Source organism: Oryzias latipes, chromosome 18 (assembly GCF_002234675.1).
Source record: "Oryzias latipes chromosome 18, ASM223467v1".
NCBI classification, from domain to species: Eukaryota; Metazoa; Chordata; class Actinopteri; order Beloniformes; family Adrianichthyidae; genus Oryzias; species Oryzias latipes.
Genome location: NC_019876.2, coordinates 2,413,196 through 2,555,499, shown reverse-complemented (window position 1 = coordinate 2,555,499; position 142,304 = coordinate 2,413,196). Strand labels below are relative to the sequence as shown.

At 41.1% G+C, this 142,304-nt stretch overlaps 10 protein-coding genes and 1 long non-coding RNA gene across 19 annotated transcripts in view; 5 read left to right on the top strand and 6 right to left on the bottom strand.

The window, feature by feature from the left end:
* Nucleotides 1-13,218: 13,218 nt before the first annotated feature.
* Nucleotides 13,219-37,227, top strand: LOC110014833. The gene is made up of 5 exons (XM_020701916.2): nt 13,219-13,509; nt 14,557-14,642; nt 14,744-14,855; nt 26,161-26,248; nt 30,481-37,227. Exons 1-5 carry the CDS (start codon nt 13,499-13,501, stop codon nt 37,093-37,095), a joined length of 6,912 nt encoding a protein of 2,303 aa, XP_020557575.1. The 5' UTR covers nt 13,219-13,498; the 3' UTR covers nt 37,096-37,227.
* A 7,843-nt stretch (nt 37,228-45,070) lies between these two features.
* Nucleotides 45,071-47,902, bottom strand: LOC110014834. The gene is made up of 5 exons (XM_023948981.1): nt 47,753-47,902; nt 47,502-47,630; nt 46,579-46,719; nt 46,234-46,345; nt 45,071-45,931 (listed from the first exon to the last, which is right to left on the bottom strand). Exons 1-5 carry the CDS (start codon nt 47,900-47,902, stop codon nt 45,714-45,716), a joined length of 750 nt encoding a protein of 249 aa, XP_023804749.1. The 3' UTR covers nt 45,071-45,713.
* An 8,579-nt stretch (nt 47,903-56,481) lies between these two features.
* Nucleotides 56,482-61,154, bottom strand: LOC110014836 (myelin-oligodendrocyte glycoprotein-like). The gene is made up of 4 exons (XM_023965994.1): nt 61,037-61,154; nt 57,702-58,016; nt 57,428-57,615; nt 56,482-57,349 (listed from the first exon to the last, which is right to left on the bottom strand). The coding sequence occupies exons 1-4, from the start codon at nt 61,122-61,124 to the stop codon at nt 57,326-57,328; spliced, it is 615 nt and encodes a 204-aa protein (XP_023821762.1). The 5' UTR covers nt 61,125-61,154; the 3' UTR covers nt 56,482-57,325.
* Nucleotides 61,155-72,219: 11,065 nt separating this feature from the next.
* LOC101161542 (myelin-oligodendrocyte glycoprotein-like) lies at nt 72,220-120,620 on the top strand. 8 transcript variants are annotated; one of them, XR_002875258.1, is made up of 5 exons: nt 72,220-72,331; nt 73,583-73,930; nt 74,017-74,203; nt 74,798-74,852; nt 120,516-120,620. XR_002875258.1 is itself a non-coding variant. In XM_023965979.1 (5 exons), exons 1-5 carry the CDS (start codon nt 72,271-72,273, stop codon nt 120,553-120,555), a joined length of 630 nt encoding a protein of 209 aa, XP_023821747.1. In that variant the 5' UTR covers nt 72,220-72,270; the 3' UTR covers nt 120,556-120,614. The 8 variants fall into 8 exon arrangements, 4 of the variants coding, with proteins under 4 accessions (XP_023821747.1, XP_023821749.1, XP_023821748.1 ...); XR_002875259.1 differs by lacking the exon at nt 120,516-120,620 and adding an exon at nt 120,197-120,385; XR_002875256.1 differs by lacking the exon at nt 120,516-120,620 and adding an exon at nt 75,080-75,511.
* On the bottom strand, nt 75,536-80,308 carry LOC101167094 (myelin-oligodendrocyte glycoprotein-like). The gene is made up of 4 exons (XM_023965969.1): nt 80,209-80,308; nt 77,670-78,005; nt 77,396-77,583; nt 75,536-77,317 (listed from the first exon to the last, which is right to left on the bottom strand). The coding sequence occupies exons 1-4, from the start codon at nt 80,291-80,293 to the stop codon at nt 77,294-77,296; spliced, it is 633 nt and encodes a 210-aa protein (XP_023821737.1). The 5' UTR covers nt 80,294-80,308; the 3' UTR covers nt 75,536-77,293.
* Nucleotides 82,187-83,903, bottom strand: LOC110014839. The gene is made up of 4 exons (XR_002875268.1): nt 83,136-83,903; nt 82,782-83,063; nt 82,650-82,702; nt 82,187-82,569 (listed from the first exon to the last, which is right to left on the bottom strand). It is a non-coding gene; the product is annotated as an uncharacterized LOC110014839 (long non-coding RNA).
* Nucleotides 93,862-98,174, top strand: LOC111949254 (myelin-oligodendrocyte glycoprotein-like). The gene is made up of 4 exons (XM_023965990.1): nt 93,862-94,104; nt 96,683-97,009; nt 97,096-97,283; nt 97,362-98,174. Exons 1-4 carry the CDS (start codon nt 94,020-94,022, stop codon nt 97,395-97,397), a joined length of 636 nt encoding a protein of 211 aa, XP_023821758.1. The 5' UTR covers nt 93,862-94,019; the 3' UTR covers nt 97,398-98,174.
* LOC101161788 (myelin-oligodendrocyte glycoprotein-like) lies at nt 99,980-103,814 on the top strand. The gene is made up of 4 exons (XM_023965993.1): nt 99,980-100,068; nt 101,398-101,745; nt 101,832-102,019; nt 102,098-103,814. Exons 1-4 carry the CDS (start codon nt 100,008-100,010, stop codon nt 102,119-102,121), a joined length of 621 nt encoding a protein of 206 aa, XP_023821761.1. The 5' UTR covers nt 99,980-100,007; the 3' UTR covers nt 102,122-103,814.
* On the bottom strand, nt 115,254-118,696 carry LOC111949250 (myelin-oligodendrocyte glycoprotein-like). Its single transcript, XM_023965983.1, has 4 exons — nt 118,583-118,696; nt 116,506-116,841; nt 116,232-116,419; nt 115,254-116,153 (listed from the first exon to the last, which is right to left on the bottom strand). Exons 1-4 carry the CDS (start codon nt 118,668-118,670, stop codon nt 116,118-116,120), a joined length of 648 nt encoding a protein of 215 aa, XP_023821751.1. The 5' UTR covers nt 118,671-118,696; the 3' UTR covers nt 115,254-116,117.
* Nucleotides 120,621-120,644: 24 nt separating the features above from the next.
* On the bottom strand, nt 120,645-124,852 carry LOC105357641. Its single transcript, XM_023965975.1, has 4 exons — nt 124,256-124,852; nt 122,010-122,324; nt 121,736-121,923; nt 120,645-121,657 (listed from the first exon to the last, which is right to left on the bottom strand). The coding sequence occupies exons 1-4, from the start codon at nt 124,401-124,403 to the stop codon at nt 121,634-121,636; spliced, it is 675 nt and encodes a 224-aa protein (XP_023821743.1). The 5' UTR covers nt 124,404-124,852; the 3' UTR covers nt 120,645-121,633.
* Nucleotides 124,853-141,687: 16,835 nt separating this feature from the next.
* The window catches only part of LOC111949256 (myelin-oligodendrocyte glycoprotein-like), a 3,297-nt gene continuing 2,680 nt past the window's right edge, over nt 141,688-142,304 (top strand). For both annotated transcript variants that reach the window (XM_023965997.1, XM_023965998.1), the window contains exon 1: nt 141,688-142,304. This exon is cut by the window's right edge and continues 64 nt beyond it. In XM_023965997.1, the coding sequence (XP_023821765.1) occupies nt 142,158-142,304 (147 nt within the window). In that variant the 5' untranslated portion in view covers nt 141,688-142,157.

Genomic DNA, 142,304 nt, shown 5'->3' with positions numbered 1-142,304 from the left:
AACAGTTGTCTCGATGGGCTTCGGAGTAAAACATGAACTTAAAAGGATCATGAATACAAAGAGTTCAATAGGAAAATACTAAAATGAACTAACAAACTGACTAAGCTATACTGGCATCCCTGCCCTTAGACCCCCCCTTCGCGGTAAGGAAAAACTCCCAAAAAAACGGATTCCGGAAAAAAACAAAGAAACCTCAGGGGTGCCCACATGAAGGAGGGATCCTCCCCCAGGACGGACAGGCGATTTACCAGAACTCTTAGAGAAGAATTAACTTATCTAAATCTACAACTACATATATAAAAGTCCAGCAGACGAGCTTCATCCAGAAAGGGTTGGGGGGACAGTCAGGGGGGCGAGTCGAGCCGGAGACAGGAACCACAGCCAGGAGCAGGAGCAGAGACGAGGTACTTGGTCAGGTACAGAGCAGAGACGAGCCAGAGATGAGCCAGAGGCAGGATCCACAGCCAGGTGTAGGAGTGGAGCAAAGGCGAGGTAGACGGTCAGGAACTGGAGCACGGATGAGCCAACTGGAGTCTGGAAGCACTCCCACTCCCCAGGAGGGGAAAGAGGGACAATACATGAATCGCACTGCACCAAACAGAGGCATGGAGAACTAAATGATGAATTATGATCAAGAATAGAGGAGAGGAAGGGTAGAAGTAGAAAAGAAAAGAAGACAGAACCCCAGTGTACCATAGTTACCCCAGCTTCAACTTCTAGCAGCCTTTTAAAAGAAATAGTTATTAAGTTTAATTTAGACAAATTAACATTAAGTTAAATAATCTCTGAATACTAACTAGTCTGACAATAAGCCTGTCCAAAGAGGAATGTTTTCAGTCTAACTTTGAATGTAGAAACTGAGTCGGCCTCTCTTCCATGAGCTGGGAGTTTATTCCATAAGACAGGGGCTTGGTGGCTAAACGCTCTACCTCCAACCGTACTTTTACTAATTCTAGGAACCACAAGCAGTCCTGCATTTTGCGAGTGAAGTGTTCTGTTTGGTTGGTAAGGGACTATGAGGTCCTTAATATAGGACGGGGCCATTCCATGTAAGGCCTTATAGGTTAACAGGAGGATCTTGAACTTGATTCTGGAATCAACTGGGATCCAGTGAAGTGAAACTAACACAGGAGTGATGTGATCTCTTCTGCTAGTTCCAGCTAACAATCGAGCTGCTGCGTTCTGAACAAGCTGGAGACTTCTTAAGGAACTCTTAGGACACGCTGCTAACAAGGAGTTACAGTAATCCAGCCTCCACGTAACAAATGCATGAATGAGTTTTTCAGCATCACTCTTAGAAAGTAGATTTCTGATCTTAGCAATATTCCGCAGATGAAAAAAGGCAGTTCTACACGCCTGAGATATGTGAGCCTTAAATGATAAATCCTGGTCAAATAAAACCCTAAGGTTTCTAACTGTGGAATTAGGGGCTATACTTATGCCATCCAGGGAGACTATCTGAGCAGACAGAGCATCTCTGAGGTTTTTAGGTCCAAGTATAATGACCTCAGTTTTTTCTGGGTTCAAGAGGAGGTCATTAATTGTCATCCAGGTCTTGATGTCACTGATGCAGGCGTTCAGTTTCTCTATCTGGTCATTCTGGTCAGGCTTCATGGATAAATACAACTGCGTATCGCCGGCATAACAATGGAAATTAATGCTGTGTTTCCTGATTATGTTTCCTAGGGGTAGCATATAAAGCGTAAACAGGATCGGTCCCAAGACTGAGCCCTGTGGGACTCCATAGTTGACTCGAGTGCACTGAGAGGAATGGCCATTTACATTAACGAACTGATACCTATCGGACAGATAGGATTTAAACCACTGGAGAGCAGATCCTCTGATCCCTATGTCCTGTTCTAATCTATGGAGTAAAATACCGTGGTCGATAGTGTCAAAGGCTGCTAATAATTGATGTTATTTCCACTTGATCCACAGCAGTGAAGCAGTCTAATGTTACAGAGGTTTCTATGGATGCCTCCATTTCTACCACTTCAGCCTGTTCTGGGCTGATAGTAGGAATAACTTGATTTAACTTATGTCTAATATTTGAGATTTTACTGTCGAAAAATGTAAGAAAATCATCAGAGCTGAGAGAAACAGGAACATGTGGTTCTACTGAGCTCTGACTGCGAGTTAATTTAGCAATAGTGCTAAAAAGAAATCTTGGATTGTTTCCATTCTCTGATATGGTTGAATAGTACTGGCTTCTAGCTCTACGCAGAGCTTTTTTATAATTTAAAAGGCTATGTTTCCAGGTATTCAGAGACTGCTCTGAACCGGAGCGGCGCCATTCTCTTTCCAACTTACGGGTTTCTTGTTTAAGAGAACGAGTTTCAGCGTTAAACCACGGTGCTACTCGGTTTTGTCTGACGAACTTAGGTTTCAAGGGGGCAACAACATCGAGTGTACTCCTGAGGGCTTGTAAGGCATCATTCACAAAGTGGTCATTTATACTAGGACTGATGCTATGGGAGCTGGACTCAGAGTATTTTCTCAGAATATCACTAAGTACTGGCTGAACTGTGTGTTTAAACTCAGACACAGAACGGTCAGTTAAGGTTCTTCTAAGCTGTTTCTTATTCACTGGGGCAGAAGGATGTTCCAGTGTAAACTGGAAGGTAATCAGAAAGTGATCAGAAATGATGGGGTTAAGAGGAAGGACACTCAGCTGGCTGATCTCTATACCATGGGTTAGAACAAGATCCAGGGTGTGCTTATGACAGTGAGTGGGTTCATTCACACTTTGGGTGAAACCAACATCATCTAATAAAGCTGCAAAAGCCGTTCCTAGGCAGTCACTGGGGTCATCAACATGAATATTAAAATCCCCTAATATTATAGTTTGATCAGAATCTAAGACAATAGTCGATAGGAAGTCGGAAAACTCAGTTAAAAATTCTGAATATGGGCCGGGGGGGCGATAAATAATTATAAAACAGGTAAAAAATTATAAAACAGGTTTTCCAGTTTTCCTGTTTGGGTGATTTATAGACAATATGATGTTTTCAAATGAATTATAAGCATTTTTAACTTTAGGGCTGAGAAGTAAGCTAGACTGTGATATTACTGCCAAACCACCTCCTTTCCCTGAAATCCTGGATTTCTGATAGTTAGCATAAGTGGGGGGGTTGCTTCATTCAATCTAACATAGTCATCCTGATGGAGCCAAGTTTCTGTTAAGGCTAAAAGACTAAGGTTTTTATCAGTAATTAACTCGTTGACTAAGAGGGACTTGGAGGAAATGGATCGAATGTTTAATAAACCGCATTTAATTACATCATAATTCTGCTTGTGAGAACTGCTGTCTGTCACTTTAAGGTTTCTATGACGCGCTCCTTTCATTTGTCTTTCAGCACATAAGCTAAAGCTAGGACCTGCTTGACTTTCCCTGCATGGGTTTTGCACCGGCACTAACCCTAAGGGAGGCTCAGAGGAGCGTTTTACACTGCTGCTCTGCGCCCGGGTCTCGTCTCTGGATTGTCATATAATGAAAATCTCAAAATATTAATTCTTGCAGAATTAGTTGTTTTCTTTTATTTACATAAAAAACAATTTCATAAACCTATAGTTTTTGTACATCCTCATTTTGTGTTAATTATTTTCTTTCATTTTTTTTAAACAGTATGGGAAAGGAAGAATGGCGGGAGCATGGAAGAGGAAGATGTGGGTTTTTGGCATGCTAGGAGTCCAGGGGCAGAGGAGTGGAAAGCCAGTTTTATTACTTGTGAAGGCAAGAGTGGAAAGAAGAGACAAAACAAAGCCCGCAAATGTGTCAGAAGAGGTAACTTTAAATGTTGAGCTTTTCCTAAATTAAGTGTTTAATTTTCTTGAATAATAATTTTTCTGGTGTATCCCCTATAAGAGACGGCTAGACCATAAAATTAGGAACATATATGCTTGACAATCAGAGTCAGCGGGAGTTTGCCAGCATATTGATTAACATATGAGGTGGTGGAGCGTGACCAAAAGGTGCTCAAGGCCTACAACAAAGGACGTACATTGTCGTCAGCATTTCAAAAAGTGGCAGTTGATAGGAACACAATTGTTTGCAGTGCTGCGGTGGCAGAACTTGCCATTGTAGCCCCACAGAAATACACAGAGCTGAAACAACTCCACAGTCCGAAAAAGAAGCTAAGTGACTTTTTTGGACTTGCCTTGACAGTTACTTGCCTTGGAAAGGGCAGATTCTGAGTTTAAACATTTTAAAGTGTATATTAAGTTGTTAAGTTCTAAATGTTATATAAGGCACAATCTGTAATGTGGTTGTGATGTGTTGAAGTGTTGTTATATGTTTGTGGCTGTGGTTAATGTTATAAAGGTCATTTGTCATATTTTGTACTTTGTGGTTCTTTGTGGCAGAACATAGCCCGCACTTTAGGAGGAAGCAAAACACTCAAACTATCAATGAAGGTTTTCGTTCATCCAGGTGATCTGCAGTCTGACCATCTACAGATCTCATTTGTATTGTTTTATTTGATTTAGGAAAATCATGGTAATGACTTCTTATCACAGTTCTGCAAGCCCCTGAATCACAAAGAAAGACAAATGGTTGCTCGTGAACATAACGAGTTATTTATGGCTTTTCCATAAGACAAACATCAGTGAGATATAAAAATTAACCACTAACTGGTTGAATTTCTGGTTCAGATTAATCTTTTATCTTTTCATTTTTTCTACCATCTAGTCCAGGGGTCGGGAACCTTTTTGGCCGAGAGAGCCATAAACGCCAATATTTCTAAATATAATTTCGAAAGAGCCATACAATAATGTAGCGCTCCTTTTCCACACAGAGGCACGGAGACCTAACCTCTTTTAATGTTCTTTATTCTGGTTTGTGCAGACCGTAACAAACAACGTACAACTTGTTGAGCAACTCCTGAATCTCTCCCACCGAGAGCGCTTCTCCACAACTTTTTATTCTCTCGCTGCCTGCCACATCAGCCCTCCCATTTCCCTTATTTGGCCCATAGCTGAACCCCATTGGTCCAACCCCCCCCAATGACAAGCTGAGCGACACAACTAAGGGCCAATCAGAATGAACTCCTGAACTTAGAACGCGACCCAACAACAGTCAAACTCAGTCCGCTACAATATGTTTAAAACTAAAAATACAAGTGAATGTGTGCATTTGATGTATTTTCAACATTTTTAAATTATAATAAGTCTGTGGATTCTTTTCAATAACACTGCTATGCTGTTGCTAGTAAATGATGAGCATTTCTTATCATTAATGCGACTTCTGATGCTGCATTGTTTTGCTGATGCTCTTGTAGTCTGGCTGATAAGATGTGAGATTGAGCTTCATGCAGGCGTTGAGACTTCCGTCGGTTAGACGAGATCGTACATTGGTCTTAATGTTCTTAAGATGTGAAAAGGACTGCTCACATGCGTACGTGGAGCCAAACATCGTCAATACAGCAACACTCACACGCTGCAGTGTGAAGAATGTGACAGGCAGCGCGTTCCAAGTTTTGAGAATCAGCTGGTCTGCGGGTTGAAGTTTTTTTATTTCTTCCCACTTGTGTTGGCTCGCCAGCTCCGCTTTCTGTCGTTCAAGTCTTTCCAGATCTTCATTCAGTGACTTGAACTTATTCACCCACAAGTCTGAGGCCTTCAGGTCAGCAGCTTGTAGCTCAAAATCTCTGACAGAGACACCGGGGATGTAACTCAAGTCCGTGATGTCCACAGCGCACTCATGTGGATGGGTGATGAACTTAAAAAGAGGAGTGCGCTCGCGAAATTCTCCAAAGCGCGCTTTGAATGACTGCAGGAGATTAGATGTGAAGCCTGCTAGCTGCTGAAGATGAAGATGTCGATCAGGGTCACTTGCTATGCATGCATCTTTAAATTCTGCCAGTTTTTCAAAGTGCAGTAAACGACCCGTTTCAATGTCGGCGATGAAGAGTTCCAGCCTGTTTTCAAATGCAAACACTGCTTGTTGCAGGGAAAAGATTGTATTTCCAACGCCTTGCATTCTTACATTGAGGTGGTTTAAATGTCCAGTCATGTCCACGAGATAATAGAACTTCAGGAGCCACTCCGTGTCAGCTAACTCAGGATGCTCGACATTTTTCCTTTCAAGAAAAGTCCGGATTTCGCTCAGACAAGCCGCAAAACGGCTGAGCACCTTCCCCCTTGACAACCAACGCACGTTGCTGTGCAAAAGCAGACCAGGATAACTGTTCCCAACTTCCTCCAGCAGAGCTTTAAACTGGCGATCATTTAAAGCTCGGGCAACAATAAAGTTGACCACCCAAACGACCAGTGACATCACCTCGCCAAGCTGCTCGCCACACATCTGAGCACAAAGCGCCTCCTGATGTAGGATGCAGTGAAAACTTAGGATGCGTCTCTTTTCATGTTCACGAAGAAGCGCAACAAATCCTCTGTTTTTCCCCACCATGCACGGAGCACCATCAGTGCACACCGAAACAAGTTTGTCCATCGGTAGATTCTTTTCTTTAGCAAACTCATTGAAGGATTTAAATAAATCCTCCCCTCTTGTTGTCCCTTTCAGTGGCAAAACAGCAAGACTTTCCTCACGTATTGTGTCACCAGCAACATACCTTGCAATCACGCTGAACTGGGATAAATTGCTCACGTCTGTTGACTCATCCAGAGCGAGAGAAAAAAACTGTGCCGCATTTAGGTCCTTCACTTGTGTCGCCTCAATTTGATTTGACATCATGATGGTCCGATCGTGAACAGTTCTTGCAGACAGAGGCATGTCTTTTATCTGTTTTATTGTCTTGTCTTTATCCGAAAAGTTGGCATAAAGTTCATTGGCAACATCAAGCATGAAAGATTTGGCAAACTCCCCATCTGTAAATGGCTTTCCGTTTTTTACAATTGCCAAAGCAGCAGCAAAACTAGCCGAATTCCCGTCACCTTGTTGGGTCCAAACACGTAGTTGCTGCTGGCTAGCTTCCACTCTGGACAGTAGCTCTTGACATGCTTTTTTTCTGCTGTCGCCCGCAGGATATTTCGATGCAAATGCAGCATGACGTGTGTCGAAGTGTCGTTTGATATTTGACCTTTTCATTGATGCAATTTTATCACTGCATATAAGGCACATTGCAGAACCTGCTCTCTCCACAAAGGCAAATTCATCTGTCCAATCCTGCTGAAACGTACGATACTCATCAACTTTTTTTCTTTTAGCCATCTTTAGCCTCAAAAGGTTTCTAAAGTTAGTTAGCAACAATGCGAGTTCACGGTAAGCCGTTGAGCGGACCCTTTTGTGCATGCGCACATCGTCCCGCTATTTTACGACATAAAATACGGCAATCCCACTTGAACAGTGTTTCTGCCTCATCTGCGTTGTCTATACTATAGGATTGATAAATAATTAGACAGCATGATATGTATTTTTGCCACTTTCACACTGAAATGACTGTGAACCCGCCTCTAGTTGCCGGTGACAGTCGCCGGTGACAGTCACTGGTCCGCGCATGTGCAAAGCAGTCTACTAAAACATTTTTCGTCTGCGAGCCATATGTGGCCATCAAAAGAGCCATATATGGCTCGGGAGCCATAGGTTCCCGACCCCTGATCTAGTCAATCTGACCACTGGACTGGCAGACAGCGGTGGTGGTTCCCCTCTTTAAGAAGGGAGACAGGAGGGTCTGTTCCAACTACCGGGGAATTACACTCCTCAGCCATCGGCGGTTTCCCCGGCCGGTTGGCTGCCTCGGTCCCGTCGAGGCCTGACCAGAGCTCTTTTAGGGCCGGCGTTTGGGGGTGGGGGCCTGGGCTTGCTCCGGGGGGGGCCGGCGCTTTCTGGCTCCTCTCTCTCTGTGTGGGGGGGGTGGTGCTGGGCCTGGGGTGTCGGCGCCTCCGGGGGTGGGGCCCCTGGGCTGGGTGGGCCTGGCCCCCTTGCTGGGGGGGGGCGGGGGACAGCTGTTTGACCACCGGGGGACAGTCTATCAGCTGTCCCCAACTTACCCCCTTCCTCATATAACCTCATAATAGGGTGAGGGGGTGGGGGGCTAAGCCTGCGATGAGCCTTGGGGGGGGGTTTACTAGGCAGTGGCCCCCCTCCTATGGTTGCCGTATGGAGTGGGCCCCCCCTCTTTCGGTTTTATTTGCACCTTAGACATGTAGGGCCCTTGGTAGGGGGGGTGAAGGGACGTCACTGTGAGTAATCAGGAGATGTCCCCTTAGTGCCCTACCCGCCAATTTTAACTGAACCCCCCTTAGTACACACACCCCTCCCTCCTAAATATATACATCCCAACATAAACACACACACATGCACACACACACCCTCTCAAACACACATACACGCACACACATTTTGCAAGGAAGGTGGGACCTGGGTCCATCTGTCCCCTGCCTCTTCCCTGGTGGGGGGTACGGGCCCCTTTGCAACGGCGGCCGTGTCCCCGGGGTGCCGGCTTCCTGGGCCCGGCGGTGCTCTCTCCGCACGGTGGGGGGGTTCAGATTACATCTGAGCCGGGGGTGTCTGGTCCCTGGGGGGTGGGTTCTGGTCCTCGCTCCTGAGTGCTGGGCCCCGCCAAATTTCCAACTGGGGCCGAGCCTGGTCGGGCCATATTTACAACACCCCTTGTGGGCCCTCTTTTTTCCCCGGGGTTCCCCCCTCCTGGGCGGGGGCGGCGGGCCCCTGCCTTGCTCCTCCCTGGACCAACCGTGGGCCGGGCGGATGGCTGCCTGGACTGCGGAGCGGGTCTCCCTTGGGGGGTCCTGGCTCGTATCTGGGGTTGGGGCGGGGGGATGCCCAGAACTCCTGGGTGGTGGTGGGGTGCTCGTTTGGGGCTGTGGGCGTCCTTCTCCGGTGGGGCCCTGCGTTGGGTTCTCCCGGCGCGGCGGGGGGGCTGCTCTCCTGGTTGGGCTGGGGCGGCGCTCTCTTTCCCTCCGTGCCTCCCTGGCCTCTGGCTCTGGGGGCCTTGCGGCGGCCCTGCTGGCCCTGGCCTGGGTGGCGGGCTTGGTCGCCCGGGCGGCGGTTGTTCCCTGCCGGTTCCCGTGTGGCGTTGGGGGGATTCCGGCTGCCGCTGCTGCTGCGGTAGGGGTCTTGGGGTGGGGGTGGCTGGGCACTCTCCCTCCTTCTTTTCACGTTCCACCACCCATTTTAGAAGAACATAAACACTCACCTGAGCACTGGTGTTAGCTCACCTTTGCACTAACAGTTTGCATGACTGAATGACTGAAATATTTCACACTAGTTGGTTTTAAGGCATAGGTATGCGTTCGTGAACACTATCTGTTTTGTGTACATGTCGACAGGTGGACATTTTTGCAGCTAGCAGGTGTGTTTAATACATTTGAGTGTGTGTGTGGACAGGCTCCGCCCCCTTTTTTCTTTTTTTTTTCTTTTTTTTTTACTACATTTGAACCTTACCATAATGATTAACAACCGGTAAACTTGTTGCTTTATGTTGCTTCATGGTCTTATCCCCCTTCCCCTCCTATTATCACCCCCTACCCCCCCCTCTCTCTAACGTCCCTCTCTCTTCTTCCCCTCTTTCCTTTTCCGTCCGGTCCAACACCAAAGATTTTCAGACATGATTGAAATTAATAAAGTTTGGCCTCAATTACAAAAGGGGTTTATTCAGACATACCTTTGGTTTGTCTGAAGATTAATAACCCCTCTTGTTAAAGTAAAATATGTCCAACACAAGAGGCCCTCAGCTCTCATCTGTCTGCCCAGCTGTTGGACAGGATAAGTTAAAAAAAAAAAGAAAAAAAGAATTACACTCCTCAGCCTCCCGGGGAAAGTTTATGCCAGGGTACTGGAGAGGAGAGTCCATCCAATAGTTGTACCTCAGATTCAGGAACAACAGTGCGGTTTCTGTCCTGGTCATGGAACAGTGGACCAGCTCTACACCCTCTTTTAGGGTGGTGGAGGCATAGTGGGAGTTCGCTAATCCAGTCCATATGTGTTTTGTGGATTTGGAGAAGGCGTTCGACCATGTCCCCCATGGTGCCGTGTGGAGGGTGCTCTGGGAGTATGGGGTCTGGGGAGCCTTACTGATGGCTGTCCGGTCTCTGTATGACCGGAGTAAGAGTTTCGTATGCATAGCCAGCAGTAAGTCAAACCTGTTCCCGGTGCACGTTGGACTCCGGCAGGGCTGCCCTTTATCACCGGTTCTGTTCATAGTTTTTATGGACAGAATTTCTAGGTGCAGCCAGGGACTGAAGGCGGTTTGGTTTGGGGAGGAAAAGATTTCATCTCTGCTCTTTGCAGATGATGTTGTCCTGTTGGCTTCGTCAGGCCAGGACCTTCAGCGTGCATTGGGGCGGTTTGCAGCCGAGTGTAAAGCAGCTGGGATTAGGGTCAGCACTGCTAAATATGAGGTCATGGTTCTCGACCGGAGAAAGGCAGTTTGCCATCTCTGGGTGGGTGGGGTGTCCCTGCCCCAGGTGGAGGAGTTTAAATATATTGGGGTCTTTTTCACGAGTGAGGGAAGACCGGAGTGTGAGATTGACAGGTGGATCAGAGCAGCGTCCTGATTTACACTGACGCAATCCCAATAATAAACTCAAGAGGGGCTACGCAAAAATATTAAACACCCTGCCTAGAATGTAAATGTGCAACTCAATGAAAAATTCAACCAAGCTAAACTTACAAACATTTGTGAACATAAGAACTTGGAGTTAACCTCTCTTTCTCTCCTGAAACTTCACCCAGCCATCAAGATCAGGATTCAAATTCTGTGCAGTAACACATTTACTTTCATTCAAGTGTGCTAAACACAGTTAAATGTCCAAGAATCTTTTCCTGGTTGCTGCCTGAATTATGTGGCAACATCTGCCTTTTTTCCTGACCTTTAATGGGGTGCCATCAATGACCAGACTGACATCACGTGATCAGTTCACTCCTACATAGTCTGGTGCAGTAACAAGAGAGCTGACTATGTCATCGGCTAAACTAGAATCCATTGTTGGGAGGTTCTGCAGAACTTTGTCGCGTTTTGCTGATAGCATTTTGGTTAAAGCTAAGTGCATTCGCCTATTAGCCGCTGTGCAACTGCAGTGCTTCACTCGTTCTTATCGTCCGCTACAAAGCACCGCAAGCCATGTTTTTATGTGCCATGTGCCATGTTGCTGGCAGCAACATGAATCAGAGTTTGAGTTTGGTACCCATCCCAAGTAAAAACTAAATCGTTTTTGTTTCATAAAAACAACAAAAAGCTGCCTCTGGCCAAAGTCTTCCTGTTGTTTTGTGAAAAGTAGAGCTGCACAATAGGAGGCCAGACAAAGAGAGTGAAAGAGAGATCTAGATGCATACTTGCTTAATCATGCAGAGAAATATTGCAGCCGTGGCGGTGCATGTATGCCTTCTAGTTCCCCTGTCCTAAGTTTTTCCTTGACTTCTTACTGCTCCATATCGGGGACACCTGAACAAAATAGATGCGGACATGTGGAGGAAAGATTACATTCACGACACGTGCGCAGAGCTGCGGGTGGCCGGCGCCCCCCTCTTTCTGCCAGTTGCTGGACCACAGTGTATGTCAATCAACGGTGGGTGGTGAGTGAGTAGGGAACAGTGGTGACTGGTGGGCGGGGTCTACCTGTGTGTGTGTGCGTTTGGTGAACGTTCTCCCTCTAAGTAAGAAGAAGCTGGCTGTGCGTTTTGGTTCGTGCTGTAACTGTTCTGACATACAGGATTAGTAAACAGCTGTTTGACCACCGCCCGCCTAAGGAGCTTCTTTGCAGCCATAAAATATATTTATTAAAGAAGTCAGCAAGAGAGAAGCCCGGCCCAACCCGAATTCTGGGTAATATTTTCACGTTAAAACTATACTCCTTTAAGATAACAGATAATGGTCATAACAAGGATTTACCTGATTAAGACCGATTCGACAGAATACTCAAAACAAATGTTGCATGAAACAGTGTTAGGCAGCGTTGGTTTTAAATTGTTAGCTTGATATTTACTCTGGCTCAGCGCCACTATTTCTGCGGCACAATGACTGACTAATACAGACAGTGTCCTATAGACTTGCCGAGTCAGGAACTCTACGATTTCCAGAAGTATTTATTTTTTTCCAGAGCGGCAGTGGCGTACTCTAGTATCACCATGAGACCTCCTGTACTTTACTTGTACATCTCTATGGTCAAAGTGTCACCATGCAAGCATGTCTTTCACAAGCACAGGGGTGCTTATTACGTCAATCGCGATTAATCGGTAGATCATCAAGGACATGAGGGTAGATCGCAGGCCAGCAAAGATAAATAACAACAAAACAAAAAAAATGTCCTTCTGAAAAATCCACTGGCCAATCAAAATCCTCATGAGAAATATGGGACATGATTGACATGCAGAACGGCCAATCAGACATCCTCTGATACATACGTCACTGTACATGCGTGTTTAAATTTGCTGAGCGCAAATTCTGTCTGTCCTCAGAAAGTCGCTTTCTGCCCCGCGGCACATCAAGTCCCCGACAGAAGACCACTCTGAACAACTGTGTTTATTGAAGCCGCCCCGCGTGTGTCCTTTTGCTATCGCCTCTGCAGTTGCCGCCCAATAAATACGAGCTCATTAAGGAAGCTGTTTTTCCGTGGCACACGCTTCGTGCGGAGTCAGAGGCGCTTTAGAAATGCCCTACTCCCCGCAGTGCACGGTTTACAACATAGCAAGGCATACGATAGTCGCTGCTTTCTGTCTTTGTAATAAAACGCCTTATCTGTTAATACAAAAGTATCTTTGTGTCATTTCACTGTGCAGTTCTTAATTATCAGCACATAAACAACAATGTACAAATAAACATGTAACTGATAAAAAATAACTGACAGATATATTTTGGTTTGCTGATTCTCTGAGTCACTTAACATACCTCATACATCAAATTAACCCAGGAACATCATCTCTGTTCCTCACAAATGAACATAACAGGAGGGTTAACAATATAAGTCGCTGCAGAGTATAAGTATAAGTCCGGAAAATACCGTAGTGACACTCGCACAACCCCCACCCCCCAACTATTAGACGCCAGCAGATGAGATGAATAAGGTACGCTAGAGAGAGGGGTGAGGGGGGCAGGAGAGCAAGGCCAACACATCCAATACCAGAGAGGCAGAGACAGTCACCCCCCGACCCCCCCACCTGGAACCGGCATAGGAATGAAAACTGGCAGGAGAGAACATGTCTAGTTGTGCTCACCAGCAAGACCAACAAAACCTGTTTAAGAAGCAGTTACATGTGAACTAAAACTGACATCTTGTTCCAGGGAAATGGGGAGTTAAAAGGAAATTCCCACCCACGTCCTCCTCCAACTTCATTTTAGTTTAACTGTCAGCTTGAGCAGACCACAAGACAAGAATTGAACCAAAACATGTAGATGGAGTGCAAGACTGATAATAGTTAAATATTTACAGTTAAGACAGGAAAGAAAGAAAGCAGCAGCTGAAACTGCCAGTGAATCTGATCACCTTTGATGAAACTGACAAGTCTGGACCTAACCTGCAGTTAGACCAGTTCTGCACCTGGACTGACCTTGCACTCGGACTGGTTCTGTAACAAGCGTCTCAGATGAATAACAGGTGAGAAAACATTCCGGTGTGAAAGCAGAAGTTGACTCTGAGTTGATGGTGGACGGACATGCAGCAGGAGACAGAAGGTGAATTAGTTGAAGCAGAAATGATGTTTAGACAATAAAGCTGGCTGATGTTTCTTGAAATAATTGTTAGGTTACAGTAGGCTTCGATGTTCCACAGCAGGACAACACGTCATTTACAAGTGTAGGTACCCTGACAAGAAAAAAAAGTTATGAAGCTGGATTTAAAAAGAAACAATAACAAAGTTTGCAATGTTTTCTTCTTTCTTATGTGTATTTTTATTTATTTTAAATAATTCTGTAAAGGATTTAGGGACTTTGAAAAGATATGTCATAAGAACTGGTTTGAGATCATTTGGCAATGAGAGGGGTGGACTTGACCAGGAGAGAGGTTAAATATTTGTTTATATTATTGAATTATTCAACTAATTATATGAGGTTGTCTGGGAGCATTTTTGTGAGGTTAATGAGTTTCGTTCAGAGTATATTTGGTTATAATTGCATTTACACTGATTCCTAAATTGATGGTAACTTTAAACCAAACGAACACCAAAGAAAAACAAAACCCTCCAACCTACAAGTACTGGTGGGGTGTTATACAGGATAAAAAGAAATGTGTTGCTCAACTTCTGTTAGACAGAAAATCCCATGATGTCACACAAACAAGTCCAAACTCATACTAGTAGAAATTAACTGTAATTTATGAAGGTGGTGAAATTCTGCTGGTGACAGCTGAAACCACCTGGATGCCAAGTGGGGATCTGAGCCTCAGCTTTAGTTTCACAACTTTCTCAGTCAATCAATTAATTAATTCTGGAAGAAAATACTCTACCCATTCTGACAAATATTCTCAGTTTTATTTACTGTCATGTTGGTCTGTTTTGAGGTCCTCCCAGGAAAATTGTGAGATTTTCTGTATTTATTAAAGAGCAGAAAATTTTTTATGTGTTTAAAAAGTTCTCCTGCGATACATTAAATTTTGCCAATTTCAATAGTATATGCAACATTTGTAGCTCCTCTTTACCTGTTTCAGTTCTTCTATGGCAATGGGGGGACAGAGGCCGAGGATTCTGGTTCTCCTGATCATCTTCAGCCTTCTTGAATTCACCGAACAATTTGGTAAGATACGTCCAACAGGAGAGTCTCACCGAGTCAGGACTGGAGGGTTGACCTTTAACCTGAAACATTTCCAGTGAAGCAGGATTTATTTTGTGTTGCAGAGATGAAAGAAAACGAGTGGGAGGACCTTAGACCAAACATAGCAGCTCTGTATCGCCTCAGAGGACTATCTGATCACATGTCCCATGACATCACCAACCCCCCTGAAAACAGGTACGAGTGCCGCAGCGAAAAGAGGTAAGATCGGGCCTAAAAAATCCAGCCCAACACGACCCAGGCCCGCGGGCATTAAAGCCAAAATCGGCCCTAGCCCGACCGATTAACTTGATTTGCAGGACCGAGCCCGAAGCAAACCCGCAATTTCAATTTCAGTTTATCCCATAGTATTTTTGGCAAAAAAAAACCCAGCAGATTTCTTAAGGTTAAAATAATCTACATATTTTTATAATCATGATAAATGCATTTGCACAACGAAATAACGCTGGAACACAGATAAAGAGGCCAGACAAAGAGAGTGAAAGAGAGATCTAGATGTGTACTCGCTTAATCATGCGGAGAAATACTGCAGCCGTGGCGGTGCGTGTTTGCCTTTTCAGTTCCCCTGTTAAGTTTATCCTTGACTTCTTGCTCCTCCATATCGGGGATACCTGTCAGGTGTCGAGACCGCACCTGTTCTACATCTGATTAGTCTGCCTTTATACCGTAATTTCCGGACTATAAAGCGCACCCGATTACAAGTCGCACCCACCCATTTTCACGTGTTTAACTACTTTTAAACATACATAAGCCACGTCATAGTAAAAGCTGCATGTATTAGACAACACAGTAAACCTGACAAATCACATCCTGACTCCCAGCATAAGTAAGGTTCAAGACCACACTGTGGGAGGAGTCAGCTTTGCCTCAGGCTCATGCATGTGAATATGACTACATCTGACAAACAGCATGGACCTCTATTCTGTTCACAAGTTCCTCAGTTATGGTTTATTTATTTAGTTTTATTTTTTTTTTGTTTTTTTTTACTTATTGACAATCTAGGTATCACACATAAAATTACAAACAGTAACCATATAATCAACATTACATCCCTCAGTTATGATGAGGAAATTTACATCCACGATCCCCCATTTCCCATGAGTCTTAGGGGCTAAAGGCGGGGCCAACGCCCGGCTCGTCACACTGTTGAACGTGTTTAAAAATGAGCAAGTAGCAGCAGTGCATGGAGGGGTGAAAAGGAACAACTCTCCTTCCGCTTGTGTCGCGGCAGCATTATGGTACTAACAGGGCTGGTTAAAAAAAAAAAAAAAAGTAAAATAAAGCAGCGGCGACTGAAAAGCGCGCGCCTCGGCGCAATACCAGCGCCTCAGCGCGGCGCGTGCGTCAGAAGTTCCGCGGACGCCTCTGAGCTCCGCGCTCGCCCCGCGCGCTCCCCTTCCTATCTTCTCCGACACCTCTGGCCAGGGCGGCTACAGGGAGGAAGAAATCGTGTCTGTGCAGAGCAATCGGACTTAAAACTGTAGGTTTTGTGGATGAGGGGCAGATGCGTTGTTACGTGTGGGAGCCATCAGACTGCCATCGGCCCCGCAGCTCTATGTGATGAGCAGCAGCCAGGAGAACATGTCTCCAGCTCATACGGAGGCTGTGAGCTTTTCAATGCAAAATTCCGGTCAGTCCTCAGAAACCGTTAAAACAACCACGTGGATTTGTGTTTCCAGTCGTGTCCCGACAAAATAAAGGCTGATGTTATTCCCACATGCGCTGTTCTCTCCGTCACGCAGCTGACCGGCTTTTCCAATCACGTTGATGGTGGATTTTTTCACGCTGCTTTTAACTTGAAAGCTGCATCATATTGTAGCGGCGATCACGTGCAGGTTGGGTCTAACGGCACCAAAGGATTCTGGGATGCGGCCGGGCATGCATGTTTTGTTTTTTGAACCATGACTGAAGTGTCTAAGACCTGAAGTGAGGTCCATGCTGTTTGGCTGCTTAGTTTGTTGAAAAACAAATGACTTGTGCTTGGTGTTAGATAAGGAATTCAAACCATTCACTGTGACCGAAAGTCCGTATATGGCGGCCACCAAGTAAATCCATGAATTAGCCGCGTCACTGAATAAGCCGCAGGGCTGTGAGCGCAGGAAAAAAGTAGCGGCTTATAGTCCGGGAATTACGGTAAGTCCTTCACTCCCTCCGGCCATTGTCGGTTCGTCTGTTCTCCTCTGTGGAAAACACCACTGATCACTGCTAGTTAACGCAAAGCAAAGCCAAGCCAAGCAGCTCAAAACTAAGCCAACCCAAGCCAAGCCGAACCTAGCCAAGCAGCTCAAACCCAAGCAAAGCCTAACCACTTCCAGCCAAGGAATTCAAGACCCTTCTCAGCCTTTCCAAGCCAGGTCTGACTCCAGAACTAAGCTGTCTAGCCTCACCTTCCAGATCATCTGCCAGTTTCCTCTCTTGAAGACTCAATCCTCTTCTCAATAAATCTTTTTCCAGTCTGCATTTGGGTCCAGCTTATTCAAAACCTGACAATACCTAAACAAAAGACTTGCAGAGGGAAGATTACATTCACGACACGTGCGCAGAGCTACAGGTGGCCAACTGTTCTGACATACAGGATTAGTAAACAGCTGTTTGACCACCGCCCGCCGAAGGAGCTTCTTTGCAGCCATAAAATATATTTATTAAAGAAGTCAGCAAGAGAGAAGCCCGGCCCGACCCGAATTCTGGGTAATATTTTCACGTTAAAACTATACTCCTTTTAGATAGCAGATAATGGTCATAACAAGGATTTACCTGATTAAGACCGATTCGACAGAATACTCAAAACAAATGTTGCATGAAACAGTGTTTGGCAGCGTTGGTTTTAGATTGTTAGCTTGATATTTACTCTCGCTCAGCTCCACTATTTCTGCGGCACAATGACTGACTAATACACACAGTGTCTTATAGACTTGCCGAATCAGGAACTCTACGATTTCCAGAAGTATTTATTTTTTTCCAGAGCGGCAGTGGCGTACTCTAGTATCACCACGAGACCTCCTGTACTTTATCTATGAAGACTCTCATTCATCCAGGTTGGTTCCATGTAGTAGGTTTAGGGGATGTCATCTGGACTTGGTTTTAAAGTTGGAAGACGTTTCGCCTCTTATCCAAGAGGCTTTTTCAATTCTGAAATAGCTGGTCTAAGAGCTGGTATATATGTGCTCATGGGGGAGGAGTCAGACCTGATGTAGGCTAAGTGGACAATACAGTAATCCCTTGCTATAACACGGTTTACTTTTCACGGTTTCGGTACTTCACGGATTTGCATCGTGCATTGTGTTCTGCATTCTGATTGGCTAAAAAGTCACTTCACTTCTCTACCTGTGCGTCAATAACGTTGCAGTTTAATATGTACACATAGGTAAAACAGCTTGCCAAATTTACAACACGTACGTGCAAATCATCTTGCAATTTCGAGTTTCTCTAAAACCCATAGAAAAAAGAGCGACAACAACTGTCTATCACTATAATGTTCTTCTCCCGAACAAACACAGCTGCCCCGCGGGATTCAAAAGAAGAAAACACTGCAGAGTGGAGTCAGGATGCAGCGGCTCAAGAGCAGTGAAATACACCTGAGTCACTATTTGTCTGACCGTACTTTGTATTTTTTTTTAAATCATTTTAAATTATCTCCCGTTTAATCCAATTACTCTCGGGTCACGGTGGGCGGGGCTAATCTCCGCGATTTGAAGCCTTCTATTCACATCGATGATTCAAATTATTATTTGACAGTAAAGTACAGAAGATATTTGTTGAAAAACCTTTTCTAAAGTACTTTTATTTGTGAAACAAATGCTTGAGCCTGTAAATGGTTTGTTTTTTCTTTTGAATGTATAATAGAGAATTTAATTGTATAATAATTGTTAAAAAAAAAAAAAGGTTTCTACTTCACAGATTTTGCCTATCACGGGTTCTTTTTGGAACGTAACCCCCGTGAAAAACAAGGGTTTACTGTACCTCCAGTTTCAGGTTTGACACCTCCCCCATGAGCACATATATACCAGCTCTTAGACCAGCTATTTCAGAATTGACAAAGCCTCTTGGATAAGAGGCGAAACGTCTTCCAACTTTAAAACCAAGTCCAGATGACATCCCCTAAAACTACTACTCCTGTACTTTACTTGTACATCTCTATGGTCAAAGTGTCACCATGCAAGCATGTCTTTCACAAGCACAGGGGTGCTCATTACGTCAATCGCGATTAATCGGTAGATCATCAAGGACATGAGGGTAGATCGCAGGCCAGCAAAGATAAATAACAACAAAACAAAAAAATGTCCTTCTGAAAAATCCACCAGCCAATCAAAATCCTCATTAGGAATATGGGACATGATTGACATGCAGAACGGCCAATCAGACATCCTCTGATACATACGTCACTGTACATGCGTGTTTAAATTTGCTGAGCGCAAATCCTGTCTGTCCTCAGAAAGTCGCCTTCTGCCCCGCGGCACATCAAGTCCCCGACAGAAGACCACTCTGAACAACTGTGTTTATTGAAGCCGCCCCGCGTGTGTCCTCTTGCTATCGCCTCTGCAGTTGCCGCCCAATAAATACGAGCTCATTAAGGAAGCTGTTTTTCCGTGGCACACGCTTCGTGCGGAGTCAGAGGCGCTTTAGAAATGCCCTACTCCCCGCAGTGCACGGTTTACAACATAGCAAGGCATACGATAGTCGCTGCTTTCTGTCTTTGTAATAAAACGCCTTATCTGTTAATACAAAAGTATCTTTGTGTCATTTCACTGTGCAGTTCTTAATTATCAGCACATAAACAACAATGTACAAATAAACATGTAACTGATAAAAAACAACTGACAAATGTATGTATAATGGGGAAATTACCAGAGCACCCGGATGGAAAGTGGGCCACTGGAACAAGATGGAAATGAACTAAATGTGAGAAAAAGGATCTGTTAGAGTTCAAGTAATTCTACCCAGAGGGGTTACATGTGGAATGAATGGACTGCCAAATGTTCTAACATCCACAAATTCTAACTCCTATCAGAACTTGAAGCAGTACAATACAATTGCAATACCACGAGAGAACAGCAGATCACACCACACTCTTACCCTGAGCTTGGGTACACAGCTCCAACATCCACAGTTACGCTGAACGAGGCAGCATCTGACCTGAAAGCCAAGTTAATGTCTAGAATGAACACTAGGCAACCCCGACACCAGCTACAACAGTTAAGTTATGTACTGCCTCAGAGTCTCCTGGAAACTGTGAACCTTGGGAGAAAACAATACCCACCATGGAAGCAACGGTTAGATGTTAAAATCAAGGCAACTCGACAGAACAGTCACTCAAGACTGCTGGTCATGACACACCAACCTGTGCACAGCCTGGATTGATTCACTCAATGAAGCTGTGAAAAACCACCTTTGAAGCCAATGGCAAGCCACTTGCACAAGTGTCCATCTAATGTGGGATATACCAAGGTGATGCTCTGTCCCCACTGCTGTTCTGCATAGGTCTGAACCCCCTCAGCCAAATAATCTGCAAGACTGGCTATGGATACCGACTCAGAAATGGGGCCAACATCAGTCACCTCCTCTGGATTACATCAATCTATACGCTAAGAGCGAGCGTGACATTAACTCCCTGATCCACACCACCAGGATCTACAGTACTGACATTGGGATGTCATTCGGGCTCGAGAAATGCAACTGGATGAGGACAAACAGAGGCAAGGTAGTACACATAGGAGGGGTCTCACTTCCAGAAGGAGCAATAGCAGACATTGAGGACAGTTACAAGTACCTTGGAATTCCGCAGGCAAATGGCAACCTAGAGCAGGCAACAAGGAAAGCTGCAACAGGCAAGTCCTGAAAAGCCAGTTGAATGGCAAAAATAAGACCCGGGCAATAAACAGCTATAAACTACCAGTTATCAGATACCCTGCAGCAATAATAAGAAGGCCAAAGGCAGAGATACAGACCACAGATGTTAAGACACAAAAGCTCTTCACCATGCATGGAGGGTTTCATCCCAAATCCATCACCCTGAGACTGTATGCTAGCCGGAAGGAAGGAGGCCGAGGACTAGTGAGCGTAGAAGCCACTATCCAGGATGAAACATCCAAGATGCATGAATACATTAAGCTCAAGGCCCCAACTGACAGTGTGCTCAGTGAATGTCTCAGGCAATGGAGAACAGAGGATACAGTGCTGGAGGACAGATCCTCATGGAAGGACAAACCGCTTATGGTGGACCGAGCAGTATAAGACAAGGACAGCAAACAATTTTATCAAAAATATTTAAATCTATTTTTCAAAAATTGTAAATTGGCAAAAAAATGTCTTCTTGACTTTTTTGTTTTCCAGCTTCCTCCGCTTGCGCACCATGGTATTAATAATCTTGAATTCTCTGGCAGTTGTTCTATTCCCATGTTTCTCCGCGTAGCTGACGCCTTGCGGTTTAAAAAGTTTCATAAGCATGTCTGTTTGCAGGTGGCATTTTCAGGGTTGCCACAATTATGTTGTTCTGCATAATGCACATACATGCACTTCAGTACTATTCGAGGGGGTGTTTTCTTTCACGTCCACACTTCCCTCCTTACCATTCTCGTACTGTCTTCTCCTATGTTGTCTTTACCTAAGTCACGCAACAACACATTAGGCGCACCGCACCATAGGGCACACCGTTCATTTTGAATAAAATTTATGATTTGTAAGTGCACTTTATGGTCATGAAAATAATTTATATAATGTAGAACAAATTAAAATGGCATATACTTATATAGCGCTTTCTACCTTCTTTCCAAGGCCCAAAGCGCTTTACAGTCACAGTCCCATTCACCCATGCACACACACATTCACACACTGATGGTGGCTCCGCTGCCGAACACTGGCGCCAACAGAGGCAAGGTGGGGTTCAGTGTCTTGCCCAGGGACACTTCGACACATAGGCGTGCAAAGCGGGAATCGAACCTGCAATCTTATGATTATGGGTCAACCGCCCTACAGCCGCTTCAGCCTCAGATGTCCAATGGAATTTCACATGAGGAGACGTTAGGGCATGGAGAGGGGCAGCAATGGTGCTAAAACCCCGGATGAAGCGTCTATAGAAATTTGCAAACCCCAGGAACTGCTGAAGTTTCTTGTGGCTCACCGGTGTAGGCCAGTCCGTCACAGCACTGACTTTGGCAAAATCCATCTCAACCTTCCCTGCTGACACCACAAACCCAAAAAGGAGACGGTTGAGACATGAAACTCACTCTTCTCTGCGTTGACGTAAAGGTTGCTCTCCAGAAGACGCTGAAGGACATGAATTTCATGAGAGACCAGGTCAGGGGAATAAATGAGGATATCATCCAGGTAGACAAAGCGGTCCAGGCAATCTCAGAGAATACAGCAGGAGCGTTGGTGAGAATAAAGGGCATAATAAGGTATAAGTAATGACCTCTAGGAGTATTGAATCCCATCTTCTACTCGTCTCCCTTCCTAATTCTAACCAAGTGGTAAGCATTGCGAAGATCAAGTTTAGTAAACATCTTGGCCTGCTGGAGCTGGTCAAAGACAGAGGTCATAAGAGGTAATGGATATCTGTTTTTTTATTTTTATGTTATTCAGAGCACTGTCGTTGATGCAGGGCCTGAGGGTTCCATCATTTTTACCCATGAAGAAAAACCCTGAATCAGGGATATTGAAACGGGGAAACATCTAAAACCTACAGGACACCGGCCCTCGAGGACTGAATTTGGACATGGCTGATATAAGGCATACTTCAGATCTGCTTGATAACATGCTGTGAACTCCAGGAAAAGAACATAAATGCACTACAAATTAAAGGTCATCCTTTCATAGTAAAATAAAAACTAACATTTTTACTTAAAAGACATCACAAGTACTGTGGTGAAGGTGGTAGTAGTGTGTAACACTAATACTGTTGTAGTAGTTTGTAATAATAATGTGTAATACTAGTGTAAGTGTGGATTTGTTCAATTTCTGAAAGGTACACTTAAGCTGTAGAGTAAGAGCTTATTGTTGACGCGTCTTTCTTAAATGCAATTTAAGTGTTTACTTCCCAAATATATTGTGACAAAACATGTAAATTATGATACATTACATACTTACATATTATAAGAATTTTAAAATACGGTCAAAAACTAGTGTGCTCTCTAGCGCTATAGCTTCACAAAGCTTACAAAAAACAATGCGCATCTGCTACATCATACATCTCAGCCAATACTGGGCTCCTGAGTTTACCTATTATTTTGCAAAATCCAGTTAAAACGTTGTGGGATGTTTAAATGGCTCTAACAACTAGTGTGTAGTACTGTTGTACAATGTGTCATTGTATGGCAACAGATAGACTGTTGCTTTCTTTCTTTTCCTCAATTATTCAACAGTTTTCTAATAGTTTCTAGCTTTGATCACATTATTTAGAAATTAAATTCTGATTTCTATTTAAATTATAGGTAAAGAGGAACTATTTGTAAAGCACTTTGGTAACACTTTAAATGTGCCAGATCAGGGGTCGGGAACCTTTTTGACTGAGAGAGCCAAAAAAAAAAAAAAGCCCACATAATTTAAAATGTAATTCCATGAGAGCCATTTGTTTTTTATTTTTTTATTTTAGAGTATAATAAGACTAAATTTATTTTTAACATTGATATAACAAAGTTATAGCGTTTGTTATAACAATAACCTAAAAAAAAATTCTTACAGTACTCTCCGGATTATACGTTGCTCTAATACAGTGTTTTTCCACCTTTTTTGAGCCACGGCACACTTTAACCTTGACAAAAATCCTGCGGCACACCAGCATCCAAAACATAAAAATAAAAAAAGGAAAAGCTAATAGTCTGTATTGATCTACAATCCCTCTGCAATCTCACATGCATTTTTGTGATAATTGTTGCAGAAAAAGCTGGAAGCTGCAGTTTTTTTTTCTAAAAGATGTATTAAAAGTTAAGTTAAAAGATTAAAAAACTGTTGATGTGTGTTCCCTGTTGTTTTAAGATGTTAAGAGGAGAGACTCATTGTGCGCCAAGTCAAGACACAGTCACTTTAACCCAATGCATCATGGGAGATGTAGTGCCGAAAATCTGCCGAAAATCTGCCGACCGCAGACAGACAAGCGTCTCTGAGCTTCATTGTTCTGTGTACTTGTTCCACGGTCCGACACCGGATTCTGTGGAAAGCTACACCCCTACAGACAAGCTTTGGCTTGTGTTTTTGTTAGAACTGAGAGACTTATGGGCTAAATCGAAACAAGGAAGTGAAGACTTTAACCACTTCCTATTGGTCAGACTGATGACATGTGATTAAGCCTTCAAGAATGATTGGTGTAAATACTTAAAGGGGCGGGACTTTTCCGAAAACAGAGCTTAAGCTGCAGCTACAGCGGGGAAAATAAGTATTGAACACCTCAACATTCCTCTCAAAAAACATATTTCTAATCGAGTTATTGACACGAAATTTCACCAGATGTCGGCATTAACCCAAGTAATGCACACATAGAAAGAAATCCAAACATTTATGTCCATAAATGAAGTTATGTGTAATAAAGTGAAATGGCACAGGGAATAAGTATTGAACACATGAAGAAAAGGAGGGGTAAAAAGGTCTGGCAAGCCAAGAAAGCAGCTGGAGTTTGTCAGTATTCAGAAGGTTAACCTGCCCCCTATTAGTGCAAAGTAATATCAGCTGGTATAGTCCTGATTGATGCCTTTTAAAAAGTTTCTCACCAGCAAGGTGTTAGACCAGAAGCATTGCATGATGGGTAAAAGCAAAGAGCTGTCCAAAGACCTACGCAACCTTATTGTTGCAAAACACACTGAAGGCATTGGTTCCAGGCGTATTTCTAAACTTCTGAAAGTTCCAGTGAGTACCATTGGGGCCATCATCCGGAAGTGGAAAGAACATGGCATGACCATAAACCTGCCACGGCCAGGTGCTCCTCGCAAGATTTCAGACAGAGGAGTCAGAATCATCAGAAGGGTTCTCCAACAGCCCAGGAGCACTCGTGGAGAGCTTCAGAAAGACCTGGAATCAGCAGGTACTGTTGTTTCAAAGAAAACAATAAGTAATGCACTCAACCGCCATGGCCTCCATGCACGCACACCACGCAAGACTCCATTTTTGAAGAAGAAGCATGTTGAAGCTCGTTTGGAGTTTGCCACACAACATTTGGTTAACCCATGACATTCTGGGAGAAGATACTCTGGTCAGATGAGACCAAAATTGAACTCTTTTGGAGGAAAAATGGCACCGCACATCACCCCCAAAACACCATACCAACAGTCAAGTTTGGAGGTGGGAGCATCATGGCGTGGGGCTGTTTTTCAGCATGTGGCACTGGTAGACTTCATATCATTGAAGGAATAATGACTGGAGAAAAGTATGGAGACATTCTTGATCAGAATCTGCTGTCATCTGCCAGGCTGCTGAAGATGAAAAGAGGGTGGATCTTTCATCAAGATAACGATCCCAAGCACACAGCCAAGGTAACACTCAACTGGTTGAAGAAAAAGAAAAGAAAGCTGCTAGAATGGCCCAGTCAATCACCAGACTTGAATCCAATTGAAAATCTTTGGAAAGAACTGAAGATCCGGGTTCACAGAAGAGACCCCCGGAACCTTGAAGATTTGAAGGCAGTTTGTGTGGATGAATGGGCCAAAATCACACCTGAGCAATGTATTCCACTGGTTTCTCCATACAGGAGGCGTCTTGAGGCTGTAATCACCAACAAACGGTTTTGCACTAAATATTAAATAAATTTCAGTAAGTGTGTTCAAAACTTATTCCCTGTGCCATTTCACTTTATTACACATAACTTCATTTATGGACATAAATGTTTGGATTTCTTTCTATGTGTGCATTACTTGGGTTGATGTCGACATCTGGTGAAAATTTCATGTCAATAGCTCGATTAGAAATATGTTTTTTGAGAGAAATGTTGACGTGTTCAATACTTATTTTCCCCGCTGTAGCTGCAGCTTAAGCTCTGTTTTCGGAAAAGTCCCGCCCCTTTAACTGTTCAATACTTATCTTCCCCGCTGTAAATCGCTGTACCGTCATTCTTATCAAAATGTCTTTAATAGAATCAAATAAACACAAAGAAAAGATTATTTTATGATCTTTCATATTCCTAACTACTTAGTGTTTTATCAGGGGCCTGTTTGGATGAACAAAAAGCTGATTTCCTGGAGATGGGAAATGTTTTTAGATCAGTTAATTAGGGCAATTTCCCACTGCACACTTGACCATTTCCCGAGTGTGCCGCGGCACACTGGATGAAAAACACTGCTCTAGTACAGTGCTTCTCAATTATTTTTTGCCAGGCCCCCTAGCGCGCCCCACTATTTCAGAAGCACTGCTCTAGTGTCTGATGGTAATGTCACTCTACTTTTAAGAAAAACCAAGTGTATTGACCTAGTTGAGCCAAGAGGGGTAAATGTCTTTCGCCATGGAAATTTGTTAATGAACAACTGCTCATTTTGGGATTATTCCATGTCTTTTTTTTCATCAGGATCGCCATGAAGCTGGACCCATTAGGTCTTCTGCAAGAACTCCAGAACACAACCAACTTTACCAACTTTTTCATCAAAAAACAGCAGGTTAATGAATGCCTCAAGTGTTTTTTTGTTTGTATGTTTGTTTTTAGGGAGCCAGTTTAGCTCGTGCTGGTTTGCGGCGCCTTCCGTCCGTGAAACCCGGAACTGCTCCCTGTTCCCTTCTCTACCTCTGCCGGTTCCAAGCCTGGTTTGAGAAGGTTGCGTCAGGAAGGGCATCCGGCGTAAAACATTGCCAAATTTACCATGCGACTCGTTCGCTGTGGCGACCCCTGATGGGAGAAGCCGAAAGTGGAAGAAGATGTTTGTTTTTAGGGTGTTGACGGTGTTGAGTAGACAAGCAAACTAGACTTTGGGGGGGGGGGCTTTCTGGAGGGGGCACTATGGGTACGGGACCTTGGGGGTTTGACAAGTCGGGGTCTCCTCTGGTGGCAATCAGCGGTTGCCCTGGCCGGTTGGCTGCCATGGTCCCGTCGAGGCCTGACCAGAGCTCTTCCAGGGCCGGCGCCTGGGGGTGGGGGCCTGGGCTTACTCCGGGGAGGGGGCTTTCTGGCTTCTCTCTCTCTGTGTGGGGTGGGTCGTGCTGGGGCTGGGGCGTCGGCGCCTCAGGGAATGGGACCCCGGGGCTGGGGGACCTTGGCCCTGTGCTGGGGGGGGCTGGGGGACGGCTGTTTGACCACTGGGGGACAGTCTACCAGCTGTCCACAACCTAACCCTTCCTCATATAGTCTCATTTTAGGGTGAGGGGGTGGGGGGTTTAGCCTGCTATGCCCTTGGGGGGAGGCTACTTGGCAGTGGCCCCCCTCCCATGGTTGCCGTATGGAATGGGCCCCCCCTCTCTCGGTTTTATTTGCACCTTAGACATGTAGGGCCCTTGGTAGGGGGGGTGCTTGGACATCACTGCCAGCAAACAGCAGATGTCCTCTTAGCGCCTACCAGCCAATTTTAACCGCACCTTAGACATTTAGGGCCCCTTGGTGTGGAGGGTGAGGGGACATTACTGTTAGTAATCAGGAGATGTCCCCTCAGTGCCCCACCCACCAATTTTAACTGCACCCCCTTAGTGCACACACCCTTCCCCCCTCAAAATATACATTCCAACATAAACACACACACATGCACACACACACCCTCACAAAAACACGCACACACATTTTGCAAGGATGGTGGGACCTAGGACCATCTGTCCCCTACCCCATCCCTGGTGGGGGGTACTGGGCCCTCGGCAACGGCGGCCGTGTCCCCTGGGTGCCGGTCTCCTGGGCTGGGCGGTGCTTTCTCCGCGCAGGGAGGGGGTTCACATGACACCTGAGCCGGGGGTGTCCATGTACCTGTGGGGTGGGTCCTGGTCCTTGCCCCTGGGCGCTGGGCCCCGCCAAATTTCCAACTCTTGCCGAGCCTGGTCGGGCCATGTCTACAACACCCTCGTGGGCCCCCCTTTTCCCCGGGGTGACCCCCTCCTGGGTGGGGGCGGCTGCCCCCTGCCTTGCTCCTTCCTGGACCAACCGTGGGCCGGGTGGGTGGCTGCCTGGAGTGCGGTCTCCCCTGGGGGGTCCTGGCTCGTACCTGGGGTTGGGGCGGGGGCATGCCCGGAACTCCTGGGTGGTGATGAGGTGCTCGTCTGGGGCTGTGGGCACCCTACTCGGGTGGGGCCTACGTTGAGCCCTCCCGGCGCGGCGGGGGGGCTGCGTTCCTGGTTGAGCTGGGGCGGCACTCTCTTTCCCCCCATGCCTCCCTGCTCTCTGGCTCTGGGGGCCTCGTAGCAGTCCTGATGGCCCTGGGTAGCGGATGTGATCACGCAGGGGGCGGTTGTTCCCTGCCTGCTTCCATTTGGCGTTGGGGGGATTCCGGCTGCCGCTGCTGCTGCCGGGGGGTCTTGGTGTGGGGATGGCTGGGCACTCTCCCTCCTTCTTTTCACATTCCACCATCCATTTTTTAAAAGCATAAACACTCACCTGAGCACAGGTGTTAGCTCACCTTTGCACTAATAGTTTGCGTAATTGAATGAATGAAACATCTCACACTAGTTGGTTTGAAGGCATAAGTATGGGTGTGTCTGTTTTGTGTACATGTTCACATGTGGACATTTCTGCAGCTAGCAGGTGTGTTGATAACATTTGAGTGTGTGTGTGTGGACAGGCCCCGCCCTTTTTGTACTACATTTGAACCTTACCGAAATGATAAACATCCAGTAAACTTGTTGCTTTATGCTGCTTCATGGTTTTACCCCCCTCCCCTATTATCACCCTCCTGTCCCCCCTCTCTAACATCCCTTTCTCTTCTTCCCTCCTTTTCTTTTCCGTCCGGTCCAACAGAAAAGAAAAGAAAAAGAAAACAACAACTTTTTAAACATTGAAATTTAAAGAAAATGCAGGTAGGGTTTACCTTGTTGGTCTCTGGCAGTACTTCACACTCACATACAGCTGCTGATGTTTTTAACCCCACCAAGATAGCTGGGTTATGTTTTGCTATAATTTATCTGTCGGTCCAACAGACAAACAAGCGCCGGTAAAAACATAACTGCCACAATGTTGGCAGAGGTCAAAAATATTAATAAAGAAAGAAAATACATACGAGTCATTTTGATTCTGAAAAAAATTAATTAAACAGTGCTAGATCGGTAAAACACTGAAGTAAAAAAAAAAGTGGTGATGTAACAGTAGAATAACTTTACATTTGCAGAACATTTAATGTCACCAGAAAGATTTTTCCATCTGTGTGCAGCATCAGTACAACTATCGCAGAACAGGAGTAATGTGTTCTGTTTCCGTAGGGCTTCCCTGGTTCTTCACTGGTTCTACACTGGTTTTTCACTGGTTCTCTAAGACCAGACAGCAGAGGCTCCCAGCAGTCAAGTCTGCTGGATGAAGGACAAGTTCCTTTGAATTTGCTCCAAACAGCAGATCTTTGACTCCTCATGTTTGAGGTGATAAAAAGCCGTTTTGTCCCAGTCTTGATGTGGTTGCTGAAGCTCAAGTCTGAATCTGTTAAAAAGCTAAGATTTAGAACTTGGGTTTTTATCTTCAGCCCTCTGGACTCTAGCTGGGCAGTAGCTTTTCTATGTGTTTCAGTTTTGTCTTGATTTAGTTGAAGGATATGTGATTGCACCCACCTGTTCCCATGCTGCCAGAACTGGCAGATTCTGATAGACCAGAGTTATCCGGTGATAAAGTAAACCTGGCTGCCATCTACTGTGGTGAACAGGAGAAACATGAAAAGGTGAAATCACAGGGCCCCTAGAATTGACCTTTGAGGACTCCACAGGTCATTTGATCAAGCTCATGTTTATTGTCCTCCATGGAAACAAAGCCCCTGCCTTGAACATGTGATCTGAATTTAGAGCTGGACCTGACAACCCCACACAGTTTTCCAGTCTGATTACAGGCATCTTAGAGGCTAAAACGTTAAAAGCTGTTCAGATAAACATGGTTTAAAACCTTTTAGAGTTGTCCCAGTGCTGTGACTTTGAATAAAGCCTGTCTGAAATCTATCTATAGCACTACATTTAAGAAACTGTTTATCTGAATCAACAAAGCTTTCTCAATTTTTTTCCAACAAAGGGAGGAGTAGAAGTGGTCCTGGACTTCTTTAACACTTTTCTTCAGAAGGAGTTCAGCTCCACCAACCACCACACCACTTGTCAAAGCTGGCCTTAATAAGGCAGGAGCTAAGCCCAGCGAAAATGCTGCTTGATTCTATTTTGGCTGCACCATGACACACTGGCTTCTCTAACGTCTCACCATTGATTCATTAACTTCCAGCTTACATGCACAAGCTCTATTTCTCTTCTGGACAGACAGATCCATTGTTTTACTTCAAAGCAGCATCAGATGCTTTTCTTTCTGTGTGTGTTTGTGTCTGTCCTGCTGCGGTTAGCCAGCAGTGAGCTAAAACCTAACATCCGTTTGGCCTCATCAGTCTGTCTTGTTTCTGTACTACTGGCGGCCCCTGGTGGCCATTAGTGAAGAAAAATCCAGATATTAGCCACACCGTTTCAAAGTGTGTGGAAAAAAGTTGCAGCTTATAGACTGGAAAATACGGTAAATCCTTTAAATGTGGAAGCACAGTGGCTTATTACTATTATTATTATTATTTTGAATATCCAGCACACTTGTGTAAAAAACACAATATTGGCAGATGATCTGATGATACTATTAATTAATATTTGATCAGATTCAAACTTTGATCACTGCATTTGATGTATGTATTATCAAGTTATATGAAATATCAAACAGCAAGATAAAGAAGAATCTTTTAATGCTGTGTTTCTTTTCCAGGATTTTTCCATTCTGTTGGCACATGTTGAGAAGCAGAAGACTGAAGACTGGTTGCTAGCAGCTTCTGAGATCTCCCACAGCTACAACCACAAACTTTTGGTAATGATTGATGAGGAAAGCTCAACGACTGAAAGAGTCCAACAGGAATACAGCATGGATCCACATTACTCAGTGATAGTCACCACCCAATGTCTCTTGAATCAGTCCTGTTTGCCAGATGTGGACAGCTACACTGTATTGAAGATCTTTGGAAGTGTTTCAGAGGATGGACAAACTTTTTCTGGACTTTCTGGTTCATCACTTGCAAATATGATCCTGAAAACCTCGATCGAGTCTGCATCAGTGTTTTCCCTGGATGGAAATACAACCATAGAGTTCCAACATGACTTCATTCGGGTTTTCATACACCAGGGCCTCATGCCAGTCTTAGAAACGAGCCAGGACAACCAGGAGATTTACCAGGTGATGGACCAACATGACTCCATCTCTAAGTACCAGATTCCAAAAAGAACCGTTGACCACTCCACCCAGTACGACCATCAGCAGATCCTCATGTTACAAGATGACCAAGTGGTCAGAAATGCTGCAACGTTTCTTTATGAGAAACATCCATTAGTTAGCTCAGTGTATGTTCTTGATGAGAAGCTAAAACCAAAATTGATTGCAGGTAAAGATGTGCCTCTGTCAGAGGACAGTCGCCTGGTTCTGGTGGGTCACGGAGCACAAGAAGGTTTAGGAGAGATGAGGCTGGCAAAGTACACATCCAAAGCTGTGGCCAAAATAATCCAAAGCACCTCCAGAGTCAGTGATAAAATTAAAACTGTGAGTGTCGTTGCCTGTGATGTTGGATCGGATAAATCATTCGTAAAAAGTCTGGCAAAGGAGATCTTTGGTGCCGGCATTGAGACAGAACTCCACCTGAGGAATAGTGTTCTGCAGGTCCAGCACACTGGAGAAAAGGTCACTCAAGAAATCTCGCCAGATGGGACTCACTGGAAACATAAAGACGACAGCAAGAAAGTGGTGGCAACAATCAACAGGAACGGAGACGTCCTCATAAGAGAGGAACCTGGCAGCAGAGGACTGGAGGTGTTCACCGATGAAAGAAACTATCTAGGTGAAGGTACTGATTATCCAACCAGACCAGCCAAAAAGATAGAAAAAGAAATACAGCCTCAAAGCAGCATAAGCAAGTGGCCAGTAGAACCCACGTCATTTATTAAAGAACTTGAGGAGAATGTCGATGATCAGATAAAACATTCTTGTGAAGAACTTGAAAATCTTTCTTGGGCAATATTTCAGCCAAAAGCTGAAGATTACCAGACAGTCAATATTGACAACCTGCAAGTTAAGGACTATTACATAGTAGAAAAGAAAGACAATGAAATTAAGGAGATAAGTGAAGAAAAAAGATTAAAGGAAATTCTGGAAAACTGTTGTGAAATCAGGAAGGGACATGCGGGAGCAGACATCAGAGGAATAATTCGTCGCTACGCAGAGGGTGAAAAGAAACTTTCATATATAATGTTGGATGGCTGGATTTTTTTTGTTAATCCTAAAGATCTGTATGTGCAGGTAGTTGGAAAAAACATAAAAACAGAAATAGACAAAAAAACAGAAGAAGACAAAAAAACAGAAAAAGACAAAAAAACAGAAAAAGACAAAAAAAAAGAAAAAGACAAAAAAACAGAAAAAGACAAAAAAACAGAAAAAGACAAAAAAACAGAAGACATAAAAGAGATAAAAAAAAGAATTGCTTCCCAGTTAAAGAAAGGAATGGAAAGTTACTCAAAAATGAAAGAGAATATAAATAAAATTGGAGATTATGCTAATTATGTTGCTAATATTTTTAATGTTAAGGAATATAACCCAGGAAATACCGAAATTTACCCCTGGTACCCCTGGTATTTCATTGCATCAGTTATATCAGAATCTGCCAGAAATCTACGTACGTTCCCTCTGATTCTTATGGCTTTGGACTTGGCTTCAAACAACATAGAGGAAGGAAAGGAGTTTTTTTTTGAGAAGCATTCAATGGCCAGAGGAGGAAGCTGGGACGATCCAAACAAGAGGGGTTTTGAAAACGTTGTCCCAAAAGTCATGGAGTTAGAGTCTGAAATGTTCACACTATATAAAAGCAAAATGAATGTTAAATATTCAGGAGAAAGTTTTTTCAAATCTGAAGTAATATGCAAAATATTTCCGGATTGTGATGAAAAGATTAAAGATTACAACGATTTTAATGACAAAGTACGTAGTCCCATAATTCAGACAGATAATAAAGTTGAAGGAAAAACTTCCACCTCTGGAGTACTGAAAGGCCACGATGACGGCTATGTAACAACGACAGACTTGAGTTCAGCCACAGCATTGGAGAATACCTTCAAACATGAATCTTATTATCTGGGGACATCTGCCTCGTTTGCTGAGGAGATCTATACTCAGCTGAAGTTGAAACATGGAGAAGCTCTTAAAAAGCTACACCTTCAGGAGGGAAGTGCCAGGATAGAAGACGGACACTTTGTATGTCAGCTGCTGTCCAAAAATGCTGGTGGGAAGCCAGTGGAGTTCAGGACTCCGTTATCACAAGAAAGTCTCCACTACTACAAGAAGATGGTGAATAATATTGAGACAGCAGTTAATGACATGGAGATGATGCACAGCTCAGCACCCTCACATCTGAACAAGTTTGTAGAGCACTCTGGAACGGCTATGGGAACACTGGGGCTCATGTTGGGGATGAGAGGAGCTGTTCAGGCCTTTGAACATGGAGACATCAAAGACGGTGTGATAGGGAGTTTGCAAACAGCTCATGGAGTGTTACCGATGGCCACCTCTGCTGTTTCAAAACAAGTTCTGACCTCAGAGACAAAAATCGCCAAATCTGCAGCAAGAATCATAGAAAGTCCTGCAATGAGAAGTGCCATGGTAGTTATGCCTGTAGTGGGAATTGGATTTGGAATATATAATATAGAACAGGATTTGGAGAGACATGACACTCTGGGGTACATTGATGCTGGTCTGGATTCCTTAATGACTGGTTTGGATATTGTTGAAATGGCTGTTCCTGAGGCAGAACCTTTTTTAGCACCCATAAATTTGGCTCTCTCAATAGTCCGGATGGCCTTTGATGATATTTATGTGGGCGTCCAGAATGAACTAAAGAGCCTCCCAAAAGACGCTGGTGTTTTAAATAAAGTAATGGCTGTTTTTGCCGGTATTTGGAAGGGGTTTTGTCATTTCGCAATTCATGTGGCCAGCTTCTTCTATGACTGGCATTATGACGAGATTGAAGAGGGACGAAGACTTGTGGCAGAGATCTCAGACTATGACAAATACTACAATTTCACTCAGGAAAGAGGAGGAAGGACTGCTATTGATTTTCAAGGTGGTTCCTCCTCCTGGAATGGAGGAGGTATCACCTTCTGCCTCGCTGACCAGGGCCAGTCGAAACTTTGCATGGATTACTTTGTTTCCAGTGATGAGAGAAACAGGAGGAATTGCTGGAACATTGATGCACATGGAAGCCAAGACATAATTCTTGGTCTGGGAGAGTCGCATGAGTTGGAGCATCAAACCCTCCAGAAAAAAGTGCTCATGTGGATCCCAGCTGGCTCTGTAACAGTGGTTTCGGGTTATAAAGCTGCATCCTACTCAAGATATGGAATGTACAAAGGAAACCAGGATTCTAATCATTTTTTTGCCGTCCAGGAAGCAGCAGACAAGCACGTGGTTGAAGTCATGCTGAGTTACTATTACCAGCTCTACGGTGAACCAGGGGATGATATCTTCTACCTCGGCCCACAGAGAAGTTATGTTGAAGGTTCTGGTGGAAAAGACACCTATGTGACTTCTACAAATGGTTGTAAAACGATCATTAATAACTATGATCTCTCCAAAGTGCTTGACACGCTCCACTTAAGTGGGAACTACAACAACATCTCAGTGCAGAAGTCTGGAGATGATGTTGTGTTGATGTATAAGGGCAGTCATACAGTAATGATCCAGAACTGGTTTTCAGGAGAAGCATATCGTCATATGAACATTATGTCAGCAGATGGAGTCTTGTTTGAGATTTCCTCCACTGTTATAACCTCGGTTCAGCTCCTGGCCAGAGGAATTAACAAGAGATTCATGATGAACGGTACGGCTGTAGATGCTTCAGAGCCACTTCTACGTAATGTTACAAGCATCATTGGGTCTCAGTATGATGACATTCTGATTGGAAATGCGATGAACAATCTGATTGATGGAGGAGGGGGCCGAGATCACCTACGTGGGGGTGAAGGAGAAGATGTATACCTGGTGAAAGACAAAAATCAGTCTTTAGTTATAATTGAAAATTACTCCAGAGACAATAAATCAGATCTAATCATTATAGAAGCAAATCTTCACACGTTTAAAGCAAGAGTTGAAGGGGATGATGTCCATCTGAGTGCTTCGATCGACAGTACAGCCGTCCACGTGACTCTGATGAAGTGGTTCAGGTCCTGTGAAGACAGACACCTGCTCATTGTCACCAAGGATCTGATCACATTCACCATCTCAGGCAACCAGAATGACTGTCTGCATGAAAACCCCTTCACTAAGTGCATCAGAAGTTCTAACATTGACTACAGCAACTCCTCAACTCCTCTAGTAAAGGATCTTCAGGACGATGACGCTTTAGATGGTGTGACAGAGGTCCGCGGGTCACAGTTTGACGATGTTATCAAAGCAAATAAAGAGGCCAATGTTTTGATTCCAGGAAAAGGAAATGATTTCATGGAGGGGAGAGAAGGAAAAGACTGGTACATCATCATTCCTGCTCAAGGAGTAAAAACCATCAACAACCATTCACCAGATCGGGCCTTGGACATTCTCTTCCTGCAAGAATCATATGAGAACCTGACATGTGTTTGCGAGGGACAGAACATGGTTCTTCAGGTGTTTGGCCAAAGAACTGTTATTATACAGAACTGGTTTGGGTCAAGGGAAAATCAGCACATGCAGATCAAAACCAGTGATGGAATAACTGCTGAACTGAAGACCAACATCAGCAGCTGTGATCAGTCTCTTATGCTCCCTCTGACTGTAGATTACAGGAACCAGACACCAGAGCCTCTTCAGTCAAGTCGGGGGGACCTCCAGAAAGGTTTGGCTGAAGTTGAAGAGACCTCCGAGTGTTACTGTTACAGAAACAAAGACTTAGAGAGGCTCCTATGTGGCCTGAAAGGCAAAGTGATAAAGATGGATGAAGTGAAAGAAATGTTTGGATCTTCAGGTTTTGACGTCATGGTTGGTAACAAAAACGGGAACTTGATTGATCCACATACTGGAGGTGGACTGATGTTTGGCGGTGAAGGACAAGACACTTACGTAATCAAACAAGGATATGGGAACAACCTACTGATTGATAACTTTGCAGAGGATAATGGCACCGACACGGTGCTGGTCGACATGGACTTCCTGGATGGCAGTCAAGTCATTCTGAACTCATCAGCAACAGATTTGAATGTCACAATTATTACAAAAGAGGAGAAACTGAAGCTCAGTCTGCTCGGCTACAACAATGGTTCACGAAACCAACATCTGGAGTTTCAGAGTGCCGATGGTGTCCGGTTCCAACTGAAAGTCCTCAATGGTACTGGAGATGCTCCTGTCATTCAGACAGAAGCTTTCAAAGTGACTCTGAAACAGTTGCAGGTGGATTGCCGTATAGACTTGAATTCTCTCAAGAACCTGTCTAAGGTCCACACGGTCCAGGGCTGTCCCTCCCAGTCCAATAACATTTTAGGCAACATTCAAGACAACACCTTAATCGGTGGGTGGAAGGATGACATCTTGGAGGGAGGAGAGGGAGATGACACTCTGATTGGAGGAATCGGAGCCGACATCTTGGTAGGCGGGGCGGGTGACGACACCCTTTATGGGGATGATGGAAATGACACACTGCTGGGAGACTCTGGCTGGGACGTCTTCATTCCTGGTTCGGGGGCTGATCTGGTGGACGGAGGTTCTGGTAGAGACATAGTCCTGTACCGAGGTGATCCCCAGAGGCATGAGGGCGTTTATGTCAACCTGCTTAGTGGTCAAGGCCAATACGCCGATGCTGAGGGGGATGTGTTAAAGGATGTGGAAACTGTGATTGGCACAATCTACTCTGACATCCTGGTGTCCGGTTATGAAAGTTCACTTCTCAAAGGCTCAGATGGAAATGACCTGTTGGTGTCCACCGGTGATGATTACCTAGTCGGAGGTGAAGGAAATGATATCTACCTGCTGGCTTTCAACAGCGGGACCACCACCATTGACAACTGCGCGAAGGACAATGCCACAGATGTTTTACACTTTAATTCACTGACCTTGCCGTCCTTCGACTGCCAGCTCCTGTCTGATCGGGTCGTCCTGACCTTCTTTGGATCTGGCCAAACTAAAGTGAAGGTTGGCCTGAGAGGCTGGGTCAGAGACGATGATGAGTGTGGTCATCTGATGGTAGTGTCCACAGGAGTGGAGGCTTCTGTGGACAGACTCCTCCAGGAGTGTGAGCGCCAGCAGAAGATGTCCTTCTCTTGGAATGTGATATCAATTTTTGCTTTAATTTGCATTGGTTTTCTGTCATACATTTTATTTTGAAACAGGTTTGTGTGATTTTCTGTTTTGTTTCTTGAACAGGTGTGATAGCTTCATGGATATTGGTGTGTCTAAATAAATGTGGCGAACAGTCCCAGCTGGTGTGTGGCTGAGAGTGAAGTCAGAGAAAAAGTGTTACTGTTTTCGAGTGTGACTTTTTGATGCTGGAGAAAATTTACCCAGGTGAAGTTTGACACAGTAGTCCAGGTACCACACAGCACCATAGTGCAGTTACCAACCTGCCAACACCTTCTGGTCCTTAGTTATAGTCTGTTATATGAATCAGTTAGACTGTTTTTCTCCTTCCATCATAAAAGTTTATGTAGTTTAGATCATATTAGACAAATCTGTAGCCACAAAAGTATTTAATTATTGAATTGACATTATGATAAATTCTGTGTCAAAATCACATGTTTCCCATAATATTATAAAGCCCTATTTCCTCAGAAGAAACATGTGATTCATAAAATGTATTGTTATTTTTTGTATTAAGGACACGTCAGTGACTGAAAATCATGATCTGATCACACGAATGACTGATTTGATAAAGAAGACCAAAGCAAGAGGGGCAAGGGGTCTGTCAAGACAGGAAACGTCAAGGAATCTACAAGTTACCTGAAGAGAAAGAAAGAAAAAAAAGAAGCGCATCTAGCCCCCGACACATTCAATGTTTTTACATGTTTTCGTATTTCTGTTTGGACTCACCTGGACAATAGACTTATTGATGAGAAGATTTGGTTTGAAAAAACGTGCCGCATAAATTCTCTTTGCTTGGTGTCTTCTGTATAGAATTAAGTGATCATTGTGTTGTTGCTGTTTTCAGAAAAACTAAAATTCCCAAATGTAAACCACATATAGTTTTTAAGAAAAATCTTAAACATTTTAATGAGCAAGCTTCCTTATAATTTGTCATTAGTAAAATGTGAAAAAAAAAAACAGTAATAGCAATAAATATTGGGACAGCGACACAATTCCAACATTTTTGGCTCTTTACACCACCACAATGGATTTGAAATGAAATGAAAAAGAAATGCTTTAACAGCAGACTGTCATACGGAGCCCCTAAAGAGCCATTGATAAAAAAATGGAGGAAAAAAAGATTTTTTTGGAGTAAAAAGTTTTTTATTTTAAGTAAAAAAACAAACAAGCAAAAAACTAACTGGTATCAGTGATCATGCACCAGTCTCTGTAAATATCTCTAGGGAAATATCAACACCCTCAGGTACAACCTGGAGGTTTAATACGTCTCTGTTAAAGGACCAAGAATTTCTTGAATTCTTTAAAAAAGAGTGGGCAACATTCCTAGACTTCAACAATACTCCAGACATCTCATCGTGCCTTCTTTGGGAAACAGCAAAGGCAAGGCAAGGTTATTTGTATAGCACAATTCGTACACAAAGTAATTCAAGGTGCTTCACAAAACAGAAAAATGCATTAAAATCACAATACATCATAGAAATAATCAACGTAAAATTTACTTTAAAAGAAAAGAAAAAATTTGAAAATTTATTTAAAAATAAAGGAAGGAAATGAAAGAAAAGTGCAGATGGGACTTTTCAGTCATATACACGGCTAAACAGAAATGTTTTAAGTCTAGATTTGAACATGGACACAGAAGAGGCCTGTCTTACGCCTTCAGGGAGGCTGTTCCAGATTTTAGCTGCAGAATATTGAAACGCTGATTCCCCTTGTTTAGTTCTGACTCTGGGAATCAACAGGAGGCCGGCCCCTGAGGTCCTCAGAGTACGAGATGGTTCATATGGCACTAACATGTCAGAGATGTACTTTGGTGCTCGGCCATGGAGAGACTTGTACACAAGCAGAGCTGCTTTGAAGTCTATTCTTTGAGGTACAGGGAGCCAGTGCAGAGACCTGAGCACAGGACTAATGTGATCATACTTCCTGGTTCTGGTCAGGACTCGAGCAGCAGCATTCTGGATGTACTGAAGCTGTTTTACAGCTCGTTTGGAGAGGCCGGTGAGCAGGCCGTTACAGTAGTCTAACCTACTGGAGACAAATGCATGAATAAGTATCTCCAGGTCTGGTTTTGACACTATGTTTTTGATTTTGGCAATGTTTTTCAGATGGTAAAATGCCGCTGATGTTACTGACTTGATATGGCTGTTAAAGTTTAGGTCAGAGTCCATGATTACCCCTAGGTTTCTGACTTGATTTGAGGGTTTAAGAGACAGAGAATGAAGGTAGCTACTGACTCTCTTTGTTTCTGTGGGCCAAAAATAATAACTTCGGTCTTGTTTGAGTTTAGCTGGACAAAGTTGTTCTGCATCCACGCACTGATCTGTTGGAGGCAGTGGCTGAGTGAATCCACCGGCCCATAATCACCTGCTGTCAGTGACACATAGATCTGAGTATCATCTGCATAGTTGTGATAAGATATGTTATTACTGCGTATTAACTGCCCTAGTGGCAGCATGTAGAGGTTGAACAGAAGGGGTCCCAGGATCGATCCCTGGGGCACACCACAAGTCAAGGCCATGTAGTCTGAGACACAACTCCCAATTTCAACAAAATATTTCCTGTCTTCTAGATAAGACTTGAGCCAACTTAGGGCAGATCCAGAGATGCCAACCCAGTCTTGGTGTCTGTGCAAAAGGATGCCATGATCAACAGTATCAAAGGCAGCACTCAGGTCTAGCAGGATTAAGACAGAGACTTTGCCATCATCAGTGTTCAGGCGGATGTTGTTGGTTACCTTGATAAGAGCAGTTTCTGTGCTATGATGGGGTCTAAAACCTGACTGGAAAACATCAAATGAATTGTTTAATAAGAGAAAGTCAGTGAGCTGTTGGTAGACAACTTTTTCAAGGACTTTTCCTAAAAATGGCAGATTAGAGATAGGTCTGTAATTATTCAGTACAGTGGGATCAAGACCGCTCTTCTTCAGGAGAGGTTTAATGACTGCAGTTTTTAAGGCCTCTGGAAATATTCCAGATTGAAGAGACATGTTAACTATTTGAGTAATTGATGGCAACACACTGTTCAGGACAGACTTTAGAAATCTAGTGGGTAACACATCAAGGCAGCATGTAGACGAGCTCAGACGGGTTATGAACAGGAATAGTGTGTGAACTATACAGTGTACACTGAGATGTGCAACGCCAGAGTTGATTGACGCGCCAAGCGGGCTGTCGTTTCCTTATATGACGAAGAAAAATGAGTCTTTCACTCCGATCAACTTTGCATTACTTTGTTTCTTTTATTTATTTACACTACTGAACGGATTGGACTACTCTTTTGCTTCATTTCCCGCGCAAGCGGTCAAAAACCATTTCTCAATCTGGATCATGCACACCCGTGTGTGGTCAGATCATCAGTCAATTTATAATTGAAAGCAAAACATGAAAAACAGCGACACACACAGGACATGTTTCTCAATAGGGCTCCTACAATTACCTTTGAAGGACTAACATATAAAATACAATAGTTTTACATACCATTGAAACATAATCTTGAAATTTTGTTTTACATACATGCACTGTGAACCAGAAAAAAACAAAATCACAATACAACAGACAAGCAATTGCAATATGAAGTTGTGTGTGTACATCTACACAGCACAAGAGTGACCAGTCATCCAGTGGCTGTTCTACCCTGAATTACTCCCCGGGCGAGACCCTCCCCAGAACTTTGTTTGTCTTTGTCGACTGACATGTTTTATTGTCATTGAAATTAAGAAGTGTATACCAAAGATGTAAGAATTCTGAACAGCATTATAATAGTTATCAGAACACAAAAAATAAAAGTCCATAAGCATGGCAAAAATACAGTTAGCTAAGAAAATATTGAATCAAACTCAATATTAAATAAATAATATAAAATAAATATTATAAAGCACAAACCTTTTATCACACTAATAACACGCTCATCTTGAGCAGTGGTAGACGATCCAAAATATCTTAGAAGTGCCCCTGAAATTGCATTTGATACTGACTTCAAAAGACCATAGACTACAATATAGGCCTTATAAAAACATTTATGAATTGGAAATTTAAATTGTCATGTTCTATATCGATCTCTACTTCAGAGAAGAAAAATTAGCTCATGTTTTCCGTCTTCAATCCTTTGATTGGCACATTTTTAGTTATGACCTGTTACATTATGTTTTGTCCCCATAGAGTTGCAGTAAATGGTAAATATTTATTTTTAAAACTACCTACAGATTTATGGAAATTCTATTGGCTAAAAATATAACCCAACATTTGTAAAACAAATAAAAAATAAACTTCATATGCAGGCTCAAAATTAACCCCTAAATCCCCAGTTAAATGTCAAAAACACATTGTGAAAACGTTTAGGCTGCCACAAATGATTATTAAATTAATGATCAATCTCAAATTATTTGCCCCATTAGCATCTTATGGCAGCAGCAGCAGCATGCTGTGTAACCATCACAGCTTTTTTAACATTATGAACTAGTATACAACAGCAAAACACAACAAAACCTTTGTGTTACAGCAGGGGCCTGTTTCAGAAAGGAGGTTAAGTGTAAACTCTGAGTGCATTAACCCTGAAATCAGGGAAACCCTGGGTTTTCCGTTTCAGAATGGGAGGTTTGTTAAACCAGAGAAAGCAGAGTAAGTCAAACCCGTTTCTGAAAGAGAGGTAACTTCTACTCTGAGTCAGTGTCCATGGTTACTTACACTGTGAACCTAACCTGGTTGGGAGCAGGTTTTATTCTCCAAACTCAAAGTTTCTGCCGGTCCCCTCCCCTTTTTAAAGACGAAGCGGTAAGTTTCGCTTTAACCTTCATTGCCCACATGTCCGTCACACAGAGACGGTCTAAGTGACAAGAATGGCTTGTTCTTTTTTGGAGGACCCAGTAGACGAGGAGGCTGCATTAATTCATAGAGAATTACATTTACCTCGTACGAGGATTTTGAGACCTCGACTCGATGTTTTGTCATTTCCCCATACGTTTTTGTTTGAGTTTTACCGTTTTTCGTTGCAGTCAATTACATATATACAATGAAAACAACATTAAGTATTGCTATGTAGATGTTTCATATGTCAAATATTGTCAACAAAGCCTACATCCATGACATGCTCACATTTGACCTGATTGAATTATGTTTTTATACTTCATTTTTAGCTGCTGCCATGTTCTTTTAATTCCTGCAGGATTGCATCTACATGAAAATGAAATCAGGGACATTGAATTAGATTAATGTAACAATTACTTTTTGGAAACACAATTTTCTAGCACTGCTTACTTTCTTAATCCCATATAAACCTATACCACTCGATCAATACAAGGGTAGTGTTGCAGCGTGTGTGTGCTGAGCGATCCACGAGAGACAAGGGGAGGGGCGATTGCAGGTGCAGATGGGGGGGGGGGGCACGGAGCGGAGGTGTGTGCGTGGAATATATTGTGTGTTCGGAGGACGGAGCACTTAGTTAAATAAAGAGAAGGTGTCATTCCCAGAATAACTGTTTTGTTAAGGCAGAGCAAATTTTTAAGAATAAAACTTAAAAAATAAAAATAAAAAATGACGCTATTTGCAACATTTGGGCCTACTTCAGTGTTGGTCATCGACCAAAATAAAGTTTTCATCAGCAACGTTGTTGTAGGGCAGGTAGCATTAGAATTTAGAAAAAACATGCATCAAGCTGTGAGGACTTCCCCTTTTCTTTATCTCTTTTCTCCTCTGCTTCTTTTCTTTTCTTTCTAAATTGGGCACCAGATGGCTTTGACATTTTTTTCCCCATATTTTAGATGTTTTTGGCGTTTGTTTGGCATAAATGTCCTCACGTCACGAAGAAGGCATCAAGTCCGTCGACTGAACCAACTGTCACCTTAGTGACAGCATTGTTTTGTGTTGCCATTTTTTCATTTGGGCATTTATCACAAAATTAATCCAAAAAAGCAGAATATATTTTTTATACCTTTATTAAAATGTAGGTTATAGAATGTCACATTATGCCTGACTTATAAAAAGGTTTTATAAAGTAGATTCAAACCCCCGCCCTTGTCCCCACCTAGCCACTTAATTTGGAAGCGTCCCACAATTGAATTGATTCCCCGCAGCCCCCCCCCCCCCCTCCCCCCCCCCCCCCCCCCTTCACACATTTCCAGCAGGAGCGCGTGCAGCTACAGCCAGGGGCGCTGATTCGCTACATGACGGCGCAGTCACAGTTTTAACTTTTATTTTTTTCATCAAGCCCGCGACCGTCGCCTCCCCTGAAAGATGAGCCAGCCAGGTTTTGCGCATGCGCAAACGCGGCGGCGCTCCGTGCTCACTCCGCGCCCCCTCCCTTCTCCTTCTTCACACACATTTGTGTCTGCTTCTCAAAGACAGGAGAGCGCAGCTGCGGGGCGAGGGCGGCGGCGCGGCCAGGTTCAGGCTGTTACAAACTCACAAACTGTGACATAAGAAAACAGTAGCGGTTTTAGGCACGGGCCATACGGGCGATTGCCTGGGGCGCAAAAATGAAGGGGGGCGGCGCCTGCGGCTCAGCCCTTGTAAAATAATGTATGCACCACTATTGGTTTATTTATGTCACAGAGTTTGAAACAGCCTGAAAGCTGGCGGCGTCCCGCAGCTGCGCTCCCCCTCTCTCTCTCCTGTCTTTGAGAAGTAGACTCAAATGTGTGTGAGAAGGGAGGGGGCGCGGGGTGAAGGGTGCCGGCTGAGAGATGAGCACGGAGCGCGCCCCGCGTTTGTGCTTGCGCAAAACCTGGCTGAATCAAGGGGGGGGGGACGGTCGCGGGTCGCGGCTCCGGGCTTGATGAAAAAATAAAAACAGCGACAGCGCAGCCATGTAGCGAATTGGCGCCCCTGGCTGCACGCGCTCCTGCTGGAAATGTGTGAAGAACCAGGGGTGTCTGTGAGTCGCTTCCAAATGAAGTGGCCAGGCGGAGGACAAGGGCAGGGGGGGAGAGATGTACTTTATAACACTTTTTAAAAAGTCCATCATACAGTGACATTCTATAACCTTAATTTTAATAAAGGTATAAAATCTATGGAAGTTTTTCTGTGCCATCAGATTCTGAATATTTTTAACCCTTGAATTTTCTATCTGAATTTTTTTTACCTTTGAATTTTTATTCTGAATTTTTATAACCCTTGAATTTTCATTTTAAATATTTTTTAACCCTAAGATTTTCATCTCCCAAAAATTCAATGTAAAAAATTTCGAAGGGGAAGACGCTGCTTCTTTTGTGCCACCAGCACAACTAGTCGATCTAAGAACACATCGATATCCAGCCAATCAAGTCATGAGAACGACATGACGTCAGCGTTCGGTACGTTTTACAGAAGTCCAAAAGATGGCAGCAAACTCGGCAGGCGGTTCATCGGTGAGTCATTAATCCTTTATATCTCTCTATTATCGTCTTATTGACGTCGGCTTATATAGCAAAAAAACGTGCATCTTTTGTTGATATTTTATTTTATCAATTTGTCCCGCGGCGAACTATGTGTCATTTTTCAGCTTCCGGGTTCAGACCGTTATTGCTTACAACGGAGCAGAGAGGTTTCCGACTATTAGAGCGAGATGATTTTCTAATGTGCTTTTACTTGTGTTGTGATTATTATTGAGTTCATGATGATGAATGAATGAATGTTCGCTCATAATTTTCTAAGTCCTAACATGTGGCCAGTGCTTTATTTTTTACCGAATTTACCGGGAATAACTTAGGGTTTGGTTATTACGTGTCAAAAACCTTTAGCTTCGTTCGGATGAACTTATATTTAACGCTGCAATGTGCATCTTGGCTGCAGGTAAATATGTGGGAATAGAATCCGCCTTTTTATCTGGACGTGACTATTCACTGTCCCAAATTTCCTACTAAAGATTTATAATGGAATACTCCATTTGCTGAATCACTGTTTTTGTAATCACCTAGGATTGAGCGGCTCTGGAGAGATCTGTGGGTTGCTGTGACCAGCACATACTACAATGTTCTCCACCACCTTGAAGAAGAGGGATTCCTCAGCATTGCCAGTGTTCAACACCTCTTCTGCTGCCACTATGTATTTTTACCACGTATACAGGATGACCTGGACACTTTCTGCAGTGGTTGGGATAATCATCCTTTAAGAACAGAGAGTAACATTACTCCTAACCAGCTGTGGGTACTGGGTCGTGCACGTCATCCCATTCCCGAACCAGAGAACATGGAGGTATATACAAATATATAGATAACTTTGTGATGTTGGTTTGTTTGCTCTTTACCATTTATTTATTTCTGTGGCTTGCATACCTCAGGGCATGGAGATTCCACATATTGAGTGGGAGGAGAGCGGACTTCCTCATCAGGAACATTCAGACGTCGTTGTACCAAACATCAACTGCCCACTGACAGATGAACAAATGGCAGCTTTAAGAAGTGCAGTTGACCCAAGAGCTGAATCAGACTCCTTTGGCTCTGATGTTTACATTGCAGCTGTTAAGTTTTGTGAACATTTTTTTCCACAATAAAGGAAAAAAAATCTGTTAAGAGGCCAGTGGGATCAGTTTCATCAGTGGTTTATTTGAGAGCAAAATCTCAATGTTTTATTTTTTTAACAAAAACAGTAAAACACGTGACATTCAAGGCCACAACAAACTTCCTGGTCTAACAAAACCTTTTTTTATGAACATAAAACAAACCCAAGAATTCACAGGAGCCCAAATCCTGTATGACAAGTCTGAATACAGGCAAGGAGATCACATCTGAAAGATCTGTAGACTCTGTAATGACCTGGAATTTTTAAGGTCTCGTAGCAGGTGGAGGCTGTGGGATAGCTGCTTCTGACGATCTCCACAGACAGGCTCTTCGGTAAAATCTCCCATCCAGTCCAAAATTTGGCTAAATTCATCAATTCAACTGCCGTTCCTGTAAGCATCAATGAAGCAAAATCCAGAATAAAGATTATGTTTCAATTTATTTGTCAAAAATAATTTAACTTCACAATTCTTAAACTGTGTGTCAGTGTAGCTTTAAGGCTAATTTGGAAAAATATGTATTTAACAGATGTAATTACACTTACTGGACTAATAAGAGTAACATAATCATGTTAATGTTTTCATTCATGAATGTTAAGGTTTTCTTTCTGGAATTGATATTTTTTTATAAATTCAATTCAATAGCAGCCAAAAAAAACTTTTGTAGCACTCCCATATATGAAAGAAACTTACCATTTTTAATGAACTCCTGAAGATACCCCTTAATGCGGCTTTTGGTTTCAGCAGACCAATCATCATCTTCATCTTCCTCCTCCTTTGGCCAACTGATGCGTTGAAGAAATATCTGTAATAGGATAAAAGTATTAAACACGTTGCAACAATTTTAACTTCAATATATAGTATCCCCCCCCACAATTCGCAGGGGTTAAGGACCAGAGACACCTGTTAATACGCCAAATTTGAGAATGCCAATACCACATTTATTTTGTAAAAAGCGTGAAAATTCTCAACAAGGTGCATTTTTTAAGAAAATTGTAGAAGTACAAATCCTAACCGAGGTCACTGGCAAATATGTACCTCAGGACAAATGTCGCCTGTTCTTTCACTTGGAAAAATCAAGGCTGCAGTTTCAGGTCGCTTGGTAAGCACTGTCCACACTGGAGTCTCTTTAAGCCCTCGTCTCAGCTGTTTAATTTGCCTTGTGACACGTCCAATTACCTACAAACAAACAGAAACGTTTAAAAAATGATACACACATTTAAAACCCAGACTTTCTTTCTGTTCTGTCAAATGTCAATATGAAATGAGAACCAGTTTTATTACTGCAGCTAATCATCATTCTATTTACTGGCGGTAAAAAAAAATGAAGAACGATACTTTCCAATAGTGGAAAATGTATATTACTGTAGTTAAACAAACTAATAAAAAAGTAAAAATGTGTAATTTTACATGCAATAAAAGCACAATCATAGGTTCCACTCACATGAAGTTAATCAGGCCCTATCTCATAATGTAGCAAAAGCTGAATAAACAAAAATAACTAATTTTTCATGTTGATGGTTGTGAAGTTCTTGGAAATATTTTGATTTTTTGACTTATCCAATCCTATTGATGTAGGTATGACAGAACTTTTTTGAGAGACTGCCAAAATATGTTTAAAAAAAGACTTGCTGTTTGTGAATTAAATAACATTTTAGGAAAAATTGAAAATGTTTCTATATTTCTTTGTTTTATAGTGCAAATTATAGTTGGTGATGGCACAGTTGTTAAGTAGAGAACTTAGAATTGTCATTTCATTTCATAAAACCTGGTCTGGAGTCTAATGATGCTAAAAAAACAAGCTCTCATAAAGGATGTCATACATTTTCTATCATGGTTTTGCAATTTTTTTTATAGAAGGTCTGGTAGTTTATTTAGAAGGAAGAGCAAAAATACTATACTCAGGCATCCATGATATTTAAATAAAAAGATTCTGCCAAAAACAAAACATTTTCACTCACAGCATGAATCAACAGCTTCTCAAAAAGCCATTTTTTATTGCTCTCCGTCAAGCAAGGAAGGTCCCACGCATAGGCCAATTCCTGAACCCTTGCTCTTTCAGCTTCAGAAAGTGCAGTGTCCCCTTCAAGCTTAAAATAAAATAAAAAGTTAAGATCTAGCGCAAAATGTAATGTTAAAAAATAAGTGTAGTGCAGAAATTGAAAGACACTTCTCAGAACCTAAGAACAAAAATTTAGAAAAAAAAAATTACAAGCTCGATTTTCTCTTTGATGTCCAGGTCTGCGCAGTCCTCCAGTGTAACGGTTGCCGTTTCAGGGCTCCCACCAAGCAGGACATGGACAACAGCGGGGCTGAGCCCAGACAAGCAGGGTCCTTCATGTATGAAGGAGTGGCCAATCATTCTCCCTGCCACCAGGAACATGTCACTCTCCACGAGAAAGTGAGAGGCTGAGGGAACTAAATGGCCAGGTGGTCCTTCAAAAAGGCACGTAACATTGGAATTTGCTGTTCAAGACATTAAAATGAAAAATTAAGTTATAGGGTAGTCTTTCATATGATTTGGAAGGAGGCATAATGTTATGTGCTTACCAAAATTGATGCAAAATCCAGATTTCAGTTTCTCCATACATGTGGAGATAAAGTAACGAGTGACTCCCTGTCCAACAGCAGTATCCCCTTTAATACAAAGGTGAGGCAAATTTGATTACTGTATGAGTACTATCAGAAACAAAATAATCTAAAGCAATCTTAAGGATAAAAAAAGATACCCAACTTTTTTATTAGGAATTAAGATGTAATATGTATACAATTACAAATAATTATAATATTTCCAAAACCTCTTAAGGTGTATCAATATGCAAAAGTGATGAAATGGCACTGGAATAGAAACTCAATATTTCCCACCTCGACACTTGTATACCAACCAACCACCAGTAACTGCTGCCAGTTTTGGAAACAAAACATTGAGGGCTTCACACAGCTGTAAACAAACATTATATTCATTGTTGACTTAATTAAGGATAAAAAGTAAAAAGTGCTCTTATATAATTGTAATAACTTTGTTTTTTTATTTCTTAGATGTCAAACTGATGGAGTTACCAAATAGATATTGAAAATAGACACACAAACATGACAATTTGCATCTTATTACCTCATCATGTGTTGTGCTTTCATATAGTTGAGCAGTCCTGCGACCCAACCCTGCCTGCAGGTGGACTATCTGCTCTTCTTCAGATGGACTTCTCTCACATTGTTTAGGCAACAAGTGAAAGACCACTTCCAATGGTTTAATTTTCTTTGCAGGGATATAACTGGCTGCAGGAAAGCGCCGCTTTCCTCTTCCACGGGCAAAGATACCTGGAAAGGACCTTTAAAAAACAAAAGAACAAAGATGTGTGACTAAAAAAACACTATTATATCAATTTTATTTGAAGATTGACATATGAAACAGATGAACAACATAAAGCTTGCTATGACGTAATAACCTGACACGGTGAGTCAAAATTCTAGACACATCTCATTATGAAAGTGTAGAAATGTCAACACCCATGATTTCTTTATGTTATATAAACACTGAGAACAAGAACTTTTGAGTTGTAAATAGGTGGTATTGTAGTTAGCACAACCACCTCATGTGAAAAAAACAAAAACTTTTTTTCTTAACCTTTTACCTTGGGCGATAAATATCGACCCATAAATGTTTTGTACTGGTCTAGCAATTATCTTATTTAGCCATATTTTATAACAGTATTTGCTCAGTTGTGTATAACCTTAAATTGGACTAATGGGTGGTAAACATTTGTTTAACAAAATAATTTCCCATTGCTATTAAGAGCATGTGAGCCACATTCAGCTGAGGAGCTGCAGGAGTGAAACCAACTAAATTGACATCTGTAAGTGTCTTTTTGCGTGCTCAAGGCTTGGCGGAGTAGGTCATTTCGCTAATGGAAGAACAGAAGGTAGGTAAAAAAAAGTAATTGTTTTAAACCAGATCTTGTAAATGAAAGGGCAGCAGGCTATGCTAGCATTTTGCAATAGCAAAAGGGCAAAAAGGGCTTGTCTAGAAATGTTCAGCACCCCCCATTGCCGTGCCTGTTTTTATCACTACAGAAAAACTACCAACACAAAAAGGTAGAAATGAATGAAAACACAGTCCTGTTCAAGTTTACCGTGTCATTTCCATCTGAACAGATGGTCTTTCTGCTCCAGTGTTGTTAGTTTGGCTGCCTTGCCTCTGCTCCCTATACAATGCAAACATATTCATTAATCAGATAAGGCTTGACCTTGAATTTAATAATAAAAAAGGCAGATATGAAAACCTCTGGTTTAATACTCAACCCTTCAGTGAGAGTAGTAACACCAGAGTTAGTGCTCTGGTGTCTCCCCGATGATGTTACCAGGTGCAGTAAGCGTTGGATTGACTGCACAATTTCACTGTTATCACTCTAACACAAAACACAAAAACACAAATTTAGCCCACGGATGGAAACATAAAATATTAGCGTTATTTATTTTTTAGTTCATAAACGCAGTGCTTCTCAATTATTTTTTGCGCACGCCCCACTATTTGAGAAGCACTGCAGATTAACGCAAAATATAAGGTAATGGTAGTCGCTATCTGGCTATATACGTGGTCTTTCACGTTAGCAGAAAAGTTAACACAAGGCGGGAAACTTAAAAAACATAAAAAATATTTTTGTCATTTATTATTTTAATTTAAAAAAATAGATGAGCGGTTCATGTAACATTGCTTTGTTTTTTATTTTAAGTTGAAAAACGAATGAACAAGTGATACACGTATTGTTTCTTTTACATACGCATTACCAGAGTTAGCGGTCTGATTCTGTCTGACCCACGACCAGGTGCAGCAGCAGTCACTAAGCGCGGGATTAATAACTGCACAATTTTTTTTCACCGTGATTCGCGGCGGGAAAAATGGCGAGAACACAAATTTGAAAAAAATAAGATATCAACAGAAGATGCACGTTTTTTTGCTATATAAGCCGACGTCAATAAGACGATAATAGAGAGATATAAAGGATTAATGACTCACCGATGAACCGCCTGCCGAGTTTGCTGCCATCTTTTGGACTTCTGTAAAACGTACCGAACGCTGACGTCATGTCGTTCTCATGACTTGATTGGCTGGATATCGATGTGTTCTTAGATCGACTAGTTGTGCTGGTGGCACAAAAGAAGCAGCGTCTTCCCCTTCGAAATTTTTTACATTGAATTTTTGGGAGATGAAAATCTTAGGGTTAAAAAATATTTAAAATGAAAATTCAAGGGTTATAAAAATTCAGAATAAAAATTCAAGGGTTGTAAAAATTCAGAATGAAAATTCAAAGGTTATAAAAATTCAGAATGAAAATTCAAAGGTAAAAAAAATTCAGATAGAAAATTCAAGGGTTAAAAATATTCAGAATCTGATGGCACAGAAAAACTTCCATAGATTTTATACCTTTATTAAAATTAAGGTTATAGAATGTCACTGTATGATGGACTTTTTAAAAAGTGTTATAAAGTACATCTCTCCCCCCCTGCCCTTGTCCTCCGCCTGGCCACTTCATTTGGAAGCGACTCACAGACACCCCTGGTTCTTCACACATTTCCAGCAGGAGCGCGTGCAGCCAGGGGCGCCAATTCGCTACATGGCTGCGCTGTCGCTGTTTTTATTTTTTCATCAAGCCCGGAGCCGCGACCCGCGACCGTCCCCCCCCCCTTGATTCAGCCAGGTTTTGCGCAAGCACAAACGCGGGGCGCGCTCCGTGCTCATCTCTCAGCCGGCACCCTTCACCCCGCGCCCCCTCCCTTCTCACACACATTTGAGTCTACTTCTCAAAGACAGGAGAGAGAGAGGGGGAGCGCAGCTGCGGGACGCCGCCAGCTTTCAGGCTGTTTCAAACTCTGTGACATAAATAAACCAATAGTGGTGCATACATTATTTTACAAGGGCTGAGCCGCAGGCGCCGCCCCCCTTCATTTTTGCGCCCCAGGCAATCGCCCGTATGGCCCGTGCCTAAAACCGCTACTGATGATACCAAATGACTCTGGTTTGCTTTTAAATCTCTAGCTCATTTTGGCCAAATTTCTTATCCACAAAATTAAACATTCTAGTCAAAAATCACGCTTCATCGTATTCTTTTCTTAAATAAATCTGTACATTAATAGTTTTCTAGTTCTGAGAAGCAAAAAGTGATCAGAACCGTCTGTATGTGAAAGATTCAATGTTTGGTTGTAAAGTAAACAAGTCAACAATAAACCCCCTGGCTTATTATATGATGTGATATTTGCAATTGTTCTCTGATTGTATCACCTCAATGTGAATCTCTGTAAAATAGCAATAACTTTTATTAAGAAAAAGGAACAGGTGTCAGTATGAGGAGATGGCTGATTTTAAGATTTTTATTTTGTTGTCTCTCAGTTGACTTTCAGTCTTTGATCATATTTGGTCAGAGGCGTGGCTTATTAGATGAAGATCAGACCACATTTAAAAGCAGCGGCTCCGTCTGCTTGTTTCAGTCATGGTTTAGTCAGTTTGTAGGAGAATTCTGGTTTGTTTCTGCATCTTCTCTGGAAAATTGTTTAATGTTTCTTTGAATGTATTTAAACGGACAGAAAATGATGAAAATGTGGAAGATTTGACACACAGTTTCTTTGTACGTGGCAATTTTTATCCTTTAATTGTGTAAACCAAAAAAAAAATCTGTTAAATTTGAACCAAAACTTCTGCTGTGAATATTTCAAACCATGTTTTAGTTTAATTTCCTCAAATGTTCCTCAGAAACTGAGTATTCAGTCAGTGATCAAAGACTTTAAAGTAGAAACTGTTTTGGTAGAAATGAGGTGAAAGACTGAAAACATTTGACTAAATGAATAATCATCAGGAATCATTGATTGAAATGTGTCTTTAGATAGAATTAGAAAAGACTATTGCTTTAATCCTCTTTACTCATTTCTGGATTGGATTCTAGTTTGGATTGGACTTTTATTTTGAAAGGATTTGTCTTTGGTCCAATCAAAGTCACTTGTCCTTTGGTCTGATATCTATGTGGACAGAAATACTTTGGATCTTTTAGAAGCAGAAATCAAAGATTGAGAAGACATTTTCACTTGGAGGTAAAGACTCAGATTTAGAAAAGTTTCTTCCTGTTTTCTTTGTTTCCAGGTGAACCAATCATTGCTGCTCCTGGTGATGATGTCATCCTGCCGTGCCGCCTGGACTCTCAGGAGGATCTGCGTGGTTTCACCATAGAGTGGACCAAACTGGAGATAAAACCAGATCCATATAGTTTTGTGTGTTATTACCAGTTCAGGCGGATAGTAACTGAAGTCATGATAGAGTCGTTTATCCCGAGAGTGTTTCTGGACCAAGACGGACTAAAACGAGGAGACGTGACGTTAAAGATCAGGAACGTGTCGCTCCAGGATGAGGGGAAGTACAGCTGCTTCATTCCTGGGAAGAACTTCAGGGAGACGGTTCAGCTGGTTGTTGGTGAGTTTGCTCTGCAGGTTCTCCCTCACATGAAGAACATTTGTCCTGAACAGCAGGCAGGAAATGATGTCATCTCTTTGTTTCAGAGCCAAACGGAGTCAGAGCTCCAACCATGGAAACATCCCAGGTTGACATCATCTCCACTCCAGATCCAGGAGGAGACCGGATCTGGATCAGTCGCTCCAGACCGGCTCTCTGGATCCTTCTTGGACTTTTTCCCTCAGTGATCCTCTCTGCTGTATGTGTTTGTGTCTGTCAGAGGAAACAACCAGAAGTGAGTCCTGAATTCTCTGATCTCTCATCTTTCTGCAGGAATCTTCAGTTTCTAACATCCTTTTGTTTTCTTCATGTAGGGTCAGAAACCTCCTCTGGTCTGAAGACATCCCATCTCTCCAAAGCTGCTTTGCTCGTCTTCAAGGATTGAAGAGACTTTCAGAATAAAGTTCTACCTGGAGAACTTAGAGTGACCGACCTCGGCCCGTTCAGGAAAACAATGAGTCACATTAGCATCTGCCCCCACGGTTAGCAGTAAAGGGGCAACGGTTGACGATGAACTAGGATCCATCAGTAGCCACGGTTCTGCACACGTGGACCGGAGAACCCCCCCCCCCCCCCCCCCCCCCACCCAGTGGCGTTCATCATCTAGTAATCATCTGTTTGTGTTTTTCAGAATAAAATGCAGCAAAATGCACTTTTGTTTATCTGGACGTCTTGATATTTTTCTAAGAATATCTTGAGTTCAGAAATGTCTTTAGTGTTTTTAGAAATCGTCCTCAGTGAGAAAATGATTGCAGTGATTTCTGTGTGTGTTTGTAAATACTTGATGTGTTTTTGTATGAACTATGTGTTTGAAACATAAAATAAATCCTCTGTCAGCTTTAATCTGGTAGTTTTGTCCTGTTTTTTCCTTTTTCCTGACCTAAAACTGATCTGAAGCGTGACTCTGAAAGGGTGACTTTGATCACCGTGACGGTGATCTTAACTGTGTCTTTCAGAGGAGACAACAAAAAGTGAGTCCTGAATTCTCTCAGGATCTCATCTTTCTGCAGGAATGATCAGTTTCTTTCAGCTTCAATTCTTTAGTTTCTCTCTTTTCTACACATCAAAGCAAACGTCCTTTCATGGTTTATCATATTTCTGTTTTTGTTCGTGTTCAAGGAGGAAAATTGTTCATCAAAATTATTCATTTTTATGATTTATTTACCTATTTTTCACTATAGTTATCGTTGTCTGCGTATTTCAAATGTTTGTACATAAATATAAAAAAGAGAAATCTGTGTTTGAGCGTCCTGCTCACGTCTGCCACCTGCTGTCCAGGAGGGGAACCATCCAAACAGGTTTGCTCAAAGGTTCTCTGGAACTTCAACTCCATTGAAATTCTTCTGCCATAAACAGAAGACATAAACACAAAGATCATCAACCACAATCAAACTTTATTGATCTCACCAAACAGGAGTTTGTAACCTTCAGTGGCTGCAGCTTCAACCAGAAAAAAACTGGGATTTGTAGTTTTAAGAAGAAAAAACATTTTTGGATGATTTTTTTAATGTTTCAGTTCTGAACCATGACAGCAACAATCCCATTGAAGCCTCACTGAGTCATTTACTGTCATTTACTGTTATTCTATTTATGATGTTTAGTTTTTAGTTGAACACTTGGAAATAAACAAACAAATAAATAAAGAACATTTCAACAGAGAAACTATAAGAAAAAGGAACTAAAAATATATTCATTCACTAATTTCTCACTAATATTTAGTTTATTATTGCTGGAATAAGTTAATTAAATGATAAAATCCCAACATTAATAATAATTCAATATAGTGTAAAGACATGTTTATCATTTTTAATGGTAAATAAATGCAGTGAAATGAGCTTCCAACCTCTTTGTTACCAGTTATGGATGAAAAACTGGATATTTGACCCTGAAATAAATCATAAAGTCAAACTTTCATTTTTTAGAAACTCAGTTTAGAACTAAAGTTACATAAAAATGACAGATTTCTCCTGGTTTGAAGAGTTCTCATTTACCTGTTTATAGTAGGGGGGGGGGGGGGGGTGAACTCCAGCCCAAATGCAGCCTGTTCAATTCTTGAATCTGCTCCACCAAACTGGAATCAATGAGATTGCTAATCCTCATCCATGTTGGATTTTCCTGTAATTCTGGTGTCTCCCCATAGATGGCGCACTACACACACAAATCCCTTTGTTTAGGGGCAGAAAGTTCTTCTGCATTCATGTGCTGCTGGAAGATGGGTTGTTTTTCTGACCTTCCTGTGTGTTTTCAGAGTGGGACAGTCATTTTTCCCATCATTCCAGCAGCACTTGAACGCAGCATTTCTCTCAGTTGCTGTTTTTCTCTGATGGACATCAACCCATCCATGTGATTGGCTCTAAAATGACAACCAAAGTCCCAGTTTGGACAGAAAAACTCCACAGATGTTTGTTTCCATCTATTTCTTTTCAATGGGGATATTATGGGATGGATTGATTGGTGACAGAAAGAACATGATGGCATGAAAACAATAGGAGAGAACAGAGAATGAAAGTCTAGGATTTCCATCAGCAACGTTTAGGACATGAAGGCTCAATTCTCCATGTTCTCCTGAACCCTCCTTTTATCCCTGGGATCAATCTGACCCCAATTCAATGTATGTCATTCAAAAATAGTAGTTAACTTTTTAATTTTTACTTCATGATTTTTCCTAATTTGATGGGGATGACTGCTTAAGCATAAAATTATCATGATTTCTTTTTCAATGTGCTAAACATTTTTTGCTACATCTGTGTTCCTTTGGGGTCAATTTGACCCCCAGCTGTTTTAGCTGTGTAAAACGTGTCGGTCTGTGTGTGTGACCTAACATCCCCACCCTTGCAGGTGCAGAGTTGATACCTTTAAGTTGTTACATAACAGGGGGATGGGCAAAACAACTATTCCCACGAGAACTTTGATACTTCTCGTCTTTACTCTACTTCTCAATGTAGAAATTTATGTGTAAATGTAAATATGCATATCTACTTTTTTAAGTATTTAAATAATGACATTTTTATATGATACTTTGTTAGATTTGTTTTTTGTACTGTAACTGTGAGTACTTTGTCATTGTCCAAGTGGACAGTGACAATAAAGACACATTTTATCTTATTTGATCTTTTCTTATCATATTGTTACTTATTGTATCATTACTTAACGTATCGTTACTTAACGTATTGTTACTTATCGTATCGTTACTTATCATATCTTATATCGTTTCTAATTGTATCGTTACTTAACGTATTGTTACTTATCGTATCGTATCTTATATCGTTTCTTATTGTATCGTTACTTAACGTATTGTTACTTATCGTATCGTATCTTTTATCGTTTCTTATTGTATCATTTCTTATCATATTGTTACTTATTGTATCATTACTTAACGTATTTTTACTTATCGTATCGTACCTTATATCGTTTCTTATCGTATCATTTCTTAACATATCGTTACTTAACGTATTTTTACTTATCGTATCGTATCTTTTATCGTTTCTTATTGTATCATTTCTTATCATATCGTTACTTATCGTATCTTTAAGGAAACATACTAGTAACCTTTTTAACTTAGTTTATCGTTTTCAACCTTAGTAATGACTAAAGTGTTGTGTATGGTAGCATCACCCTATATCATAAGTACGTATAGCGTTCATTAGCCTTACTTATACTTCGGGTCACACTTACCACACTTAATGGTACGTTCCATTTCACAACGCCCATTGAGGTGGCTGTATGACTGATTTTCCATAGCTCAAGTTAAAAGGCCATTTCAATCAATGGATTTGTTGGTAAACGTCTCAACTATAGTGGTCTCTTGACTTCCAGACCTCTGAAGAACTGAACTATCAGAGCTGCTGCAGAGGAACCACATGAGGAGAACGTCTAAACGTTCCAGCTACAAGCTTCCAGCTGAACAGAAAACCAGACACGGCATCAAAGAACAGCTGGACCAAACTCATTACATCAAACTCTGAACGGTTCAAACCAACATAGTTTAAACCGAACATCTGTGATCCTGAAACGCCTGGAACCATTGAAATCCGGCTCAGACCTTCAGACTTTATGAAGCACATGTTCAGAGATTTTGTGTTGAGAACTGTAAGAAGTTCTTCAAAATGACTGAAGGAGCACCGATCCTCAGGCAAAAGCAGGTCTAACCAGAGCATCGTCACGTCTTCACATATTAGCTTCCATCCACCTAAAGTGAATGTGATAAGTATGTAGTGCCAACACGTGGCAGCAATGTGTATTCATTGATCCTCAAGAGGACCAATAATGTATTGTATAGCTGGGATGTCTTCAGACCAGAGGAGGATTCTGACCCTACATGAAGAAAACAAAGGATGTTAGAAACTGAAGATTCCTGCAGAAAGATGAGAGACCAGAGAATTCAGGACTCACTTCTGGTTGTTTCCTCTGACAGACACAAACACAAACAGCAGAGAGGATCACTGAGGGAAAAAGTCCAAGAAGGATCCAGAGAGCCGGTCTGGAGCGACTGATCCAGATCCGGTCTCCTCCTGGATCTGGAGTGGAGATGATGTCAACCTGGGATGTTTCCATGGTTGGAGCTCTGACTCCGTTTGGCTCTGAAACAAAGAGATGACATCATTTCCTGCCTGCTGTTCAGGACAAATGTTCTTCATGTGAGGGAGAACCTGCAGAGCAAACTCACCAACAACCAGCTGAACCGTCTCCCTGAAGTTCTTCCCAGGAATGAAGCAGCTGTACTTCCCCTCATCCTGGAGCGACACGTTCCTGATCTTTAACGTCACGTCTCCTCGTTTTAGTCCGTCTTGGTCCAGAGACACTCTCGGGATAAACGACTCGCTCATGTGTTCAGTTATGATCTTCCTTCTCCAGTACAGAAACACAAAAAGCTTCATGTCCAGTTTGATCCACTCCACAATCTGTTCCTGCAGATCCTCCTGAGAGTCCAGGAGGATCTGCAGGATGACATCATCACCAGGAGCAGCAATGATTGGTTCACCTGGAAACAAAGAAAACAGGAAGAAACTTTTCTAAATCTGAGTCTTTACCTCCAAGTGAAAATGTCTTCTCAATGTTTGATTTCTGCTTCTAAAAGATCCAAAGTATTTCTGTCCACATAGATATCAGACCAAAGGACATGTGACTTTGATTGGACCAAAGACAAATCCTTTCAAAATAAAAGTCCAATCCAAACTAGAATCCAATCCAGAAATGAGTAAAGAGGATTAAAGCAATAGTCTTTTCTAATTCTATCTAAAGACACATTTCAATCAATGATTCCTGATGATTATTCATTTAGTCAAATGTTTTCAGTCTTTCACCTCATTTCTACCAAAACAGTTTCTACTTTAAAGTCTTTGATCACTGACTGAATACTCAGTTTCTGAGGAACATTTGAGGAAAACAAACTAAAACATGGTTTGGAAAGATTCACAGCAGAAGTTTTGGTTCAAATTTAACAGTCTTTTACCTTTAAATTAAATAAAGAAATAAAAGTTCCACGCACAAAGTAACTGTGTGTCAAATCTTCCACATTTTCAACATTTTCTGTTTGTCTGAATACATTGAAACAAACTTTCAACAATTCTGCAGAGAAGAAGCAGAAACAGACCAGAATGTTGCTGCAAAAATTGTTGAACCATGACTGAAACAAGAAGACGGAGCTGCTGCTTTCAAACCTTGAACGATCACTGTCTAATAGGCCACGCCTCTGATCAAAGACTGAAAGCCAACTGAGTGACAACAAAATTAAAACCAGAGGGTTTTTCCAGGAAGCACGTGTAACCCTTGTGCTATCCTAGGCCCTTTAACATTGGGAGTTGGGTCATCTAGACCCAATAGACAGTGCTCTGAACCTTTTTTCTTCAATGATTTGTGATCTTCACTGGTGTCCATGAATTACATGAAATCTTTCCACCTTTATCCACCTTTGTCATGGTAGGGAGAACACGTCAATGGAAGGGGGGGGGGGGGGGGGGGGTCATCTAAGATAGCACAAGGGTTAAACTAGCCTGACTTTCCGCCTGAACTTGCTTACTCTGGGTATGTCGGTTCCAAAAGACCGGATATGAGTTAGCGTAATTACGCTCGACTTGGTAACCCTGGGTTAATGGGCGTGCACAGCAGGTTCATAAAGACATTGTCAATGGATCGCCGATTTCTGGAGTCACCATGGAAACGTGTGGTAAAAAAAGAAAGCGCTATACTTCAGTGAGACGGAGTCTGAGGTTTTAATGATGCCGTATAAAGATTATGAGACCATCAAAAAAGTAACACGGCTGCATCATCAGCAAAAGAAAGAGTTTCTGCGTGTAGAAAAAGAACAGACAAAGTAAACATACAAGTTTCTATCTCATTACTATTTTCATTGTGACGCATATATACATATATATACTAAATGTCATATTACTCCAATTCAATTAAATGTTTTGCCATCTTAATTTATTGTCTAAATTTGAGCCTGCAGATATTCTTATTTTTATAACAATAAAATGAATGTAACAATAAGACTCTTTTCACAAAACCTTACACCATATCACATTAGTGGTCCTAAATAACCTCATCCTCTCCCTCCCTCCCACTCATGGTGCAGAAAGAATTAAGTATAACAGTATAAATAACTCAGTAAAACACAGTAAAACAGCTAAACAACTAAACACATTTGGTCAAAAACCCACACTTAAACCAAAATCCGTCCAGACAGGCAAAGGGAATGGTATCCCAGAATCCCATGCGGTGCCGATCTAACAGCAGCACCAAAGTTACACCTACTTAATTAAATTAATTTGAATGAAAGGAAAATAATTGTGTAATTTTTAAACTGACCTAACAAAAAAATTGATTTATCTTAACTGAAGCAAATAATTAAGTTAGATCAAAGTATAAAGTGTATCTTTCCAACATCCATATGTGGTCTTATCACCCTCTCATGGTGGAAAAAGTATTATCTGAGCTTCTTCATCCACTAAATCATCTTCAAATGGACACTCCATGCTGCTTCACCTCTCTGTAAACAAACTAACCTTCAATTAAATTTGCTCCAGACCAGGTTATGTTCAGAGCATGAGTTGCCATGGCAACTTGACCTACCCTGAAACATACCTCCATTTCTGGAACCGAAAGCTGAGCTTATCAACTTCCTTAGCCTCAAACTTACCGTGAGAGCTAGCATAATCTCCCCCCTGAAAATCCAAATCATCAAAAGCCATCTCCTCAAATCATAACCTGTTCTTTTTTTCTCAATAATTTATGCTGTTTTACAGAGATTCACATTGAGGTGATACAATAAGAGAACAATTGCAAATTTCACATTCAGATATAAAAAACAAGAATAGAATTAGAAATAAGCCAGTGGGTTATACTTTACAACAAAACATTGAATCTTTCACATACAGACGGTTCTGATCACTTTTTGCTTCTCAGAACTAGAAAACTATTAATGTACAGATTTATTTAAGAAAAGAATACAATGAAACGTGGTTAAGATAAGAAATTTGGCCAAAATGAGATACTTAAAAGCTATACCAGATTCCTTTGGCATCATCTTTAATATTAGACCCAACAAGACATCATTCCAGAATAAAATAACACAAAAATCAATTTAGTCATGAATGAAATCACAAACTTCTGCCAAAACACTTCAACAAATAAAGATGGATGACTGTTTCAGGAGAATTGCAGCACCAGTGTAAGTGTGCATCAGTGTGATGTCTTTTCTGCAGAGTTTTTTTTTAAATAATAATATGTTCAGATGTGAAATTTTTGCAGAAATCTAACAGACTTTCACTTTTAAATTTACAAAGAAAATAAAAAGTTCCACTTAGAAAGTAACCGTGTGTCCAATCTTCCAGATTGTCATCATTTTGTGTCTGAATCCATCAAACTTTCTCCAAATTCAGACGTTAGTTCATTGAATAGTCTTTAGAAAGAACCGCCACCATAAAAGGTGGAAGTTTCTAAACATCAAACAGAAACTTTTCTCCAGAGTTGAACTAAAGAACAGAACATTCATGAACTTACCTTCAACATGTGAACAGAACCAGAACCACACACATGCAGAAATCCACAGACAAGAAGCAGAAACAGACGAGAACGTTGCAGACATCATGACTGAACTGTGGATGAAACAGACCTCAGGCTTGTGCAGTTATGTGAAAGAGCAAGTGTCTTTGCTCAAGTTTAGTCAAGTTTAGTCTGCTTCTCCACCTTCTTCAGGGTGGGGCAAGGTGGAGCTGGAGAAACCTGTAGCTCTAGTACCTGCTAAGAATAAATGCTCGGGTTTGGTCTTCCTGGTTCAATCGTGGTTCATGATTCGGACGGAGTCTGAGATTTTAATGACGGCGTATGAAGATTATACGTCCATCAAAAAAGTAACACGGCTGCATCATCAGCAAAAGAAAGAGTTTCTGCTTGGAGAAAAAGAACAGACAAAGTAAACATACAAGTTTCTGATCTTATTTTCATTTTCCTTGTGGGTTAGGGTTAGGGCATATATATATATATATATATATATATATCGTAAATGAATTACTTCTATTGGTAACAAGTAATTGAGTTAAATTTATTCAACCTAATTTCATGTCTATAAAACTCAATAATTGTTAATACAACTCAAATTTATACATTTTTCTAACTAAATGTCATATTACTCTGATTCAATTAATATTTTTTCCATCTTAATTAATTACAATTCTTGAATTCTCGTATGTCTAAGTTTGTGTCGGCAGATATTCTCATTTTTATAAAAATAAAAAGGACGGGGGGGGAAATGCACGGAGTGCAAAGATTCATTAAAGAATTTTCCATCGTTGTCATTACAGCATGGAGTTGTAGGGGTGCTATATAAACTCATCATCCTCATGGTGAGTTTATATAGCACCTTACCTTCAACATGTGAACAAAACCAGAACCACACACATGCAGAAATCCACAGACAAGAAGCAGAAACAGAACAGAACTCTGCAGACATCATGAACCGTGACTGAGACTGGAAGACGGAGCTGCTGCTATTTAGCCATTTGACGCCTTAGCACATTTGAGATATTGAATACTTCCTATCTTTAAGGCGGTGACTTACTAGCAGGTAAAATTGATGATCATAGGTGGGGTCAAATCTCGGGTTGCTTGCGCGTGGAGAAAATCTAAAATTCCTTGTTGACAGCCACAATGACAGGGTGACAGGTTGCAAAAATGCGGAAGAACTTTCTGCACCTAAACAAAGGTATGTCGCTGGTATCTCCCCATACTTCTGACGAGCAGTGAGGTTAATGGCTGGTGAGGCACTGACGTCAGTCAGATTTACAAACATATGAACCATACTGAGTAACTTATTCACCATTTGATTGACAACAGTTAACGTGTTTTGTTTAAAATATCATTTCAACGTGTTTTTTTCATATACAAACTGCAGCATAGAAAAAAGCACAAACCTTATTATCGTCTTACCTTTACTTGTAAATAAAGTCCATACGCCAGTCTTTTCGTCTGTACCACTCTGCCTGAAATGACCGATTCTTCTGTCCCGTTGTCTGTAGAATCCGTAACTGTTGGTCTTCCTTTCAAAATAATCTCCTGCTTTGACTCAAAGTCCAATTTATTCTGATCTGCAGGAATGTGCAGTTTCTAACATCCTTTGTTTTTTTCATGTAGGGTCAGAAACCTCCCCTGGTCTGAAGACATCCCATCTCTTTCAAAAACCAGAGAGAGTCTCAGCAGATGAGGCTTCAACCTTTCCTCAACCTGTAACTAAGTCTGTTGGTCTGATTAGTTCTGGAGACACAAGAGGACGACCGTCTGTCATGTGACTCTCTGTCCACAAAAAAGATGAACCCTGGTGGGTTTCTGGTCTGGATCTTTTTTTCTGAGAAGATGCTGCTCTGTTTGTTGCTGTAACCATCCATCAATACATAAAACATTAATAAATCGTAAATTAAAAAAAAGTGCTTCCAAACAATTGGAACGTTTTCAATAAACATTCAGCTCACCAGTTTAACTAAATCATGTTAGTCTGCTCTGCTGCTGCTGGCGTTCACCTGCTGCTCTGTGTGCTCTCTTCCACTTTAATCTAGGTATAGTTTTAGCACACTTAAATATATGTAGCTTGAGAAACAAGATTAATGAAATCACACAAATATGTTTGACTGAAAATATTCATGTCTTAGCCTTATCTGAAACACGCCTAGATAGTACTTTTGAAAACTCAATGCTAAATGTTGATGGGTACAGATTATACAGAAGAGATAGGAATCAAAATGGTGGAGGAGTAGCATTCTATGTAAAGGAGAATATTGTTGCTACCCTAAAATCAGAGTTAATGAGCAGAGACATCGAAGTAATATGGTTGCAAATTAATCTTCCATTTAGTAAACCAACACTGGTCGGTTGTTGTTACAGACCACCTAGCTCCAATGCAGAATACTTACAAAAAATATGTGAAAATATGGAAATGGTCTCAAATAAATGTGGGGAAATGTTTCTTCTTGGGGACTTTAATATAGACTGGTTTTCAAAAAAAAGTTTTTTGTTTGAAAAGATCATTACAATGGCTAATACATGTAATCTTAAACAGGTCATGACACAACCAACTAGAATTGCTATGGATAATTCATCTAAATCAACCTGTATAGATCACATTTACACTAACGTTCCTGATTTATGCTCCCAGGCAGTTTCTATTGGAGTAGGGTGTTCTGATCATAATTTGATAGCCATTACAAAGCAAACAAAAATGCCTAAATCCGGTGGAAGAATCATGTATCGCAGATCCTATAAACATTTTAATCCCAATCTATTTATTGATGAAATCAAAAGTTCGAATTGGTCTACAGTTGTGCAGGAAATTGATGTAAATGCTTCTTTGAACACTTTTATGGCAACTTTCGGAAAGATTGTTGAGAAACATGCTCCACTTCGTAAAAGAACAGTAAAAAGTAATAGTGCTCCATGGTTAGATGAGGAATTATTATCACTCATGAAGCGGAGAGACAACGCAAAAAAGGTGGCTTCCAATTCTAAACATTTAGAGGATTATACAAACTATCGCATATTAAGGAATAAAGTTACAAAATTAAACTTTTTGAAAAAGAAAGAATATTTTGGACAAAAAATTTGTGGTTCCATGAATGACAGTAAAAGATTGTGGAAAGTGTTACAAGAACTGATGTGCAAAAAAAAAAAGACTTTTAATTTGAATATGCAAAGTGGTGGCATTATTGTCAGTAAACCATTTGATATTGCCAATCATTTGAATGACTTTTTCATTAACAAAGTTGAAAAGCTGAGATCCTCTATGGTAGCACAGGATATAAGCTCTCCTTGTCAAAATATTCAATTGATAATGGAAAATAAAGCTTGTTCCTTGGTGTTCGACACTGTTAGTGAGAATAATGTTCAAGATTTGCTTCTCTCATTACCTGATGATAAAACACCAGGTATTGATTACATTGATGGTAGAATCCTTAAAATAGTTGCAAATGTTTTGGACAAACCAATATGTCATATTTTTAATAGAGCACTGATCAGTGGAGTGTTTCCTGACCAATGGAAACAATCAAAAATTATACCTCTAATTAAGGATGAAAAGTCAGAGTTTACTGCTTCAAACTGCAGACCAGTTCATGTTCTCCCTGTTTTGAGTAAAATTTTTGAAAGGTTGATATTTAATCAAATGCTACACTACTTTATCTCAAATGATCTTTTTACTAGTGCACAGCATGCCTACAGACCAGTTCATTACACCAATACGGCATTAGTACATATGGTAGACCAGTGGTTAACACATTTGGATGATAAAAAATATGTGGGTGCGGTACTTTTAGATTTCACAGCTGCTTTTGATGTAATCGACCATGATATTCTGTTGGCAAAGCTAAAATGTTATGGTTTTCACAGTTGGCTCTTTCACTGATAAGAAATTATCTTAATGGCAGAACACAGAAAGTCCTCTTCAATGGTAGCTTGTCTGAAACAAAGTTTATGTCATGTGGTGTTCCACAAGGTAGTTGTTTGGGTCCACTTTTATTTTCAGTGTTTGTAAATGATATGTCCCAGGAGATTAGAAATGCAGAAGTGGTGTTATATGCAGATGATGCAACTTTATTCTGTGAATCTGCTACTGTCCCAGAGCTCAATACAGCCCTACAGAATCAACTTAATTTAGTTACCAATTGGGTTAAGTTGAATAAATTGGTTCTTAATACATCTAAAACAAAATGCATCGTTTTCGGTACAAAATATTTATTGAATGCACCATGTTACCTGAATTTGAGGATTGACAATAGTTTAGTTGAACAAGTGACTAAAACCAAGCTTCTGGGCATCAAATTAGATGATCAGCTCTCTTGGACAGATCAGATTAATCATATAGTATCCAAGATGGGCAGAGGAATCACCCTGGCTCGGAGGTGTGCGCAATATTGTCCTCCTTCAGTCATGAGGACAGTTGTACAGTCTTTGGTTTTGTCACATCTGGAGTATTGCCCAGTCATTTGGTCTAGTGCGACACAGGGGCATCTAAAAAAAATTACAACTTGCCCAAAATCGAGCTGCCAGGGTGGCTCTTGGTTGCTCTTTTTGGACCAATGTGAACGAGATGCACACCATTTTAGGTTGGTTGATGGTAAAAGACAAAGTACAACTCAGTCTTCAATGCTTAATGCACAATGTCATTTTTAAAAAATGTCCACAATATTTGGTAAACAAAGTTTTATACAGTGGGTATTGTCACCAATACCAAACTCGTCAGGTCAGCTCTGGTGATTTGATTGTTCCTTTTTCAAGATCTAACTATATGAGAAGAACAGTGCTGTTTAGATCTTCTGTTGCATGGAATCAAGTGTCTGTAAGGACAAGGCTTATTAGTAACAAATATCATTTCAAAAAGATTTTAAAACTAAGATACATGGACTATTTACAATAACTAATAATTTAAATGATTTGCTGTTATGAAATGTATTATTGTTGATGTTATGTTGCTATGTGTTGATATGCTGGTAAAAATGAAATTGTTTTAACTTATTTTAACATGTGAAGCTTTTAAGGTAAATATGATGAATTAGTCACTGTATTTTGTAAAATCAGTTTTGGGTTTTGTGAAATTGGTATAATGTATGTAATTTTTGCGTATGGACCCCAGGAAGACTAGCGACCACTTTGTGGAAGCTAATGGGGCTCCAAATAAATAAATAAATAAATAAATAAATAAATAAATAAATAAATCTCAATCTTTAAGACAAAAAGTTTAAAAACTGGCCCTAAAACTCTGTCGTACTGTCGTAATCATGGAAGTATTGTGTGTATTCATTTTAATAAAACAATAAGTATCTTTTTTTCTGGTTAACAAAATTAGCTCACAGTTTCCCAGAATTAGTCCCCTCCACTATACTATCCACACCCCCATCAGGACAAAAAGAAAAACTTTTTTTTTCAATTTAATCTGTTATGTTTGATCAGTGTCAACATGTTCAAGGCTTTCTTTTTTTTAAAAGAGGCATTTCAGAAATAAATGTTTTATGACACAGATCACCGACAACTAAACATTCTCAGTGATAAAATAAATTAGGAATATGTAACATATGTAACAATAATATGTAACCCTAACCCTAACCCTAACCAGTTCTAGATAATTTTAAAGATCCAGAAATGTCCTGCACACAATTGACAAAACAAAGAAACATGAATTTATTGTTGACATAAACATGTTTTTATGCATTTATATGCATCTAAAATGTTGTTAATGCTTGATTTGATGTTTAGACAGATTTTTGCATTACTAATAGGATCTTTATGAAGCACAAACCCACAATGATCTGATTATGTCCCATGATGCATCTGTCTGAGGCAGGAATAAACCTGCAGAAACTATTCTTCTGTCCTGTTCCTTGTAGTGATGTCATGTTCAGAAAGTTAAAACCTGACACCTGAAGAACCAGTTCCTCTGGTTCCTCTGCTGCCTCTTCCTTCACTTCTTCTTCTGCTTAAGGCAGTGTAAAGATCAAGTCCTTTAGTTTATTATTTAAACATTTTCTCTATCCTGGTTTCTCTTTGTCCGTCACACCCTGTTCAGTTTTTAAATCGTCTTGTTTTCTCCTCAGTCTCTGATGTTCAGTTTGTCATTGTCAGGTCATCTGTTCTTCTCTGTGGTTCTCTGTGGGTTTTCCTCAGGTTCTGGTTGATTTCTTCAATGTTTCTGTCACCAAACCTGGACTTCTGCAGTTTGGTTCTACACCAACAGTTCCTGAAAGGCAGAGTTTAGTTGGGTTTGCTTCAGTCTTTCCACGCCTGATGAAGATGATGGAGAGGAGGCTGTGTTTTACTGGAAACATCTGTTCCATCAGAGAGAATCTCCTTAAAAACAAGGCAAAAGGAAGAACCGGATCAGTCCATCCAAGATGAAGAAGAGGGAAGAACCGGATCAGTCCATCCAAGATGAAGAAGAGGGAAGAACCGGATCAGTCCATCCAAGATGAAAAAGAGGGAAGAACCGGATCAGTCCATCCAAGATGAAAAAGAGGGAAGAACCGGATCAGTCCATCTGAGATGAAGAAGAGGGAAGAACCGGATCAGTCCATCCCAGATGAAGCAGCTGACGTTTAAAGATCTCAACCTGCACTGAGGACATTCATGCTGTTTGGTTGAATTTGGTGGTTTTGAAGATTTTTTTTGTCCTTTTTTGAATTTGTGCAATAAGATGTTTGACAGAAATATAAACAAATGCAGAATAAATGCACAGAATTAGAAAACTATAGATGTGTTAGAAAACTAGCTCTATTCTGTGGAATTATTTTAGCTTTAATGCTGATTTGTTCAACAAAAGCTTGATTAAGGTGTTAAAAGAATGGTTTTGTACCAGTAAATACACAAAATTGGACATTTTTAGTCTTTTTGTGAAAACACATGAAAGGCTTTTTAACACCCAAAGATTCATTTTTTTAAACTTATGGTCAAATAAAAGCCTCCAAGAAATCCTAAACCAATAGCCGTTCAGGATCCAAAAGAGCCAAATTCCCATTTCTAGTTCCTTCATCACATCAGTGTCCAGGTAAGCCGGTCCTGCTTGATATTTCAGGTCCAACAGTTGGTACCGTCTTTCTCTGTGGGTCTGGACTTTTAGCGCTCCAGTAGAACCTTGTTGGGTCTTGTCTGCTTCTGCAGGCCGTCAGGAGAACAAAACGCAGAAGCACCGATTCTGCATTAGGAGAATCTGAAACAACTAAACAATAGAAAATGATTTTTGTAAAAAAACGTTCAATGTGTCACCAATTAAAGTTAAAGCAATATTACACCTACATTATCAATAACAGTTCATTCAAGGGTTAAAGGTTGGAAACATTAGAAAAAGGAGGAAAGACTCAACATTCATGTCATTTTTTTTTTGTTTGTTCACTTTCAATTTTCCAGGTGAACCAATCATTCTAATTCATACAAAAATGTTTCTATTTTTAAAGCCTTTGTATAAACATTGCTGCCCCCTGATGGAAATCCTAGACTTTCATTCTCTGTTCTCTCCTATTGTTTTCATGCCATCATGTTCTTTCTGTCACCAATCAATCCATCCCATAATATAAATATAAAATAAATAGACGGAAACAAACATCTGTGGAGTTTTTCTGTCCAAACTGGGACTTTGGTTGTCATTTTAGAGCCAATCAAATGGATGGGTTGATGTCCATCAGAGAAAAACAGCAACTGAGAGAAATGCTGCGTTCAAGTGCTGCTGGAATGATGGGAAAAATGACTGTCCCACTCTGAAAACACACAGGAAGGTCAGAAAAACAACCCATCTTCCAGCAGCACATGAATGCAGAAGAACTTTCTGCCCCTAAACAAAGGGATTTGTGTGTGTAGTGCGCCATCTATGGGGAGACACCAGAATTACAGGAAAATCCAACATGGATGAGGATTAGCAATCTCATTGATTCCAGATTCAAGATTCAAGATTCAAGAGGTTTTTATTGCCATATTCTGTGTAGCTACACAGAGTAGGAATTTGTTTCGGTGCAAATGTGCAACATAAAACGGAAGAACAGTAAGCAACAAAATTTTTACACAACACAACGCTATCCGGCCTGCACGTTCCCGGGTTCTGGAGACATATAGTTCCTGGACAGATGGGAGGCTGCAGCCGATCACCTTCTCTGCTGAGCGCACAATACGCTGTAGCCTGTTAATGTCCCTGGTTGTGGCACTAGTGTACCACACGGTAATGGAGGAGGTGAGGATGGACTCAATGATGGCCGTGTAGAACTGCACCATCATCTGGGCCGGCAGCCGGGCTTTCTTCAATTGGCGCAGGAAATACATCCTCTGCTGGGCCTTTTTGAGGAGAGAGCAGATGGACGGCTCCCACTTGAGGTCCTGCGTGATGGTGGTGCCGAGGAAACAGACACAATGGTGATGGTAGAGTCTGTCAGGATGAGAGGGGGTGAGGGGGCTGTGACTTTCCTGAAGTCCACTATCATCTCCACTGTCTTCTGAGTGTTCAGCTCCAGGTTGTTGATGCTGCACCACGAACCCAGCCGGTCCACCTCCCTCCTATAGGCAGACTCATCATCATTAGAGATGAGTCCGATGAGGGTGGTGTCATCTGCAAACTTGATCAGTTTGACAGAGTCATGGCTGGAGGTGCAGCAGTTAGTGTACAGGGAGAAGAGCAGAGGGGAAAGTACACAGCCCTGTGGAGTTCCTGTGCTGATGCATTGGGTGGTGGAGACATTCTTCCCCAGCCGCACACACTGCCTCCGGTCCATGAGGAAGTCAGTAATCCACCTACAGGTGGAGTCAGGCACGTTGAGCTGGAGGAGCTTTTCCTGGAGCAGAGAGGGGAGGATGGTATTGAACGCAGAGCTGAAGTCCACGAACAGGATCCTAGCATAGGTTCCCGGGGAGTCCAGGTGCTGCAGGATGAAGTGGAGGGCCAGGTTGATAGCGTCGTCTACAGACCTATTGGCTCTGTAGGCGAACTGCAGAGGGTCCAGGAGGGGGGAGGTGAAGGATTTGAGGTGGGGGAGGACCAGACGCTCGAATGACTTCATGACTACAGACGTAAGTGCCACAGGCCTGTAGTCATTGAGGCCAGTTATGCGGGGCTTCTTGGGGACAGGGACGATGGTGGACCGTTTGAAGCAGGCCGGGACGTGGCAGGACTCCAGGGAGGTGTTGAAAATGTCTGTGAAGACCGCTGCCAGTTCGCCTGCGCAGTGTTTCAGGGTGGCAGGCGAGATGCCGTCCGGACCCGGAGCCTTCCGTGGGTTTTGCTTCCGGAAAAGCTTAAGCACTTCCTCTTCTGTCACTGAGAGGACAGTGGTGGGGGAGAGGTGGTCTGGGGGGGTCATACTGTCCTCAGTGATAGTGGTGGGGGAGGAAAGTGGCACCAGAGTTGTTGAGGAAACCTGTTCAGTGAGGGGGGAGGAGGAGGGTTGTGGGACCTCAAACCTGGCATAAAAGGTGTTAAGCCTCTCAGCCAGTTGTAGGTCGTCAGCAGCATGTTGGGCTCTGGGCTTGTAGTTCGTGATTTGCCTAAGCCCTCTCCAAACAGAGGTGACGTCGTTGACAGAGAATTGGTCTTCCAGGCGTTTATTGTACCGAGCTCTCGCCTGTTCCACCTCTTTAGAGAACTGGTACTTAGCAGCCTTATAGCTCTCTTTGTCTTCCGCTCTGTAGGCTGCTTCTTTCTCCTTCCTCAGCTGTCTCAGTCTGGGTGTGAACCAGGGGTTATCATTGTTATAAGTGACCCTGGTTTTTGTTGGGATGATGCTGTCTTCACAAAACTGGATGTATGACGTCACAGTGTCTGTGTAATCATCCAAACTGTCTGTGGCAGCTCTAAACACATCCCAGTCCGTTGTGTCCAGACACGTGCGAAGCTCCTCCACAGCCTCGATGGTCCACATCTTGGAAGTCCTCACTGTTGGTTTGGAGAGCTTCAGCTTTTGTCTGTATGCAGGGATGAGGTGAATCAGGGCGTGGTCCGAGAAGCCGAGAGCCGCGCGGGCCACGGCTCTGTAAGCCCCGCTGCTTTTGTTCCAGTTTGGTGGAGCAGATTCAAGAATTGAACAGGCTGCATTTGGGCTGGAGTTCACCCCCCCCCCCTACTATAAACAGGTAAATGAGAACTCTTCAAACCAGGAGAAATCTGTCATTTTTCTGTAACTTTAGTTCTAAACTGAGTTTCTAGAAAGTGACACGTCTCTTTAAATTGAAATGATTCTGTATTTTTAATGTATTTAGTATTTTATGAGACAAACATTGATGATGCACTTTATACATTCATGTGAATCTACTGATTTACAAACTGTAATGACCAAAGTAATGGAGTAGACGGTCCCTGTAGTTACTTCCTGTGATTGTTAGTCAGAACAGAAAGAGTCTTTAACAGCAAAGAAGAAGGTTTTCTGCTCAGATGTTGGTTGGATGGTTGATCACAGGACAGAAACTCAGCAGATCACCTTCACCGCCTGAAGAAAGAGGATCAGAGGAGAGGCGGCTTAGAAAGAAACTTCTCTTCTGTTTGTGGCAAAAGCTGAAAATTCTGCAAATGTGAAAAGAATTTCAATAGAGTTGAAGTTCCAGAGAACCTTTGAGCAAACCTGTTTGGATTGTTCCCCTCCCGGACAGCAGGTGGCAGACGTGAGCAGGACGCTCCAAACCGGAAGAACAAGAAACTGCCATGAACTGTGATGCCAGATTGGGCGGTTTCCCGCTTCTTTCGTTACTTTTTTTCAAAGAATTTGCGGGTTTAGTTTGCTTTTAGGCGGGTGGACATGATTTATGCGGGTTTGGGGTCTGTTCTGCTGTTTTTTGTTCCTTGTAGAAAAATATTTCAACCAATGAACATCCGTTATTCCTTAAGAAATAGTATGAACTAACAAAGGAAAATAAAATGAAAATAGGAGTTATAGCATTCAGTAACTGTCTATGAGAATGGAAGTATTATTAATTGTTTTTATTTTTATCATCAATGAATAATTTATTTCTTTTAAAAACTTTTTTTAAATAATTTATTTTTAAATATTTTGTAAAAGAAAGTTTTAAACCACTTTGTTTTTTATTATGATTACATCGTCAATATGTTTTTTTTTTAATTCTCGATATTTTGCTTTATATTTGTTGAGGAGCGGTCCGCACTGCGCTTGCGCACTTGCATTAGAGTACCGGTACTTTTGGGCTGGAAAGCCATGAATATCTGGCAACCCTGACGTCATTGCTGCCGTAGCAACAGTTGTCTTGAACCGTCAATCTTTGTCCACGTGTTAAAGATGAATCGTCTTTGTGTCTTGACTTTATTTTGTGTGGATTTATTCTGTAGAAACGTTCACGGTAAATCCATAAATGTTCTTTTTTAGGTTTTATTGTTAAATATTATTGAAAACTTCAGTCTTTATGAAAAATAACTGTTAACTGATTCTTATTGTTTTCAGTCTGAGACAAATGTTAAAAAAGGCAAAATTCACCACAATATTTTTCACATGATTATTTCTGCTTGTTGTTTATATCATAAAGTGTTTTTATCTAAAATAAAATGTTTAGACTCACAAAACATCAATTCTGTTCAGATTTTCTTCATTAAAAGGAAAAATGTAAACATTGTCTTTTTTTCTGTAGTTTTTGAGGGTTTCGTCTGGTCCACATCCTTTAATGATGATGAGTCATTCTATGATTTAATGCTGACTCATCAGAAGTTCTGATTATCTGCTTTTCTCCAGACACTCTAGAATAAACAGTTTAAGTTTATAATTAATTTCAGGGTCAAAGTTTTTCCTCCATTACTGATCACTAATAGGATGAAAATACACCTCAATGCTTTGATTTACCATTAGAAAATAATAAACAATACATTTATTTATTCTTTCTGTTATTATTTTAGATTTAAGATTAACTTCAGAGAAAGAAAACTAAATATCATATTTGGATACAAAACATGACATCACCACAAACAGAATGGTCTTTACATTTGAACCAAGGAGACATTTTAGTACATTTTGTTCTTGTTATGACACACTGGTTAAAATATGTCGATTGTCTCTCAAGCTGTGAGAAAAAAAATAATGAAATGATTTTTAAAAAGGTACTTTTTGTGAAAAACTACAAATCCTAGATTTCCTGGTTGAAGCTGCAGCCATTAAAGGTTGAAAAAAGGTCGAGTTTTTTTTCTTTCCCTGTTAAAAAAACATGAACTTGTCTTTGTTGAACGTTATGCTGATGACACCTGCTTTTCTCTGAAGCTATGTTCCCTCAGCAACGCTCCTTCATGCGGCCACTTCCAATAAAAAGCCCATCTAAAGTCGCGTAAATCACAGCCATATTCATGCGTAGCTACAAGTTCTACAACTGTTTACAGACTCTGCGTACAAAACACACGATCATCGATGACCAGTTAAACCAGGTCGAACTTTGACCAATCAGGGACTCTGATAGTGACGTATGGATGAGCTCCCTTAAAATTCACAAATCGCAGGATTTGCACTGCTTTGATTTTACTCATCAAACTCTGATCTGTGATCGTCTCTGTTTGTCAGATTCTAGAGGTTTCTTGGTCGTCACACGTCGTTCCTGTCCGTCTGCTTCCAGGTGAAAATCTTCTGTCTGTTTATTCTGGTGATGATGTCATCCTGCCGTGCCGCCTGGACTCTGAGGAGGATCTGCAGGATCAGGCTGTGGAGTGGACCAAACTGGAAGTCAAGCCCGATCCAAAGGATCCACAGGGCCGCGTCCCTTTTGTGTATTTTTACCGGAACAGGAAGACCATGACCACAGTTATGATAGAGTCGTTGATCCCGAGAGTGTCTCTGGACCAAGACGGACTCAAACGAGGAGACGTGACGTTAAAGATCAGGAACGTGTCGCTCCAGGATGAGGGGAAGTACAGCTGCTTCATTCCTGGGAAGAACTTCAGGGAGACGGTTCAGCTGGTTGTTGGTGAGTTTGCTCTGCAGGTTCTCCCTCACATGAAGAACATTTGTCCTGAACAGCAGGCAGGAAATGATGTCATCTCTTTGTTTCAGAGCCAAACGGAGTCAGAGCTCCAACCATGGAAACATCCCAGGTTGACATCATCTCCACTCCAGATCCAGGAGGAGACCGGATCTGGATCAGTCGCTCCAGACCGGCTCTCTGGATCCTTCTTGGAGGTTGGACCTCATTGATCCTCTCTGCTGTTTGTGTCGTTAAAATGAGGGACAGAAAGAAAACGTAAGTCACAGATTCACTAAACTTTAGTTTCTCCTGTTGGAATGCAGTGGTCCCCAAACCCGGACAGCAAACCGGTTCTGGTATCGATCTGCAGAGAAAAAAACAAGACTTTCCTTTTTTCTGTTGTATTTCTAGTCAAATTCTGAAGGAAGTTTTATTTTGAAAAACTACTGGATTCTCTCCTCCACATCCGGTCATTCTTGATGCTCGTGGAGGTTCTGTGTTGAAAATCCATCCACTACTTTCTTAAAGTTGGACGAGGCTGAAGTTGGCGTCTGATTTGTTTCTCTTCCACTTTGACAGTTTTGGGTTTAAGGAAAAATCTGGATCACATTTGAATGTTTCCTGCATGAAACATAGAAAACAAATCAAGTTTAAATCATCTGCAGATATTTGACAGAGGATGAAGATGAACTTTAGCCTCCAAAGTTAAACTGGAAGCTACAAAAATCAGACGCCAACTTCATCCTGGCACAGGCCGGTCCGTGAAAATATTGTCTGACATTAAACCGGTTCAGATGAATGTTTTTATTTTCATTTAATGAAAGCATTAAAATATGCTGACTCATCAGAGCTGCTGCTCCGTCTCTACAGGTGAAGGTTCAAGCAGCCACATGGGGGCGCTAGAGACCTGCTACTGTGACAACCTGTGAGTAGAAACCTGAATAAAGAACTCTCAGCTGTTTAAAGACTGCATTAGGAAAATAAACCTGGACTTTTATTGTGAAAGAGGACCAGAACAGGGTCAGACTGTTGAAAAAACAGAATTTTGACTCCATCTAATCCAACGTTTTAGTGACATCATCTCCCCTCCATCCCACCTTCTCCTCTGCATCCTCCACCCTCATGTCCTCCTTTTTTGTTTGTTGGTTTCAGTTGGACTTCATGCCTGAGAGCTCCTTCATCTGCCCACTGGATGTTCAGCTCCTCAGGTTGAAGTTGACGGTTGGGATCCGTCTGACTTTGCTGCAGTCGTCTCCTGGATTTCAGGAGCTTTGTTTCTGTTCTGCTCAAATCCCAGCAGAGGTCCTGCTGCTGGTTCCAGAAAACCAACTGGAAATGAAAGCTGAAGGTTTTTCCAGGACGGACTCTGGAATGATGGAAGTGGAGACACTTTTCTGGTGTCTAGTGTGACATCGTCCTCTTTTGGAACACCAGAAGACCCAATCAAAGCTCCAACATCTTCCTGACAGGATTTCTGACAGAAGATCAAAGCAGAAAGATGGAAGTGGTTTCCATGGAAACGTCTGTCAGCTGCTCCTCCATCCAGAGGAAATGTAAACCAAACAGAGCAGCATCTTCTCAGGAAAACAGATCCAGACCATTAACGCATGAGGGTTCATCTTTTTATTGATTTCACAGTTTTACCTTCACTGTTGTTTTTCTGCTGTGACATTTCTCTCTTAAATCCAGTGGTGGATCGTACATTACACACCTGGGCCTTCAGTAGAGCTTCGTCTGAATCATTTAACCCTTCATAAAACATTTGTATTTCTCTAAATAAACTGGATTAACAAACCTGTAAAGAAATCTCAGCATGCAACTACAACCGGCACAAACACATTGAAAACAATCACATACATTCTGAATATTATTTATTATGGTATTTATCATAATAAATGTCTTCACTTGGGTTTTCACCTTAAACCTAACTAAATCCTCCATGGAGAACATCACAGTCAGTCTGTTTAACCGATCCAGAAGTTCTCTGTGGATCTGTGTCAAACTGGACGAGGCTGCATGTGACTTCCTGAAACTACTGTCCAATCAGAAGGTCTGAATAGTGGGACAGTGCCTTGGCCTGCTGACACCATCTTAAAATCTGATTGGTTGAAAGAAATGAATGACCGACATTGATTTCGTTTCACAGGACCTTCAGAACAGAGAGTGAAGGCTCTTACCCTGCCTGGCAAAAAAGTACAGCTGAAATGCGATTGGTTAAATAGTCCAATGTGAAAATACGTCTGTCTGGAAGCAGCATAACCGTCATAAACACAATAAAAGGGAATGGACGGACCATTTGGGATGATTGAATGAGTATGCATGGACAAAATATTATTACTACATGTGTTAGGGTTACGTAATTATCGTTTGCTTACACGCTATAATCACCATAATATTATGGTCTCAATTCTATCTTTCAGTAAGAAAACAATGACGTGGGAAAGCAGAACTCCTCTGTGACAGACAAGCTCCTCCTTCTGCAAAGTCTAGCAAAAATTCTCATCTCCTGTGTGGTTCTTCTCTTTGTTAGGGAAAAGTCAGAACACTGACAACATGATTCAGTTATTTTTTAGGCCTTCAGAGAAGGCCTTGAAGACCCTGAGGGCCCACAACTCATTAATGAAATAAATAAATGTCAAAGTATAGAAATGTAACGGTTTGCATTTATTTGGTTGCAGAGGTAATAAGAGTCTAGATATCAGAGTAGCTTCAGGAAAATCACAGCTAAGTCATCAAAATCCTTCCTATTGTAATAAATATCAGGGACGGGTTATTCTTTCAGACAACACAATATCTCCCCTTTATGACACGACCTCTTGAGGTCACTTTCAGTTTGAAAAAACCCTGAGACTCTCAGGTTTCAACTGTCTGTCTGTGTTCATTTCACTTTGTTCTGGTAGAACTTCCAACATTTTAGCTCACAGACACCTTTGATGTTGTCTAGAAGAACACCAAGAACCACAGGAACCTGAACAGACCTGCTGTGGGTCGGTTCCTGAAGGAGAACATGAAACAAACTCTCAACACTTCAGATCAACCTGGATCAACACTTCAAACCACTGAGATCCACAAACATCGTCCAAAACCTCAGACCTTCAGACTTTACGGTGATCCAGCACACCTTCAGAGTTCAGGAGTTGAGAACCGCAGAAACAGCTCCAGAAGGTTCTCCAGATAAATGAAGGAGTTCCAACCATCAGGCAGAAACGGGTCAGAACCAGAGGATCCTCACGTCTTCATGGACCAGTTTCCATCCACGGTAACACAGCGGTGACGGGCGTGTAGCGTCTCCATGTGGCTGCAGCTTCAGAAAGTCTCTTCAATCCTTGAAGACGAGCAAAGCAGCTTTGGAGAGATGGGATGTCTTCAGACCAGAGGAGGTTTCTGACCCTACATGAAGAAAACAAAGGATGTTAGAAACTGAAGATTCCTGCAGAAAGATGAGAGATCAGAGAATTCAGGACTCACTTCTGGTTGTTTCCTCTGACAGACACAAACACAAACAGCAGAGAGGATCACTGAGGGAAAAAGTCCAAGAAGGATCCAGAGAGCCGGTCTGGAGCGACTGATCCAGATCCGGTCTCCTCCTGGATCTGGAGTGGAGATGATGTCAACCTGGGATGTTTCCATGGTTGGAGCTCTGACTCCGTTTGGCTCTGAAACAAAGAGATGACATCATTTCCTGCCTGCTGTTCAGGACAAATGTTCTTCATGTGAGGGAGAACCTGCAGAGCAAACTCACCAACAACCAGCTGAACCGTCTCCCTGAAGTTCTTCCCAGGAATGAAGCAGCTGTACTTCCCCTCATCCTGGAGCGACACGTTCCTGATCTTTAACGTCACGTCTCCTCGTTTGAGTCCGTCTTGGTCCAGAGACACTCTCGGGATAAACGACTCCTTCATAACTTTGGTCACGATCGTCCTGCTCCAGTACAGAAACACAAAAGGGATGCGGCCCTGTGGATCAGGCTTCATGTCTAGTTTGAACCACTCCACGCTGTGATCCTGCAGATCCTCCTGAGAGTCCAGGCGGCATGGCAGGATGACATCATCACCAGGAGCAGCAATGATTGGTTCACCTGGAAACAAAGAAAACAGGAAGAAACTTTTCTAAATCTGAGTCTTTACCTCCAAGTGAAAATGTCTTCTCAATCTTTGATTTCTGCTTCTAAAAGATCCAAAGTATTTCTGTCCACATAGATATCAGACCAAAGGACATGGGACTTTGTTTGGACCAAAGACAAATCCTTTCAAAATAAAAGTCCAATCCAAACTAGAATCCAATCCAGAAATGAGTAAAGAGGATTAAAGCAATAGTCTTTTCTAATTCTATCTAAAGACACATTTCAATCAATGATTCCTGATGATTATTCATTTAGTCAAATGTTTTCAGTCTTTCACCTCATTTCTACCAAAACAGTTTCTACTTTAAAGTCTTTGATCACTGACTGAATACTCAGTTTATGAGGAACATTTGAGGAAAACAAACTAAAACATGGTTTGGAAAGATTCACAGCAGAAGTTTTGGTACAAATTTAACAGACTTAAATTTTAAATAAAGCTAGAATTCCACGTACAAAGAAACTGTGTGACAAATCTTCCACATTGTCATCATTTTCTGTCTGAACACATTGAAACACACAAAAACTTTAAACTTTAGCCTTTCAGTGACATTGTCTCATTAGGCCACGCCTCTCACTCGTGTATGGACCAAAACTCAGCGCCTTGATCCCCTTTATCTTGTCAACACTCCGTGGTGACCTGGAGGTCAGCCACTATGGCCGCATTTACACTGCATGGTTCAAGTGACCCAATTCCGATCTTTTCCTCTCATTTGGCACAGATCGGTGAACGTGTAAGCAGGACAAAAGCGCATGGATTCCGTTTTTCTCAGATCGGATACAGGCCTCTCTCATATGTGGAAATAAATCGTAAACGAATCGGATACGTGCATTTGCGTGTGTCATGTAAGCAGACAAATGGGATATTCCCCAGTAAATGCGAGTCGTACGTCAGTGACGTCAACTCAGGACACCACCAACTGAGATCACATGACTTATTAAGGTGCTTTTTGTGCGCTGATTTTGCTGTCAGCGTGTTACCTTTCAGCCTAAGGCTTCAGACCCTAGTTGGAAACAGCTGTTATGTCCGGACCGGACGCAAACGGTAACTAATGAAGCGGGACACCGTTTCTATGGAACAGGCTAGAAGCCATTGATTTCTTTAGGGGGCGTGTATGATGGGGACCGCGCGTGCTGTGTGTGTGTGTGTGTGTGTAAGGAGAGGAGAGGGGCGGGGTGTGAGCGTGAGAGTGTCGGAGAACCGTAATAAAAAGAAGGTGTCTCCCCCAAAAGATTGTTTTGGAGTCTTCTTAACCCACTCTGTGCAGAAACCGCCTTTGGCCCTTGAGGAAATCTCCAGTGTGTTTCTGACTACGATCAGAAAAGAGAAGTCATCGCGCAGGAAAGTTTCAACACTTGGATCAAACTGTTAGTACAGCACGTCTGCAAACACTTCCTCATTCAAAACTCAGAGAGAGCCAACCAGCCCTCCTTTTTACTCCCCCATGCATCCCCTCTGGAGCGCCCAAGGCAACGCCTCCTTCCGTCGCTGCGTTGCCTCCATGACAACCGCAGTCACAAAAGTCCAAAGGAGGTCCGTGGAATGCGGAAATGCTGCTACGTAGTCCTCTTGGTGAAGATGATGTTCTGAACAGGTGTGAAAGTTTTTTCATTATTTTTTTGAGTTTGTAGCAGGGAGTGGAGGGGGCGGGGGGGGGGGGGGCAGGGAAGGAGAAAACTGTTTAGGAAAGTGAGGGTCATGTTGTAACTGATATTGGAATTTAAAAACAAGTAGACTTTGAAGAATAATGTCTTATCAGTCTGTCTTCTATGAATATATAATTACTCTATTTCTAAGTGTTTGTGTTCTATTCTGCAGTTTCTATCACGAAGCGTTTGATGACCTAACCTAACCGTGATCTAACCTTAATGTTCTGCAGCAGTTTTTTTTTAATAACACATGCACTGTAGATTAAATTAACGAACTTTGACTTTGAAATTACAGAATTACCAAATTTCCACTTAGAAAGTAATTGTGTGTCAAATCAAATCTTCCACATTGTCATCATTTTGAGTCGGAATCCATTGAAACAAACTTTCTCCAAATTCAGACGTTAGTTCATTGAATAGTCTTTAGAAAGAACCGCCACCATCAAAGGTGGAAGTTTCTAAACATCAAACAGAAACTTGAACTAAAGAAACAGAACATTCATGAACTTACCTTCAACATGTGAACAGAACCAGAACCACACACATGCAGAAATCCACACAGAAGAACCAGAAACACAACAGAACTCTGCAGACATCCTGAACCGTGACTGAGACTGGAAGACAGAGCTGCTGCTATAAATACCAGTCAGAGAGCACAGTGTCATGTGATTGACTGCACAGTGCGCCGCATAGCCTGTGCGCACAGGTGAGTGAGTGAGTAATCCTATAGCTATCCTATCAGGTGAGTGAGGGTGTGTTTGCACCCAATGATAGGCCTGTCATTGGGTGTTCAAAATGATAGGGTGTGATAGGCCTATCAGGATTCTCTGACAGAATGTGTTGCTGTCCCTTTCCACACAGGTGGAATTTTTTATTTATTTTTTTCATTTTTAGACTTTATTTATTATTATTTATTCACTTTTGAATATTTTTTAATATTTATAGTTACCCTATTTGTTCATCTTTTTTTAATTTTGTAATTTGAGGTTAGATTCTGCGTTTAGACTGGAATTTGAAGAGAAAAGGAATTTAAATTTCTATGTATGTATTATAGAGATTGACAATAAAGTTTACTTTGAATCTAGAAACAAAATGAATTGTCTAATTAATGTACTACAGCAGCATAACAATATAATTATTTGTGTGAAAACAACTACAGATGTAATGTATTGACAATCTTCTAAAATCTGACTGTTGATTTAAAAGATGAACACACATGAAAATACTCAAGTGCTCATGTAAAAGTTCTTTAATGCAAAGACCTCCGTAAATTTCCTCCATATGACAGTTTCTATCCAAAAATGCAATTATTATATTTTGATCAAATACTTAAATATTGAAATAGCAAATTTAAACGACAAAAACAACTAAAAGCTTAAAAACACAATAACTCTTACAGAAAACACCAACAAAATATTATAGAAAACATATATAAAAGATGGTGTCATCATTACAATGTTTAAAAATATATAAACCAGTATAAAACATTAGGTGCTTTGGATGTGCAAGTTTTTCTGTGCAAGGACTGCTTTTTGTTTAAAGTGGTGGTGCTGGTGGTGGTGGGTCATTTCCTCTCTTTTTTTTCCCATATCCACGCTTCTGTAGCTCAGCCCTCCAATTGTCAAATGACTGAGTCTCTGTTGCTTCACAAAACCAGTTCCCAAAGTACTGACGGTGGGATGGTGGCTGTCTGTTTCCACCGCATTTGCTGCACGTTATGGTTTCTGTTTTTTTAATGTATTTCCTTTTCATAATACCCATTTTTTCAGCCTGCAGCTGTGGCTTTGGCTTAAGTTTTGCCCCCCCAGCAGTGTTGGGCGGAAGCAGAAAAATGTGCGGCTGAGCTGAGGTCCCCACCTGTAAAGGTGTTCCTTTCTGGAGATCTGGGAGTTTTTCTGTAGCTGCCATGGAAGCAGCAGGTTGTGGGATGCCCTGCTTTAAAATGAGTTTTTCTTGTGCCCGGCACCGCCTGCTGTACCTGTAAATATGTGCAAAACGAAAAGGTTCAACAATAGAATCAAAACAGGGTAACAGCCCCATCTTCCTTTGTGTTTATAAGATGCAAGACAAATGAAAAAGCCCCCCCTACTATTGTTTGATCCTATTTTTTGATTAAACTGTTTTGATTTTCCTCTGGAGGATACAACTTCTTATATTTTTCTGTTTGATGTTGTTGAAAATGTATTCATAAAGACTGAAAATGTCATGTATTAAAATAATTCTAATTTACTTACCATTGTGTGACTGTAGCAGCATTTACTTCTGGGAGCTGGATGGTGGTCTCACTCATAATTCTGGCATTTGAGACGACACACTCTCTAATCGTCCTGTACATTCGCACCACCATAGTGAACCGAGAAACCTTCTTCCCTTCGCATCGGACGGCGTTTGGGTACAAGGCACAGAGTCTCACAACGATGGCCTCTGACACTCGGTTGCAGTCTGGCCACTGTGCAGGACTGTGAGCCCCGATAAAACACCTGAATGAAAAAAGAGGGGGAAAAGCAAGGACAAAAAAACAAGGATATATGATTTAAAGTATTATTTTAAAGCCAAACATTTTGTTTTGTGTCACTTCTTTTGGTGGCTCAGCTCTTGTGTGTTTTTTGTCTACTCACCTTTTTGTGCTTTCGACGCCGGGGGCTACAATTTTTTTGGTTGCTCTAAATCTACCCTGCTTCAGGTGGGCTTGGTGACGCTGGGAGTAAACCGTTTTTTGTTTGTCATAATCCCCCAATGACTGCCACAGGGAAACGATCCGGTTTGACTCCTCTGCAGTCACCACAAGGTTATTGTGCCGGAGGCCGACCAAGAAATCAGCCAGCTCCTGCACGGCCCCATAACCCTCCACGTTGTCAGGGCCGACAGAATCCTATAAAACAAGAACAACAATTAGTGAATCAAATTAAAAGAAAAAAGACATTTATGATTTTGAAAAGAACTTAGTCTTACGTCACATGAAGAGTCCAACTGTTGAGGGGTTGCTGGCAGATCTGTTTTGGAGGCTGGAAAAGAAAAAATCAAATCCCTTAATAAACAGTAACATGATAAGTCTTTATAATGAAAGCACTGAGTGTGTCGCACTCGTTGAAGGACCCTCAGGAGGAGGAGGAGGAGACCGAGAGGGGCCAGGCTGAGGGTCTGGAGTTGACAGACTGCTGGTGGGTGCCAAAGATGATGTTCAAGAGACTGTGAAGGTCCTCACTGGCTCCAAAGTGGCCACAGTGAAGTCTTAAAACTCTTCAGGTTCATTGAAGCTGTCTTCAATCTCCATGTCCATTGTCTCCGACTCTTCAACAGCCTGTCTGTAATCTTGGAGAACTTTACCAGTTTGCTGGTAAAGGTACTCCACCCCCAGAAGTTCACCTGTAAAAGGCAAACCACTCATTAGAAGAAGAAAAAAGGTTTTGAAGTTCTTTTCAAAAAAGGTCTGCATACCTGTGTATTTCCTTGGCCCACATTGATGGCACATCAGCTGGCAGAGTCCTTCTTCTGGTTGTTCCTGGTCCCTCACAGGCCTGTCCTGGTCCCTCTCCATCTGTGGCAGCAGCAGAGTCAGTGCTGGAGCTTCCAGTCCACTGGAAACAACAACTGCTATCATGACTGGATTGGGAAGTGACTTTTCAAAGCTGAGCCACTAAAACAGCAAGGCAGAACTGGTGTCACAGCTGAAGCTTTGGTGGAGTCCTCCTCAGCCCGCTCTGGTTCCCACTCAGCCTCCCGCCTCACCAGACATCTTCTTTAGCCGGCCCTGTTCCTGTGGGAGCCACAGAACAGCTGTTTGAGCTCAGTCAGTGGTATAAGCACGGCTCCTTGTTTTCTTTCATTCCTCTGACTTTGTCAAAACATTAACATAATACCCTTGATTCATTTCAGGTTGCAGCAGGGGCAGAAAAACCAAGAAATGAGGGATTGAGTCCACCGGACCGTTGCTGATTCACAGCTTCCAACTCCAAAAAATAGATGAGGTTGGAGAATGTGGAGATGTGACAATCCACATCTGGACCAAACATCCAGTTATTTCTCCCTCCAAATAGAGGACAGGCTCCTATTCTGCGACCAGGATGCAGGCCTGCTGCTGCTAATTCTGCTGCTGCTGCTGCTTCTGTCAGGATGGAGGGCCCCATCACACCTGCCAACGTGTCTGACCCAATTCCCACTAGACTGTTTAAGGAAGCTTTTCCCCTAATTAATGATCCCATATTAACAATGATAAATACCTCTCTGGAACCAGGTTACGTGCCACAGTCTTTTAAATATGCAGTTGTTAAACCTTTTCTGAAAAAGCCCAGTTTGGATCCTAGCATCTTGGCCAACTATAGACCGATATCAAACCTGCCCTTTATTTCTAAAATCCTAGAAAGAGTTGTAGTTAAGCAGCTTTACTGCCACCTACAGGACAACAGCCACTTTGAAGACTTTCAGTCGGGGTTTAGACCTCACCACAGTACAGAAACTGCACTAGTTAGAGTCTCTAATGACTTGTTATTGGCCTCAGAAAAGGGACTACTTTCTATTCTGGTCCTGTTGGACCTCAGTGCAGCCTTTGACACTATCGACCACGGTATTTTACTCCATAGATTAGAGCAGGACATAGGGATCAGAGGATCTGCTCTCCAGTGGTTTAAATCCTATCTGTCCGATAGGTATCAGTTCGTTAATGTAAATGGCCATTCCTCTCAGTGCACTCGAGTCAACTATGGAGTCCCACAGGGCTCAGTCTTGGGACCGATCCTGTTTACGCTTTATATGCTACCCCTAGGAAACATAATCAGGAAACGCAGCATTAATTTTCATTGTTATGCCGACGATACGTAGTTGTATTTATCCATGAAGCCTGACCAGAATGACCAGATAGAGAAACTGAACGCCTGCATCAGTGACATCAAGACCTGGATGACAATTAATGACCTCCTCTTGAACCCAGAAAAAACTGAGGTCATTATACTTGGTCCTAAAAACCTCAGAGATGCTCTGTCTGCTCAGATAGTCTCCCTGGATGGCATAAGTATAGCCCCCAATTCCACAGTTAGAAACCTTGGGGTTTTATTTGACCAGGATTTATCATTTAAGGCTCACATATCTCAGGCGTGTAGAACTGCCTTTTTTCACCTTCGGAATATTGCTAAGATCAGAAATATACTTTCTAAGAGTGATGCTATTAAACTCATCCATGCATTTGTTACGTCGAGGCTGGATTACTGTAACTCCTTGTTAGCAGCGTGTCCTAAGAGTTCCTTAAGAAGTCTCCAGCTTGTTCAGAACGCAGCTGCTAGATTGTTAGCTGGAACTAGCAGAAGAGATCACATCACTCCTGTGTTAGTTTCACTTCACTGGATCCCAGTTGATCGCAGAATCAAGTTCAAGATCCACCTGTTAACCTATAAGGCCTTACATGGAATGGCCCCGTCCTATATTAAGGACCTCATAGTCCCTTACCATCCAATGAGAACACTTCACTCACTAAATGCAGGACTGCTTGTGGTTCCTAGAATTAGTAAAAGTACGGTTGGAGGTAGAGCGTTTAGCCACCAAGCCCCTGTTTTATGGAATAAACTCCCAGCTCATGGAAGAGAGGCCGACTCAGTTTCTACATTCAAAGTTAGACTGAAAACATTCCTCTGTGGACAGGCTTATTGTCAGACTAGTTAGTATTAAGAGATTATTTAACTTAATGTCAATTTGTTTAAATTAAACTTAATAACTATTTCTTTTAAAAGGCTGCTAGAAGTTGAAGCTGGGGTAACTATGGTGCACTGGGGTTCTGTCCTCTTTTCTCATCTACTTCTACGCTTCCTCTCCTCTATTCTTGATCATAATTTATCATTTAGTTCTCCATGCCTCTGTTTGCTACAGTGCGATTCATGTATTGTCCCTCTATTCCTCTCCCCTCCTGGGGAGTGGGAGTGCTTCCAGACTCCAGTTGTTTCATCCGTGCTCCAGTTCCTGACCGTTTACCTCGCCTTTGCTCCTGCTCCTACACCTGGCTGTGGATCCTGTCTCCGGCTCGACTCGCGCCTTTGACTGTCCCCACAACCACGGCTGGATGAAGCTCGTCTGCTGGACTTTATATATGTAGTTGTAGATTTAGATAAGTTAATTCTTCTCTAAGAGTTCTGGTAAATCGCCTGTCCGTCCTGGGGGAGGATCCCTCCTTCATGTGGGCACCCCTGAGGTTTCTTCGTTTTTTCCGGAATCCGGTTTTTTTGGGAGTTTGTCCTTACCGCGAAGGGGGGTCTTATCTCTGAGATAAGCATAACATTTAAAACTAACTTTCTCCCTTTTTGTCTTTCTCACTCAGAGCACCATGGCAGCAGTTACACATGTTCGATTGCTGGTCATCTTGAATGAAGAGAACAGTGTAAGAATGGAGCTACGTGAAGGGATTTCAAATTCGCTGGAAGAGATTATCTATGAGGTCAAGAATGCATGTGGACTAGAAGGACAGATAAGGCTGCAGTATAAGGACACCGATTTTGGAAACACTTTCGTGAATCTGACTTCTACCACTGTGATTAAGGATCTTACAATTCTCAAAGTAATCCAGTTGGACCCTGATACCACAACTATCATTTTGTATCCTTTTAATCCTCCTGAGAGTAGAACCACTTCTGGTCTGGACAGTGAGGACTCCTCAGTCTCTGTACATACAGATGACACAATACTGCTTAGCAGCCCTTCGTCTTTAAGAACACAGTAGTGGCCACAAGTGTTCCAAATCTCAAATTTCTCTTATGACACAGAATGCCAACTGCACAAAGCAAACCTCGAGTACATGAAAACCCAGACCAAACTGACACCTAGCTCAAAGGTTTTGTCAGACATATTGGAGAAGTTAGCTGACAGTATTTATGCTTACACGCCATACCCTGAAGACTGTCACTACAGTGATGTTGCTGAAGCACTTACAACGAAGCAGCCCTGCTTGAGAGAACCAGGATCTTTCAATCAGAGCTATGGATGGAAACGAAGGCTCAAGATAAAAATGGGAAATTATCGAACACAACTTCAGGCACACGGTACTACTGAAAAACTCAGTTCTTTTTGGGAGTTTTTCCTTACCGCGAAGGGGGGTCTAAGGGCAGGGATGCCAGTATAGCTTAGTCAGTTTGTTAGTTCATTTTAGTATTTTCCTATTGAACACTTTGTATTCGTGATCCTTTTGAGTTCATGTTTTACTTCAAAGCCCATCGAGACGACTGTTGTTGTGATTCTGGGCTATACAAATAAAATTGAATTGAATTGAAATGAACTTCTGCTAAGCTAACGGTGAATTCTTTGAAATCCAAGACTCCTGAAGATGCCCACTCGGCAAAGAATGTGAAGAGACCTAGACGAGCTGAGGTCAATCATTTTCCATCTTTGCTAAGTGATGAGACCACAGAAAGCCTGGAGCAAGTGAGAATTTCCCTTTTGGCAGAAATGCAGAAAAGAAACAACAGACAAATAATAAAAGACAAGATGCCAAAGACATTCGGATACCGTAGGCAAGAAATTGTGAACAAGCAGCCAACCACTGAAGACGCCTTGTCAAGAGGGCCAACACTTTTCCAAATGGATGAGGTAAGTTTTAATTTGCAATAACTGTTCAAATGTAAAAATGAAAATAACAATCAGATACATTTGTTCATTCGGATACAATAATATGCAATTGACTGGAACAAACCTGTAAATGTTTTTGAAAAGCAAAATCAGTCCATTCCATCTTCTGATTTCATTTTTAGCTAAATGCTGAGTTCTTGAGAGTTACAATTCCATTTGAGGCAAAGTTTTTTGTACAGTTGGACAAACACTCCGCCAAACTTCTAGAGGTCATCAGGAGCAAAAGAGGAAGTGTGAAAGAGCAGACCACCAATATCTTAGAAGTTCTGGATGAAGCATCTGTATGAGATGAGTTGTCTCCATAGTAGAATGGTTTTGTGGTTGAGTGAACTTTTAACTAATAACAAGCGTTCTTTTTCAGACTGTTGACATTACCATCAGAAGAGAAGCTATCCTAAAATCTCTGATGATCTACTTGGGTTTATCTATTGACCACCTCATTAAAGAGCACCAGGTGAGGTGATCCACTTCTCTCAAATATGACCCTATTTTTTTAAGTAGGAAATTTAACATGGCACTGTATGAGTTAAGATCACTGTCAATAAGAAACTTATTCATAAAGTTGTATACAACTACTAATACTTTGTGCACAACTTTGCTAAAAAAAATTGCGAAAATGATAAATTTGCGATTTATTGTGCAGGCCTAACGTTCGTTAAAAAAGAGCTTTGAATGAAAGAATGCTGACAGAAAATATCAAAGGAATCCCTGTCTCTCTGCTGCCATTCTGTTGTCTGCCACTGGCAATCAGCGGCATGGAAGTGGGGGTTACGCTGCCCAGAAGCTGGATTAATCGTGCCTGTTATGCCGGCCCCCAGGCGCTGGAGTTCGCTTGCTTGCAATCTTATGACCACAGTTTTGGACAGGCGGCTGGCAGCGAATGTGACGCACGGGAAGCATTCGTGTGAACGCAGCATATCACCACCTCCTCTTCTGACCGCTGGCGCAAAGTTAAAGGCTAAAACCCCACAACTGAGTGCTCAGTCTGCTTTTGTGTTTTGTCTTAGGTTTTTGACAAGTGTTCAAAATCAATACATGTTTTATATTGATTTTCCCATTTGGTTACACAATAATCTGCTGAAGTGAACCAGTTAACAGCTGATGGTAAGTCTGACCAATCTGGCTTTTGCCCTGTGTGGCATCTAGTCCAGATGCCTCCTGAACGCCTTCCTGGAGAGGTGTTCCAGGCATGTCCCACTGGGCAGAGACCCTGGGGAAAACCCAGGACTCGCTGGAGAGACTACGTCTCTCAGCTGGCCTGGGAACGCCTCAGGGTCCCCCCAGAGGAGGTGGAGGAAGTGGCCGGGGCGACGGAAGTCTGCTACCCCCACGACCTGTTCACAGATTAGCAGAAGAAGATGGATTTATTTTTTACTTTATTAAAAGTTTTATTTGTTAACTAAAGTACTTATTGTCAACTCTTCCAAAGACATTCCTCTATAGAAATCTGCAATGTTTTAGTGTGTCCTAATTTGTTACATTTTTTTTATACGTCTGCAGAATGGGCTGGATAGTGATGCTCTGCAGATTGAAACCATGGTGATGGTCTTTGTCACTGGGAGAGAGGATCTTCTCTGTCCACCAACAGACATCAAGATAGTGATCGATGGAAAACAGGTTCTGAATGAAGTGCCATGTTGCCATGTTCTTTGGACTCATATATGCACTCAACCTAAAATATCCCAAAAATTTGCAGTACACGCTTGAATTCATTCAAAAAGTCATCCTGGAGCTTGGTGGAAAAAAAAGGTCACCAAAAGTTTTCAGACTGAAAAGCCAGCTTTAAGCCAGTGTTTGAATTCCACTTTATCCCTAGATTTTTGTTGATGCTTCTTAAAAAAGGTAAAGATTGTTCTCATGTTTGTGTTCAGGGTTTGTATATGTTGTTAAGTGTTTGTTTTGGTTAACTCAAAAAAAGGATCTTGAAAGTTTTAGAACTTGACACAGTTTTGTGTCTGTTGAAACATTGTTTTAAATGTCTAATTTTCAAAAATATTTTAAACGGAAAAGGAAACATTTGAAGATTATGTTTTAGGTACACATTCTTAATTTCAGTCCATTTTTGGGACACTGCAGAGTTCAGTGTTACAATTTATAACTGAAAATATTTATTTTCTATAATTTAGTTTTTCTAAAGCACAATTCCAGAAATTGTAGAGACATACCATTACATTTTCCCCCTCATTTAAAGGAAAAGTGCATTATTATTAGGAAACAGTTTTGTTGTTTATACATCTAAAAGATGTCATGTTTGTGAGTTTGAATGCACATATGTTCATGGAACAATAAATATTGTTACCATGAAGAAATGTGTTCTGACTCTGTTTGCATCAAAATATAATTCTAATTCAGTTAATTAGATTGTGAACTTGACATTTTTATTTGAGACAACTTTAAAAAGTACATTGCTCAAAGATTAAAAATGGCTTATAACAAGTGTTTTTTTAGGTTAGATAAAGTAGAACATTTCCATTGAGTAAAAAAACAGAACTTGTTTATTTTGATTAAGAAAAACTCAAATTAATTGCTATTCTTCACCTCACAGAATAAGTTTAACTGAAATTAAAACAAATAAGTTGGGCTAAATTATTTATTTACATTCAGACAATGAAAATATACTAGGTGTGACAGATTACTTCAATTTCTTTAAGTTAAGCCACTGTAATATTTTTTCAGTGAATAAATGCACAAAATGGGACGTTTTTAGGCTTATCGTGAAAACACATGAAGGCTTTTTAAGACACAAACTACTTATTTTTGCAAAGTTATGGTAAAATAAAAGCCTCCAAGAAATCCTAATTGGAGAGCCGTGCAGAATAATTTCAATTTAAAGAGACGTGTGATTTTCTAGAAACACAGATTAGAACTAAAGTTACAGAAAATTACCAGAAAAAAAGAATGTAGAGAAAACTTTCACAAACAGCAGGGGGGTATTCCAGACAGCAGGTTAAGCTAGCTTCCACGGTAAGTTTGAGGCTAAGGAAGTTGATAACCTCAGCTTTCGGTTCCAGAAATGGAGGTATGTTTCAGGGTAGGTCAAGTTGCCATAGCAACTCATGCTCTGAACATAACCTGGTCTGGAGCAGGTTTAGTTGAAGGTTAGTTTGTTTATAGAGAGGTGAAGCAGCATGGCGTGTCCATTTGAAGATGATTTAGTGGATGAAGAAGCTCAGATAATACTTTTTCCACCATGAGAGGGTGATAAGACCACATATGGATGTTGGAAAGATAAACTTTTTTTTACTTTGATCTAACTTAATTATTTGCTTCAGTTAAGATAAATCATTTTTAGTTAAGTCAGTTTAAAAATTAAACGTAGTTTTCAGACAGTTATTTTACTTTCATTCAAAGTCATTCATTCATCTTCTTAACCGTTTATTCCCTTTCGGGGTCACGGGGTTGCCGGAGCCTATCCCGGCCACTTGGGCATAGGCAAGGGATACCCTGGACTGGTCGCCAGTCTGTCACAGGGTTCATTCAAATTAATTCAATAAGTAGGTGTAACTTTGGTGCTGCTGTTAGATTGGCACCGCAAGGAATTGTGGGATACCATTTCCTTTGCCTGTCTGGATGGATTTGGGTTTAAGTGTGGGTTTTCAGGGTTAAAGTCAGGGGAGTTTAAACATGCTTTTCTGGAATACCTCTATGGTCACAAAGATGTAAACACATTTTAGCTTAAACTCAAAAACGTGATTTCATCAAAATATATTTACATAATATTTACAGCAGAAGTTTTGGTTCAAATTTAACATACCTAAATTTTTAATAAAGCTACAGTTCCACGTACAAAGAAACTGTGTGACAAATCTTCCACATTGTCATCATTTTCTGTCTGAACACATTGAAACACACAAGAACTTTAAACTTTAGCCTTTCAGTGACATTGTCTCATTAGGCCACGCCTTTCACTCATGTATGGACCAAAACTCGACACCCAGGGGGGTATTCCAGGAAGCATGTTTAAACTCCCCTGACTTTAAGCCTGAACTCTGGCTGAAATCCGCCTGAACTTGCTTACTCTGGGTATGTCGGTTCCAAAAGACCGGATATGAGTTGGCTTAATTACGCTCGACTTGGTAACCCTGGGTTAACGCACGTGCACAGCAGGTACATAAAGACATTCTCAATGGATCGGCGATTTCTGGAGTCACCATGGAAACGCGTGGAGAAAAAAAGAGAGCGCTATACTTCAGTGAGACGGAGTCTGAGATTTTAATGACGGCGTATGAAGATTATACGTCCATCAAAAAAGTAACACGGCTGCATCATCAGCAAAAGTAAGAACAGACAAAGTAAACGCACAAGTTTATGATCTTATTTAAATTGGTAACAAATAATTGAGTTAAATTTATTCAACCTAATTTCTTACTTCTATAAAACTCAATAGTTATTTATACAACTTAAATTTACATATTTATCCAACTAAATGTCATATTACTCCAATTCAATTAAATCTTTTTTTCCATCTTAATATATTATAATTCTTGAACTCTCATGTGTCTAAATTTGAGCCTGCAGATATACTCATTTTTATAACAATAAAACTAATTAAACAAAACAGATTCAAAACCATATAACTGTAATCCATATCTCTGAAGCTGTCATTGCACTTGATAACAGTAGGGGTGCTATATAATGTCATCTTCCTCTTCCTTCACACTCTTTCATAGTGCAGAGACTTGAGCAAAGTATGACAAAATAACTCGACAAAACACGACAAAACACAGTAAAACAGCTAAACAACTAAACACATTTGGTCAAAAATCCACACTTAAACCCAAATCCATCCAGACAGGCAAAGGAAATGGTATCCCACAATTCCTTGCGGTGCCAATCTAACAGCAGCACCAAAGTTACACCTACTTATTGAATTAATTTGAATGAACCCTGTGACAGACTGGCGACCAGTCCAGGGCATCCCTTGCCTATGCCCAAGTGGCCGGGATAGGCTCCGGCAACCCCGTGACCCCGAAAGGGAATAAACGGTTAAGAAGATGAATGAATGACTTTGAATGAAAGTAAAATAACTGTCTGAAAACTACGTTTAATTTTTAAACTGACTTAACTAAAAATGATTTATCTTAACTGAAGCAAATAATTAAGTTAGATCAAAGTAAAAAAAAGTTTATCTTTCCAACATCCATATGTGATCTTATCACCCTCTCATGGTGGAAAAAGTATTATCTGAGCTTCTTCATCCACTAAATCATCTTCAAATGGACACGCCATGCTGCTTCACCTCTCTATAAACAAACTAAGCTTCAACTAAACCTGCTCCCGACCAGGTTATGTTCAGAGCATGAGTTGCTATGGCAACTTGACCTACCCTGAAACATACCTCCATTTCTGGAACCGAAAGCTGAGGTTATCAACTTCCTTAGCCTCAAACTTACCGTGGGAGCTAGCTTAACCTGCTGTCTGGAATACCCCCCAGATCCCCTTTATCTTGTCAACACTCTGTGGTGACCTGGAGGTCAGCCACTAAGACTCATGGGAAATGTTAAATCCTGTATCATGAAGTCAAAAGTCAAAGTCAGCTTTATTGCCGAGTATGCTGCATAAAGTAGACATGCAGCACAGATGGTCCTCTACCCCCACAGTGTAAATAGACAAAATAATAAAATACCATAACAGTTATAATGAATAGAACAACAGCCATCTAAATAGTGCCAAAGAGCAATGAGATGGTTTAAAGTGACAACAGTGCTAAGATGAGTCTTTGGTGAGGATGATGTTCTGAATAGGTGTGAAAGTTTTTTCATTATTTTTTTGAGTTTGTAGCAGGGAGTGGAGGGGGGGGGGCAGGGAAGGAGAAAACTGTTTAGGAAAGTGAGGGTCATGTTGTAACTGATGTTGGAATTTAAAAACAACTAGACTTTGAAGAATAATGTCTTATCAGTCTGTCTTCTATGAATATATAATTACTCTATTTCTAAGTGTTTGTGTTCTATTCTGCAGTTTTTATCACGAAGCGTTTGATGACCTAACCTAACCGTGATCTAACCTTAATGTTCTGAAGCAGTTTTTTTTAATAACTTATGCACCGTAGATTAAATTTACTAACTTTTACTTTGAAATTACAGAATTACCAAATTTCCACTTAGAAAGTAATTGTGTGTCAAATCAAATCTTCCACATTGTCATCATTTTGTGTCTGAATCCATTAAACTTTCTCCAAATTCAGACGTTAGTTCATTGAATAGTCTTTAGAAAGAACCGCCACCATGAAAGGTGGAAGTTTCTAAACATCAAACAGAAACTTGAACTAAAGAACAGAACATTCATGAACTTACCTTCAACATGTGAACAGAACCAGAACCACACACATGCAGAAATCCACACAGAAGAACCAGAAACACAACAGGACTCTGCAGACATCATGATCAAACCATAACTAAGGGAGGAAGACGGAGCTGTTGCTATAAAAACAAGTCAGTATCACTCCCCCTGACCAGTAGCTGGAACAGCCTATCAAATCACAGCTGCAGTAGCGCGGTCAGCCAATCAAATTGTGGCTTGTTTGACGCTGTCCGGGCGCGCTCGGGAGCTTGTGGCTTGCTCTTCTTGCTGGGCTGCCTCCCGTGGGTGGAGGCGGACTATGGCTGTGCAAGCTTTCTCCTATTGCTGCTTCTGATATTCAACTTCCAGGCTCAGCTGTACTAGCATATCGACATTGTTTAAAGCAGCAGCTCAGTTTTCAAGTCTCAGACACGGTTCAGGATGTCTGCAGAGTTCTGTTGTGTTTCTGGTTCTTCTGTGTGGATTTCTACATGTGTGTGGTTCTGGTTCTGTTCACATGTTGAAGGTAAGTTCATGAATGTTCTGTTCTTTAGTTCAAGTTTCTGTTTGATGTTTAGAAACTTCCACCTTTCATGGTGGCGGTTCTTTCTAAAGACTATTCAATGAACTAACGTCTGAATTTGGAGAAAGTTTCTTTCAATGGATTCAGACACAAAATGATGACAATGTGGAAGATTTCTCTGAACGGGGTACTTTATTTTCTAAATTTGAGGCTAGATTATCCATTGGCCCAGCCCTGTCGTGGTTCCGTGGGGGCTCCTCCTGTTCCTGTCGTGTTCTGCCTGGAGGAGTGGCCTCTATTCTATTACGTCACTGACTTGTTTTAAAAGCAGCAGCTCCGTCTTTCAGTTTCAGTCTTGGTTCATCAATGTTTGCAGCAACATTGTGGTCTGTTTCTGCTTCTTCTCAGGAGAAATGTTGAAACTTTGTTTCAAAGTATTCAGATGGACAGAAAATTATGAAAATTTGACACACACTTTCTTTGATTGTCGGAATTTTTTTTTTTGTTCTTAAAAGTCAAAAATAATAGAAAAAAAATAAATAATATATTTTTTGTCGCCCCCTGGGGGGTATTCCAGAAAGCAGGTTATGCTAGCTCCCACGATAAGTTTGAGGCTAAGGAAGTTGATAACCTCAGCTTTCGGTTCCAGAAATGGAGGTATGTTTCAGGCTAGGTCAAGTTGCCATAGCAACTCATGCTCTGAACATAACCTGGTCGGGAGCAGGTTTAGTTGAAGCTTAGTTTGTTTATAGAGAGGTGAAGCAGCATGGCGTGTCCATTTGAAGATGATTTAGTGGATGAAAAAGCTCAGATAATACTTTTTCCACCGTGAGAGGGTGATAAGACCACATATGGATGTTGGAAAAATAAACTTTATACTTTGATCTAACTTAAATATTTGCTTCAGTTAAGATAAATCATTTTTTTGTTAGGTCACCTTAAAAATAACACGTAGTTTTCAGACAATTATTTTACTTTAATTCGAATTAATTCAATTAAGTAGGTGTAACTTTGATGCTGCTGTTAGATCGGCACCGCAAAGGATTCTGGGATACCATTCCTTTTGCCTGTCTGGACGGATTTGGGTTTAAGTGTGGGTTTTTTACAAAATGTGTTTAGTTGTTTAGCTATTTTACTGTGTTTTACCGTGTTTTGCCGAGCTATTTTGTCCTACTATGCTAACCTCTGCACCATGAGTGAGAGTAAAGGAGAGGATGATGAGTTTATATAGCACCCCTACCACTTGAATGTTAACGCTTGTGCTATCCTAGGCACATTAACGTTGGGAGTTGGGTCATCTAGACAGTGCTCTGAACCTTTTTTCTTCAATGATTTGTGAACCTCACTGGTTTCACTTTACATGAAATCTTTCCACCTTTATCCACCTTAGTCATGGTAGGAATAACACGTCAATGTAAGGGTGGGGTCATCTAAGATAACACAAGGGTTAAGACAGTGACGGAAAATTCTTTAATGAATTTTTGCACTCCGTGCATTTTTTTCCGTTCTTTTTATTGTTATAAAAATGAGCATATCTGCCGGCTCAAACTTAGACATATAAGAGTTCAAGAAATATAAGTAATTAAGATGGAAAAAAGATTAATGGAGTAATGTGACATTTAGTTAGATAAATACGTAAATTTGAGTTGTATAAACAATTATTGAGTTTGAATATATTTAACTAATTTATTTAAATTATTTTTCAGATGTGTTACTTTTTTGATGGACTTGTAATCTTTATCCGCCGTCATTAAAATCTCAGACTCTGTCTCACTTCCGTTTCAAGTGTTGCACTTTCTTTTTTTTCTCCACGCGTTTCCATGGTGACTCCAGAAATCGGCGATCCATTGAGAATGTCTTTATGTACCTGCTGTGCACGTGCGTTAACCCAGGGTTACCAAGTGGAGCGTAATTACGCAAACTGATATCCGGTCTTTTGGAACCGACATACCCAGAGTAAGCAAGTTCAGGCGGATTTCAGCCAGAGTTCAGGCTTAAAGTCAGGGGAGTTTAAACATGCTTCCTGGAATATCCCCCTGGCTTGTTCTTTTCCTGTTATTGAACTACACTGTTTTGTTTTGGAGCGTTGTGATCAATAAAGTTATTTTAAAGACTTGAATTTGCCGGTTAAGATCAACTGAGTGAGCATGCGCGTTAAGTCTCTTTATTTAACTACCATAGAACTGAACTTTTTAGAATGTTATTGATCCTCTGGAGAAGAAATGATCTCGATTCTATAGCTCTGCTCATTCATTTTGTTTTAATATTTTTTTACCGTTGCAACAGTCTGCTGCAGTTGTCCTATTAGCTCAGAGTTAGTTTAGTTGTTTTGGTTCGTTATCTTCTTATCATCAGACCATTTTAACAGACATGCTCCTTTCTTTACTCCTGAATGCAGTGGTTCTTCTCATTCTCCGTTTTGACTGTTTTCCTCCACTTTGGTCTGAAATCTTCTGCTGGTGCAGATTGGTTTGATTTGATTTCTGCTTTAGAAGCAGAAATCAAACATTGAGAAGACATTTTCACTTGGAGGTAAAGACTCAGATTTAGAAAAGTTTCTTCCTGTTTTCTTTGTTTCCAGGTGAACCAATCATTGCTGCTCCTGGTGATGATGTCATCCTGCCGTGCCGCCTGGACTCTCAGGAGGATCTGCGTGGTTTCACCATAGAGTGGACCAAACTGGAGATAAAACCAGATCCGTATAGTTTTGTGTGTTATTACCAGTTCAAGCGGATAGTAACTGAAGTCATGATACCGTCGTTTATCCTGAGAGTGTCTCTGAACCAAGACGGACTAAAACGAGGAGACGTGACGTTAAAGATCAGGAACGTGTCGCTCCAGGATGAGGGGAAGTACAGCTGCTTCATTCCTGGGAAGAACTTCAGGGAGACGGTTCAGCTGGTTGTTGGTGAGTTTGCTCTGCAGGTTCTCCCTCACATGAAGAACATTTGTCCTGAACAGCAGGCAGGAAATGATGTCATCTCTTTGTTTCAGAGCCAAACGGAGTCAGAGCTCCAACCATGGAAACATCCCAGGTTGACATCATCTCCACTCCAGATCCAGGAGGAGACCAGATCTGGATCAGTCGCTCCAGACCGGCTCTCTGGATCCTTCTTGGACTTTTTCCCTCAGTGATCCTCTCTGCTGTTTGTGTTTGTGTCTGTCAGAGGAAACAACCAGAAGTGAGTCCTGAATTCTCTGATCTCTCATCTTTCTGCAGGAATCTTCAGTTTCTAACATCCTTTCTTTTCTTCCTGTAGGGTCAGGAACCTATGGAAACCTTTAACAGACCCTGAACCCACACAGCCTCTGGTGGCTGGAAGTGTTCTTCAGTGGATCCATCAGTGTGAATGAGACTGAGACTGGAAAACACTGGAGGACAAAGTCAAACAGGAAATGGATTTACTTGAACAACACTTTTACCTCAAAGGACCAAAATGTTTTGGTTCCAAACAGCTGCAATACTATTTCTACTTTTTACAATATTTTGATCAAATGACTTTTTGAGTTGAAGCTAAAATGTGTTAAAAAGCTTTTTGACCTGCTGTTTGTGAATGAAATCAGATTTCAGAAATAAGAAGGTCTAAATGAATGGAATGTATTTCCTGTGTGGATTAGAACTGTACACGGTGAAATGTGAGCACAGCTGATGGGGTTGACTTTGACTGGGGACATTGTCTGGTGGTGGAAGGAGAACTTAGAGGATCTCCTCAATCCCACTGACACGCCTTCTTTGGAGGAAGCAGAGAATGAGGACTTTGGGGGGAGGCTGTCCATCACCCAAGCTGAGTGTGAGATTGACAGGTGGATCAGAGCGGCGTCCGTAGTTATGTGGTCGCTGTATCGGTCCGTCATGGAGAAGAGAGAACTGAGCCAGAAAACAAAGCTCTGAATTTACCGGTTGATGGATGGATGGATGGATGGATGGATGGATGGATGATGGATGGTGTGAGAAATTTAATAATTATACAATGTTTAAAAGTGAGAAGACAATTATAAGAATTGTATTCTTCAATTCTGCTCCTTTCCAATCGTGGAAATGTTCAATAATGTGCAATAAACATGTAAACATATGTTTGTTTGTTTGTTTGTGTTGAGTTGACGTTCTAGTTGGTGATGACACAGTTGTTCAGGAGAACATGGAGAATTGAGCCTTCATGTCCTAAACGTTGCTGATGGAAATCCTAGACCTTCATTCTCTGTTCTCTCCTATTGTTTTCATGCCATCATGTTCTTTCTGTCACCAATCAATCCATCCCATAATATCCCCATTGAAAAGAAATAGATGGAAACAAACATCTGTGGAGTTTTTCTGTCCAAACTGGGACTTTGGTTGTCATTTTAGAGCCAATCACATGGATGGGTTGATGTCCATCAGAGAAAAACAGCAACTGAGAGAAATGCTGCGTTCAAGTGCTGCTGGAATGATGGGAAAAATGACTGTCCCACTCTGAAAACACACAGGAAGGTCAGAAAAACAACCCATCTTCCAGCAGCACATGAATGCAGAAGAACTTTCTGCCCCTAAACAAAGAGATTTGTGTGTGTAGTGCGCCATGGGGAGACACCAGAATTACAGGAAAATCCAACATGAATGAGGATTAGCAATCTCATTGATTCCAGTTTGGTGGACCAGATTCAGGAATTGAACAGGCTGCATTTGGGCTGGAGTTCACCCCCCCCCCCCCTACTATAAACAGGTAAATGAGAACTCTTCAAACCAGGAGAAATCTGTCATTTTTCTGTAACTTTAGTTCTAAACTGAGTTTCTAGAAAATGACACGTCTCTTTAAATTGAAATGATTCTGTATTTTTAATGTATTTAGTATTTTATGAGACAAACATTGATGATGCACTTTATACATTCATGTGAATCTACTGTTTTACAAACTGTAATGACCAAAGTAATGGAGTAGACGGTCCCTGTAGTTACTTCCTGTGATTGTTAGTCAGAACAGAAAGAGTCTTTAACAGCAAAGAAGAAGGTTTTCTGCTCAGATGCTGGTTGGATGGTTGATCACAGGACAGAAACTCAGCAGATCACCTTCACTGCCTGAAGAAAGAGGATCAGAGGAGAGGCGGCTTAGAAAGAAACTTCTCTTCTGTTTGTGGCAAAAGCTGAAAATTCTACAAATGTGAAAAGAATTTCAATGGAGTTGAAGTTCCAGAGAACCTTTGAGCAAACCTGTTTGGATGGTTCCCCTCCCGGACAGCAGGTGGCAGACGTGAGCAGGACGCTCAAAACCGGAAGAACAAGAAACTGTCATGAACTGTGTTGCCAGATTGGGCGGTTTCCCGCTTATTTCAAGACTTTTTTTTTTTTTTAGAATTTGCGGGTTTAGTTTGGTTTTAGGCGGGTGGACATGATCTATGCGGGTTTGGGGTCTGTTCTGCTGTTTTTTTGTCTTTTTATAGAAAGACATTTCAACCCATGAACATCCGTCATTCCTTAAGAAATAGGAAAATATAATAAAAAATAGGATCGTTTATAATTATAGGATTCAGTTAGTGTCTATTTCAAATGGAAGTAATACATTTAAAGGCTTTAAATGTTCTATTTGTTTTTATTTTTATTATAAATGAATAATTTCTTTTTCAAATATTTTTTAATTAATTTTATTTAATTCAACAAATATTTTGTAAAGAAAAGTTTTATACCAATTTCTTTTTATTATGATTACACCGTCAATTAGTGTTTTTCTCACCTGATAATTTTTTTTTTTTTTTTTTTTTTTTTTTTTTTTTTTTTTTTGAGGAGTTAACTGAGTTAGCAGTCCACACTGCGCTTGCGCACCGTTTTTAGAGTACTTTTGGGCTGGAAATCCGCGAATATCTGGCAACCGTGACGTCATTGCAGTTGTAGCAACAGTTGTCTTGAACCGTCAGTCTTTGTCCACGTGTTAAAGATGAATCGTCTTTGTGTCTTGACTTTATTTTGTGTGGATTTATTCTGTAGAAACGTTCACGGTAAATCCATAAATGTTCTGCTGTTTTCAGGTTTATTGTTAAATATCTTTAAAAAATTTAGCCTTTAATTACAAATGATTTTAAAATGATTTATTGTTTTCAGTATGAGAAAAATGTTAAAAAAAAGGCAAAATACAGCACAATATTTTTCTTTATTTTTATATCATAAATTGTTTATCTAAAAATATTTCATAAAGTGTGTTTATTTAAAATAAAATGTTTAGACTCATAAAACACCTTGATTCTGTTCAGATTTCCTTTATTAAAAGGAAAAAAATGTAAAAATTATTTTTATTCTGTAGGGTTTCGTCTGCTCATCATCCTTTAATGATGATGAGTCATTCTATGATTTAATGCTGAGTCATCAGAAGTTCTGGTTATCTGGTTATCTCCAGACACTCTGGAATAAACAGTTTAAGTTTATAATTAATTTAAGGGTCAAATATAAAGTTTTTCCTCCATTACTGATCACTAATAGGATGAAAATACACCTCAATGCTTTGATTTAAAATTAAAAAATAATAAACAATACATTTATTTATTCTTTCTGTTATGATTTTAGATTTAAGATGAACTAAAGAGAAAGAAAATTAAATATCATATTTGGGTACAAAAAATGACATCAGCACAAACAGAATGGTCTTTACATTTGAACCAAGGAGACATTTTAGGACATTTTGTTCTTGTTATGACACTCTGGTTAAAATGTGTCAATTGTCCCTCAGAACCTCTGAGAAAAAAAATAATGAAAAGGTTCTTGTTATTTTATTAAAGACTACAAATCCCAGACTTCCTTGTTGAAGCTGCAGCCATTAAAGGTGGAAAAAAAGATTGAGTTTTGGTGAAATGTTGGCATTTTCCTCCGGCATCCTTTTCATCTGTAACAGACTTTCCCTGTTAAAAAAAACATGAACATGTCTTTGTTGAACGTTATGCTGATGACACCTGCTTTTCTCTGAAGCTACGTTCCCTCAGCAACGCTCCTTCATGCGGCCACTTCCAATAAAAAGTCGATCTAAAGGCGTGTAAAAATGCACCGTATTCATGCGTAGCTACAAGTTCCACAACCGTTTACAGACTCTGCATTTAAAACACACGATCATCGATAACCAGTTAAACCAGGTTGAACTTTGACCAATCAGGGACTCTGATAGTGACGTATGGATGAGCTCCCTTACAATTCACAGAGTTTCCACTTTTATGCCCAAATCGCAGGATTTGCACCGCTTTGATTTTACTCATCAAACTCTGATCTGTGATCGTCTCCTGTTTGTCAGATTCTAGAGGTTTCTTGGTCGTCACACGTCGTTCCTGTCCGTCTGCTTCCAGGTGAAAATCTTCTGTCTGTTTATTCTGGTGATGATGTCATCCTGCCGTGCCGCCTGGACTCTGAGGAGGATCTGCGGGATCAGGCTGTGGAGTGGACCAAACTGGAGGTCAAGCCCGATCCAAAGGATCCACAGGGCCGCGTCCCTTTTGTGTATTTTTACCGGAACAGGCAGACCATGACCACAGTTATGATGGAGTCGTTTATCCCGAGAGTGTCTCTGGACCAAGACGGACTAAAACGAGGAGACGTGACGTTAAAGATCAGGAACGTGTCGCTCCAGGATGAGGGGAAGTACAGCTGCTTCATTCCTGGGAAGAACTTCAGGGAGACGGTTCAGCTGGTTGTTGGTGAGTTTGCTCTGCAGGTTCTCCCTCACATGAAGAACATTTGTCCTGAACAGCAGGCAGGAAATGATGTCATCTCTTTGTTTCAGAGCCAAACGGAGTCAGAGCTCCAACCATGGAAACATCCCAGGTTGACATCATCTCCACTCCAGATCCAGGAGGAGACCGGATCTGGATCAGTCGCTCCAGACCGGCTCTCTGGATCCTTCTTGGACTTTTTCCCTCAGTGATCCTCTCTGCTGTTTGTGTTTGTGTCTGTCAGAGGAAACAACCAGAAGTGAGTCCTGAATTCTCTGATCTCTCATCTTTCTGCAGGAATCTTCAGTTTCTAACATCCTTTGTTTTCTTCATGTAGGGTCAGAAACCTCCTCTGGTCTGAAGACATCCCATCTCTCCAAAGCTGCTTTGATCGTCTTCAAGGATTGAAGAGACTTTCTGAAGCTGCAGCCACATGGAGACGCTACACGCCCGTCACCGCTGTGTTACCGTGGATGGAAACTGGTCCATGAAGACGTGAGGATCCTCTGGTTCTGACCCGTTTCTGCCTGATGGTTGGAACTCCTTCATTCATCTGGAGAACCTTCTGGATCTGTTTCTGCGGTTCTCAACTCCTGAACTCTGAAGGTGTGCTGGATCACCGTAAAGTCTGAAGGTCTGAGGTTTTGGACGATGTTTGTGGATCTCAGTGGTTTGAAGTGTTGATCCAGGTTGATCTGAAGTGTTGAGAGTTTGGTTCATGTTCTCCTTCAGGAACCGACCCACAGCAGGTCTGTTCAGGTTCCTGTGGTTCTTGGTGTTCTTCTAGACAACATCAAAGGTGTCTGTGAGCTAAAATGTTGGAAGTTCTACCAGAACAAAGTGAAATGAACACAGACAGACAGTTGAAACCTGAGAGTCTCAGGTTTTTTTCAAACTGAAAGTGACCTCAAGAGGCCGTGTCATAAAGGGGAGATATTGTGTTGTCTGAAAGAATAACCCGTCCCTGGTATTTATTATAGGACTAAGCTGTGATTTTTTTTGGTGCTATTTTCCTGAAGCTGCTCTGATATTTAGACTCTTAAACCGCACAGTTCAAAACTTTTACATTTATTTATTTCATTAATGAGTTGTGGGCCGTCAGGGTCTTCAAGGCCTTCTCTGAAGGCCTAACAAATAACTGAATCATGTTGTCAGTGTTCTGACTTTTCCCTAACAAAGAGAAGAACCACACAGGAGATGAGAATTTTTGCTGGACTTTGCAGAAGGAGAAGCTTGTCTGTCACAGAGGAGTTCTGCCTTCCCACGTCATTGTTTTCTTACTGAAAGATAGAATTCAGACCATAATATTATGGTGATTATAGCGTGTAAGCAAACGATAATTACGTAACCCTAACACATGTAATAATAATATTTTGTCCATGCATACTCATTCAATCATCCCAAATAGTCCGTCCATTCCCTTTTATTGTGTTTATGACGGTTATGCTGCTTCCAGACAGACGTATTTTCACATTGGACTATTTAACCAATCGCATTTCAGCTGTACTTTTTTGCCAGGCAGGGTAAGGACCTTCACTCTCTGTTCTGAAGGTCCTGTGATGCGAAATCAATGTCGGTCATTCATTTCTTTCAACCAATCAGATTTTGAGATATTGTCAGCAGGGCCTTCTAGCAGGCCAAGGCAATGTCACACTTTTCAGACCTTCTGATTGGACAGTAGTTTCAGGAAGTCACATGCAGCCTCGTCCAGTTTGACACAGATCCACACAGAACTTCTGGATCGGTTAAACAGACTGACTGTGATGTTCTCCATGGAGGATTTAGTTAGGTTTAAGGTGAAAACCCAAGTGAAGGCATTTATTATGATAAATACCATAATAAATAATATTCATAATGTATGTGATTGTTTTCAATGTGTTTGTGCTGGCTGTAGTTGCATGGTGAGATTTCTTTAGTTTTGTTAATCCAGTTTATTTAGAGAAATAAAAATGGTTCATGAAGGGGTTAAATGATTCAGACGTAGCTCTACTGAAGGCCCAGGTGTGTAATGTACGATCCACCACTGGATTTAAGAGAGAAATGTCACAGCATAAAAACAACAGTGAAGGTAAAACTGTGAAATCAATAAAAAAATGAACCCTCCTGCGTTTATGGTCTGGATCTTTTTTCCTGAATGGACAAGTTTCATTGAAGTGATTAACATGGTCACACCTATGGTGCACCAATAACTGCCTTATTCACGTCAGAAAAGCTGCTGTTCATGTTTATATATATTTTGGTCATTGACTCAAAGTCTTCCAGAGATCCAGTCCTGTGGATGTCATGGGGGGAAAAGTTCCTGCTCCGTGGGACTCCTAGTGGACGATCATGACACTACAATGTGAGATCAGGTTACAGCAAATCTGTGGGGAGTGTCACCTAAAGGAGTGACAGCAGCAGAACAGACTTCTACTCTCCTGTCTCAGTCTTGGTTCATGATGTCAGCAGCAGAGTTCTGTTGTGTTTCTGCTTCTTGTCTGTGGATTTCTGCATGTTTGTGGTTCTGGTTCTGTTCAGTTTCTAACATCCTTTGTTTTCGTCATGTAGGGTCAGAAACCTCCTCTGGTCTGAAAGCATTCCATCTCTCCAAAGCTGCTTTGCTCGTCTTCAAGGATTGAAGAGACTTTTCAGAATAAAGATCAGGATCCACTGCAGTTCGCATACAGGGAGAGAGTAGGGGTGGAGGACACAATCCTCTACTTGCTACACTGCACCTATTCTCACCTGGATGAAGGAGGTGACGCTGTGAGAATGCTTTTCTTTGACTTCTCCTGTGCCTTTAACACCATCCATCCTCCCCTGCTGCAGGAGAAGCTCACCAGGATGACTGTGCAACCATTCTTGGTGTCCTGGATCATGGACTTTTTGACCAACAGGGAGCAGTATGTCCGCATGGGGGGTCTGTCTCCAGTACCCTCAGCTGCAGTGTAGGGGCTCCACAGGGGACAGTGCTGTCTCCTCTTCTTTTCTCGCTGTATACGTCCGACTTCCGCTATAACACCTCAACCTGCCACATGCAGAAGTTCTAAGACGATACAGCTAAAGTGGCTTACATCAAAGGAGAAGAGGAGGGGGAGTACAGGCGGCTGGTGGAGGACTTTGTGGCCTGGTGTGGGGAGAATAAGCTGCAGCTGAACATCCAGAAGACCAAGGAGATGGTTCTGGATTTCAGAAGGAAAGCCTGAACTCCTCAGCCCGTGCAGATAGAGATAAAGGGAGTAAGTGTGGAGATGGTACAGACTTACAAGTACCTGGGGGTTGTGTTGGACCACAAGCTGGACTGGACTACCAACACGGACCAGCTCTACAAGAAGACCCAGTCCAGGCTGTACTTTCTCCGGAGGCTGCGCTTCTTTAACATCTGCACTAAACTGCTCCACATGTTTTATCAGTCAGTGGTGGGAAGTGTCTCCTCTATGCTGCTGTGTGCTGGTGCAATAGCAGCAAGAAGAACATCTCCAGGCTCAATAAGATCATCAAGAGGGCGAGCTCTGTGGTGGGACTGAAGCTGGATCTTGTGGATCATCAGGCAATACAATCCTCTGGCAGGGCATCTTAGAAGTAATTTCTTGTAATTCTTGTTTTTATTTATTTATTTTATTTCATTTTCTTACCCACTGTTTTTTAAAATTATCAATCTTTTTATCTGTTAATCTTTTTAGTCTATTGCTATTTTTACTATTTTTATTGTTTTTAATATGTGTATGTGTTTTATGAGTGTGAGCAGATGGCCATTATTAAATTTCCTCAGGGATTATTAAAGACCTATTCTATTCTATTCTATTCTATTCTATTCTATTCTATTCTATTCTATTCTATTCTATTCTATTCTATTCTATTCTATTCTATTCTATTCTATTCTATTCTTAAGTTCTACCTGGAGAACTTTAGAATAGAACCATAGAACTTTTTTCTAACTTGTCCTGTCCAACAGCTGGGCAGACAGATGAGAGCTGAGGGCCTCTTTTGTTGGACATATTTTACTTTAACAAGAGGGGTTATTAATCTTCAGACAAACCAAAGGTATGTCTGAATAAACCCCTTTTGTAATTGAGGCCAAACTTTATTAATTTCAATCATGTTTGAAAATCTTTGGTGTTGGACCGGACGGAAAAGGAAAGAGGGGAAGAAGAGAGAGGGACGCTAGAGAGAGGGGGGGGTAGGAGGGTGATAGTGGGAGGGGGGGGGGTAAAGACCATGAAGCAGCATACAGCAGACAGGTTTACTGGTTGTTTATCATTACTAGGTTCAAATGTAGTACAAAAAGGGCGGGGCCTGTCCACACACACTGAAATGTTATCAACACACCTGCTAGCTGCAAAAATGTCCACATGTCAACATGTACACAAAACAGATAGTGTTCACTAACGCATACCTATGCCTTTAAACCAACTAGTGTAAAATCTTACATTCATTCAATCATGCAAACTATTAGTGCAAAGGTGAGCTAACACCTGTGCTCAGGTGAGTGTTTATGTTCTTCTAAAATGGATGGTGGAATGTGAAAAGAAGGAGGAGGAGCGCCCAGCCACCCCCAAACCCAGACCCCTGCCGCAGCAGCCGCCGGAACCCCCAAACGCCACACGGCAGCAGGCAGGGGACAACCGCCCCCCGGGCGACCAAATCCGCCACCCAGGCCAGGACCAGCAGGACCGCCACGGGGCCCCCAGAGCAAGATAGCAGGGAAGCACAGGGTAAAGAGAGCGGCGCCCCAGCCCAACCAGGAGAGCAGCCCCCCCCGCCGCGCCGGAAGAGCCCAACGCAGGGCCCCACCCGAGAAGGGCACCCACAGCCCCAGACGAGCACCCCTTCACCACCCAGGAGTTCTGGGCATCCCCCCGCCCCAACCCCAGGTACGAGCCAGGACCCCCCAAGGGAGACACACTCCGCACTCCAGGCAGCTACCCACCCGACCCACGGTTGGTCCAAGGAGGAGCAAGGCAGGGGCCAGCCACCCCCACCCCGGAGGGGAGCACCCCGGGGAAAAAGGGGGGCCCACAACGGGTGTTGTAAACATGGCCCGACCAGGCTCGGCCACTGTTGGAAGTTTGCCCAGCGCCCAGGGGCAAGGACCAGAACCCACCCACTGGGACACGGACACCCCCCGGCTCAGGTGTAATGTGAACCCCCCCCAGAGCGGAGAGAGCACCGCCGGGCCCAGGAGACCGGCACCCAGGGGACATGGCAGTCGCCGCCAAGGGACCCGTACCCCCCACCAGGGAAGGGGTAGGGGACAGATGGTCCTACGTCCCACCTTCCTTGCAAAATGTGTGTGCATGTGTGTGTGTTTTATGTTGGAGTGTATATTTTGAGGGGGGAAGGGTGTGTGTACTAAGGGGGGAGCAGTTAAAATTGGCGGGTAGGGCACTGATGGGACATCTCCTGATTACTCACCTGGAGAACTTAGTCACCGACCTCGGTCCGTTCAGGAAAACAATGAGTCACATCAGCATCTGCCCCCACGGTTAGCAGTAAGGGGGCAAAGGTTGACGGATGAACCGGGATCCATCAGTAGCCACGGTTCAGCACACGTGAACCGGAGAACCCCACCACCCACCCAGTGGCGTTCATCATCTAGTAATCATCTGTTTGTGTTTTTCAGAATAAAATGCACCAGAATGCACTTTTGTTTATCTGGACGTCTTGATATTTTTCTAGGAATATCTTGAGTTCAGAAATGTCTTTAGTGTTTTTAGAAATAGTCCTCAGTGAGAAAATGATTGCAGTGATTTCTGGTCTGTGTGTGTTTGTAAATACTTGATGTATTTTTGTATGAACTATGTGTTTGAAACATGAAATAAATCCTCTGTCAGCTTTAATCTGGTAGTTTTCTCCTGTTTTTTCCTTCTTCCTGACCTCAAACTGATCTGAAGCGTGACTCTGAAAGCGTGACTCCATCCCATCAGTGAGTCTGGGATCCACTGCAGACCTAGCTAGGACTCTAACGCTGAACGCTCACATCTTTCTGATGCTAGCGGAGTGTGGCGCTCAGTTCAGTGGGAACACGCGTGTGCAGTGATGTCACAGGATGTTCCATGGCCCATCTGGATGTCATTGAAGTGTTTGACGGTGAGGATGACGATTGGCTGACAGCCATTGCCCAAATCCACATCTGGATGTTGTGGTTGATTTCTGTTGGATGTCCTGTTATCTAGCCACACTTGGATTGCAGCTGAAGTGAGATGATTCTGGATCATCCATGAGGATTTCCTCCAGGATCTGTTCCATGGTGTGTGATTCATGTCACTGTTTACTGAAACCATGAAGGAATGTTTTCTGAAGATGATCAATCATCAAGAAGATCTCCATTTGGTTCCTAGAAACTAATCTGCATTGATCTGATCAGAACTGGATTCTGGAAACTCTGCAGAACTTTCAAATGAATGAACTCAGTAGGGGTGGATTCTAGAAATTCTCTTCTTTCTCTGCTTTTCCAGCAAGAAATCAAGATCTACTTGACTTTAGTGAATCATCTCCATGTCATCAATCTAATGTGACTGAAGTGAGTCGTTGTTTGTTTCTAATCAAAGCATTTGATTATTTCTGTCATGAGTTTGATAAATCTGTGTTTTTTTCTCATATTTTCTAGAATGAAAGCTTGAAATAAACCAAATCAATTAATCAATGGATGTATTGGGTCTCTGTTCTGGATCCTTCTGGAAGGTTTTTCCAACTGTGTCTTTCAGAGGAGACAACAAAAAGTGAGTCCTGAATTCTCTCAGGATCTCATCTTTCTGCAGGAAGGATCAGTTTCTTACAGCTTCAATTCTTTAGTTTCTCTTTTTTCTACACATCAAAGCAAACGTCCTTTCATGGTTTATCATATTTCTGTTTTTGTTCGTGTTCAAGGAGGAAAATTGTTCATCAAAATTGTTCATATTTATGATTTATTTACCTATTTTTCATTATAGTTCTTGTTGTCTGCGTATTTCAAATGTTTGTACATAAATAGAAAAAAGATAAATCTGGGTTTGAGCGTCCTGCTCACGTCTGCCACCTGCTGTCCGGGAGGGGAACCATCCAAACAGGTTTGCTCAAAGGTTCTCTGGAACTTCAACTCCATTGAAATTCTTCTGCCATAAACAGAAGACATAAACACAAAGATCATCAACCACAATCAAACTTTATTGATCTACCAAACAGGAGTTTTTAACCTTCAGTGGCTGCAGCTTCAACCAGAAAAAAACTGGGATTTGTAGTTTTAAGAAGAAAAAAACATTTTTGGATGATTTTTTTAATGTTTTCAGTTCTGAACCATGACAGCAACAATCCCATTGAAGCCTCACTGAGTCATTTACTGTCATTTACTGTTATTCTATTTATGATGTTGAGTTTTTAGTTGAACACTTGGAAATAAACAAACAAATAAATAAAGAACATTTCAACAGAGAAACTAGAAGAAAAAGGAACTAAAAATATATTCATTCACTAATTTCTCACTAATATTTAGTTTATTATTGCTGAGATAAGTTCATTAAATGATGAAATCACAGCAATCATAATAATTCAATATCGTCTAAAAACATGTTATCATTTTTAATGGTAAATAAATGCAGTGAAATGAGCTTCCAGCCTCTTTGTTACCAGTTATGGATGAAAAACTGGATATTTGACCCTGAAATAAATCATAAAGTCAAACTTTAATTTTTAGAAACTCAGTTTAGAACTAAAGTTACAGAAAAATGACAGATTTCTCCTGGTTTGGAGAGTTCTCATTTACCTGTTTATAGTAGGGGGGGGGGGTGAACTCCAGCCCAAATGCAGCCTGTTCAATTCTTGAATCTGGTCCACCAAACTGGAATCAATGAGATTGCTAATCCACATCCATGTTGGATTTTCCTGTAATTCTGGTGTCTCCCCATAGATGGCGCACTACACACACAAATCCCTTTGTTTAGGGGCAGAAAGTTCTTCTGCATTCATGTGCTGCTGGAAGATGGGTTGTTTTTCTGACCTTCCTGTGTGTTTTCAGAGTGGGACAGTCATTTTTCCCATCATTCCAGCAGCACTTGAACGCAGCATTTCTCTCAGTTGCAGTTTTTCTCTGATGGACATCAACCCATCCATGTGATTGGCTCTAAAATGACAACCAAAGTCCCAGTTTGGACAGACAAACTCCACAGATGTTTGTTTCTATCTATTTCTTTTCAATGGGGATATTATGGGATGGATTGATTGGTGACAGAAAGAACATGATGGCATGAAAACAATAGGAGAGAACAGAGAATGAAAGTCTAGGATTTCCATCAGCAACGTTTAGGACATGAAGGCTCAATTCTCCATGTTCTCCTGAACAACTGTGTCATCAGCAACTAGAACGTCAACTCAACACAAACAAACACACAAACTTTTACAAGATTTTGTTCATTTTTGTATAATTTTTTTTAATGTTCCTTTCACCTGGATCTAGAGTGGAGATGATGTCAACCTGGGATGTTTCCATGGTTGGAGCTCTGACTCCGTTTGGCTCTGAAACAAAGAGATGACATCATTTCCTGCCTGCTGTTCAGGACAAATGTTCTTCATGTGAGGGAGAACCTGCAGAGCAAACTCACCAACAACCAGCTGAACCGTCTCCCTGAAGTTCTTCCCAGGAATGAAGCAGCTGTACTTCCCCTCATCCTGGAGCGACACGTTCCTGATCTTTAACGTCACGTCTCCTCGTTTGAGTCCGTCTTGGTCCAGAGACACTCTCGGGATAAATGACTCCATCATGTGTTCAGTTATGGTCCTACTTCAGTACAGAAACACAAAAAGGATGCGGCCCTGTGGATCAGGCTTCATGTCCACTTTGGTCCACTCTATGGTGAAACCACGCAGATCCTCCTGAGAGTCCAGGCGGCACGGCAGGATGACATCATCACCAGGGGCAGCAATGATTGGTTCACCTGGAAACAAAGAAAACAGGAAGAAACTTTTCTAAATCTGAGTCTTTACCTCCAAGTGAAAATGTCTTCTCAATGTTTGATTTCTGCTTCTAAAAGATCCAAAGTATTTCTGTCCACATAGATATCAGACCAAAGGACATGTGACTTTGATTGGACCAAAGACAAATCCTTTCAAAATAAAAGTCCAATCCAAACTAGAATCCAATCCAGAAATGAGTAAAGAGGATTAAAGCAATAGTCTTTTCTAATTCTATCTAAAGACACATTTCAATCAATGATTCCTGATGATTATTCATTTAGTCAAATGTTTTCAGTCTTTCACCTCATTTCTACCAAAACAGTTTCTACTTTAAAGTCTTTGATCACTGACTGAATACTCAGTTTCTGAGGAACATTTGAGGAAAACAAACTAAAACATGGTTTGGAAAGATTCACATTAGATGCATTGGTAGAAATTAACAGACTTTTAAATTAAAAAAAGGATAACAAGTTCCACGTACAAATAAACTGTGTGTCAAATCTTCCACATTTTCATCATTTTCTGTGTCTGAATACATTGAAACAAAATTTCAACAGTTCTGCAGAGAAGAAGCAGAAACAGACCAGAAATCTGCTGCAAACATCTATGAACCGTGACTGAAACTAAAAGACTGAGCCGCTGATTTTATACCCAGTCAGTGACGGTTTCCCATTAGGCCACGCCCCTGATCATGATACCGTCCCGGACGAAAACATCGCCGCAACAGGGGAGTCTCCGTCAGCAACAGAGGCAAGACACATAAATATCTCACACGGCTCCTCTGACTTCCACCATCGTGTAAACATCATCATTTTGTGTCTGAATCCATTGAAACCAACTTTCTCCAAATTCAGACGTTAGTTCATTGAATAGTCTTTAGAAAGAACCGCCACCATAAAAGGTGGAAGTTTCTAAACATCAAACAGAAACTTGAACTAAAGAACAGAACATTCATGAACAGAAGCAGAACCACACACATGGAGAAATCAACAGACAAGAAGCAGAAACACAACAGAACTCTGCTGACATCATGACTGAACTATCGCAGGCAAATTCTCGTCTGGGTCTGCTTCCTCTTTGACTGGGAGCATAAACTTTCAGTTTACTGTTCGCTCCCTGCTGTTGCCCTAATGACTTCAGCAGCACCACCGTCAATGACTGAACCATAATTGAAACTGGTTTCTACTGATACATGAGAGGCTGTAACAGCAGCGGAAGTGCCTCAAGTAGATAGTAACTCAGTAGTGACTCCATGACTGAGGGATGATGGCGGACGTGTTACTTCTCGAGAGAGTCGTGACACCGCCCACGAGAGTCGTGACTCTGCCCACGATGCCCCATCAGTATTGCATTTGTCCAGTAGGAACAAAGTTGATCGCAGCTCAGCACTGAGGCTCACAAGGTAAGCAAAGCCAGGTCATATTACAGCCAATCACGCACGACTCCTGTGGCCTAACTTGACCAATCACGCTTCTATGTGTTAGCCTGCTGTGGCTTACATGCAAACAGGCGCGTCATGAACCTTCAATATGACAGATCCCAGCTCCTCTGAGTTGTGTTTGTAGCTCCTATATTTCTGGGATTCAAACCGTGAACCTTTATTAAATCCCGTTTCTGTGATCGTTTGATCACTCATCAACCTTTTTTGTTCTCGTCTTTGGAACAGGTCAGCTGGTTTCCTTCTTTGTTGATCAGACAATGTTTGTCTGATCAACAAAGATAATGCTCGGTCTGTATTTGTTAGAAAAGGGGAAATATCAAAAGCTAACATCTGTAATTCATGTTTTCCATTTCCCCCCAAAACATGAAACCTTAAATTGTAATCAATGCTTCACAAAACAAATGTCACGACAGATCTGATCAAATGAAATACGTGAAACGTTGTTATAATCTGTGATATTCCTGTGAAAGTGAGGATAAAGGTGGAGATCCTCATGCTTTGAAGAGGAGGATTTTCTAACTACAGCAGTAATAGAAGCGCTCAAAATGATGTAATAAAATGAGTAGAGGCGTCAGCCAACTCTGTATGTGTGGAGGAATTGTAAATATAGGAATTAATTCAGTCAAAATTATTTTTGTTAAAAGTACAGTGAGCAGCCAGGAGGTGGTTTAGCTGTTAACTGAATGAGAACTGACTTTTGCAAACCAGTTTTGGATCTTTTTGCAAATTTGCAATGGCAATGCAAATGATCCTCCAGTCAAACTACCCCTCATCCACCCAGATCTGAACTGCTGTCCAGCGGACTGCTTCTGTGAAGTTATTCTTAGGACTTGGCAAACATTTCCCTACTTCCCAGCTCGTCAAAAAACTCTCATCACCAGCTAAGCACATAGAGTATTCATGCATATTTATTATTCTTACAGCAATCCCACATCCATCCATTTAGCTATATGGTAAGAATGTCCATTTGTTCTTGTTTAGATCCTGTACTGCCTCCTCCCAGAGGAGGAGAACCTCCAGCCAAACATTTGGCCCAAAGGCAGCTGTTCCCTGCTGGTAAATTAGCTCTGTTTTACTAACATTTGTCTTTGTGTGTTTCCTACAGTGAAACGTTTATGGTTTGTTCTAGACACTTCCATGCCTCCTGCTATGGAAGCTGATGATGAGGAACTGCTTCTGCTGCTGCACGATGTGAAGCTCAAGTCCAGGTGTGATATTTTACCCAGATGCAAAAATTAGGAGATCTAAAACACATTTTGAAGCAAAAACAATAGTTTTTATTTTACAGTGTAAAATTTAGTGTGATGCATTCTGTGAGTTCACTCCTTTAAAACCTGTAGGATTCCAATGATTAGCCAAACAGTTTTTAAAGTTTACAGACTTAACTGAGCCTCTTTTTTCACTCTTTAACATTTGATCCTCTGTCGGTTCTTCACAGTCATCTTTAATTAAAACCAGAGTTTGTAACATTGTACCAAAGTGCTGCTTCAATTATAAATAATCAAACCTCTTTTAATTACAACCACTGAGTGTTACATTCTAATGTGCAATAATTATTACTGAAAATTTGAATTACAATCAACAAGCCATTGATTTTGTTTACTTGATCTGCAATGTGTAGCAATAATTTCTGGTTTAATGTGATCATGTGTTCTAATGATAATCAATTATTATTACATATCTGTATCGTTACTGTTTACTGAAATCATGAATGAATGTTTTCTGAAGATCATCAATCATTTCTAGGCACTGGATTTTGTTACTTCAAGAGAATCTATCTGATCAGAACCGGATTTAAAACTCTGTAAAACTATCAAATGAATGAACTCAGTAGGGGTGGGATTATATAAGCTTGCTTCTTCCAACTCCTTTTCAAGCAATCAATTAAACTCCACTTATACTTTAGTTAATGATCACTGTATTTAATTAAGCATAGATGATTTAAGTGACATTTTTGTTTTGTTTTCTGTCTTTTTAATCTATGCATTTCATCATTTCTGTAATGAGTTTGTTAAATATGTGTAAATTCTTTATTGCTTTGACTACAATGCTTGAAAAAAATAAATAAAAAATAAATAAATAAATGTTGACCACATTGATGACACATAAGCTGGAAGAGTCCTTCTTCTGGTTGTTCCTGGTCCCTCTCCATCTGTAGCAGCAGCAGAGTCAGTCCTGGAGCTTCCAGCACCACTGGATTGGGAAATGACGGGTGAGCCACAAAAACAGCAAGGCAGAGCTGGTGTCACAGCTGAAGCTTTGGTGGAGTCCTCCTCAGCCCGCTCTGGTTCCCACTCAGCCTCCCGCCTCACCAGACATCTTCTTTAGCCGGCCCTGTTCCTGTGGGAGCCACAGAACAGCTGTTTGAGCTGGAGGAGCCTGTCCTCCAAATAGAGGACAGGCTCCTATTCTGAGACCAGGATGCAGGCCTGCTGCTGCTACCAGGATGGAGGGCCCCATCACACCTGCCACCAGTGTACCTGAATGATTCCAGCTGTGTCAGCAGCTGGTTAGGAAGCATTATTCTAAACCCAGGTGTGACTGTGTCCACCACCACTGCATTTCCTGGAGCCACAACATGCAGTGAAGGCTTCATTCCTCTTTCAGCTGCATCTGCTGTCCCCGGGTCACACTGCTACACGCAAAGAACAAAGACGGTTCTTGGAGGAAGATAGCAGGGTCCACAAAATGAAGTGCATACAAGGAGGGACAGTCATTTTTCCCATCATTCCAGCAGCACTTGAATGCAGCATTTCTCTCAGTTGCTGTTTTTCTCTGATGGACATCAACCCATCCATGTGATTGGCTCTAAAATGACAACCAAAGTCCCAGTTTGGACAGAAAAACTCCACAGATGTTTGTTTCCATCTATTTCTTTTCAATGGGGATATTATGGGATGGATTGATTGGTGACAGAAAGAACATGATGGCGTGAAAACATTTGGAGAGAACAGAGAATGAAAGTCTAGGATTTCCATCAGCAACGTTTAGGACATGAAGGCTCAATTCTCCATGTTCTCCTGAACAACTGTGTCATCACCAACTAGAACGTCAACTCAACACAAACAAACACACAAACTTTTACAAGATTTTGTTCATTTTTGTATTAATTTATTTTTTCCTTTCACAAATATTGACAATCAAATATGTTTACATGTTTATTGTACATGATTGAACATTTCCACGATTGGAAAGGAGCAGAATTGAAGAATACAATTCTTATAATTGTCTGCTCACTTTTAAACATTGTATAATTATTAAATTTCTCACACCATCCATCCATCCATCCATCCATCCATCCATCCATCCATCCATCCATCTTCCTCCGCTTATCCCGGACCGGGTTAGCAGCAATTTCAGACACTTGTATTCAGAACCTGGTTCTTTTGTTGAACAAAGATCAACCGGTAAATTCAGAGCTTTGTTTTCTGGCTCAGTTCTCTCGTCTCCATGACGGACCGATACAGCGACCACATAACTACAGACGCCGCTCTGATCCACCTGTCAATCTCACACTCAGCTTGGGTGATGGACAGCCTCCCCCCAAAGTCCTCATTCTCTGCTTCCTCCAAAGAAGGCGTGTCAGTGGGATTGAGGAGATCCTCTAAGTTCTCCTTCCACCACCAGACAATGTCCCCAGTCAAAGTCAACCCCATCAGCTGTGCTCACATTTCACCGTGTACAGTTCTAATCCACACAGGAAATACATTCCATTCATTTAGACCTTCTTATTTCTGAAATCTGATTTCATTCACAAACAGCAGGTCAAAAAGCTTTTTAACACATTTTAGCTTCAACTCAAAAAGTCATTTGATCAAAATATTGCACAAAGTAGAAATAGTATTTCAGCTGTTTGGAAACAAAACATTTTGGTCCTTTGAGGTAAAAGTGTTGTTCAAGTAAATCCATTTCCTGTTTGACTTTGTCCTCCAGTGTTTTCCAGTCTCAGTCTCATTCACACTGATGGATCCACTGATGAACACTTCCAGCCACCAGAGGCTGTGTGGGTTCAGGGTCTGTTAAAGGTTTCCATAGGTTTCTGACCCTACATGAAGAAAACAAAGGATGTTAGAAACTGAAGATTCCTGCAGAAAGATGAGAGATCAGAGAATTCAGGACTCACTTCTGGTTGTTTCCTCTGACAGACACAAACACAAACAGCAGAGAGGATCACTGAGGGAAAAAGTCCAAGAAGGATCCAGAGAGCCGGTCTGGAGCGACTGATCCAGATCCGGTCTCCTCCTGGATCTGGAGTGGAGATGATGTCAACCTGGGATGTTTCCATGGTTGGAGCTCTGACTCCGTTTGGCTCTGAAACAAAGAGATGACATCATTTCCTGCCTGCTGTTCAGGACAAATGTTCTTCATGTGAGGGAGAACCTGCAGAGCAAACTCACCAACAACCAGCTGAACCGTCTCCCTGAAGTTCTTCCCAGGAATGAAGCAGCTGTACTTCCCCTCATCCTGGAGCGACACGTTCCTGATCTTTAACGTCACGTCTCCTCGTTTTAGTCCGTCTTGGTCCAGAGACACTCTTGGGATCAACGACGGTATCATGACTGTGGTCATGGTCTGCCTGCTCCAGTACAGATACACAAAACCAATGCGGCCCTGTGGATCAGGCTTCATGTCCACTTTGGTCCACTCCACTGAGAAACCACGCAGATCCTCCTGAGAGTCCAGGCGGCACGGCAGGATGACATCATCACCAGGAGCAGCAATGATTGGTTCACCTGGAAACAAAGAAAACAGGAAGAAACTTTTCTAAATCGGAGTCTTTACCTCCAAGTGAAAATGTCTTCTCAATGTTTGATTTCTGCTTCTAAAAGATCCAAAGTATTTCTGTCCACATAGATATCAGACCAAAGGACATGTGACTTTGATTGGACCAAAGACAAATCCTTTCAAAATAAAAGTCCAATCCAAACTAGAATCCAATCCAGAAATGAGTAAAGAGGATTAAAGCAATAGTCTTTTCTAATTCTATCTAAAGACACATTTCAATCAATGATTCCTGATGATTATTCATTTAGTCAAATGTTTTCAGTCTTTCACCTCATTTCTACCAAAACAGTTTCTACTTTAAAGTCTTTGATCACTGACTGAATACTCAGTTTCTGAGGAACATTTGAGGAAAACAAACTAAAACATGGTTTGGAAAGATTCACAGCAGAAGTTTTGGTACAAATTTAACAGACTTTTACTTTGGTTTAAACCAAAAAAGGATAAAAGGTTCCACGTACAAACTGTGTCAAATCTTCCACAATTTCATCATTTTCTGTCCGTCTAAATACATTCAAACGGACATTAAACAATTTTCCAGAGAAGAAGCAGAAACAAACCAGAATTCTGCTGCAAACTGACTAAACCATGACTGAAACAAGCAGACTGCAGACGAGCAGGTATAAAGGTTCCGGTTCCTTTTTTGGTCGAAGCTCCAGAATCAGAAATCAGGAAACAGATCCAGAAGGTTCTCCAGATCAAGCAGACGCTGCTGTCAAACCTGGTCTGATCTTTGTCTGATAGGCCACGCCTCTGACCAAATATGATCAAAGACTGAAAGTCAACTGAGTGGCAACAAAATAAAAATCTGAAAATTAACATTCATCTTCTAAAACTTAATCATGTTCTTTTTTCTTAATAAAAGTTATTGCACTTTATGCTATTTTACAGAGATTCACATTGAGGTATACAATAAGAGAACAATATCACATCTACATATATTAAAAACAAGAATAGAATTAGAAATAAGCCAGTGGGTTATACTTTACAACAAAACATTGAATCTTTCACATACAGACGGTTCTGATCACTTTTTGCTTCTCAGAACTAGAAAACTATTATTGTACAGATTTATTTCAGAAAAGAATACAATGAAACGTGATTTCTGACTAGAATATTTACATTTGTGGATAAGAAATTTGGCCAAAATGAGCTAGAGATTTAAAAGCAAACCAGATTCCTTTGGTATAATCTTTGATATTAGACCCAACAAGAGATCATTCCAGAATGAATTAAAACTAGAATCAATTTAGTCATGAATGAAATCACAAACTTCTGCCAAAACACTTTAACTTATAAAGATGGATGACTGTTTCAGGAGAATTGCAGCACCAAAAACCTACATTTCTCTGCTGCAACGTCTGCATCACTATGATTATTTGAATATAGGGGCAGATGTCTCTACTGCACAGGTTTGTTTCTGATAATATATTCAGAGCAGATTTTTTTGTAGAAATATAACAAACTTTTACATTTAAAAAAAGAAATAAAAGTCCCACTTAGAAAGTAACTGTGTGTCAAATCTACCACATTGTCATCATTTTGTGTCTTAATCCATTGAAACAAACTTTCTCCAAATTCAGACGTTAGTTCATTGAATAGTCTTTAGAAAGAACCCCCACTATAAAAGGTGGAAGTTTCTAAACATCAAACAGAAACTTGAACTAAAGAACAGAACATTCATGAACTTACCTTCAACATGTGAACAGAACCAGAACCACACACATGCAGAAATCCACACAGGAGAAGCAGAAACAGACGAGAACTCTGCTGCGATCATACCTGAACCTTGAATGGGAGACAGGGCTTCTCCTAATAAACCACGCTGGTGGCTGTGTTACGTAACTTACGTCGTGCGACATGGTAGCCACGCCTCCTACGTAGCGCAGTGGGACTTTCCCAGGAATCAATGCAGTGAAATAAATAAACATCGGCTTCTCGAAGAAAACACATGAAAGAAACATCGCTGAACCTCCGCCTTAATCACAGAACAAGCAGCATTCAAATATTTAAATTCATTTTATAATAACAATGTTATATTTATCTATTAATTCTGATTCTAACTTCCTTTTCTTTTGACAGCAGCAAATCCAAGTTCCTTTCAAAATAAAACACACTCTGTACAATCTGCTCCTCCTGCTGCAGCAGACTGACTGCAATGAAACGAAAACAATTCAAATCTATTTTTCTGACTTTATTCATCATTTCTCTGCTTCTGCTGTTAAATAGAAACATGACATCATTGGAGTAGAATCCTTTTAGAAATATCTATTCATAGAAATGTCCTTCTGTCCTTCATTACCTGAAACTATTGAACCAAATTTCTACTTGTTTGCATTTTTCTAGAACACCAGAGAGTCAGAATGAAGGAACAAAGGAGTCTCAGGTTGAAGACCCCTGAACTCAGGGGCGGAGCTACAGGGGGAGAACAGGGGGCTGCTGAACACCCCCCCCCTCCCCTCAAATCAAAGAAACTGGAATGTTTGGCTGTAAAAAACCCTGGTTGCTGCAGTGATCAGGATCAATCATTTCTATTGATCAGGTGAGGATTTGAACAGCTGGGATTCATCTGCTGTTCTAGAAAATGTTCTGACTGTTGATCCACCCAGATGTTGGAGGAAACCACATTTGCTGAAAGCATCAAAGAAAACATTTCATCATTTAGATTTTTCTGTCTGTTGGATTCATGCCTCCTTTGAATGAATAAAGCTTTATTGATAAATCACTTTACAACACCTTCAGGGTAACAAAGAGCTTCACAAGAAAAGAAAAGACAGAAGAAAGTTGAAAATTAGAACTCTCAGCTGTTTAAAGACTGCATTAGCAAAATAAACCTGGACTTTTATTGTGAAAGAGGACCAGAACAGGGTCAGACTGTTGAAAAACCAGAATTTTGGACTCTAATCCAACGTTTTAGTGACATCATCGCCCCTCCATCCCACCTTCTCCTCTGCATCCTCCACCCTCATGTCCTCCTTCTCTCCATCATCCACCTCCTCTTTGGTCTTCCTCCTCTTCCCTGGTGTCTCCAACCTCTTCCTCCTTTCAGCAGCATCATCACTCTTCCTCCTCTCAGCGTCTCCATCTGCTTCCCTGCATTGATCTCCAACATCTCCATGATCTGTTCCTCTGATGGATGGACTCCTTCCTGGTCTTCTTCTCTGTGGTTCTGGACTGTGAATGAGTTCCTCCTTAAATGAAGCGTCCTTCTGGTTGAAATTTACGGTTGGGATCCGTCTGACTTTGCTGCAGTCGTCTCCTGGATTTCAGGAGCTTTGTTTCTGTTCTGCTCAAATCCCAGCAGAGGTCCTGCTGCTGGTTCCAGAAAACCAACTGGAAATGAAAGCTGAAGGTTTTTCCTGGACGGACTCTGGAATGATGGAAGTGGAGACACTTTTCTGGTGTCTAGTGTGACATCGTCCTCTTTTGGAACACCAGAAGACCCAATCAAAGCTCCAACATCTTCCTGACAGTATTTCTGACAGAAGATTCAAAGCAGGAAGATGGAAGTGGTTTCCATGGAAACGTCTGTCAGCTGCTCCTCCATCCAGGGGAAAAGAAAACCTTCATTTCTCTGAGAATAACTCTGAATGGAGAGGAAGACTGCTGTGTTTGATGGTTACAGGAGAAAACAGGTGTGTGGTCACATGACTTCCAGCCTCTGAAGAACGGAACCATCAGAGGAACCAGATGAGGAGAAACGTCTAAACGTTCCAGCAAGAAAGAGAAAAAAAGATCCAGACCAGAAACGCAGGAGGGGTCATCTTTTTATTTGATAGTTTTAACTTCACAGTTGTTTTTCTGCAGTGAAATATCGATTTCTTGAATAAATAGATGTCAAATTATAGAAATTGAACAATTTGCATTTTTTTATTGCAGGTAATAAGAGTCTAAATATAAGAGTCGGCGGTTCGTTCACCCGGTGATGGTCAGAGGGGCCGTAGACGCAAACTGGCAGCCACGCCTCTGTCAGTCTGCCCAGGGCAGCTGTGGCTACAACAGTAGCTACCATCACCAAGTATGAATGAATAATGGACACACTGTTGCTTTGAGCAACAAGAAAAAAAGCGCAGATGAATCTAATCCATTATTATTCTTAGGAAAGTACAGCAAAATCCTTCCTATAATAATAAATATCAGGGACGGGTTATTCTTTCAGACAACACAATATCTCCCCTTTATGACACGACCTCTTGAGGTCACTTTCAGTTTGAAAAAACCCTGAGACTCTCAGGTTTCAACTGTCTGTCTGTGTTCATTTCACTTTGTTCTGGTAGAACTTCCAACATTTTAGCTCACAGACACCTTTGATGTTGTCTAGAAGAACACCAAGAACCACAGGAACCTGAACAGACCTGCTGTGGGTCGGTTCCTGAAGGAGAACATGAACCAAACTCTCAACACTTCAGATCAACCTGGATCAACACTTCAAACCACTGAGATCCACAAACATCGTCCTAAACCTCAGACCTTCAGACTTTACGGTGATCCAGCACACCTTCAGAGTTCAGGAGTTGAGAACCGCAGAAACAGATCCAGAAGGTTCTCCAGATAAATGAAGGAGTTCCAACCATCAGGCAGAAACGGGTCAGAACCAGAGGATCGTCACGTCTTCATGGACCAGTTTCCATCCACGGTAACACAACGGTGACGGGCGTGTAGCGTCTCCATGTGGCTGCAGCTTCAGAAAGTCTCTTCAATCCTTGAAGACGATCAAAGCAGCTTTGGAGAGATGGGATGTCTTCAGACCAGAGGAGGTTCCTGACCCTACATGAAGAAAACAAAGGATGTTAGAAACTGAAGATTCCTGCAGAAAGATGAGAGATCAGAGAATTCAGGACTCACTTCTGGTTGTTTCCTCTGACAGACACAAACACAAACAGCAGAGAGGATCACTGAGGTAAAAAGTCCAAGAAGGATCCAGAGAGCCGGTCTGGAGCGACTGATCCAGATCCGGTCTCCTCCTGGATCTGGAGTGGAGATGATGTCAACCTGGGATGTTTCCATGGTTGGAGCTCTGACTCTGTTTGGCTCTGAAACAAAGAGATGACATCATTTCCTGCCTGCTGTTCAGGACAAATGTTCTTCATGTGAGGGAGAACCTGCAGAGCAAACTCACCAACAACCAGCTGAACCGTCTCCCTGAAGTTCTTCCCAGGAATGAAGCAGCTGTACTTCCCCTCATCCTGGAGCGACACGTTCCTGATCTTTAACGTCCCGTCTCCTCGTTTTAGTCCGTCTTGGTTCAGAGACACTCTCGGGATAAACGACTCGCTCATGTGTTCAGTTATGGTCTGCCTGTTCCAGTACAGAAACACAAAACGCTTCATGTCCACTTTGGTCCACTCCACGCTGTGATCCTGCAGATCCTCCTGAGAGTCCAGGCGGCACGGCAGGATGACATCATCACCAGGAGCAGCAATGATTGGTTCACCTGGAAACAAAGAAAACAGGAAGAAACTTTTCTAAATCGGAGTCTTTACCTCCAAGTGAAAATGTCTTCTCAATCTTTGATTTCTGCTTCTGAAAGATCCAAAGTATTTCTGTCCACATAGATATCAGACCAAAGGACATGGGACTTTGATTGGACCAAAGACAAATCCTTTCAAAATAAAAGTCCAATCCAAACTAGAATCCAATCCAGAAATGAGTAAAGAGGATTAAAGCAATAGTCTTTTCTAATTCTATCTAAAGACACATTTCAATCAATGATTCCTGATGATTATTCATTTAGTCAAATGTTTTCAGTCTTTCACCTCATTTCTACCAAAACAGTTTCTACTTTAAAGTCTTTGATCACTGACTGAATACTCAGTTTCTGAGGAACATTTGAGGAAAACAAACTAAAACATGGTTTGAAAGATTCACAACAGAAGTTTTGGTACAAATTTAACAGACTTTTACTTTGGTTTAAACAAAAAAAAGGATAAAAAGTTCAAAGTACAAATAATCTGTGTGTCAAATCTTCCACATTTTAATCATTTTCTGTTTGTCTGAATACATTGAAACAACTTTCAACAATTCTGCAGAGAAGAAGCAGAAACAGACCAGAATTCATCCATCAGGACTGAACTAAGACTGAAACACAGACTTGTTCAGAGTTTGTGAAGAACAGAGACGTTAGACTTGGTAAACGGATGAGAAACTATGATGAACTGTCAGTAGATACTAGATCAGTCCTCTCACTGGTGGGAGTGGTCTAATGTTTGCTACTTGCTATTCCTCCCACGACTTTCCAGCATCTTCAGGTTGACGAAGACGACTGTGTTCTTTTCCAGCTGATTGTATCAACGATGCACCAGCAGAAGATTTCAGACCAAAGTGGAGGAAAACAGTCAAAACGGAGAATGAGAAGAACCACTGCATTCAGGAGTAAAGAAAGGTGCATGTCTGTTAAAATGGTCTGATGATAAGAAGATAACGAACCAAAAGAACTAAACTAACTCTGAGCTAATAGGACAACTGCAGCAGACTGTTGCAACGGAAAAAAAATATTAAAACAAAATGAATTAGCAGAACTATAGAATCGAGATCATTTCTCTTCCAGAGGATCAATAACATTCTAAAAAGTTCAGTTCTATGGTAGTTAAATAAAGAGACTCAACGCGCATGCTCACTCAGTTGATCTTAACCGGCAAATTCAAGTCTTTAAAATAACTTTATTGATCACAACGCTCCAATACAAAACAGTGTAATTTAATAACAGGAAAAGAACAAGCCAGGGGCAGCAAATTATTATTATTGTTTATTTTTTTCTATTATTTTTTACTTTTAAAAGAAAACAAAAGTCCGACATTCAAAGAAAGTGTGTGTCAAATTTTCCTCATTTTCTGTCCGTCTGAATACATTGAAACAAAGTTTCAACATTTCTCCTGAGAAGAAGCAGAAACACAACAGAACTCTGCTGGAAACATGACTGAACCAAGACTGAAACTGAAAGACGGAGCCGCTGCTTTTAAAACCAGTAGGTGACGGAAAAAGTTTGAGGCCACTCCTCCAAGACAGAATGGGAGGAGCCCCCGACACTCAACCGCAGAAACCGCAGACTCATTTCACATTTTCGTGTTTACTAACATGTTCAAAGCAAAAAATGAGCTCCAAGGGTTAGGCTATTTATTTTTATGGACTTTTAGCCTCAAATTCAGAAAATAAAAACTCACCTTTTCAATGAAACTGTGTCTAATCTTCCAGATTGTCATCATTTTGTGTCTGAATCCATTGGAACAAACTTTCTCCAAATTCAGACGTTAGTTCATAGAATAGTTTTTAGAAAGAACCGCCACCATCAAAGGTTGAAGTTTCTAAACATCAAACAGAAACTTTTCTCCAGAGTTGAACTAAAGAACAGAACATTCATGAACTTACCTTCAACATGTGAACAGAACCAGAACCACAGACAGAATGCAGACATCCAAACAGAAGTAGAAACACAACAGAACGCTGCAGACATCCTGAACCGTGACTGAGACTGGAAGACGGAGCTGCTGCTATTAAACAGGGTCGAGATTCTCATTGAGCTGTGCGCGCGTACGAAATGTCGAAGATCAGAAGCAGCAAGAGGAACAACCCAGCTGAGACCCCCTCACCGTGGAAAACACGCCACTGTCGTCACGGTAAAGAAGCGGGAACATCGAGCACCTAAAGACTAGTTTATGTCGTTTTACTGGAGCTGACATCTGTGTAAGTGCGTCTCGCTGAGTGTCACTAGCCGTCACTGACCTTGCGCATGCGCGTTTCCATTCTAGTTTACGGTACAGACGCCCAGTGAGCTGAATAGACGGTATAAAGCGCTAAAATCATCCATCATGTCACTGTTACCCATCATCAATGAACATGGACTGTACTCTGAAATCAATGAGAGCTACTGATCCCTATATTGTTATTTGATGTACAAATGTATTCATTTAGATTACATGTCTGTTCATTCCAGTGGCGGTTCTACACTAACTTACTCCCTGGGCGAGTAACCCCACCAGCCCCCCCTCCCCCCGTACACATATAAAATTTGTCAACATCCTCAAAGACTCAGATGATTATGTTTAAATAAGTTCCTGTCCCTTTAAGTTCTGTTTAGAGTTGGACGCATGCTCATTACAAGAGTGATGACGTCATTGTGTTGCTGCACAGCACCTGCCTGTCTGCTTTCCTCCGTGCGTGTGAGAGTGCCGCTGCGTGGCAGGTTGAAATGAAGAAGTTTTTTTTTGGAAGTTTAGTGTGCGTTGATGACAAAGTAAGTTTATGTTAATATATGTTACTTGGAGTAATTTGGTTCAAATATTCACCATGTTTAAATAGTGCACAGCTAAATAAGCGTTAATTAGTCAGTAATGAGCTAAAGCGCACGTGGGCGCTCTTGACTTCTTTGTTCTCTTTACGTGATTTAAGTTGCATATTAAGTTTATATTTGTGTTTGTGTTTATTAGAGACCACACACCTACATGTGTTCATCCACCTATGGAAATTTACCTGCCTCTGTATGTCAAATCAAAGGATGTAAAGCCTGAAGTGTGGATTACAGTTATTGAAGCCAACCTCCTGCCTGCTGTCATTTATTCCACGCACCAACTAACAGAAACAGCCTCATCCAGGCCTTGAAGTAGTGCTCTGGCCGACACTCCTGGTTCGAGAGTGGTGTCACCCACGAACAGTTTTTGATCCCAGATCCTCCTTTACATTCCTCTTGTGTTCCCCATCTTCTCTTTAGCCATTTTACACAAAAAAATGCATGCATTTTCTAGATTCATATTACAGGGGGTCAAACTCAGTCACACAGGGCTTAAGTTAAAAACACGCTTAAGGTTTTGGGCCGAAGAAGAGAAACATTTACTGAACACACTAAAGCTAAACTTTTCATCATCATCATCATCATCAGCCTGTCACGCCACTGCTGGCGGGTGGCCTCCACATCTTACTCCACTCATCACGGTTTTGGGCACTCTGGGTCCACCTGCTGCCTGCCTTCTGCTCGATGTCATCTCTCCATCTTTTCTTCGGTCTTCCCCTTCCTCTCTTCCTGTCCCACGGAGTCCGTTCTGTTGTTCTCTTAGCCCATTCGTGGTTGTTCATTCGGGCTACATGTCCTGCCCACTTGCCTTTGGCTTCAACCACTTTCTCCATGACATCCTTCACCCCTGTTCTTGATCTTAAGTCTTCCTTCCTGACCTTCCTGTGGATGTGTCAGTAGGTGACACAGCACTCATGGCGGTTTCTACGGTTTGTCAAAACTGCTGCTGTGACCAAATGAATGAAACTGTCACTAAGCTTAAGGATGAACTAGTAAAACTTGCTGATGCACTCACCGAGAAAGAGACTCTCCTCTCCAGCGCCTATCAACTCGCTGCTAAGCAGTCACAGGTGATCACCCGTTTGACGGTCGCCCAGGACACGCTTCCGTGGGACGCCGAATGTGTGCGGCCTCCCTCCTGCTCCACTCCGAGAGACCACCCATCCTGGGCTGAGGTTGTTGTTCGGGGTGCAAGAAGACCCCAGACGAGGCAGACACCACCATCAACGCCTCCCCAGCTCACCCTCTCCAATCGGTTCACCGTACTAGGAAACGAAGACGTGGTCGTGGCTGGAGCGGGCAGTGTACCAGGACAATTTCCCGCCCCATCGGCACGGTTGCCCAGCGGAGCGGAATGCTCTCCCACAGCTTCAAGTGGCAACCACACTGGGGGATCTGGTGCAGACAGCGCGGCCGCCGTTTCCTTCACCGGGGCCCAAGCGAGGAAGCGAACCCCGGAAGCGGCTCAGACCCGGCGCCCGGCGCGCGGAGAAGCTTCTTCAAACAGGAGGATAAAACTCCTCCGGGACGCGGTGACTGAACGGTGCGCCGCCCGCGATCCATCACAATCCGTGCGGCCCCGAAAACGCCCCCCCGCCACAGGAGCAGTCCCAAGAACAGCAGCGGAGGAGCGGGGTGGCTCTGCTGCCACACCTGTCGAGTCCCACAACCACCCGCCTCCACCACTCTTCACCCCAACAACCTTGATCATCGGAGACTCCATCACCAGGAATATAAGATACTTTAATGCAGTCACCAGATGCTTTCCAGGAGCCAAAGTGATGTACATTCTTCAAAAACTTCCAGACCTTCTGCCCTCCCTCCCATCCACCATCACCCGGATTATTGTCCACGTTGGGACTAATGACACCACACTGCAGCAGTCAGAGGTAACAAAACTGGATTTTCTGGACCTCTTTGTCTACTTAAAAAATACTGGGAAAACTGTTTTAATTTCTGGACCCATCCCCACACTCTCTAGAGGATCCTCTAGATTCAGCAGAATCCTCTCCCTGAACACCTGGCTGCAGCCCGCTTGTTGCAAATTCAGGTTTGGCTTTATTGATAATTTTAATCTCTTTTGGAACCGCCCCTCTTTTTATCGACCTGACGGTCTTCACCCCAGCCCTCTCGGAACCAATATTTTAACTGCTAATATCCAACACACTGTGCATTGTTTTAAAGAGGACTGACTAGTAACTCCCAATACTCCCTCAGAACCAACATCTGCAGTGCCACAGCAAAACTCTGTCAACTCCCTCAGACCCCCCTGCCAGATATCCCACAAGCCATCACCACCACATGTCACCTTCACCATACCCTCTGTTATATCCACACGAACTATCTACCCTAGGAAACGTATCAAGAACTATAATAACCTTAAAACAGTGCACATCCAGAACTCAACCAATCACCATCAATCCAGTCACAGCAATAAATCAACCAATCTGAATTTGGCACTCCTAAATGTTCAATCACTTTCAAACAAATCATTTCTTATACATGACTTTATTTTAGATAACAATCTTAATGGCCTGTTTTTAACAGAAACCTGGAACTCTGGTCCACCAATCTCTCTGTCAGAGGCAACCCCTCCCCTTTTTAACTTCACAAATAAGGACAGAAAACAAGGCAGAGGTGGTGGGACTGCTGTAATTTTATCTGCAGGTATTGGTTTTAAAGACATCATATTTAATGAATATCCTTCTTTTGAATATCAGGCCATTGTACTCAATAATCCCGTCATGTTGTGTTTGATCGTGTACAGACCTCCTAAATATAATTCATCTTTTATTTCTGATTTCTCTGATCTGCTTTCCTCAGTATACATGGATTTTAGTAAAATAATGGTTCTTGGGGATTTTAACTTACACATCGATGACCCTTCAGAAATGTATGTCCGTGATTTTGTGAATATTTTAACAGTTATGGACTTTGTTCAGCATGTGAATGTGCCCACCCACAACAGAGGTCACACTCTGGATCTTATCATTACTCACGGCCTGAAGGCCACAGTGACCTCTGTTGTGGATGTGGGCATTTCAGACCATTCGTGTCTATTTTTTAAGGTGCATGACTGCATAATTGAGAGGCTCCCTGAGAGAATCATTAGAAGGCGCCGTCTACACCCTGAAGTGGCTGCAAACTTCATCTCACATTTGGAAAATCAGCAACCAACTTTTTCATATCCATCTATGGACTCATCAATTGAACATTTTAATAATAAACTCACAACAATTCTGGACAAAGTTGCCCCATTAAGGTTGCATACAGTTAAGGAGAAAACTCCACCTCCCTGGAGAACAGAAGATATTAGGAAGCTCAAAAGAACGACAAGGAGGGCAGAACGGCACTGGCGGAAAACAAAACTCACCATACATCGCCAAATCTTTAGAAACACCTTAATGCATTACAATAATTCCATTAAAAAGGCAAGGCAAGACTATTTCTCAAAGTTCATCGCAGAAAATCAGTCAAAGCCAAAAATCCTCTTTGCTACAATAGATAAAATAATAAACCCAACCTCTGGCCCACCATCCAACTTTGGCAGTAAAACCTGTGAGGAGTTTGCAGTCCACTTCACCACTAAGATAGATGACATTAGGTCATCTATCATACAGGGGAGGGATCAACAACCCCCCGTTGACCCTTCTACTGTATGTCCTCCTATCAGTGAGAAAACGCTCGACAGTTTTGTTTTGATTGACGCTGCAGCACTCAGAAAAGTGATGTCCCAAATGAAAACAAAAACGTGTTCTCTTGATCCCATCCCCACCTCACTTTTTAAGTCAGTTTTCACATCATGTGAGGAAGAGCTACTAAACATTTTGAACTGCTCTCTTCAGGCTGGAGTCTTTCCTGCATCTCTAAAGACTGCTCTGGTAAGGCCCAGTCTGAAGAAAAGTGGTTTAGATGTGTCCAATTTAAATAACTACCGGCCGGTATCCAACCTGTCATTTTTAAGTAAAATTTTAGAAAAGCTTGTTTTTACTCAGCTGAATGATTTTATTAATGAAAATAACATTTTAGAAAAGTTTCAGTCTGGTTTTAGATCTCATCACTCAACAGAGATGGCACTTGTCAGGGTCTTAAATGATCTCAGGTCCAATGCTGACATGAAGAAAGTATCTGTACTAGTTTTACTGGACCTGAGTTCAGCCTTTGACACAGTGGACCATTCAATCCTTTTAAATAGACTTCATGACATGGTTGGAATTACTGGTACAGCTTTCAGTTGGTTTGAATCTTACCTTACAAACAGAGATTTTATTATTAATCTAAATGATTTTTCATCTGAAAGGCATAAACTGACATGTGGGGTTCCCCAAGGTTCCATCCTGGGCCCAACACTTTTTAATCTTTACATGCTTCCGCTTGGTGATGTCATCAGGAGACACGGCATTAACTTTCATAGTTATGCCGACGACACTCAACTGTATGTAGCTGTGTCTCCTGATGACACTGGACCCCTGGATGGCCTTTTAAATTGTATTTTAGACATTAAAATGTGGATGGGAGAGAACTTTTTGCAGCTCAATCGGGACAAAACTGAAGTCTTGGTAATCGGTTCTGAGGCTGAGAGAGATAGGGTCCAATCTTATCTGTCAACCCACTCTATGACTACACGTGACACAGTGAGGAACCTCGGTGTGATTTTAGATGCAGATCTTAGCTTTGACCAACATGTGAATCAACTAACTAAATCTGCATTTTACCATCTAAGGAATATCGCCCGAGTGAGACCCTTTCTCTCCAGAGCCAGTGCTGAAATCCTAATCCATGCTTTTATTACATCAAGGATAGATTATTGTAATGCCCTCCTTTCTGGTGTAAAGAAAGCCACTCTCAATCGCGTGCAGCTAGTCCAGAACTCTGCAGCACGCCTTTTAACGAGAACCAGGAAGAGGGAGCACATTACACCAATCTTAAAATCTTTGCACTGGCTCCCCGTCAGCTTCAGGATTGATTTTAAGATTCTTTTAATAGTTTTTAAGAGTGTCCATGGTGTTGGTCCTTCTTTTATATCCGACTTGCTTTTAACGTATGAACCTCCTAGAGCCCTTAGGTCCTCAGGTGCAGGCCTGCTGAAGGTCCCCAGGGTCAGGACAAAAAACCACGGCGAGGCCTCATTTAGATACTACGGGCCTCGTCTGTGGAATGGTCTACCTGAAGATGTGAGGGCTTCATCAACTGTGGAGGTTTTTAAAAAGAAACTAAAGACACACCTTTTTAAAATAGCTTTTAATTAGATTTTATCCCTTTTTATGTTTTATGATGTTTTACTACATAATTTTTAGCATTTTACTTGTTTAATCTACTATTTTCTATTCTTATATTTTATGATATTTTATCACATATTTATTCTTCATTCTTTTTACGTCTTATGATGTTTTTGCACATCATTTTATCATTTTATCATTTTATTTGCTTAATCAAGATTTATGATATTTTACCAAATATTCTTTTTATTTCTAATTAGACTGTTTTCGAGTGTTTTCTCACCCTCGGCTGGGGTGTTTGGGTCTATACTGACACCCCTGCTGAGAGGAGGACAGGGCAGACGGCACTTTCTGGTTTCTCTTGATTCTGGTTTCTCTTTATTCTGCTTTCTCTTTACTTTAATCACTAATTTATTATCCACTGATGTTTGTCTTTGTGTATTTTATTGCGCGGGGCTAATTGAATGTATTTTATTGTATTTTATTGCTTTTGTTTTTGTTTTTATGTACAGCACCTTGAGCTGTCTTCTCGTCATGAAAGGTGCTATATAAATAAAATTGATTTTGATTTGATTTGATTTTTATCTCTCCTCGTAACACCCAGCATTGATCGTTCCATGCTCCTCTGGGTGATTGCCAGTTTCTCTCTTTGGCGGTTGGTAAGTGACCATGTCTCAGCTCCATACGTCATTGATGGCAGTATGACAGTGTTCATGATCTTCCTCTTGAGGCTCATGGGTATTTTTTGATCTCTCAGAAACGTGCTGTACTGTCCAAATCTCTTCCAAGCGGATGTTACTCTCTCGTCTATTTCTTTCTCCATCTCATTTCCTGGTGTTAGCAGTCTTCCTAAATACTTATACTCATCCACCTCCTCCAGTTGTTCTCCATCCACAATTATTCCTTTCCTTCTCCTCTTCCTTGCTATTTCATTGCACATGATTTTGGTTTTCTTTTTGTTCATTTTCATGCCATCTTTTCTCCCTTCCTTGTTCAGAACGTTGAGCAGCTTGCTGAGATCCTTTTCTGCTAAAGCTAAACTTTTAAACTTTTTAAACTGAACTTTTTGAACATAAATATGAATAAAAACATGAACATTAATCCAGAGTAACTCAAGTTAAATCCGGTCCCACAACACACCAAACAAACAAGGAAACAAGTGATCGCGCAGCTATAGCGCTCGGATAAAGTCTTTTCTTACCGGCTGCCTCTTCAACAGATGAATGTGGACCACTCAGTTGCACACAGGTAAGAAACAAGCTTTAGACACGGACTGACAAGGCTTGTGCCTCACCGGTGCTTTTTCCTGAATGAAGTTTTTTTTTCTTAACTTTATTGAAGATACAGGATACAAATTCAAGTCAATTTTAAGTACACAGACAAAACAAAGAGTAACAAAATGTGCCAGGGGAACATAAAGAACAAAAGAGAAAAAAACAAAAATTATAAACAAGAGCAGAAAAAGCAGTAAGTTGCTATTCTGTACATTTAAAAAATTCCAGGGTGTCAAAGGTTTTTATAGCTTTGGGGTTGGAAGAATATTTTATTGCTTTGATATATTGGTTTAACTCAATCATAAAAAGTTTGAATAAGGGCTTTTTTTCAGAAAATTTGCATTTATGAATGTGGAATTTGGCTAGTATTATCAAAAGGTTAATTAAATAGTATTCCCTTCTTAGTGAATTATTAACACTATAAAAACCAAATAATATATCCTTGTATACCAAATCAAATTTCTCATAAACTTTACATCGAACAAAGGAGGTAAAGTCTTTCCTAAAGGTTGCTGTTGGGGGGCATTTCCAGAAAAGATGTATAATTGTTTCAGTGTCTAATTTACAGAAGGAGCAGTTTTTATCAATGTCTGTGTGTGATGAGGATTTGGCTGCAGCATCTGTGAAGAAGTTTAAAGCAAACATCCCTGGGTTTATTTGAAATAAAATATTTGGAGGACAAAGTCCAAACTTTCTTCCATTCATCATCTGGGGCAAATGTTCTCCAACAGGGGGTCACAAGGGAAACAACTGCAATATCTTTCTGAAACAGGGATCTTATTTTTTATTTCTTGTAGATGTTCTTGTAGTAAAGCAGGTCTTACCAATATTTGTTTCAAATAAAGAGACTGAATGTGAGGGCAAAGGGTGAAAAAGACCTTTAAATAACATTATAACACCTTTAGGAATAGCATCCATGACTATTGCTAATTCTTTGGGGGTAACTGGAATATTATAAGTGGTCAAAAATTGATTATATGACATTAAACACCCTCCTGAGCAGTCTTGTGAGGAGAAAATGAATGTTTATAGATTAGAGACCAGGCCAGAAGCATTTGTTTGTGAAAATTTGCTAATTTAATGGGCAACTTTTGAATGTTCTAGTTAGATTGGAGAAGAAAAGGGAGTCCAGCCAGTTTAGAAAATAAATAGTTTGGAATAAAATTCCATAAGGAATCTGGGTTGCTAAGAAATTTGTTAATCCAGTTGATCTTAAAGGTGAAATTTAAGGTGAAATCTAAGACATTAAGTCCTCCTGTGTCTATTGTGTTCAAAAGCACTTTATCTTTAATGTAGTGAGTTTTATTTTTCCAAATAAATTTGTAAAGCATTTTATCAACGGTTTTACATGTGGATGTGTTAACATTGAGGGCAAGTGCTGGATATGTTAATCTGGAGATTCCTTCAGCTTTGGATAATAAAGTTCTTCTTCTTAAAGTGACCTCTGAAGGGGGCACTCGTCCCTCTGAAGCCAGCGGTTAAATCTCTTTTTGGTCTTTTCAATTATGGGATTAAAATTTAAGTTGCATCTATCCTCTGTGTTTTTAGAAATCATAATTCCAAGATAAGTAATTTGTGATTTTACAGGTATACCATGTAAGACTGAGTGATCGCATTCTGAAATAGGTCAAAGTTCACATTTATTTATATTAAGTTTAAGGCCAGAAGCTTCTGAGAATTTATGAATAAGGTTGATTACAACGGGAATTTGATCTGAATTTTTCAGAAAAAGAGTGGTGTCGTCAGCAAATTGACTCATAAGAATTTGTTTCTCAGCGACTGAAATGCCATGGATGTTATTTTCCTGGATGAAAGCTGCCAGCAGGAATAAATAAGGGCTCACTGGACAGCCTTGGCGTACCCCCCTACCCACCTGAAATCTTGGAGACGTACCATATTTAAGTTTGATTGTACTGTTAGAATTATTGTAGAGAGTTTTAATAGCTTTTATAAAAAATGGTCCAAACCCAAATTTTTCTAGAGATCAATAAATGAATTCATGTTCTAGGCAATCAAAGGCTTTAGAAAAGTCCAAAAACAGAATAAAACTATTCTCATTTATTAGTTCGGAATAATCCAATAAATCTAAAACTAATCTGATGTTATTAGTAATGTGTCTATTAGACATGAATCCTGATTGGGATTCATGTCTATAATAGATGTTAAGCTTTGTTTAATTCTTTTGGCTAAAATTAGAGCTAAAATTTTATAGTCATTATTAAGTAACGAGATAGGTCTCCAGTTATCAATTTGAAGTTTATTCTTTTTAGGTTTGGGTATTAGTGATATAACACCTTGTGTCAGAGTAGGGGGTAGTTTTCCCAGATTAATACTTTCAGTGAGCGTCTCCAGGATAAAAGGACTAAGTTCTGTTGAAAAGTTTTTGTAAAATTCACTTGACAATCCATCATTACCGGGAGATTTGTTCTTTTTTAGAATCATTATAGCATCTTGCACTTCCTCTAAGGTTATACTGGCATCACAGAGTTTTTTATGTGTTTCACTGATAATCTTACAATGTTTAATAGAATCTAGCAGCTCACGCGTTTTCATTTCGGAGTAATTAGAGGAGTAAAGTTTGTTGTAAAAGTCAGAGCAAAAAGAGCCAAAAATTTTATGATCTGTTTCAATGTTGTCGGTAATTTGAAGAGAATCCAGAGAGTTATTGCTGAAATTAGAATTTTCTAGCCCAAAAAAATAGGAAGAACATTGTTCCCCCTCTTCCATCCACTTTGCTCTAGATCTTATAAATGCACCTTGTGTTTTCCTTTCATACATCTCTTCCAGCTTGTTCTGATATTCACCAAGTTCTATCAGCTCATTTTCAGTGATGTTCTCACTGCTTTTATTAGACAAGGCAGCAATTTTAGAGCAAAGTTCATTTTCCTCTTTCCTTCTAAGTTTTGCTAAGTTACTACTATAAGATCTCATAAATTTCCCAATATCAAATTTTAATAATTCCCATTTAGGGCTGAATATTTTTAATTCAGTAGCTTCTTCCCAGTATGATTGGATTATTTTTTTGTCATTGCTATTACAGTGTTGTGGGACAGAAGACTGTTATTTATTTTCCAGCAAACAGCCATGAATGTGGGACATTGGGGAGAGAGTTAACTTTAGGGTGACTATCTTATGGTCAGAAAAAGGAGCTGGATGAGAATTCACATCAATATTAGTGACATTAATTCTTCTTGACGTCAGCCAGTAATCAATCCCAGATTGTTTAGAATAATCTTTGGTGTGCCAAGTAAATGATTTTAACGAAGGGAATAAAATGCTCTAAAAACATCCACAATTTCAAATTTATCCATGAAATTTTCTAAATACGTATTGTTTGGATTAGTTTTTTAGGAGGGTGTCTATCTAAGGTGTTGTCATTAACAACATTGAAATCACCACCAAAAATCAAAAAGGCCTCAGGATATTTTTTAAGCCACAAACTAATTTTTTCATCCCATAAATCAAATAACTGCCTGTTTTCCAAAGGAGAGTTGTAGCCATATACATTAGAAATGATCACCACATTCTGGGAGATTAACAGCACCATAATAATTAAATGCCCGTTAGGGTCACTGTAGTGATGGATGATTTCCCCAAGAAATTTATCTTTTAAAATCAAAACATCAGCCATTTTTTTAGAACCATGAGATCCCCATAATTCTTTACCCCACTGACTTTCAAAAGTTTAAATCTTCCTTTGTGCTATTTTAGTGTCAGTTTTAGATCCACTGACCCACAACCAGGTGACCGTCCCATTAGAAGCTGTTAATGTGGCGCTCTCTAGTGGCAGGTGATGGAACCTTTTTCTGATGTTGAGACATGAAGCTTCTTTTTTGTTTCAGAACCATCAGATCTGTAATATTTTAGAATTCCTCAAACCTTCAGGTTCTCTAAGATCATCAGGTCTGGTTTTATGTTTTTTTTCTCAAACACAATTAAAAACTGAAGGGGATCAAATGTTTCTGGTGATGCTCCTAAAGTGTGGAACGCTCCACCTCAGTCCTGATGCTCCACTGATTCACCTAAAGACCTCTTTGTTTCTGCAGGCTTTTAGCTAAATGTGGGATTTTATGCTTATTTATTTAATAAATAAGTTTTTGGTAGCTGACAACAAATTTAGGAACTCAGCACTGGACTGGAGGCCAATACTGGAGAAAAACAAAGGAAAAACAGAAAAATCCAGTTTGTTATTATTTTAACCCTCCTATTACCATTGGGGTCAGATGTGTTATTAATATCTGAGGATAATACGAGCGTTAATGATTACTACTGTTTACACAAACATAAAAACAGACAAACATCGTCTGGCCATCCCTAAACATCCATCCCATCAGCCACAGCTGAACTCCAATTCTCTACTCTTGACATCCAACTGCAACCAAAGTAGTAAAGCAACAAGCAAACAGTGGTAAAGTAGACATGGAGGGGGCGGCGGATGGGGGGGGGGGGCTGGGAAGGAGAAAACTGTTTAGGAAAGTGAGGGTCATGTTGTAACTGATGTTGGAATTTAAAAACAAGTAGACTTTGAAGAATAATGTCTTATCAGTCAGTCTTCTATGAATATATAATTACTCTATTTCTAAGTGTTTGTGTTCTATTCTGCAGTTTCTATCATGAAGCGTTTGATGACCTAACCTAACCGTGATCTAACCTTACTGTTCTGCAGCAGTTTTTTTTAATAACTTATGCACCGTAGAATAAATTAACGAACTTTGACTTTGAAATTACCAAAACAGAATTACCAAATTTCCCCTTAGAAAGTAACTGTGTGTCAAATCTTCCAGATTGTCATCATTTTATGTCTGAATCCATTGAAAGAAACTTTCTCCAAATTCAGACGTTAGTTCATTGAATAGTCTTTAGAAAGAACCGCCACCATGAAAGGTGGAAGTTTCTAAACATCAAACAGAAACTTGAACTAAAGAACAGAACATTCATGAACTTACCTTCAACATGTAGACAGAACCAGAACCACACACATGCAGAAATCCACAGACTAGAACCAGAAACAGAACAGAACTCTGCTGCAGACATCATGAACCATGAATGAGACTGGAAGACGGAGCTGCTGCTATAAATACCAGTCAGAGAGCACTGTGTCAAGTGATTGACTGCACAGTGAGCCGCATAGCCTGTGCGCACAGGTGAGTGAGTGGTTGTGAGCACCCAGTGGTTGTGAGCACCCAGTGTGCCTATCACTGGGTGCTCACACCAGTTGGATGTGTCAGCAACAGAATGGAATGCAGGATGTTGCATTCTTTCTTTCTTTGTCTGTAAAATTCTGTGTTCATAATGTCAGGATTCTCTGAAAGAACGTGTTGCTGTCCCTTTCCACACAGGTAGAATTTTTTATTTATTTTTTTCATTTTTTGACTTTATTTATTATTATTTATTCACTTTTTAATATTTTTTAATATTTATAGTTACCCTATTTGTTCGTCTTATTTTATTTTATTCTGTAATTTGAAGTTAGATTCTGCGTTTAGACTGGAATTTGAAGAGAAAAGGAATTGAAATTTCTATGTATGTATTATAGAGATTAACAATAAAGTTTACTTTGAATATTGAAACAAAATGAATTGTCTAATTAATGTACTTCAGCAGCATGACAATATAATTATTTGTGTAAAAACAACTACAGCTGTAATTTATTGACAATCTTCTAAAATCTGTTGATTTAAAAGATGAACACAAATGAAAATACTCAAGTGCTCATGTAAAAGTTCTTTAATGCAAAGAGCTCCAGATCTCCTCTTAAAGCAGAAACCTGACACCATCAGTGTTACATTGATTTATATGTAAATCTATTGTTAACTTTTGGACTTTTTGTTTTTTCAGTATTTACTATTATTATTTATTGAGTTAGTAATTTAAATTTATTGTTATTATTTATTATTATTGACTTACTATTGGTTCATTATTATTATTATTAATAATATTGACTATTGTTGGGCATTTCTAAATAATTTAAATGACATGTCACAGAGGTTGGTTGATCCCTCGGCAGTGCGGGGGGGGGGGGGGGCTGTGGGTGTTTGACAGCTCCTGAAACCGATGACAGGTGTCAATCAGCTGATCGCAGGCTCCAGCAAACCTGATGAGATGATCATGAACATCATTACCAACAATAATCCAGTGAAAGTTTGACGTCACCTTAAATGAAGCAACTTTAAAAAGAGTTGACGTGACAGATGTTCTCTTTACGTGGAGTTTCTTTATTTTTGTTTGATTCTATTCCATGTCTGCTCAACAACACAAAACACTCTTTCAGTGTTAAATCTCACTTTTAGAATCTGTCTGATTGATTATATTTCAGACAAACAGGTTATTTCTGGTAGGCTTTGAGCCCCCCAAATGCCAAATATGTTTGGAGTAATGAGTTCTATGATTTAGTCTTTAATGTTTTATAAGACCTAAACATATTAATCACAATAAGTTTTATTTTTTAGATCTAATCCCTCTGATATGTTTCACAAAGACTCACACAGGACGTCACTCACCAAGAAATTATTGCTAAAAATGAAGCAGGAGTCCAACTCTAAAAAAATGCTCTAAAAAATGATAAAAGAGCAAAGAAAACGAAGTTATTTGATTTATTTCTTATTAGTATTTTCAGGCTTTCTTTTTTTTGTTCTGCAGCATGTTCATATTTGTATAATTTTGACAGAATATATTTCTATGGAGGGCAAAATATTATAAATTATTTAAGGTTTAACTTGAGTTATTCTGGATTCATGTTCCTGTTTTTATTCAAATTTATGTTCAAAAAGTTCCGTTTAAAAGGTGTAAAAGTTTAGCTTTAGTGTGTTCAGTAAATGTTTCTCTTCTTCGGCCCAAAACCTTAAGCGTGTTTTTAATTTAGGCGCCTTTATACCGTCTATTCAGCTCACTGGGCGTCTGTACCGTAAACTGGGATGGAAACACGCATGCGCAAAGTCAGTGCCGGCTGGCGAGACCAATGAGTTATTTAGTGATATATATAGTGATATCACTCATTGGGCCAGTTCAGCGAGACCGCACTTCCACAGACGTCGGCTCCAGTAAAATGACCGAAACAAGTCTTTAGGTGCTCGATGTTCCCGCTTCTTTACCGCGGCGACAGTGGCGTGTTTTCCACGTCTTTTTCCACAGTCGGTGGGAGAGCGGCGGAGGAACGAGGAATTCAAGAAGAAACGGTGGAAAAGATTTTTGGACACCAGAGTGATCATTAAAGATTGGAAATCCACAAGTGACTGTTTTATGTGTAAAACTTATCAAAAAGATATAAAACAACCAAGACAGACACACGCCGGAGTCGGGTCCAAGTTCATTCCGGTAATGGTTGCTTCCCTCTGCAGTTTCTGCACCAGCTTGGCGGTTGTGGGCGGGGCTGGTGCGTTTGCGTGACGAGTGTGACTATTGCCTCCTGTGAGTGCTACTTGCCGATTGTAGGCTTCCAGGCTGGGATCTAACAGAATATAGCGTCTCGACCCTATTTAATAGTAGCAGCGTGTTCGTCTTCCTCCCTCAGTCACGGTTCAGGATGTCTGCAGCAGAGTTCTCGTCTGTTTCTGGTTCTTCTTCTCTGTGGATTTCTGCATGTGTGTGGTTCTGGTTCTGTCTACATGTTGAAGGTAAGTTCATGAATGTTCTGTTCTTTAGTTCAAGTTTCTGTTTGATGTTTAGAAACTTCCACCTTTTATGGTGGCGGTTCTTTCTAAAGACTATTCTATGAACTAACGTCTGAATTTGGAGAAAGTTTGTTTCAATGGATTCAGACACAAAATGATGACTATCTGGAAGATTTGACACAGTTTCTCTGTACGGGTGATTTTATTTTCTAAATTTGAGGGTAAAAGTCCATAAAAATAATCAGCCTAACCCTTGAAGCACAGTTTTTGCTTGAGCATGTTGTGTTGGTGAACACAAGCCGGGTTTGTGGCACTCTGGTGGGGGCTCCTCCCGTTCTGCCTTGGAGGAGTGGCCTCAAACTTTTCACGTCACCTACTGGTTTTAAAAGCAGCAGCTCCGTCTTTCAGTTTCATTCTTGGTTCAGAGATGTTTGCTGCAGAGTTCTGTTGTGTTTCTGCTTCTTCTCAGGAGAATTGTTGAAACTTTGTTTCAATGTATTCAGACGGACAGAAAATGAGGAAAATCTGAACAACATTCTTTCTTTGAATGTCAGACTTTTTGTTTTCTTTTTAAAAGTCAAAAATAATAGTAAAAAAAATAAATAATATTAAAAAATAAATAATAATAATAATTTGCCGCCCCCTGGCTTGTTCTTTTCCTGTTATTAAGTTACACTGTTTTGTCTTGGAGCGTTGTGATCAATAAAGTTATTTTATAGAATTGAATTTGCCGGTTAAGATCAACTGAGTGAGCATGCGCGTTGAGCCTCTTTATTTAACTACCATAGAATTGAACTTTTTAAAATGTTATTGATCCTCTGGAAGAGAAATTATCTCAGTACTATAGTTCTGCTAATTGGTTGAATGCTGTTGAATGTATTCAACCCTTTGTTTTCCTCTTATGCTATCTTCCGCCGTTTTTCGGCACTTAACGCCTTCTACAATTTTTAACCATTCAACTTTTAAATTGTTCAGCTCTTTCAGCTTATTCCTGGTATGACTTTTAGTTTTTCAATCGTTCAACTTTTTAAGATATTCCAGGTTTTCCGGGAACTTTTGCCCTATTAAAATACATTGGGAAGTTATGGTACAAGAGGTTGCCGGTTCGAGACCCGGTTCGGACACTTCAAAAAATTTTCATCCATTCAACTATTAAAATTTTAAACTCTTTCAACTTATTCCAGCTATGACTTTTTTGACCTTGAAATCCTTGAACTTTTCAAGACATTCCAGGATTTTCCAAGATTTTTTCTCCATTAAAATACATGGAGAATCCTTGAAACCTTTGTTTCTTTAAACCATTGTAACTTCAACATGCCTTTAGCTAGAAACACCGTTCAAACATTAAACTGCTCATAAGAAATTGTATTTCAATATAAGTTTTGAAATTATTATGGGATGGCAACACCAACTACAGTTTTGCGGGTGTTGCTATGGAGATAAAATTAATAGAAAAGCCGCCATTTTGAAAAAAGTGGATTTTCTATCAACTTAGAACATGTAGCTTTTACCAATATGATACTCTCAAACAATGTGTTTTTTTGAGTCAGTTGATGATGCTGATTTCAGTGCTAGAACTTTTAGCCATATTAGCAACATCTTCACATTTTCAAAAGTTTCAGCTTTAATGCTTAACTCCTTCTACAAACCTTGACCTATTTTAGCCAATCTACTATTACAATGTTCAACTTTTTCAGCTTATTCCTGCTAGGAGTTTTGCACCTTTAACTTTTCAAGGTTTTTCCAGTACAGTTCAGCCATTTCTTCAGCTAATTCAGCTTTCATTCAGCAGTACACCATTCAACCCTGCATTTTCTTCTGGAAATGCAGCTCCTTCTAGTTCTTCTCATTCTCCATTTTGACTGTTTTCCTCCACTTTGGTCTGAAATCTTCTGCTGGTGCATCGTTGATACAATCAGCTGTTGACGCCTGATTGTTGAAACGAACACAGACGTCTTCGTCAACCTGAAGATGCTGGAAAGTCGTGGGAGAATAGCAAGTAGCAAACATTAGACCACTCCCACCCATAAGAGGACTGATCTAGTATCTACTGACAGTTCATCATAGTTTCTCATCCGTTTACCAAGTCTAACGTCTCTGCTCTTCACAAACTCTGAACAAGTCTGCGTTTCAGTCTTAGTTCAGTCCTGATGGATGAATTCTGGTCTGTTTCTGCTTCTTCTCTGCAGAATTGTTGAAAGTTGTTTCAATGTATTCAGACAAACAGAAAATGATTAAAATGTGGAAGATTTGACACACAGATTATTTGTACTTGGAACCTTTTATCCTTTTTTAGTTTAAACCAAAGTAAAAGTCTGTTAATTTCTAACTATGCATCTGCTGTGAATATTTCAAACCATGTTTTAGTTTGTTTTCCTCAAATGTTCCTCAGAAACTGAGGATTCAGTCAGTGATCAAAGACTTTAAAGTAGAAACTGTTTTGGTAGAAATGAGGTGAAAGACTGAAAACATTTGACTAAATGAATAATCATCAGGAATCATTGATTGAAATGTGTCTTTAGATAGAATTAGAAAAGACTATTGCTTTAATCCTCTTTACTCATTTCTGGATTGGATTCTAGTTTGGATTGGACTTTTATTTTGAAAGGATTTGTCTTTGGTCCAATCAAAGTCCCATGTCCTTTGGTCTGATATCTATGTGGACAGAAATACTTTGGATCTTTTAGAAGCAGAAATCAAACATTGAGAAGACATTTTCACTTGGAGGTAAAGACTCAGATTTAGAAAAGTTTCTTCCTGTTTTCTTTGTTTCCAGGTGAACCAATCATTGCTGCTCCTGGTGATGATGTCATCCTGCCGTGCCGCCTGGACTCTCAGGAGGATCTGCAGGATCACAGCGTGGAGTGGATCAAAGAGGACATGAAGCGTTTTGTATATCTGTACTCGGATGGACAGACCATAACTGAACACATGAACGAGTCGTTGATCCCGAGAGTGTCTCTGGACCAAGACGGACTAAAACGAGGAGACGTGACGTTAAAGATCAGGAACGTGTCGCTCCAGGAT

Coding starts and splice junctions, on each gene's coding strand:
- LOC110014834 (XM_023948981.1), bottom strand. CDS start 47,902: ATGATTGGCCACTCCTTCATACATGAAGGACCCTGCTTGTCTGGGCTC. Junction 46,720..47,501: donor AGAAGCTGTTGATTCATGCT/GTGAGTGAAAAT, acceptor GTTTGTTTGTAG/GTAATTGGACGTGTCACAAG. Junction 46,346..46,578: donor CAGGCGACATTTGTCCTGAG/GTACATATTTGC, acceptor ATCCTATTACAG/ATATTTCTTCAACGCATCAG.
- LOC101161788 (XM_023965993.1), top strand. CDS start 100,008: ATGAATCGTCTTTGTGTCTTGACTTTATTTTGTGTGGATTTATTCTGT. Junction 100,069..101,397: donor ATTCTGTAGAAACGTTCACG/GTAAATCCATAA, acceptor GTCTGCTTCCAG/GTGAAAATCTTCTGTCTGTT. Junction 102,020..102,097: donor GTCAGAGGAAACAACCAGAA/GTGAGTCCTGAA, acceptor TTCTTCATGTAG/GGTCAGAAACCTCCTCTGGT.
- LOC110014833 (XM_020701916.2), top strand. Junction 14,643..14,743: donor TGAATTCACCGAACAATTTG/GTAAGATACGTC, acceptor TTTGTGTTGCAG/AGATGAAAGAAAACGAGTGG. Junction 14,856..26,160: donor ACCAACCCCCCTGAAAACAG/GTACGAGTGCCG, acceptor TTTTTTCATCAG/GATCGCCATGAAGCTGGACC.
- LOC110014836 (XM_023965994.1), bottom strand. CDS start 61,124: ATGATGTCTGCAACGTTCTCGTCTGTTTCTGCTTCTTGTCTGTGGATT. Junction 58,017..61,036: donor GTTCTGTTCACATGTTGAAG/GTAAGTTCATGA, acceptor CTTTGTTTCCAG/GTGAACCAATCATTGCTGCT. Junction 57,616..57,701: donor GACGGTTCAGCTGGTTGTTG/GTGAGTTTGCTC, acceptor TCTTTGTTTCAG/AGCCAAACGGAGTCAGAGCT.
- LOC111949254 (XM_023965990.1), top strand. CDS start 94,020: ATGTCTGCAGAGTTCTGTTGTGTTTCTGGTTCTTCTGTGTGGATTTCT. Junction 94,105..96,682: donor GTTCTGTTCACATGTTGAAG/GTAAGTTCATGA, acceptor CTTTGTTTCCAG/GTGAACCAATCATTGCTGCT. Junction 97,284..97,361: donor GTCAGAGGAAACAACCAGAA/GTGAGTCCTGAA, acceptor TTCTTCCTGTAG/GGTCAGGAACCTATGGAAAC.
- LOC111949250 (XM_023965983.1), bottom strand. CDS start 118,670: ATGATCGCAGCAGAGTTCTCGTCTGTTTCTGCTTCTCCTGTGTGGATT. Junction 116,420..116,505: donor GACGGTTCAGCTGGTTGTTG/GTGAGTTTGCTC, acceptor TCTTTGTTTCAG/AGCCAAACGGAGTCAGAGCT. Junction 116,154..116,231: donor GTCAGAGGAAACAACCAGAA/GTGAGTCCTGAA, acceptor TTCTTCATGTAG/GGTCAGAAACCTATGGAAAC.
- LOC101167094 (XM_023965969.1), bottom strand. CDS start 80,293: ATGTCTGCAGAGTTCTGTTGTGTTTCTGGTTCTTCTGTGTGGATTTCT. Junction 78,006..80,208: donor GTTCTGTTCACATGTTGAAG/GTAAGTTCATGA, acceptor CTTTGTTTCCAG/GTGAACCAATCATTGCTGCT. Junction 77,318..77,395: donor GTCAGAGGAAACAACCAGAA/GTGAGTCCTGAA, acceptor TTCTTCATGTAG/GGTCAGAAACCTCCTCTGGT.
- LOC105357641 (XM_023965975.1), bottom strand. CDS start 124,403: ATGAGAATCTCGACCCTGTTTAATAGCAGCAGCTCCGTCTTCCAGTCT. Junction 121,924..122,009: donor GACGGTTCAGCTGGTTGTTG/GTGAGTTTGCTC, acceptor TCTTTGTTTCAG/AGCCAAACAGAGTCAGAGCT. Junction 121,658..121,735: donor GTCAGAGGAAACAACCAGAA/GTGAGTCCTGAA, acceptor TTCTTCATGTAG/GGTCAGGAACCTCCTCTGGT.
- LOC101161542 (XM_023965978.1), top strand. CDS start 72,271: ATGAATCGTCTTTGTGTCTTGACTTTATTTTGTGTGGATTTATTCTGT. Junction 72,332..73,582: donor ATTCTGTAGAAACGTTCACG/GTAAATCCATAA, acceptor GTCTGCTTCCAG/GTGAAAATCTTCTGTCTGTT. Junction 73,931..74,016: donor GACGGTTCAGCTGGTTGTTG/GTGAGTTTGCTC, acceptor TCTTTGTTTCAG/AGCCAAACGGAGTCAGAGCT.